Source organism: Notolepis coatsorum (assembly GCF_963971535.1).
Source record: "Notolepis coatsorum genome assembly, chromosome: 9".
Taxonomy (NCBI): domain Eukaryota; kingdom Metazoa; phylum Chordata; class Actinopteri; order Aulopiformes; family Paralepididae; genus Notolepis; species Notolepis coatsorum.
In genome coordinates, this window is record NC_140173.1 from 43,356,323 (window position 1) to 43,500,501 (window position 144,179).

Consider the following 144,179-nt stretch of genomic DNA (forward strand, 5'->3'; position numbering starts at 1 on the left):
CCGCATTTTTTCAGAATGCAGTTATGTCCCCCCCCCCCCGTCTGACTACCTGTCCTATTATTATGCAAAGAGGAGTAGATGGGGGTCGCATTTGCACGGGCCAAGTACCCACTCGCTAAAGTACTCGTCTTTGCATAATAATAGCTCGGGTCGTCCCCTCAGCCGAGGTGTGTGTTAAAATATGTCATCACATACGGTATAAAGAGAGATAAGATAAGACATTCAGTCAGTGCTATGGCCGACTCCTACCTGCGTGATTGCAACAACGAGATGGCACCGTCGCCCAAGAGGAGAAAGCTACTTCTTCAAAGCAAACTAAGTTTTGCTACGCTGTCGCCCAGAGCTAAACCAGCAGCAGTGACGACACCACCACGAAACAGGAAGGCAAGTAACAGCATTTTAGCAGATTTTCTTTTTTTAATATAGGCCTAATGTATTTGTCCAGATTGACTATATAGCTATAGCTATTTGCCTGTTTGTTTCTCTTGAAAATAATCGTGGTTCATAAGTCCATGATTGATTGATTGATTGATTGAAAAGTTTATTAACAGATTGCAGAATGGGTACAGTACAGTACAGCTCAATACATAAATTGTTAAGAGGATGCAGACCTGAGAAAGACTTTCGTCTTGTTTCCATCAGGGTCCCCCATTTTCAATTCATCATATGACACACACGACATACAGATAGACAGTACTGCTACATCTATACATTTATGACATACCAGATTTTCAAATACAGTACTGTTTGTGATACTAAAAAAATCCAGAAAAAGAGTATACATTTGACATAGAAACTGTGCATTGGAGGAGGTTGGGTAGGTGGGGTGGGGCTGTACATTGGAGGTGGGGGGGGGGGGGGGGGGTTGGGTAGGATACAAACCCATTGTAATCATCCTGACTAATAATGATGAATTGAAAATGGGGGACCTTGATGTAAACAAGACTAAAGTCTTTCTCTGGTCTGCATCCCCTTAAAAATTGTGTGTATTGAGCTGTACTGTATTGTACCCATTCTGCAATCTGTTAATACAATTTCCAATCAATCAATAATGGGAATGGAACACTGGTGCATTAATGTTTTATTAATGTACGCTGTCCCCATGGTTCAAATAAATAAAGTTAGTAAACCTATATGTGTTCTAATGGTTTCTCTCTTTTTGTGTTTGTTTATTCTGCAGGAGGATGCGAATACGCCTTCTGAAAGCACACAGACAGTGCCTGTAAACGTAGATGCACAGCAGCGTGCACTATCCCCACCACTGAATGACAGAAATTATGTAAGTAACAATAATGTCTTAACAAAATACATATTTGACTGTGTAGTGGATGGTTGGATAGGATGGAATAGACACAGAGCTCCCTGCCCCCTCCCCTCAGGTTTGGTGTGTGAACAATGGTCTGATTACCGGTACTCAGGCCGAGCACTCACACCAAACCTGTGAATGTGATGGGTTGCATTCCATTCCCAATAGCCTGTTTACAGAGTCCATCAGCAAGACATAATCATTTGCAAACAAGATACAAACTCATTGCAATCATCCTGACTAATAATGATGAATTGAAAATGGGGGACCCTGATGTAAACAAGACTAAATTCTTTCTCTGGTCTGCATCCCCTTAACAATTGTGTGTATTGAGCCGTACTGTATTGTACCCATTCTGCAATCTGTTAATACATTCTCTCTTTTTGTGTTTGTTTATTCTGCAGGAGGATGCAAATACGCCTTCTGAAAGCACACAGACAGTGCCTGTAAACGTAGATGCACAGCAGCGTGCACTATCCCCACCACTGAATGACAGAAATTATGTAAGTAACAATAATGTCTTAACAAAATACATATTTGACTGTGTAGTGGATGGTTGGATAGGATGGAATAGACACAGAGCTCCCTGCCCCCTCCCCTCAGGTTTGGTGTAACACTGGTGCATTAATGTTTTATTAATGTACGCTGTCCCCATGGTTCAAATAAATAAAGTTAGTAAACCTATACCCGTGTTCTAATGGTTTCTCTCTTTTTGTGTTTGTTTATTCTGCAGGTGGATGCAAATAAGCCATATCAGCCCAATCCAAAAGAAATACCAGGTCAAACACTGGCAAACAAAACGCTACGTTTCCAAGAGAAATGGTTTAAAGCATTTTCTTGGATTCACTACAGTCATACACACAGTGGAGTCCTGTGCTTTTATTGTGCAAAAGCATTTCAACGTGAGAAGTCTACCCTGGCGAAATACACTGATCCAGCATTTGTTTCTGCTGGATTCAGAAACTGGAAAAAGGCTGTGGAGAGATTTACAGATCATACAAACAGCAAGTCTCATAAGCTTGCAGTTATGACACATTGTCAGAAACCAAATCCTATTAATGCTCAGCTTTCTAGTGCTTTGGCAGCATCACAGCAAAAAGCCATGTCATGCTTGAAGAAGATCATGAGCAGTGTGCAATTCCTGGGCAGACAAGGTCTGGCTCTCAGAGGCCATGAATCAGATCAAGGAAATCTGTCTGTTACTCAGGATGAGATCAGCTGATGACTCCAAGTTGTTCGAGTGGCTTAATTCACGTGTCGATTACACAAGCCCCAAAATCCAAAATGAAATGTTGAACATAATGGCAAAATCCATCATTAGAGATATAGCCACTGAAATCAGATCACAACCACAGTTGCAATACTCCATCATTATTGATGGAACACAGGACATCACTGGGACCGAACAGGAATCAATCTGTCTTCGCTATGTTGACCACAACCTTATTCCCCATGAAGAATTTGTTGGTTTATATGAAGTGTCGCTCACAACTGGACAAAACCTAGCAAATGTAGCCAAAGATGTGCTGCTTCGTCTTGGTTTGTCTCTTGATGGGCTCCGGGGACAGACATATGATGGAGCAGCAAACATGTCCGGAAAATATTCTGGTGCACAAGCCTATATTTCACAAGCACAGCCACTGGCTCTGTACGTACACTGTGGTCCTCACTGTGTTAATTTGATAACACAGGCAACTTGCACAGCTTCATCTGTAGTCCGTGATGCTCTGCAATGGGTCCATGAATTGGGGCGTCTGTTTGGACTTTCAGGCAAGTTCAAGAACATCTTCAGCAACATTGCCACATCTTCACATGGATCCTTCACCACACTGAAGCCGATGTGTCCTACACGGTGGACTGTGCGAGTTGCAGCAGTGCATGCAGTCCTCAATCAGTATGCGGCAGTGTTACTCAGCTTGGAAGAGATGGCTTCAACTGGCTCTGAATCAGCTACAAAGGCAAATGGTCTGCTTGACAGATTCCAGAAAGGAAACACAGTTCTGGGACTCCATCTTGCTTTGGAGGTTCTTGAGGCAATGGAATGCCTCAACAAATCCTTGCAAAGGCGAACCACCACAATCACAGGGATGCAGGCTGCAGTAGAGTGTGTCAAGACAGCTCTCCACAAGAAACGAACAGAGGAAAGATTCCAACAGGTATATGTCACAAATATAACAGTACTATATATGTATGTCCCTATCCTATGTCATAAATGTCATTAAGAATTGAAAATCCTGACTAATAATGATGAATTGAAAATGGGGGACCCTAATGTAAACAAGACTAAATTCTTTCTCTGGTCTGCATCCCCTTAACAATTGTGTGTATTGAGCTGTACTGTATTGTACCCATTCTGCAATCTGTTAAATAAAGTTTTCATTCATTCACAGATATTTGACAACACCGCAAAGCTGGTCACCTCACTAAACATCGATCCGATGGAAATGCCTCGTATCCGCAACCCTCCAAAACGTCTAACTGGTGACGCTGCAGCACATGTCCCAGCAACTTCTGTGGACTTCATCAGAGGGGAGTTCTTCAAAATACTGGACACAGCAGATCTGCAATTCCGAGAGCGGTTTAATCAAAGAAGCTTTGAAGTGCTTCAGAAGTTGGAGGGTGTGCTTATTAGGGGAGAAAGTGATGACATTGTGGACAAGTATCCAGAGATGAACAGGAGGATGCTGGATGTTCAGCTAGCCATGTTCAAAGCAACTAACACCTATGCATCAAGCACAGAAGCTGCAGACATCCTGAGAGGCATGTTGCCTGAAGTCAGAGGTCTTTTTGATCAGGTGGAGGTCCTTGTGAGGCTGTTGCTGGTTGTTCCCACATCCTCTGCTGAAGCTGAGAGGAGTTTCAGCGGACTCCGGAGGTTGAAGACCTGGCTTCGCAACTCCATGAAGCAGAAAAGGTTGAACAGTGTGGCAGTTTGTCATATACATCAAGAAAGAGTTGATGCCTTTGACATTAGAACTCTGTGAGGAATTCATCTCTGCCCATGATCGGAGACAACATGTCTTTGGAAGCATTGGATGAGTTTAAATGTGAAAATGTCAATTTAAATAATGGAGAAGTCACTTTAAAGGAATGAGGTATATAAAGTCACTTTAAGGAAAGAACAGATGTGGCTCTTGTATAATATAGTTTAGATACATTAAGTATAATAATGACAAAGTTAAAATTGTATAGTAGTCTACATAGAAACAGGTTTGTTATATAACTTATGTACCAGTGCATAAGAGTGACTTATGTTAATGTTTTGTACCTGTAATTAAATTTGATTAAAAGTGATTGGTGATAGATAAAGGTGATAGATACATTAAGAGCTAAAATTGTATATTGTATAGTAGTGTTTCTCAGGAACCTAGCATGTATTTTTTTTTATCATGCATATCTTGTATTACTGTGTTCATAATTGCTAATTGAAGCACCATATAATAAATGTTCTTTCACCATAAACCTTTCAAATTTGTTTATTATTTGTCACAACAATACTTGTTTCTGTATGAGCTCAAAAAAAGTCAACCAACGAACTAGATTCTTGTACCGGATCTCCACTCTGGTAAACAAGAATACCCTGAAGACTCTGGCAGGAGCACTCATTCAAGGGTACTATGACTATGCGTGCACCTCATGGTACCAAAGCACCTCAAAGGCGCTTAAAACGTTTATGTCACAAATGTATCAGTACTAAATACCTATATGTCCCTATGCCATAAATGTCATGTATGTTGTGTATGTCATAAATGTCTATATGAATTGAAAATGGGGGACCCTGATGGAAACAAGACAAACGTCTTTCTCAGGTCTGCATCCCCTTAACAATTGTATGTATTGAGCCGTACTGTATTGTACCCATTCTGCAATCTGTTAAATAAAGTTTTCATTCATTCATTCACTCAGTGTGTCGTTTACATGGAGAAATGGCGCCACCGCCTGGGAAAATGCGGTATTGCACCCCTGGTATTTAAAAGAAAAAAAAACTCTAGGTAGACGGGCCCCCCCCCTAACCCCCCCCCCATCGCCGTCACTCGCCACTCCACCAAATCTGTCCCCCGCACACATTGAGAGAGAGTTACGCCACTGGATACAGTGGCCCCGGACAGTCTACCCCCCCGACACTACTCCAGTTGCCCTGCCCACCCCCACACCTCTCAGCCCTTCAACTGGAGCAACCCCCTCCCTCCCCCCAACTGCCCACGCCCCCTCATCTCTGGTGCAACCTGTCTGCCCCCGGCGGCTCGAAGACCCGCTCCTCCCCCCCAACACCTGAGACCCCCACAGTGTGGCTCTCTGCAGACCAGGTGAGTACACAGCTGAGCAAGTTACACACAGGCAAGGCTGCGCGTCCTGATGGGGTGAGCCCAAAGGTACTCAAAACCTGTGCCTCTCAGCGGTGTGATGTGCTCCAGCTCATATTCAATATGAGCCTGAGGCTGCAGAGAGTCCCGACACTGTGGAAAACCTCCTGTGTGGTCCCTGTCCCTAAGTGCCCGCGTCCCAGCACGTCCAAGGACTACAGGTCGGTGGCTCTAACCTCTCACATAATGAAGACCATGGAGAGGTTAGTCCTGGAGCAACTCCGCCCGGTGACCAAACCCCACCTAGACCCACTCCAGTTCGCCTACCAGCCCCGACTGGGGGTAGAGGATGCTGTCATCTACCTGCTGAACCGAGCCTACACTCACCTAGACAAGCCGGGGAGCACTGTGAGAGTCATGTTCTTTGACTTCTCCAGTGCTTTTGATACCATAAGGGCTGGGCTGCTGGGTGAGAAGTTGGAGGCGATGCAGGTAGAGGCCCCTCTGGTGTCCTGGGTTGTTGACTATCTGACGGGCAGACCACAGTACGTGCGCCTACGGAGCTGTGTGTCAGACAGACTGGTCAGCAACACCGGGGCCCTGCGGGGGACAGTCCTCTCTCCCTTCCTCTTCACTGTCTACACCAACGACTTCCACTATCGGTCAGAGTCCTGCCACCTTCAGAAGTTTTCTGATGACTCTGCGATAGTGGGATGTATAAAGGACGGTGACGAGAGGTAATACCGGGAACTGGTAGTGGATTTCGTCACATGGTGCGATAAAAACCACCTGCAGCTAAATGTGGCGAAGACCAAGGAACTGGTTGTGGAGCTGGGGAGGAGGAGGAGTGCACCTGTGACCCCCGTTTCCATCAGGGGAGTTGATGTGGACATGGTTGAGGTGTACAAATATCTCGGTGTGCACATCGACAACAAACTGAACGGGTCAAAACACGCAGAGGCACTGTACAAGAAGGGCCAGAGCCGACTCTACTTCCTCAGAAGGCTGAGATCCTTCAATGTATGTACAAGGATGTTGAGGATGTTCTATGAGTCGGTGGTGGCGGGGGCCTTCTTGTACGCTGTGACTTGCTGGGGCAGCGGACTGAGAGCAGGGGACACAAACAGGCTGGATAAGCTGGTCAAGAAGGCCAGTAGCGTGGTTGGGGTGGAGCTGGACTCCCTAGCGAGGGTGGCGGAGAGGAGGATCCTTGCTAAGCTCCAGGCCATCAGGGAAAACCCTTCCCACCCACTATACACAGACTTGGCTGACAGGAGGAGCATGTTCAGTGCTAGGCTCACTACCCAAATGCAGCACTGAACGGCACAGGAAGTCCTTCATTCCAACAGCCATCAGACTATACAATGCATCACTGTGCCTCACTGCATCACTGAGCACAGAGTGGCAGTTACCATCTTCCTGGACTTAGTTTGAAACAGCACTGTGCAATATTACACCTACTGTAGACCTCAGTATATTTTTACTGTATTTATTTACTGTATATTTTATTCAATTTTTATTCTATTTTACTCTACTCTTATCCTAGGCAACTTGATTTGATTCGTTTTATTATTCTAATTCGTGACCTGTTCTGTCTAAATGTTTAAATGGTGAGCGATTTGCAGTGTCAAATTTCCCACAGGATAATAAAAGTATTTCTATTATATTCTATTCTATTCACATGCAGGTCAGTTCAAGGATGTGACTAGTTCACACTGGAATTTGATATTGGCCTCATAAAAAAAAAGAGAAAAGAGAGAAAAAAAAGAATCTGAACGGCCAAACAGAAAAGAGATCTGAGCAATACATCAGAATTGCAGTGTGAAGGTAGCCTTAGAGTTGTAGTATGTAGTATACACAGTTACAACCCTAAAGTGTCACATGTACGTAGCCTTAGAGTATGTAGTATACAGTTACAACCCTAACATGACATGTGCTTCCCTCTCACTGGCCCTACAGGACGAATATCAGGGGTAGGCAACCCTAGGCATGCAAAAAAAATTTTTTGCTTTGAAATATTATAGTGAAATATTTTGCACTGTTGTCGCATTTATCTTGTTGAAATCCTCCCACAGGTTCTTTTTACTACCACATATTTAATTGAGACCCTTTATTTGTTTATTATTTCAATTTAGCTGGAAATACATTGCTACATCATTCAGTAACATTTGCAGAGCCTTATAACAAAAACATTATTACGGTCACCATTGTGACCAGTGGGATTAATCAACAAATTGCATTATTTATTTTTCTATTTCATTGAACATTGCACATGTTAAAAGCCATTTTTTTACTCAAAATGTGAGTATTACCAAGTCAACTTGTGTTCTTAAAACAATGACAATAAACATAGTTTTATTAGGTTGAAATAATGTGGTTGTGTACTTATTTTTCTGTTAATTTATTATGGATTGAAAACTGAAAACCTTAATGCACAGTAACTGAACTCAATGTTTTTAAGTTCTGGTAACTTATTTTTATTTTTTTTACAGTGTAGTCTTGCGATCAATCAAAACTTATTTACACGATATACCTCACATTCACCCTCCATTCACATCCTGGTGTTCTCCTGGTGTTCTCCATTAGGCCTGTAGGTGGAGCTATGACAGCACACGTACAGTACACACACTGATGGTGTGTGATGTGTCCAAAAATGAATGGGCAAATGTGAGTGAAATGGTCGCACTGTATGCAGCTGTTTGTCTGCATTGCATCCCCCCCCACTCAGATTTAGGGTTGATACAAGCATCATAATAATATTGTTAATAATAACAATAACAATAATGATGTAATAATGTAAACATTTTCATTAAAAAGACCTGGTTATGAGACAAAAAAATTACGATGCATGGAATATTGTTGAGGCACACTAGTTACAACTATATTTCAAACAGGCACTCCATGTCAAAAAGGTTGCTGACCCCTGACGTATATAAACACATAAACACGGCCCTATGCCGTCCGTCCACGAGTATATACGTGTTTCGGTGCCATCCAATCCAACTTTATTTATAAAGCGCTTTAACAGCCACAGGGGCACAAAGTGCTGTACAGGGGGAGCATATTAAAAACTATTAGCAGCACTAAAAATAGATAAAAAAAACAAGAGTACCAAACAGAGATAAAAAACATTAGGTAAATATAGGCAGTGTGGGATATTTGAGGATATCCTGATGAAGAATGTCTCAGTCAACCGAGGCTTGGATAATAACAAAGGTTTATTAACCAGACAGATAGAATACATAGAGAGAATGGCTGAGGCTCTCGCCCCAGGTGATCAGCTGAAATTACCCAGGTAAGAAGCCTCTATTGTCGTCGGGAGGAGCCCTTTATAGTTCAACAAAGGGGGTGTGTGGTCCCATTTGATAGGTCAGATGGGGGGGAGGGGGTACAGGTTTGGGGGACACAGGGGAGGGGGGTGTCTTATTCCACAGAGAGGGGGGGGGGGGCACAGGTAAAGGGAACACAGGGGAGGGGGATATATTTACATGAGGACATATTATACCACAATACTCACTTTTCTTTCTTATAATGTGGGTGAGATTAATGTATAATATACCAGGATTGTTTGGAACAGGTAAAAGTGGGGATAATAGTTTAAAAATAGAATTATTTACATACATGATTAATAGAATTATTTACATACATGATTCATGACATGATCGACTGGACTGCGGTCTGTGTTATTTTGATATCAGAGATGTGGGAATAGATATCACCCTTTTCTTTTATTAATCGCTCAAAATACCTATATCAATGAGTGGTCCTCATCTCTGATATCAAACAACAATTAACATAATCATTAGAAGCTATCGCTGTGCAAATATCTTGGCATACCTTCAGTCGTTCATGTCGTGACTCTGGGGAGCTAATGTGATCGTTGTGCATACAGGCATCGTAATAAACCAATTAAATACATGCACTGTCTGTGTGGTCAGAGTGCACAGGGTGAAAAAACAAAATTGTGTTCATAATTATTAGGAATCGGATTTACACATAAGGCTAATGTGTACAAAAACATTTTAACAACCGTTAACCTGGTGGTTAATAAAACTAACATGATTGATTATGGGAAACTGTTCACAAATATATATATATATTTTTGCACATTTTGTGATGATTCTTGATGAAATTACTTAGGATCCAGTTGTATTTAATCTGAGTTTGAGTGTCACTTTCATCTGTAATTGCCTCAGCTTTGTTGGTTTTTACTTAGAATCAGGCAATTTTCTCCATTTCTTCTCTATAAATGAGGAGATAAAACGTCTTATGCATCGCTTCTGTATGTAATTCTAGTGCATATACTATCAATGGTTCACCATACAGGTGCAAAACAACGTTGCATGTCCTCTTCTATGAGAGAATAAAACAACTGATTATTTCTTGTCTGACAATACAATTTTGTAACCTAAGTAATTCTAATGTGATGTAATGTGATCATGTGGTCACTTCTTCCTTCAGCAATACATTTTAGCTCATTATTACTAACCATTGTTAATGTTTTCTCATTGATTTCTTTTCATCACATCCCTAGTTCATCGTTTTGCAGATACATACAATTGTGTGAAAAGTTTCCTGCTTGTGAAGGTATTAATCTGAATGATGTTGCGTCGTTGTTGACAAGGTGTTCTCTGTCGGTCGTGTGGCAGGGCCAAACAGTAACACATAAAAATTAAATAAATACATACAATAGACATTACCTTAGTGGCTAATGTGTCAAAATAAAATTGAAAACCGTTAACCTAGTGGTTAATATAAAAGGTGATTATGATAATCGTTATGCATTGTTCTGTGGTCAAAACAAACTTGGTGTCTTGGAACAATCCAACTGGTTCTGCCCTGTTTAACAATACCATTTTGCAATGTGACTCTGTGATCATTTCTCATTGTCATTATAAAATTACAGTTCTTGTTTGTGAATCTGACAGTTGCTGTGAAGTGTTGATCATCTGTTCTCGGTCGGGGATGTGTCCTTCTGTGTGACCTGCTGTGTGTTGAACGTATCGTACATTCAGTTGATGTTTCTGTGAGCCTGTCGTGTGGCAGTAAGACAGTCTCATTTGCTATGTGTCTCTTCTTGACGATGCAGTCGGGAATATTCACTGGTCGTCGTCCATTCCCTGTCAAGGGTCACTTGTCTGCGCTGCTCTCCATCACCACCACATGTCTGCCACTGTGCTCACGCTTGGCCCCCATTAGGCCCAGAGACATGGTGGTCAGGGCGTTTTTGAATGTGTTGTGCTGGTTTCGCTGTCCTCTCCTCGTCATTGCGGTACCACTTGATGGAGGGCGAGGGCCCGCCGGTGTAGTGGCTAGTCAGTAGGACGCTCTTTCTCACACGGATGACAATCTTGTCATGGGAATCCACCTTGATGGTCGGGGACTTCAGTTCCCGTTTGCAGGTGATGGGTTTGCTTCTTCAGGTGGCGCTTGCGAACGAAACTCTTCCGGCACATGTTGCATTTGTACGGCTTCTCTCCCGAGTGGACCCCCCTCTGGTGCTCCTTCAAGTTAGCCGCGGTTGCAAAGCACTTCGCACACTGTGTGCATCGATGGGGCTTGTTCCCGGCCCCCGCGGCGTGGGTCTTCTGGTGCTGCTTCAGGTTGGAGGATGTGGTGAAGCCTTTACCGCACTGGCCACAGGTGTATGGCTTCTCGCGCGTGTGGAGCTCCTGGTGCTTCTTCAGATGCCTCCTGCGTACAAAGCTCTTCCTACACTGGGTGCACTTGTACGGCTTGTCATCCGAGTGCATCTTCATGTGTTCTCTGAGAGAGATGGCCGCCGCGAAGCTCTTGCTACACTCGGAGCACTGATGGGGCTTCTCCGGCATCTGGTGAGACTTGAGGTTGAAGGCGTCGATGACGCCCTTGCCGACCATCTCGACCCCGGTGGGGGCGTACGCCTTTTCTTTCGTGTGGATTTTCATGTGCTGCTTGAGGCTGGCCTCCACGGCGAAGCTCTCGCCACAGTGGACACAGATGTACGGGTTGATGTCCTTGTGGATCTCAAAGTGCTGGTGGAGGTCGGCGATGCTGCCAAAGATCTCGCCGCACTCGCTGCACTCCAGGCCGTGGGTCTCGTGGATCACCATCCCGCTGTCCGACTCCACGATCAGCTCCCCGCCGTGGTCCGACAGAGCCACGTTAGACTCCGTCTTGATCTCGGTCTGTCGTGGTCTGCAGTGCCGGGTTGGAGGCCGTCAAAAGGTTGATCTCCTCTTCGTCAGTGTCTCCTTGGTCAGTCTCCTTCGTGGTCCCCTGCTCCACTTTCTTGGGGATGTCTGTGGGCTGGGTTGGATGGTTCTCCCACGGTTGTTGTCGTCGCCTCTGGTTGTGTCCGCAGCTCCTTGGTTCAAGTCACGCGTCGTCTCATTCGTCCTGTCCTCTCACCAATTCGTGATCTGAGGGTGATAAACACTGCCTTAGAAAACTCCTCACATAAATGATTCAACGCCTTTCTGCTAAAGTGGAAAATCATTTTGGGATTAATTCAATTAATTGTAAATAAAATCACTTAATTGACAATAGGAAATGCAAACCAATTGCATTAGCAGTGATAAAATCACTTAATTGACAATAGGAAATGCAAGCCAATTGCATTAGCAGTGATTCCTTACGTCAAGAAGGTCACATTCACTACAATTTTATCAGATCTTGTGTCTAACTAGATCTTACAGCATTAGGCTTTAAATAAACTTTGTAAATGAATGGCCAAAGTTTTGAATCAGATAAAATAGCTCCTTGTCTTCATATTCTGATGGTCTTAAATTGAAGTTGATCTTACCTCAGGCCGCGTACGATGGTGTGCTTCTTCAAGATACTTACCTCGCCATGACTTCTCGGTTGTTCTTCACATCTCAGTGTGGCTCATCATAGCATAGCATGGGGAAAAAACATAAAATCTAGGTAGCCAGTTAATTTTGCATGAAAAACAATCATTTCTTATCATCTAACCCTAACTAACCTTACTGTCATGCATTTGTCCTAATAAACTAATCTACACTGTAGCACTCAACACTTTGATGACCATTGTTACTCAGCTGATAGAGGTGTGCCTTGCCTGATGTCCTGTCGTACAGAACCTGTGAGTCGCTTTGGATAAAAGTGTCAGCTAAATGATCAATGTTGTTGATATCTTGTACATTTAGATAATTGTGCTGCAATTTTGGTGGTTGATAATTTTGCAGTCATGGAAAGTATTAGTTGTTAAAAGAATAGTCTAAGGAATAGTCATGCATGTTATTGGTTATAAACAGAGAATAGAAGGAGGGGATTGTAAGTAGTTGTTTTCATCATTAATCTTTCATCTCGGGCACTTCTCTAATTCATGTGCCTCTTGCAAAGAGATGATGAAAACGACTGGTTAGTTATTGTTAGTATGGGAGTTAGGTAGATTTTCATAACTGCAAATTCATCATCTGTAACTAATTCATGTTAATTAAGTGGTTCTCTGTTGCCATTCACCGCCAGGTGAGTCCACCAAGTCGGTGGTCACGAGTGCAGGCATTTGCATTGCTTTGTCTCCCAAGTGCCCACTCTGAAGAATTTACATGTGGGTATTTGGATGTAGATTTGTTCCAAATGGTCAATCGATTGTCTCTCAGCTCTGCACTGTCTCTCGGTTGACATGCAAATTGTTGGATTTTCTGTCTTTTGTGATACAATTTGGGTGTAGTCATTCACTGTTTTGCATCTCGCCTCAGAGCCAGATCTGTAAATACAAACACATGTTAATTTTCCACTCTTTTCTAAGACCTGGGTGAATCCTCTTTGACTGTCTGTGTGCTCAACAAACATTAGCTAGATCTCATCCATCCCGTTCTTGGATGTAATGATAGTGTTATCATTTATCAATCATATCGCATATGTACACAAGCATCATATGAATGTGGACCCACACATTTTGAATCATGTTTAAAATGTCTTACAATGGAAAGGGCTAGTTATCTTTCATTGGTTCTTTAGATAAACACATTAACTCAAGTGAATATAACCTAAACATCTTACTTTTAAACATGATCTATGTTGTTTGTGCCCAAGTTTTTCAACATTGAAAGCTTATAAAGTCTAATCTAACGCTGTTTATGTGGACTACAAGGTACGCCCACAGATGTATTATAATTCTGAAACAGACATTGTAATTAGCTTTATGTGACTTATAATGTGTAAATTAAAGCAACATAAACACTCAAGTGATCTGAGATAGTTGTAATTTACTGTAACTGAGATGATAGTTGTGTACCACAAACAGTACTGAATTTGCAAATCTGGTATGTCATAAATGTACAGATGTAGCAGTACTGACTATCTGTATGTCATGTATGTCATAATATGTCCTGATAAATTGAAAATGGGGGGGCCTGATGTAAACAAGACTAAAGTCTCTCTCTGGTCTGCATCCCCTTAACAATTGTGTATTGAGCTGTGCTGTCTTGTACCCATTCTGCAATCTGTTAACCACAACTCAACATTTTCCAATAGCAGCGCGCACATACATATACAAATAAAACATATACTACACGTGGATTTCACGCACCCTTGGCCTTGGGCACATTACACTTTACGTTCGCTTATGGATAGTTTAATATAAAATAATAACTTCACGGCGCGCATAGCGTCACGTCATTGCTCCATGCGACGTTCGTGTGTTCTCATTCGCCTCGGAAATAACGCTTTGTAATTCATACAGTATTTTTTCCACGAGCTCTCAATAGCCTGGAATTCCTATACCAGCGTTTTGTTACCGAATGAACGCGCCTGTGCATATGTGAAACGTAAACAAACTGAAACGATAAAACTATACTTCCCCAAATGGCCGTTCCCGTGGGCCGGTGTTCTGCGGAATCCGGAAATTACTATCCTAGTTTGTTCCCGTGAACTGCACTTCAATGTTATTCTTTGTATAACGGTAACTCGTCTCTCAATGCTCGTCGCGCTATCCGCAGCCGGTTCTTGACTCAATAAAGCAACGCGACGGGTCCTATAATACTTGTGCACATACAAACAAGACTTAAACAGACAAACAAACATTAATACATATAAGTTAACGTGTGTATATATCTGGTCTGTATTGGATCGCTGTTCGTTTAATCGCCCAGCACCCTGCTGCGATAAGGCATTTATACCCTTGATATATAACTACACATCGTTATTAAAATCATAACGACCGAACCTGACTTCGAAATTTACCAGCGATATATTAGATTATATATACCTTTTAATCATACTCTCGGCCTCTTAACCCGCGACTAACGTCCTGTTTAATGTACTTTCCGCGACTGATGTCCCGTTTAATGTACATTTACGTACTCCCGGGACATCGCGTAATCATGTACTAACTAGGACATCGCGTGATCATCTTCCCGCTATCTGTATTGATCAATTGGTTAATTTAATCCAAAATACATCGTTTTCAGGAAATGGAAGAGATTGTGAGCTTAGTTTGAGGTTGAAACAATGAATATTATGACGCTACTCTGGTAATTTCTAATTATGATTCCATCAGCTTCTCGGTCCTACTTCCCGCCTCTTTGCAAAGGAATCACAGAACGTTTTTAACAGAGTAGCGTTTTCAAGGATATCACATCTAATAAGCCCACGTTTCTTGCCTTGTTGCCTATTTTTTAGTCTGAATTAGACTTGGGGTAGCAATCCAACAACCTGTATTGTGTGCCTTAGCTTTTTGGTCGGCTCCGACTCGACCAGGAATAGCACTTCAACCTTTGTGCCTAAACTTTTTGGGACTAGCACATATAACCCATCCTTTCAGAACCTCCTGATAAGGACCCAGGTGCACGCGCGCCCTGGTAACGATTCTCAATACAGATCAGATATATTAATGCACATTATTCTACTCAGCCATGATCTCAATATTGGACAACATTCTGTAATATTCACCTGGCACAGAGAAAAGCGGGAAGGTTTCAATTCCTTTCCATACATTTTTGGTCGACCATCCTATTATACTCACTTTTCTCTGTATAGTTGAATGATACAGCACGCCGGGAGGACGCAAAAAGTCAGTCACAAGTTCGTAGACGCCAATTGTGGGATATTTGAGGATATCCTGATGAAGAATGTCTCAGTCAACCGAGGCTTGGATAATAACAAAGGTTTATTAACCAGACAGATAGAATACATAGAGAGAATGGCTGAGGCTCTCGCCCCAGGTGATCAGCTGAAATTACCCAGGTAAGAAGCCTCTATTGTCGTCGGGAGGAGCCCTTTATAGTTCAACAAAGGGGGTGTGTGGTCCCATTTGATAGGTCAGATGGGGGGGAGGGGGTACAGGTTTGGGAGACACAGGGGAGGGGGGTGTCTTATTCCACAGAGAGGGGGGGGGGGCACAGGTAAAGGGAACACAGGGGAGGGGGATATATTTACATGAGGACATATTATACCACAGCAGCAATACAAATTTAAATAGATCAGAGTACTTAAAAAAATAAAATAAAAATATTATTTAAAAGCAAAGGACACAGTAACAAAACGATACAACAACAACACAGTAAGACAATAAGATCATAAAATCAACAAGCTACATGGTGTCAAAAGCCAGAGAGAAAAGGTGGGTCTTAAGGAGGCCTTTGAAACGAGGCAGTGATGAGGCCTGCCTAATCTGCAGTGGCAGCTCATTCCACATTTTGGGGGCGACAACGGAGAAAGCACGGTCCCCCCTGAGCTTACGCCTAGTTGTAGGCACTACTAGGAGCAGCTGGTCAGCTGACCTGAGAGAGCGAGAAGGTGTATAGACCTGCAACAGCTCAGAGAGGTAGGGTGGAGCAAGGTCACGAAGAGCTTTAAAAGCAAATAAAATAATTTAAAAATTAATCCTAAAGTGCACTGGGAGCCAGTGGAGTGAAAATATAATCGTTGTGGACCAGAGCCACGTATATACTCGTGGCAAGTTGTTATTGTTTTATTCCATATTTATAACGCTATTAACGTCCGTGATCGAGATCCATGACCTACCCACATATTTGATTTTCGAAACATGCAATACCGGACAGATCCGCTTAGGGGCGCCATCGCTCCACTGCAGTATCATTGAGGGGATTTAAAAAAAAAATCTTTTACAGTCCTGTGGGCGGATCATATGAGCCTCGATTCCAAACGAAGACCCTCCATCTTTGATCCAGTTACCGAACGTATTTTTCAGCCTGGAATAATGGGATTTATGATTAGCCAATGGACATATCGATCTACCAGAATCCGATGACTAATGAAGAAATGCTGCCGGCGATCACATGGGCTGACGGTAGGACACTATTCCCACAAATTACAGCTGGATTGGACATTGTTTTAAAACCTAACGTGATCGATCAGTGAACATGGCTGATTGAACGCACACTATATTGCTAATCAATAATACTAATCGGCGTTCCCCACCGCCCCCATTTCATCCATAGATGCTCTGTAATAGTCCGGATGCTAGACAAGTTTGTTTTATTTCATTTGTATATATACAGCAGAAATGACATTTGATATAACGGCGCCAACGTTTAGCCTATTATCTAGCTTCCTGGAAAAAAGACTAGACCAAAAGCGCAATAAACCTTATATTCACGACGCTATAAAATGACAACCAACCGATGGATTTTTATTTTCTTTAAGCCATTATGAAGGCACGGTTTATGCACTCAAGTGACAATGAGAATGGACAGATAGCAATACTATAAATGATATATCGCTGCTGGCGGGACAAAACCTCATAACTCCAAAAACCCAACTTTTCAGCAGATGAAAAAAACAAACACAGATTTGAGGGCGAATAGAGTTACGAGGTTTAGACAGATGATTGGTTTAATGCTTTCCCATTGTTTAAACTTTGTAAAACCCACACACATATGGAGGATGATCTACGGAGTTGATTTATAATAAAAAATTAAAAAAATTAAAAATGGAGTTATGAGGTTTTGTCCCGCCAGCAGCGATATATAGCTCTTAGAAAGTACATAGGTTTGTAAACAAACCGCTGTCCTCTGAGGCATAAATCGCCGCAAGAGTGTGGACGCCAAAGTGTTAATAGCCAGTAAAACAGCATTGTCAACTGTAAATAAATGTGCTGCATTACAAGTTATTGAAATTGTAATCTGGTGAATGAAGTCACTGCCTAGAGGTCACTGTTTGACAGCATTACAGATTCTGCCTTTAACTCTTTAATTGCCAGACCTGAGATATCTCGGGTTAACTCGCCATGCGTTGGACGCCAGACCCGAGGTATCTCGGGTTTTGGTTGTTTTTTCTTTTATTCGCTATTTTTATTCATTATTCATCCACTGACCTGGTGTTGCCATAAGAAATGATTTTGAGATTGCCAAACTGCAATACCGGCCGCATCCTGCCAGATGGCAGTGTCGCCCACCCTTTGAAACCTTATATCTCACTCAAATGTCTCCGGGCTCTATATTTATACGGAGCCGAGTAAGTTGCTTCATCCGACCACATCGAAACGCATCTGGCACACTCGATCCATAAGTTGTGCCAAATTATGTCCAGGACCGGATGGACACCAATACTGGAAATCGCGATCAGACAATTGGAACATTATTTTTGTAATACCACAACCACAGGTAAGGACTATCTGACATCAATTTCAGCTGGATCCAACAATCCAACAATCCATCCAGCTGATCGGCCTCTGTATAGTTTAACACGAAGGCGATGACTGGCCATCAACGCATAAAAAAACTACCCCCCCCCCCCCTTTTCGTGCATTCATGATGAAACATAATACCTATTATATACATTTGATTTGGAAATAGTAGCGTGTCCAGGCAAGAAACGCCAACGCTTATAGTAGAATTCACGTTGCGCCCTATTACTCGCTTCCCAGGAATGATCCCGGATCACTCTGAAATTATACTTATATTCACCACAGGATAACGCGCAAATGTATGCATGAAAAAATTATCTCTTTTTTGCATCTTGGACAGAAGAAAGTCACTGTCAAATGACCATAGTATTGTCCCCATAGCTATAATATAGAATATAGATATAGCTCTCCAAACATAGTGACGCACAGTGAAAATATGTAATGGAAACCTGGCACGTTAGCTACAAGGCCAAGACTAATAGCTGGTGCTGAATGAGTTAACAGCAAAATATAACACTTCTGTAGCTACTGTTGGGACGACCTGGCATATCGTGCTGCGAAGGGAATGGCTCCTGCCTACCTCCGGTCAATGGTCTCTTAACTACACACCCTCAAGACCCCTCCGCTCTACATCCGCCTCAGACCCACTCCTATCAGAGCTCTGGGAGGGTCATCAAAGAGATCAATCAATATCTGAAATGAAAGAAAAGTTATTAAAAATTAAATAAAACCAACTAACCTTCTTACTGTCTTATACTATCATGCACTTGTCCTACTATACTAATATGTTACTACTATGCACTCAACACTGTAGGACCCAAGTTTCAGCAGCGACAAAATGTAAATGTAAATGTGTATGATCTAGTACTAGAAAGTGCCATGTCCTTGGTGACTCTGTGATTCTTGTGATACAGGTGACCCTCTCCCTACAGGCGTAACGGTTAATTATTACATGTTTGATGACATCACATGGCCTGTCATACGGATGACTCAGAGGGTGTGGCCCCAAGGACAGCACTGTGACATGGGGAGACCTGAAGAGCCAGCACACACACAGGGTTTTAAAGGCTGTCTAAGGAATTGATTAACAGTCATATATGTTATGTAAAGCGCTTTACAATTTCACCCATTCACTCACACATTCACACACCGATGGCGGAAGCAACCATGCAAGGCGCCAACCTGCACATTGGGAGCAGTTAGGGGTTTAAGTGTCTTGCTCAAGGACGCTTCGACACGCTGCCCAGGAGGAGCGGGAATCAAACCAGGAACCTTCCGATTACCAGACAATCGCTCTACCTCCTGAGCCACTGTCGCACCCCTGTTATGTTGTCTTTTTCATTCATTCAACCTTTATTTAAACTCGAGGGACACTGAGGTTTCCCTAATTTACAGTGACGTTGAGTTTACAACTAAAAGAGACACAAAGATAAAACACAAAGATAAAACAAAGATAAACAAGTATAAAGTATAAAAGTATGAGAAAAATAAAGTGTAAACAAAGGTGCAGATGAGGCCAGGGTCTGTATATTAATTCTTATCTTCTCCTTAATGAGTGAGTAATGAACACACAGTTTTGTTTACTGTCCCAATGTTCAATTTATGAGGCAAGTGTATGTGTGTGTGTGTGTGTGTCATTGCGGTCACAGAGGCACTTCACTTAGCAAAAGCGAAAGGCATCTCCTCTGTCCTGATTCCCCTAGACCTAGACCTATCTGCAGCCTTCGACACAGTCAACCATCAGATCCTCCTCGCGTCCCTCAAATGGGAGTGGCTGGATCTGCGCTGACATGGCTGACATCATACCTCAATGACCGCTCCTACCAAGTGTCATGGAGAGGGACCCTGTCTGCCACCCGCCCCCTGCGGACGGGTGTCCCCCAGGGCTCGGTCCTAGGACCCCTTCTCTTCTCCCTCTACACTAAATCTCTGGGTAACATTATCACGTCTCATGTCTTCTCGTATCATTGCTATGCCGATGATACTCAACTCTTCCTCTCCTTCCCTCCCTCAGATATCCACGTCTCTGAGCGGATATCGGCCTGTCTGTCTGACATCTCCACCTGGATGACGACCAACCACCTCAAACTGAACCCAAGCAAAACAGAATTGCTTCACCTGGCGGCCAAATCCTCCCCCCTGACTGACCTTTCCATCACAGTCGAGAATTCAACTGTGACCGTGTCCCCGACCGCCAAGAACCTTGGTGTTGTCCTTGATGACCAGTTGAACTTCTCCGCTCACATCGCAGCGACAACCAGAACCTGCAGATTCCTCCTGAGCAACGTCAGAAGGATCCGCCCCTTCCTGGCTCGCCATTGCCGCACAAATCCGCTTCAAGGCCCTCGACCTGGCATATCGTGCGGCGAAGGGAACGGCTCCCGCCTACCTCCGGTCAATGGTCTCTAACTACACACCCTCAAGACCTCTAAGATCTGCATCTTCTGGCCGTCTCAAAGAGAAGTCCTTGCCCTACAATGGTGGAACAAACTTCCTACCACAGTTAGGACAGCTGAAACCCGTCCAATCTTTCGCCATCGACTAAAGACGCACTGCTTCAATCATTATCTGAAATGAAAAAAAAAGTAAGAAATAACTAACCCTAACTAACCTTACGGTCATGCACTTCTCCTAATATACTAACCTACACTGTAGCATTCAACACTTTGATGAACATTGTTACTCAGCTGATAGAGTTGTACCATTCCTGCTGTCTTGTTGTATAACACTTGTAAGTCGCTTTGGATAAAAGCGTCAGCTAAATGACAAAATGTAAATTTAAATGTGTGTATATGTGTGTGTGTGTGTGTGTGTGTGTGTGTGTGTGTATGTGTGTGTGTGTGTATGTGTGTGTATGCGTCTGTGTGTTTACTGCACATGCAGGTTTAGGTGGTGCACAATTTAAATAAGGTAAAACAGGAAACAGGAAAAGCAGATCAAAAGCAATTTTTTTTTGTATCTACTTTTTCTTCCATTTTTCAATTTTTCTCCCATCCCAATTTCATATCGTCCAATTCTACCCTCCCCTGTCTCGAAACGCTGTTTGGCCATGCCTCCCACAAGCCGGCTGTAATGTGGACGAAGCCATACATTGCACGAGTCCCCTCCGGTACTCGACGGCTGCTTCTTTTCACCTGCACAGCGCGATCTTTCAGCGTCGGGGGTCTGCGCTTTGGAGGGATGCCGCCCCCGTCGCTTCCTGATTCTACTGCGCAGGCACACCAACCGACCTGTAGGAGTCGCTGTCCACAACGTCCAATCCCCACCCATCAGCTTCCCACCCCCTAATACTGCCAAATGTATTAGTATGAACGACCAGCAAAGCTGAATGCAATGCGGAGAGCTGCGCTCGAACCCAGCGTCTCCTGCATTGGTGGTGAGCGCCTTGCCCACTGCACCACCTAGCCGCCCTGATCAAAAGCAATTATGAAATGACATACAATGGTTATTATTGTATGGTGGTTCACAGACTCACCGGCTCGGGAGGTAGGTTCCAGTAGATTCCAGCAGCGCGTCGAAATTGGTATCTACGGTATATTATCCTCTCCACGTATCCAATCATCCACATAATGACTGTTTAAGCATTGGACTCATATTCTACATTCATTGCACACATTCACAAGGTTAAACACTTTTGAACATGACATGGTATTTGATCTATTTATTTGTACACATTTGCACTACCTCTTCTACTTAATTTTTGCATTTTAGTTTTGTATATTGTATAGTGTTTGATCTTTACTCTTTTTTACTGTATGAAGCACAATAACATAAGATAATATATTACTGTATGAAGCATCTCAGGAGGGTCATCATGCATTTCACACTTATAACTTGTATAATATGTGACAAATAAAACAAAACGTGAACTTGAAAAATGTTCCATATGGTGGCGGATAGTCGCTGCCAATAAGAATGGACTTTTGGTCGCCCCAAATGGGACCCGTGTGTGAGGGTGCGTCTCTGTCTCTTTCATCTATGGAGATCTGTAGAAAGGCCTTTGTTATGTCTGACATGAATTTACATTCACATTTACATTTAGTCATTTAGCTGACGCTTTTATCCAAAGCAACTTACAAGTCATCAGGAAGGGCACAACTCTATCAGCTGAGTAACAATGTACATCAAAGTGTTGAGTGCTACAGTGTAGGTTAGTTTATTAGGACAAGTGCATGACAGTAAGGTTAGTTAGGGTTAGATTATTTTAAATTGTATTTTTTTTTTTTCATTTCAGATAATGAATGAATGCCATCTGATCAGTATACCCAATAGATCTGGGTTTAAATGTTAGCGATAGACCTTTCCTCTTTAATGACAACGTGATGAGGTAGGTAATATAGGATGATCTGTTGAATGAAATTAAACTGGACTTTGAAGAAGTCTTTATTTGTAGCACTAGCTACGAGGATCTGGTAGAATATGATATGTATAATGTTAAACTACAAGGATCTGGTAGAATATGATATGTATAATGTTAACCTACAAGGATCTGATATAATATGATATGTATAATGTTAAGCTACGAGGATCTGGTAGAATATGATATGTATTATGTTAAACTACAAGGATCTGGTAGAATATGATATGTATTATGTTAAACTACAAGGATCTGGTAGAATATGATGATATGTATAATGTACACTACAAGGATCTGGTAGAATATGATGTGTATAATGTTAAACTACACGGATCTGGTAGAATATGATATGTATTATGTTACACTACAAGGATCTGGTAGAATATGATGTGTATAATGTTAAACTACAAGGATCTGGTAGAATATGATATGTATAATGTTAACCTACAAGGATCTGATATAATATGATATGTATAATGTTAAGCTACGAGGATCTGGTAGAATATGATATGTATTATGTTAAACTACAAGGATCTGGTAGAATATGATATGTATTATGTTAAACTACAAGGATCTGGTAGAATATGATATGTATTATGTTAAACTACAAGGATCTGGTAGAATATGATGATATGTATAATGTTACACTACAAGGATCTGGTATAATATGATATGTATAATGTTACATTACAAGGATCTGGTAGAATATGATATGTATAATGTTACATTACAAGGATCTGATAGAATATGATGTGTATAATGTTAAACTACAAGGATCTGGTAGAATATGATGTGTATAATGTTAAACTACAAGGATCTGGTAGAATATGATATGTATAATGTTTAACTACACAGATCTGGTAGAATATGGTGTGTATAATGTTAAACTACAAGGATCTGGTAGAATATGATATGTATAATGTTAACCTACAAGGATCTGATAGAATATGATATGTAAAATGTTACACTACAAGGATCTGGTAGAATATGATATGTATAATGTTACATTACAAGGATCTGGTAGAATATGATATGAATAATGTTAAACTACAAGGATCTGGTAGAATATTGATTGAAAACTTTATTGATTGATTGATTGAAAACGTTATTAACAGATTGCAGAATGGGTACAGTACAGTACAGCTCAATACATAGAATTGTTAATATGCACTGTGAATTAATGCTTGTATATCTTATCGTGTGTTGTCATGTTTGTTTATATGTCTGTTTAAAAAATAATAAAAAAATTAAATATTAAAAAAAAAAAATGGTTAAGGGGATGCAGACCAGAGAAAGACTTTCGTCTTGTTTACATCAGGGTCCCCCATTTTCAATTCATCATAACATATATGACATACATATAGACAGTACTGCTACATCTATACATTTATGACATACCAGATTTGCAAATACAGTACTGTTTGTGATACGAAAAGAGTCCAGAAAAGAGAATATAATATACTCTCTTTTCTGGACTCTTTTCTTATCACAAACAGTACTGTATTTGCAAATCTGGTATGTATATTATACATTTGACGTAGAAACTGTACATTGGAGGTTGGGTAGGTGGGGGGGACTGTACATTGGAGGTGGTTGGGGGGGGGAGGGGTTGGGTAGGAGGGGTGGGTGGGGAACACTGTACAACTGTACAAGCAAATTTGGTTTTGAAACCAAGCCATGTTTCTTCAACCAGTGTACCATTGAGCTCATCTGACCAGTCCAGACTCTCCAGTTCAAGGTTAAAGGCCTCGCTAGAGTAGGTTTTGAGGTCTCTAGATGTGACTGTTTTGTGACAGCCAGCCTTTTGTTTTAGCTTTTTGCGGGTACAGAATATCATATAATGATCACTTAACCCGCATGCTATAACCACTTTATTGGAGATCTTGGACTTGTCAGAGGTCAGGATGAGGTCAATGGTAGTCTGAGTTGACACACATACACGTGTGGGTTGGGTGATTAGCTGGCTGAGGCCGTGCAGATCACAAAACATATTGAAGGATTTGAAGACGGGTTGATTATATGATATGTATAATGTTAAACTACAAGGATCTGGTCGAATATATGGATAATGTTAAACTACAAGGTAGAATATTATATGTATAATGTTAAACTACAAGGATCTGGAGGTGGTTGGGTGGGGGGGGGGGGGGGGGGTTGGGTAGGAGGGGTGGGTGGGGAACACATTACAAGCAAAACTGTACATTGGAATATTGACAATATATTGATTTACTGTACATTGGAGGGGGTTGGGTTAGGACATTTTCAGGGGCCAGTTTCGAATTGCAGTCTCTCGTAGGTGTTCTTTGAGAGTGGTTTTGAAAGTTCTCAAAGAATTGAGAGCTTTGGGTAGGGCGTTCCACATTGATGTGGCATAATTGCAAAACGTGTTTAGTCCCTTGTTAGAGCCCGAATCTGGGTTTAACATGATTTGTGGAGCTCCCTCTGGTGTTGTGATCGTGGTATTCACTGACCTTTGGGAAGTATTTTGACATGTACATGGGTACCTTGGTCGCGTAGTGTATCTTGTAGACCAGGCCCATTGCAAGTTGCTGTACTCTGTCGTCTACTCTAAGCCATCCTAGGTTGTCAAAGTGGGCAGGGGTGAGGGGGGTTCTAGGAGTAAGGTCAAGCAATAGTCTGACCAGTTTGTTTTGAGATGTTTGTAATTTTGTTTTTAGCGCCTTTGAGGTGCTTTGGTACCATGAGGTGCAAGCATAGTCGTAGTACCCTTGAATGAGTGCTCCTGCCAGAGTCTTCAGGGTATTCTTGTTTACCAGAGAGGAGATCCGGTACAAGAATCGCGTTCGTTGGTTGACTTTTGCCATTTTGTGACAAGAAAAATTAGCCTCTAGGATGGAACCCAGGTAGGTAATTTCATCTTTCCTTGTGACAATATTGTCACCCACTGTAACTGAGAAGCCGTCGGTCTTGCTGAGTTTGTTATTTGAACCGAAGAGAATTGACTCTGTTTTGCCCATGTGTAATGATAGTTTGTTATCAGCGAGCCATGTGCAGATTCTGCCTAGTTCCGAGCTGAGGGTTTTTTCAACCTGTAACTTGTTCTTGTCAGAGACCAGCAGGGCTGAGTCGTCCGCAAACAGGAACAAGTTGCAGTCACAAGCTGACGACATGTCATTTGCATAAATTAGGTAGCATTCTCAGCATTCTGAATCTAACAATATGACTTGGTGCGAAGCAATTATGGCATAAATATCTTCTCTTATTCATGCTAAATGTAATCTGGAATAATATGACACTTGTGAAAAACGAGTATATACTGGTCTTTGTCATATAGATAGATAGATAGATAGATAGATAGATAGATAGATAGATAGAAAACTTAATTTTTATTTATTTATTATTTATGACTTGGTGGCGGTGCGAAGCAATTATGCATAGTAAAATGATGTTTAACTGTACAGGAGGATAGTAAAATGATGTTTAACTGTACAGGAGCATAATAAAATGATATTAGCCACCACTGTTAACGATTCAACGGGTGACAGCAACACTAAACAGTCAACAGGAACCTTATTTCTCACAGATCCACGTGCGTGCGTGCGTGCAATCCGTGCATGCATGTATGTATGTATGTGTGTATGTACTGTATGTGTGTGTGCACATGCATGTTTATGCGGTGCATATATACAGTATGAGTGCCCTGCTCTCACACAACCCTTATTTAGGCTCCGTTCACACTGCAAGCCTCTTAACATTTTCTTTTATGTGTTGGTTCAGTGGTCTATCTATTTGCTCCGTCACAGAATGCAAGCAGCATGCATACACATGCACACCAAATATTCACCATTCCCTTCCGATTGTACAGAGAACGTCAAAAAAAAGAAAAAACATAATTAATTTCATATTATTACATATACATACTGTAACTGAGGGGTACAATTCCCTGACTGTATTGATAAGTATGGTATCATTAAACCACTACCGCTTTATGTACTTTAATTACTGGCCATACAGTACATGATATATAAATATGATGAACACTTCCCACAATGAATCGGTTCCACACAAAGTGGTAATTAAGTATTTATTGCAGCAAAAGGTACATAATATACTTCTCTATTTTACTTTGGATGCGCTTATAAGGCAAAGGAATGTGCGTAGGCAAATCAATAATGAATGTCCATTCTCTGGTTACGCAGGAGGTAATTATACAACCTGAATCCTAGGGAATTATATCTATGGTACACTAGTAATATATAGCGGGAGATACTGGAAGGGTCCCCCCGGTTGTAAGCCAGCAGGGGGTAGAGGATCTGTCGGTAGTAGAGAGTCTGGTCAACGATGACTAAGGAGACTCCAAGTACAGGAGACGGTGCAATAGTCTCTTGATCCACAGACGAATACAGCTGTTCTCCGTAGACTGTAGCTCCACAGTGAAGAAAGCTAGCCGGCCTCAGGCTCTCTGAGGCGCAGACTCGACGTGGCTCCTCACAGGGTAAATCCCACACGTGTAGGCGTCGGCGATTCTCCGCTCCATAAATCACAGGACCAAAACAAATATAATCCAGCCGCAAAGGGCTATGTAGTCGTCGGGTAGATTAATCCAGTGTACATGTCCACACGGTTCTCGTCTAGGTCTCCTCGGGTGAAAGCGCCATGAAAGCAGCCCAGCCTGGATAAGCACTCTAGCTGATACGAGGAAGCGTTGGTGATGCTGGTCACTGTAGAACTTTAGCCGCACGATACACTATACACAAATAGACTATTACTGACTTAATAGAAATATGTCGCACTCGACGGTATAGCGCCAAACTCTGACAATTCAGTTATTAATTCGCACGCGGTCTCAATGCTCTTATTTGGGGCCAAACAGGCCATACTTCACCGCACGGAGTATCGTGGGTGAGGCTTCAACTTATTGGGTAACTCTACTTCTGTATTCACCTGCGCCATATTTATATGCACGGCGAACAATCTAGTGCCAACCTCATTTCTGTCTCGTATTCCTAGGCAAGGCCGGGCATGTACAGACATGTCTTGACGGTGGCCTTGAACCTGACTCTGGAGGCATGGCCCTGGCGCCTGTGGACCGCTGTCCAATAGGAGAATGAAATATTATGGTCTGTACTAGGCTAAAGGGATATTCCGTGTATATGTACAAGGAATATACAAGGGATATCAAACGATATACAAATACTATGCAATATATATCAATCAATAAATATATATATTCGGTTTAATCTGATCCTTTGTAACACATACCTTCATACATATTATCATACATACATTCATTAATCTTATCATACATGCATACATACATTCATACCTATATTTATTATATTATCAGGGTTGTAGTTTTTATTGGTGTTGCTATTTGTATATAGTGTGTAGGAACTTGTTAATGTATTGATGTGTAGCACCTGTTTAGGTGGGTCATTAATTATGTGTGGCACCTGTGTGAAGCCTGATGTGAGGCTATACCAGGTGTTCATGAGGGCTGCGTTACCAAGGTAGTCAGGCTTCACCTGCTCAGTTACAGGGAAGGTAAGCTAGGGAAATACACCTATGGTCTCTAACTACACACCCTCAAGACCCCTACGCTCTGCATCTTCTGGCCGCCTCAGACCCACTCCTATCCGAGCTCCGGGAGGGTCATCAAGGAGAAGCCGCCTATTCTCAGTCCTTGCCCCACAATGGTGGAACGAACTGCCCACCACAGTTAGGACAGCCGAAACCCGTCCAATCTTTCGCCGTCCACTAAAAACGCACTTCTTCAACCATTATATACAATGAAAAAAATATATATATATCTAACCTTACTGTCATGCACTTGTCCTAATATACTAACCTACATTGTAGCACTCAACACTTTGATGAACATTGTTACTTAGCTGATAGAGTTGTACAACACTTGTAAGTCGCTTTGGATAAAAGCGTCAGCTAAATGACTAAATGTAAAAATGTAAATGTAAGCGCCGTAAGTGTTCCGTTTGTTTGTTTGTGTAGTATTGTGAGTCATGGGGAACACATTTTTAACTCATTGGATGCCACTGCCTTGAGCATCGTTTGTTCCTACCACGCCAATACTCTAAAAGATAGGAATAAGTGGCTGTGTTTGCAGGGCTATAATATATATACAATATACAACAATATATTATAGCTATGGATACAATACTATGGCCCATTTGACATCAACTATCTATCGTTCAATATGTAAAAAGGAATAAATTTTTTCATCAATACATTTGCGTTTTATACCGTAGTGAATATAAGTATAGTTTTAGAGTGATCCTGTCTAATCCCTGAAAACGACGATATGCAGCAAAACGTGAATTTCACTAAAAGCGTTTCCGTTTCTCCCCTGGACACGCTACTATTTCCAAATCAAATGTATATAATAGGTATTATGTTTCATGAATGCATGAAGGGGGGGGGGGGGGGTCGTTTTTTGATGCTTTGATCGTCACCAACGGCATACGTTGTGGAGTAACGTTGCGATCGAGGTGAAATCATGGTTGGATCAAAGCAGGGTTGATATAATTGAGTCCTAACCTTCACTAGGAGGTACCCCAAAAACAATATTCCAATTGTATGATCGCGAGTCCAAGTTTTGGTGTCCATCGCGTTGCCAACATAATCCACCACAACAGATGCATCGGAGGCATTTGACGGTTCTCAATGTGATCGGGATACCCGCTCGTCTCGCCTGACAAAGAAAACTGCGCCCGGAGACATTTGAACATTGCACAGGCCAAAATATAAGGTTACAAACGGTGCTCGATACTGCCACATGGGAGGATGCGGCCGGTATTGCACTTTGGCATTCTCAGGATGATTCCCCATGTTAACCCCGAGTCCGTGTGCCTGTAATGAATAGAAATATTGAATAAAATAAATAACGATGAAAACCCGACTATACTCCGGTCTGGCGCTGAACGGGTGGCGAGATAACCCGACTATCCTCGGGTCTGGCGCTGATTGAGTTAAATAGTAGGAAGTGTAATTTTTGTTTTGTTATTTTGCTTGTCACTTTTGTAAAATAATGTCACCTATGCACCGTGGGAGGCAAGATCATTTTCAGACTACGCCATCGTTTGGAGGAGTTTCGAGGAGTTTGAGAGAACCCCCCCACAATTAAAGATAACAGCCTACAGAAAACTGTTAAGAGTGTGCTCCAAAATAATTGGAGTCAAACAGAGACCCATGTTCTCTCTGGACGGACCAGGTGATCAAGAAGGGAACGAGCATCAGAAACCAACCTCTCCATGCTCCGTCTCACCGGTTTTCGCTGTTGCCTTCTGGCCGCTGTTATGACGTTCCTTTGAGTAGGACCAACCGTTACTCTAAAACTTTTGTCCCCTCGGCTATTAGACTTCTTTAACTTTATGTTAATGACCTGCCGCAAGAAATTAAGCAAGCCAATCTTGGTATTCCAATAGATAATATAATCCTAAGTATTTTATTGTACGCTGATGATATTGTTCTGTTTGCAGAAAATTAAGCAAATTTACAAAACATGTTGAATATTATGAGTTCTTGGTGCAGGAAATGGAGACTTGCGATTAACAGTGAAAAAAACACAGATTATGCACTTCAGGAAAAAACATGAACAGCAGAGTAACCATAACTTTGAATTTGGACCAATGCCCCTGATTTACACATATTCTTATAAATATCTTGGTTTCATCTTTAATGAGTACATGAGCTTCATAGAAGGAAGGCAAATACTGTCTGAGTCAGCAGGAAGGGTGCTAGGGGGTGTGTTGAGTAAAATGAAAGTGTGCACTGACCTTGGGTTTTCAGCATTTACACAATTATTTGATTCAATGGTGGGTTCGGTTTTATTTTATGCTGCTGGAGTATGGGGTTTTGATGATGCACCTGAATGTAATGCTACTGTATCCATAACCGTGCCATGAGATACTTCTTGGGAGTCCATAAATATACACCAAAAGGGGCTATAGAAGGGGACATGGGTTGGGACTCATGCTTGGTCAAGCAAAAAGGTGAAATGGCTAAGTTATGGAACCGCCTGGTCCAGCTGCCAAATGACAGGGTGACAAAATATATTTAACTGGGACAGAGCACACGGTCATCCCTGGTCAAGAGAGATGTCCATGATATTTTCTTCTGCTGACTTAAGTATGATTTTTATGAACAATGTGCAGTGTAAGGTTCACAAAAACAAAATTATCAATAATCCATCAGGATCAGTGGAAGGTGGAGATATGGAAAAAACCTAAACTTAGAAAATATGTTGTAATAAAAAATGTGTATTTGACTGAACCTTATGTAATGTTAAACTTAAAGAGAAGACTGAGGTCTCTGTGTGCCCAGTTGAGGTCTGGCACCCTGCCATTGGCTGTGGAAGTGGGTAGATTCCAAGGTAAACCCGAGGAGGAGCGGTTGTGTGTTCTCTGTGATCTGGGAGTGGTGGAAGATGAATATAATTTTGTTTTTTATTGCCCTTTGTACACCGATTTGAGGAGGGCTTTATTTGAGAAAATTCAAATTGTAAATCCGGATTTGTTTTGGCAGTCTGAGAGTTGTATGTTGAGTTGTTCTTTTGTGGAGGACATCTTCAGTTTTGCAGGATTTTTGGAGAAAGCATGGCACTTGAGACAAAACACAATATATCCTATATAATTGTATATGAATTCCTCTTGTTTCTTTGTTTACATACATTTCTTACAGCTTGTGTCATATTACGTTTTATTGTATTTTCTTTTTTTTGTGGCCATCTTGGTCTATATGTCATAATTTGTCAAGTAATTAGTCAAGTATACTATTATATACTTATTGTTTATGCGTCTTGTAAGCCCATATGGGCTGGGCATACACCTGTATGTAAGACACAAAAATAAAAAACATCAAATCAAATCAAATCTAAACTCAGACAGTAGTCACTTTAAGTAGCCTATACACCTAGTTGTCTGTTTTACTGGACTGTGTATATCATGGAATGTTGTTGTTGCTGTGTTGTCGTTGAGATGTTATGTTACTCGTGCAAAGCTACAATATGAATTGCCCCACGTGGGATCAATAAAGTTGTCCGAGTCTGAATCTGAAGCAAAAGTGTCGCAAATATTTTTTAATTTATTCTTATTCTTAATGTTTTTTTACGTGACTCAGATCTGATTCTTTCACGACAGTGTAAACGGCACAAATCACATGGAATCTGAGCTTTTCAATTCTGATTTGGGACACTTTCATAATGTGGTCCTTTTTGGCAATGTGACAGTCATGCGACTTTCATGTGACTTTTACGTCACTCTAAATAAAAACATTTTACGTCCATTTTCTTTATAGTTCATTTACACATGCAGGTCAGTTCAAGGATGTGACTAGTTCACACTGGAATTTGATATTGGCCTCGTAAAAAAAAAAGAGAACGAGAAAAAAAAGAATCTGAACGGCCAAACAGAAAAGAGATCTGAGCAATACATCAGAATTGCAGTGTGAAGGTAGCCTTAAGAGTTGTAGTATGTAGTATACCGTTAGCACAGCCGCTAGCCTAGCTTCCGTAGCTAGTACAGCTAGCCCCCTCAGTGCTAATACAGCCCAGACTGTTAGCACAGCCGCTAGCCTAGCTTCCGTAGCTAGTACAGCTAGCCCCCTCTCTCCTAATACAGCCCAGACTGTTAGCACAGCCGCTAGCCTAGCTTCCGTAGCTAGTACAGCTAGCCCCCTCACTGCTAACACAGCCCAGACTGTTAGCACAGCCGCTAGCCTAGCTTCCGTAGCTAGTACAGCTAGCCCCCTCACTGCTAACACAGCCCAGGCTACTACTTTGACCTCTATAGGCTGTGTTAAAGTGGTATGTGGTCCAGTTATGCTGCTCTGATTAAAGGTTATGTTAAAGTGGTATGTGGTCCAGTTATGCTGCTCTGATTAAAGGTTATGTTAAAGTGGTATGTGGTCCAGTTATGCTGCTCTGATTAAAGGTGATGTTAAAGTGGTATGTGGTCCAGTTATGCTGCTCTGATTAAAGGTGTTGTTAAAGTGGTATGTGGTGCAGTTATGCTCCTCCGATTATGTCCTCTTGAAGTTGACAGACTTCAAATGTGAAAGTATATAATTATAATATATAATCTTCATTATTTTATTTTGTATATATTATGTTTTCTATGCAAAATCCTTTTCTTCAAAGTAACTAGTAACTGATGGGTTCAGATATAAATGTAGTGGAGTAAAAAGTACAATATGTCCCTTGAAATGTGGAGTAAAAGTAAAATGAAAATACTCACATAAAGTACAAGTAACTCGGAAATGTACTTGCATTACAATACTTAGTTACTTTCCACCACTGGAAGCATGCAGATAGTCCTGAAAGGGCAGCGTGAGCGTAATAAGACGATAAGAACAAAGGACGGGTAGTCATGACTAGATTTATTGTGGTTCACAACATGTGCACCAACACCTGCACTCTCTTTCTCTCACACAAAACCACCTGCTCCAAGCACCTAGAACACCATCCGACACAGCAGTAGGTATCGAACCTGTGTATGTTTGTTTGAGCATCAGACCTGCTCCCCTCACTGTGGAGTTTAGAGTCAAGTCGTCATTGTAAACACACACACACGACCACACACACCTCTGTCCGGTCGGAGGTTCCGTGGGGACATGGGCAGGTCACGCACTATACATCTCATCTCTATACTATACACTCTCATCTAACCAATCAATCAAACCAAGCTGCGGTAGCATGGGTACTGAAAATATACAGCTAACGTGTTAATAGTTTAAAGCTACTTTAAGTTTCATGTGGAATCCAGCCTTCAGTTTAAATTATATTAAGCTCTCGAACAGTTAGTCTGTCCTCACAGTGAAGTACCGTAATTCCTCTAATAGTAACCGGGTCTCAAATACAAGCCGGGTCTCTATTAATGGCCGGGTGCGCTCTTGAGCTAGTAAATTATAAGCCGACCTCCTAATACAAGCCGGGTTACTAATATACTGAGCTGCATACTGAGCTGCTCAGGTAAAGTTACTTGATTTCACTTTGAAAACGTTGAAATGACCAGTGACCACCTGTAATTGCACTGTTTACTATTTCATACAGTACTTGGTTTCAATAAATGAACCCAGTACATTTTACTGGGTTCAAACTGACACAAAATGTTGATTTATTCATTATGATCCGTTTGAAAATTTGAAATATAGGCCTCCCTCTTATACAGGCCTCCTCCTAATACAAGCCTGGTACCCGCTACAGTTGAAACAAATACAAGCCGGGGTTACTATTAGAGGAATTACGGTACGTGCTATAATTCAGCAAACCTGAATGAAAATTATTTGTTGAAAGGTCACTACAGTAGTGACATAGCGGTGTGCGTTAGGAACCGGAAACTACCGTACAACAGGGTTTTAATACGTCTGAAAAGCACCCCTTTGACCAACTCTGAGGTGTTGCTCAAAAAGCAGTGCCTGAATCTGCGAAACTTCAACGAATAGATTAGCGGGTCGCGTCAAGCAACAGTGGAGTCGACATCACCTGAACACTCTAGAACATTCACATTATGGAGTTACTGGCCGTGTTCCCACGGCGCCCATTTTGCTCTTATATCATACAACGTCTGAATGTGACATAAGAGCACAAAATGGCTGCCGTGTAAACGGTAAAGACCAACTGAACCATACAGGGAGAGGCTACAGCGATCCAACACATAACAGAAAACAAGATGAAGGTTATTGCTGCCCCGTTGGTTAGTTTTTTTTACAAATTCTAACCGGACATCGTCACACGTTCACGGATGGTTATGTATCCGTCAGTTCCAAAAGGTTCATCCTCTCCAAACCTTTCTGTCCCTGTCAAAACGAGACACGGATCTGGGTGTAGACGGACTCGTCATCAGCCCTGTCCGACAAACTTTTCAACTTGGGGGGGGGGGGGGGGGGCTGGTGGTTGTTCCCCAGGACAATTTAGCACTTAATTCCCTGCATTCTGTTGTACTTTTATGCGCATCAATTTGTGCCTTTTCTGCATCAATTCGTGGTGGAAATGTCTTTATTTATGTAAAGGAAAAGACAACATTCACTGACAAATATAATGCAGTGAGGCTCTCAGGCGTTCTGTATTGCTTTCAAATATGTATTCTCCTGTATTGTTTCTGAGTTGTCTTTCATATTACCGGTAGCTATATTCTTCGAGGGGGACACATTTACCTCGTCTCAATATTAAGGAGGGACATGATGTCCCCTGCGAGAGGTCGACGGTAGAACGCGTCGAGATCACGGTGACGTCATCGTGATCAGATAGAAGAGTCGTTATACTGAAGCTGCTGTGGCTCAACAGAAACAAATGTAAACAAAGTGAGTCAGTGCAGCAGGCAGGCGGTTCACTAGAATACTATCGGCTCAGCGTTATGATCTAAACACTCGTATCGTTGTTCTCGTCTAATGCGGTTTCTCTGTGACTGCGAGACTGAATCCGTCGCGAGGGGGAACAGAAACCCTACACCTCTTTAACAATCTTCTTCACGGCTTCCAACACGTCGGCGATTTCCACTTTGTTCCCGAACTCCTTTTCACGGTGTTCCAGGAGAATCCCCTGCGAAAAAACAAACTCTTTTTTATTATTATCGTCTATTTTAAAACTGCAATATTTTTTTCTTTGATTTAGCCTTTATTGTGTAAAGTGTATACTATATATATTTATTTTCTTTTTTTAATAAATATATACCGTACTTTTTTTATCTTAAAAACACGTCCAAATCCTGGATAGGTGTCGTTGCAGTAGGTGGTACAAAAACAATAGAATATTGTTCTATATTTGATTCTATTGGTACAAACAATGTGAAAAACTGTGATTTTATATGTCTGCACTGTATGTGCTCATTTTGTATACCTGTCTTTTTTACTGCTGTGAAGCACTTTGAGTTGCAATTCTTGTATGAAAGGTGCTATACAAATAAAGTTGTATTTTTATCCACTTTTTCTCCTCCTGTTTTTCTGTGTTTTTCTCCCATCCCAATTTAGTCGTCATGCCAATTCCCCCCTCCCCTTCCTGGTCGTTGCTCACATGTGCCCCCCACTGGTCGTCTAGGGAGGGCCGACAGACACCATCACAATCACATGCTTCCTCCGATACATGCGGAGTCAGCCAGCCACCCCCTTTCACCTGCCAGCGCGGACTCTCATTGGTAAAGTGTAACGTGTGGGAGGTCACACTATCTTCACCATCTCCCTCCCTCGCTGTGCAGGCGCCCTGACCGACCTGTAGGAGTCGCTGTTTACAACGACCAGATTACCACCCACCGGCTTCCCTCCTGCTGACTCTGCCAATTGAGTTAGTATGACCACCGACCAAGCCGGAGGCACCGCTGACAGCCGAATTCGATACCAGTGTCTCTCGCGTTGGTGACGAGTGCTTAGTCCGCTACGCCACCCAGCCGCCTATACAAATAAAGTTTATAATAATAATAATAATTATTATTATATGGCTTTGGATTAGAATGAGGAGACGTTACAGTTACAGTCTTATTGTACCAGTTTAAACCCCCTCATGGGGAGACGTTACAGTTACATTCTTATTGTACCAGTTTAAACCCTCTCATGCAGAGACGTTACAGTTACAGTCTTATTGTACCAGTTTAAACCCTCTCATGAGGAGACGTTACAGTTACAGTCTTATTGTACCAGTTTAAACCCTCTCATGAGGAGACGTTACAGTTACAGTCTTATTGTACCAGTTTAAACCCTCTCATGCAGAGACGTTAGTTACATTCTTATTGTACCAGTTTAAACCCTCTCATGAGACGTTACAGTTACAGTCTTATTGTACCAGTTTAAACCCTCTCATGAGGAGACGTTACAGTTAGTCTTATTGTACCAGTTTAAACCCTCTCATGAGGAGACGTTACGGTTACATTCTTATTGTACCAGTTTAAACCCTCTCATGAGGAGACGTTACAGTTAGTCTTATTGTACCAGTTTAAACCCTCTCATGAAGAGACGTTAGTTACATTCTTATTGTACCAGTTTAAACCCTCTCATGAAGAGACGTTAGTTACATTCTTATTGTACCAGTTTAAACCCTCTCATGAGGAGACGTTACAGTTACAGTCTTATTGTACCAGTTTAAACCCTCTCATGAGGAGACGTTACAGTTGCATTCTTATTGTACCAGTTTAAACTCTCATGAAGAGACGTTAGTTACATTCTTATTGTACCAGTTTAAACCCTCTCATGGAGACGTTACAGTTACATTCTTATTGTACCAGTTTAAACCCTCTCATGAAGAGACGTTAGTTACATTCTTATTGTACCAGTTTAAACCCTCTCATGAAGAGACGTTAGTTACATTCTTATTGTACCAGTTTAAACCCTCTCATGAGGAGACGTTACAGTTAGTCTTATTGTACCAGTTTAAACCCTCTCATGAGGAGACGTTAGTTACATTCTTATTGTACCAGTTTAAACCCTCTCATGAGGAGACGTTACAGTTACAGTCTTATTGTACCAGTTTAAACCCTCTCATGAGGAGACGTTACAGTTAGTCTTATTGTACCAGTTTAAACCCTCTCATGAGGAGACGTTACAGTTACAGTCTTATTGTACCAGTTTAAACCCTCTCATGAAGAGACGTTACAGTTACAGTCTTATTGTACCAGTTTAAACCCTCTCATGGCCCCGACAGTGAAGGAAACTAACTCCAGCTATACAGTATGCTGGTACATTTGTAGCAAATGTGTTTTTGTACCACCTACTGCAACGGCACCTATCCAGGATTTGGACGTGTTTTTAAGATAAAAAAACGTATATATATTTATTTATTTAAAAAAGAAAAAAAGAAAAATATACAGTATACACTTTATTTGGTAGTCACCGCCCATTGGTGACCTACAGAGTTAGTTTGGTTACAGAGTTAGTTTGGTTACAGAGCTAGTTTGACTACAGAGTTAGTTTGGCTACAGAGTTAGTTTGGTTACAGAGTTAGTTTGGCTACAGAGTTAGTTTGGCTACAGAGTTAGTTTGGCTAGAGTTAGTTTGGCTACAGAGTTAGTTTGGTTACAGAGTTAGTTTGGTTACAGAGCTAGTTTGGTTACAGAGTTAGTTTGGCTACAGAGTTAGTTTGGTTACAGAGTTAGTTGGGTTACAGAGTTAGTTTGGTTACAGTCTACAGAGTTAGTTTGGTTACAGAGTTAGTGCGGCTACAGAGTTAGTTTGGTTACAGTCCACTGAGTTAGTTTGGCTACAGTCCACTGAGTTAGTTTGGCTATAGTACACAGTTAGTTTGGCTACAGAGTTAGTTTGGCTACAGTCCACAGAGTTAGTTTGGCTACAGTCCACAGAGTTAGTTTGGCTATAGTACACAGAGTTAGTTTGGCTACAGTCCACAGAGTTAGTTTGGCTACAGTCCACAGAGTTAGTTTGGCTACAGTCCACAGAGTTAGTTTGGCTACAGTCCACAGAGTTAGTTTGGCTATAGTACACAGAGTTAGTTTGGCTATAGTACACAGTTAGTTTGGCTACAGAGTTAGTTTGGCTACAGTCCACAGAGTTAGTTTGGCTATAGTACACAGTTAGTTTGGCTACAGAGTTAGTTTGGCTACAGTCCACAGAGTTAGTTTGGCTATAGTACCAGCGTTTCCGTTAGCCGGTAATTACCGGTATTTGACCGGCAAAATCTGTTGAAGTCCGACATATGTAATCTCTCCGGTCTTAATGTCCGGTGAAAATAATTCCCTGAGTCTAAGCACAATTTGATTATTTGAATTGTATTAAAATAGGCTAAAATTAAATAGCCTATGCGATGAACGAAACGATCATTACATTTGTTTCCTCGTTGCTTCTAATAATGACAATGACGTTTGTTGTGAAGGGCCAGATTAAACCGAATATATATATTTATTTATATATATATATTTAATTGTATTTGTATATTCTCTAATATTCCCTGATATCCCTTGTATATTCCTTGTACAATATGCATTGAATATCCATTCTAGCCTACTGAACATCCCATAATAGTCTCCATTCTACTATTGGTCGAGACCTTGGTGCCAGGCTGCCATACCCCTCAGACCCAGTTCAAACGTACCGCTCGACATGTACGAACAAGTCCTAGTTCCGCGTAGGAATTTGGCTACCGCACCACTAATGGGACTATTTGTTCATAGTGCGTATATATACACTGCGCTACTAAAGTAGGACTTTCTTTTCAGTCCAGTTTCTTACCCTCCAATAGAGTCACAGACGTAAAGCCTCCCCGCGATGCCACGTGTGGGAGTAAGGCCAAGTTCGCCTACCATCGGTATTGAGACATCGTGTATATTAATATTTGAATAGTCATATTTGGCACTATATCGTCGAGTTGGACGTAGTCTATTAAGCTAATAATAGTCTGTTAATATATAGTGCTTCGTGCGGTGAGAATACTACCGTAGTCAGTACCCCATCGAACTGGCTGCTTACCCAGGGTGGTTGACCCTATGTGAAGCTGCACCCGAGGAGCCCCAGAGCCGACGAGCGAGTGGACCTGTATACCGGATTATTCTACCGACGACAGCCCGCCTTCCCAGGCACGGATTATGCTTTGGATACTTTGATTATTCTATGGATAAAGACCCCCGACACTACCGTGTGTTGGAACCCCCCCCCCCTGGAGAGGAAGCAAGGTGAGGAGACGCTCTGCAAGACGAGGTCTCTCCACATCTCTCCCCCGTGGACCGGAGAGAGCCGGCCCACAAAGAGTCCACCTGCTTTCATCTGTGGTCCAAGGATCGCCGGCGCATTGAACGGCACTACAGTGGGTTCTCCTGGGATACCCTTGGCCGGACGAGGCAGCTGGATTCTACCCTCCCCCCCCCTCCTACTCCTGTCGGCTTACAAGCGACCGGATTAACCCCCTCTAGTGTATCCAGCCTATAATCATTAAAGTATCATTGCTGTTATTCCTTAACTATTCCAGGTCGTATATTTACCACCTGCGCCTTCAGAGATTGGACATTATCTATTGATATACCGACGAATACTCCTTGCCATAAAAGTGCATACTATTTCAATTCATAAATGTAATTAAGTGATTAAGTGTTTAGTCTACACACCATCGCTGTGTAGGAAAATAAAGACCTGTTTCTAATTCGTACATTTGTGTTGGATCCGTTTCATCTACGTGAGAGTGTTCATGATAATATATTTATGCCGTGTACTGGGTGGCCGAATATTAAGTACAAAGGTAGTGGTAGTAAGTATCATATCTAGTAATACAGTCAGGGAATTGTACCCCTCAGTTACAATTGGTCCTTCGAGCCGGAGGGTAATTAGTGTAATATTAATATAGTGTTATTAATATTGAAATGGCCTATGATGAACACTCCACGAAACGATCCTCCTAACCAACGCCCGCAGCGCGAACGACGGCTCCCTCAGTACTTAGAGGCTTACGCTGTCAGTCAACAACCTAGTCTTCTACTAACAGTAAACGCGGTAAAACTAGAAAGTAAAAGTATGTCTAACCCCAACGCCCAGACTACCCCGACCATAGAGGCCCCTACGGGCTCTAATGTAACTGACCAAGTTCACGGTGGGGACCAGTGGGAACCAGACATGACTTCACACCCCGCCAGTACTGAAGAAGTAGTCCCCGATGAGTCCCGGGAGGAATACAACGCTACCGAGAGAGAACTCGGCACGGAAGAAGACGGGGAGAGCACCGTGGAGATAGAGCTCCAAGGCTCCGCAAGGAGTACCCCGAGGGAAGGCTCCCCTATACAACCGCCTTCTCCCAGCGAGGCAGAGAGGACCCTACAGCAGTCATTCCTCGTCAGCCTGAAAGCCTCTACTGAACGCGATAGACTCCAGGGTGAACGCGATCGATTGCAGATACAGCAACGGAGCGAAGAAGAGCACATACGCCTGGAAATAAGACGCATTCAGATGGAAGAGAATGTGGCCCGAGACCGAGCAGACAGCCAGCGAGCAGCTGCTGGTGCTCTACGGGACGCAGAGCGCGACAGACAGCAAGCGCAACTAATAGAACAGCTGATCAGACGGACAACACCCTCTCCCTCCGCCAGAGGCTCCAGGAACTCGTCTAGACACACCTCCAGGGCGGCATCCCCTAGCCGAGTAAACAACCCTGAACTTGACCAACAGACGAGGTCTATACCCCCCACAGACCACCTCCCCCCACCGGTCCAAGCGAGACCTAGCAACCGGGAAGGAGCAGCATATCCTGTGGAGAGGCTAAACCAGAGACTACAAGCACTGGATGACCTAACTGAAGACGAAGAGGAAGAGGAGGAGAACCGCGCCCGAAGACAGCACAGTACTCTACCGGACCAGGAGGTCCGGTACAGCCCAGGCTATACTCCCGCGGAGCTGCGCTACAGACCCCCGACTCTATACACGGGTGAGCAAGACGCACGACCCGCACCGAGGAACAGCACCTGGACAAGCGGGCCATGGTACACTGCCGGTACCAGCCCATACCAAGAAGCGGGAGGAGACTCGCCTAGGAGGCCTCTCCCCCAACGCTCGCCGATGTATCCACAGTCAGCGTCATACATTGGCACGCCTATGGTACCCGACTTCACCCAAGAGAACCGGGCCCAGTATACAGAACTCCGCATGTGTCTGGAGACCATGTTGGTGAATGTATTGGATGAACGCCACAAATACGCCATCCTACTGCAGCACTTAAAGGTGCCCCGCGCACATAATATAGCGCTCGCCTACGCGACTTCCACCACCCCATACACAGCAGCGCTGGTAGCATTGGACCAGAGGTATGGGCGCATATGGGATTACGTGATCCAGGAGATCCGACACATCGACCGCTTACCCCCAGCAATAGACAATCGAGCACTGGACGACCTGTCCATCAGAGTGCAGTCCCTGGTAGGGATGTTGGGAGCGCAAAGAGAGAAGGGGAAGTATGAACTTTACGCCAACTCAAATGTGGAAAGGATTCTGGAGAAGCTGCCGCCCGCTCGTCAGGAGCGCTTTAGGCGGCAGAGGGACCACAGAGACCCGAATGGCCCCGAACCGAACCTCCTCGATCTAGCAGACTTCCTGGCGAGAGAAGTCAGCAGCCTACGGCTAGATACATTCGGACGGAGCACCCCTGGCTCCAGAGAAGGAACCAGACGACTAAATGATGGAAGAAGATCGGTGACTGTGATGCACCAATCGGAGTCAGTACCGAGCAGCAGGAGCCACAGTACCCCCTCCAGAACGGAGAAGTGGAAGATAGTGTGCCCCTACTGTGAGAAAGAACACTGGCTAGCGCAATGTGACTCCTTCCCCAAGCTGAACGCGGAGGAAGCAGGTCAATGGATAAAGTCCAACAAGCGCTGTTTTCGCTGTGCGCGCTCACACATGGCAGCCGAATGCCGCTTAAAGAAAAGGTGCACCAAGTGCGATGGAGCCCATCTGGACATACTTCACGACAGTAACAGACGGCGCCCTTCACCTGCACCATCCAGCCGCAAAGCGAGCGTCATGTACATCGATCCCGCCAGCAGCAGTGGAGCCCGAGTACTCCTAAAAGTAGTGCGTGTGACACTAAGCTACCAGAATAAAGTCCTGGACACTTACGCCGTCCTCGATGACGGGTCAGAGAAGACCCTGCTGCTCGCCTCCGCTGCGGCCCAGCTAGGGCTGCGGGGAAGCGAAACCCAAATGACAATTCGGACAATAAGACGAGATTTGAAGACGATAAAGGGCGAGAATGTCTCATTCTCTATCGCAGCAAACGGCCAGCCTGAGCGACGGTACCAGATTGCAGACGCTTTCACCAGCCAAGAAATAGGACTGTCGCGGTACACATACCCCGTCGCCAAGCTGATGGAGAAATATGCACATCTGCGCCAGTTACCGATCCCGCTCATAGACAATGCTATGCCGACCCTGTTGATAGGCTCCGACCATGCAGACCTCATTGTCCCGATAGACCGGGTTCATACCGGACCCCGAGGCTGTCCTGCAGCAGTCGAGACCCGTTTGGGATGGACTCTCCAAGGCCCGCTCGCCAAATCTCTCAACCGAAGTACAGCCACTAGATGTCTCCACTCCCGAGTCACAGAGGGAGAAACCGCACTCCTGCAACACGTAGAGCGGCTATGGAGCTTGGAACAAATGCCCTTTAAGAATGGAAAGAAAGACATTCGCTCTAAAGATGACATTTACGCCATTCACCTCCTCGAGACAGGGACCAAGAGAGTCCCGGTCAACGGCGTGTTGAGATACGCCACGCCACTCCTGCGGCGAGAAGGAATGCCTACTTTCCACGCCAAGACAGACGCCATAGAACGGTACCTGCTGAACACGGAGCGGCGCTTAGCCAAGAACCCCGCCCAAGAGAGTGTATACCGCGCTGAGATTGAGAAGCTCATCACAGCGGGACACGTCACAAAGATGGACATTAAAGAGGCTGACCAGACCACTGAATCGTGGTACGTGCCCCACCACAAGGTCCATCACAACGGTAAAGACCGCATAGTATTTAACTGCAGCTACCAGATCGGATCCCAAAATCTGAATAAAGAGTTACTGCCCGGTCCCACACTCGGCCCCTCCCTACTCGGCGTTCTACTCCGCTTCCGCCAGGAAAAGGTGGCCATCAGCGGGGACATTAAAGGAATGTTCCTGCAGGTGAGATTAGTAGAGGCGGACAAGCCCCTGTTACGGTTCCTATGGAGAGAGAAGCCAGGAGATGAGCACCCAGCCATCTACCAATGGGAAGTCCTCCCCTTCGGAACGACGTGCAGCCCCTGCTGTGCGACATTTGCACTACAGAAACATGTAGCAGAGGACCCAGCAGCGGACGAAGAGGTCCGACACAGCGTAAAGAACAGCTTCTACGTAGACAACTGTCTACAAAGCCTTTCAACCCAGGAAGAAGCCGAGGCTCTCCTGATTAAACTCCGCGCCTCATTGATCAAAGGCGGCTTTGATCTCAGGCAGTGGGCCAGCAGCGATCCGCAAGTACTGCGCAGCCTCTCCTCCGAGGACAAGGCAGCCAGCAGCGAGACCTGGATGGCTACAATCCCGGGAGAAGCCCAGGAGATGACCCTGGGATTGGTGTGGCGATTCAAAACAGATTCGCTTCACTACAGACACAAGCCCCTGACTACGGAGCAGGGAAGGCCGGCGGCGGCGCCGACCACCAGACGGAGTGTGTACACAACACTCGCCCGACAATATGACCCGCTAGGATGTATTCTACCGTACACCACCAGGGCAAAAATGATTGTACGAGCATTGTGGGACAAGGACCAGGGCTGGGACGACCCCATTCCCGCACACCTTGCATCCACCTGGAGAGAGTGGGAGATGGAGCTCCACTCACTCCCAGGCGTTAATATGCGCCGAAGCTACTTCCCACCCACGGTGAGGCCAGAGACATGTAAAATGGACTTGCACGTCTTCAGTGACGCCTCAGAGGTCGCATACGGATCAGTAGCCTACTTGCGGGCCCAAGACCAAGGGGGAGAGATCTACACAGCATTTGTCCTCGCCCGCTCGAGAGTAGCCCCACGCAAGCAACAATCTATCCCACGTCTAGAGCTCTGCGCAGCCCTAGCCGGAGCGCACCTAGCCACGCTCATCCAACGTGAGCTCACCATACCGGTGTCTAGAACAATCCTGTGGTCAGATTCCACGACGGTACTCGCCTGGATCAAATCGGACTCATGCAAGTACAAAGTCTTCGTGGGAGTCAGAGTCACCGAGATTCAAGACTTAACCGAAGAGTTAACCGGAGAAACAGAGTGGCGCTACGTTGATACAAAACAGAACCCAGCTGACGTCATCACCCGGGGGATGCCCCTGGATGACCTCACCCGTCGCAATGTCTACAGTGACGGCCCCACATTCCTAAGACTCCCGGAAGGACAGTGGCCCATGCCGATCCCGAGGGAAGCAAGTCCAGAGGAGGTGGAAATTAAGAAGTCTGTGTTCTGTGGATTGAGCACCGTAGCCTCCACCGACCCTAACATAAATGATTGCACGTCCATAGAGAGTGCACAACAAAGAACATTCCTGCGGTACCACCCGGAGTGCAAGTCCCCCGCTGATATGTCAGCAGCTAACTACGAGGAAGCAGAATTGCTTCTACTGCAGCGAGCCCAGAGAGACTCGTTCCCCGATGAATTGGCCTGTCTACAGGGAGGAAAGCCCGTCCCATCCGACAGCAGATTAATTCATCTGGCCCCCGAGAGCGACGCTCACACCCTCATCAGAGTGGGTGGTCGCCTACGCAGAGCCCCCAATCTACCGGATGACATTAAATACCCGATCGTATTGAACAGCCGACACAAGGTCACAGAGCTGATTATAAAGAAATACGATGAGGATGTACATCACGCAGGAGCAGAAAGAGTCTTCGCGGAAATCAGACGTCGTTACTGGATCCTACAAGGAAGAGAGGCGGTACGACGCTTCCAACGAACATGTCTAGACTGCCGCAAGTGGCGCGCGCAGCCCAGCATACCAAGGATGGCTGACCTTCCTCCATGTCGCCTCCGAATCGGTGACAAGCCATTCCACTCAACGGGTATGGACTGCTTTGGCCCGCTGCACATAAAGAAAGGAAGAGGAACCGAGAAGCGGTGGGGTATTGTATTCAAATGCATGACCACCAGAGCGATACACATCGAGCTTCTCCCGACCATGAGCACAGACTCATTCCTTATGGCCTTCCGTAGATTCATATCACGGAAAGGAAGACCGTCTACCCTATTGTCCGATCATGGGACAAACTTTAAAGGCGGCGAAAGAGAGCTGAGAGAGAGCTTCCAAGCTATGGGCCCAGAACTTAAGACCCACCTCGCTCCAGCACAGGTTGATTTCCAATTCAACCCCCCAAACGCACCCCACTTCGGTGGCACTTGGGAACGAGAAGTGCGCTCCATAAAGACAGCCCTGTACGCAGTACTTGGGGCCCAGACTGTGGCGGAAGAAGTCCTAATGACAGTCCTCACGGAGATTGAGGGAGTACTTAACTCGAAGCCCCTCGGATATGTCTCCAGTGATGTGGCGGATATCGACCCAGTTACCCCCAACACACTCCTGATGGGGCGGCTAGATCCCACATTACCCCAGACAATGTACCGGCCTGAAGAAGCGAACGGCCGACGAATGTGGAGGTACAGCCAAGTATTAGCCGACAAGTTTTGGAACAGTTTCCTACTGCACTACCTACCTACCGTCTCTACAGACCCGCCAGAAGTGGGTAAAGGAGAGAGACAATTTGACAGAAGGAACAGTCGTCATGATTATTGATCAATCACTGCCCAGAGCTATGTGGCCGGCCGGCCGCGTAAGCAAAGTGATCACCGGTGCCGACGGCAAGGTCCGAGCAGCCGAAGTGCTCGTCCAGGCTTGGCTACCGCACCACTAATGGGACTATTTGTTCATAGTGCGTATATATACTGCGCTACTAAAGTAGGACTTTCTTTTCAGTCCAGTTTCTTACCCTCCAATAGAGTCACAGACGTAAAGCCTCCCCGCGATGCCACGTGTGGGAGTAAGGCCAAGTTCGCCTACCATCGGTATTGAGACATCGTGTATATTAATATTTGAATAGTCATATTTGGCACTATATCGTCGAGTTGGACGTAGTCTATTAAGCTAATAATAGTCTGTTAATATATAGTGCTTCGTGCGGTGAGAATACTACCGTAGTCAGTACCCCATCGTTTCGGGCAGAGAACTGGCTGCTTACCCAGGGTGGTTGACCCTATGTGAAGCTGCACCCGAGGAGCCCCAGAGCCGACGAGCGAGTGGACCTGTATACCGGATTATTCTACCGACGACAGCCCGCCTTCCCAGGCACGGATTATGCTTTGGATACTTTGATTATTCTATGGATAAAGACCCCCGACACTGCCGTGTGTTGGAACCCCCCCCCCCCGGAGAGGAAGCAAGGTGAGGAGACGCTCTGCAAGACGAGGTCTCTCCACATCTCTCCCCCGTGGACCGGAGAGAGCCGGCCCACAAAGAGTCCACCTGCTTTCATCTGTGGTCCAAGGATCGCCGGCGCATTGAACGGCACTACAGTGGGTTCTCCTGGGATACCCTTGGCCGGACGAGGCAGCTGGATTCTACCCCCCCCCCCCCCCTCCTACTCCTGTCGGCTTACAAGCGACCGGATTAACCCCCTCTAGTGTATCCAGCCTATAATCATTAAAGTATCATTGCTGTTATTCCTTAACTATTCCAGGTCGTATATTTACCACCTGCGCCTTCAGAGATTGGACATTATCTATTGATATACCGACGAATACTCCTTGCCATAAAAGTGCATACTATTTCAATTCATAAATGTAATTAAGTGATTAAGTGTTTAGTCTACACACCATCGCTGTGTAGGAAAATAAAGACCTGTTTCTAATTCGTACATTTGTGTTGGATCCGTTTCATCTACGTGAGAGTGTTCATGATAATATATTTATGCCGTGTACTGGGTGGCCGAATATTAAGTACAAAGGTAGTGGTAGTAAGTATCATATCTAGTAATACAGTCAGGGAATTGTACCCCTCAGTTACAACGTTGTCAGCGAGAGCTTACTGCTGGGTGTGCGAACTTTTGTGAAGCTGCAGAGCCAGAGCAACAACAGCACAATGCAGTATTCCAGCAGTACTCCAATTCAGCCATTTTCAGCCAATGTTGGGTGGGGGGCGCTGCTGTGCGGTTCCCAGAAAAGAGCCAATAACAGCTAAATGAGCTGCTCTGCAGCGCCATACTCTTTGCAAATAAGTCGTTGCGAGGTGGAGAGAGTCGTCACGCAAACCACGATAATGTTGCCGTCTCTCTGCTTTCTCAGTTCTTCGCTTGATATAATTAATACAAATGTCCAATATAACGGAATTTCGTTAGCTCATAAAAATGTGATTATAACAGACTGCTGTTTAGTGTCGGACCGACTGCCCACATACGCGGTCTATTTTATTTCAAGTCAGCAGCAGCACGGAGTATCGAGGGACTTATTTTATTTGGAATATATTAATGACTGTATACGCAAAAGTAGCCTAGTTTTAAGTAATAATATTATAAATCTACATGCCTTGAGGATGACATTCTTTATATAGCCTGCCTATCAATTGTTTTAAAGCTCAATAAACTATGACCGGAATTAATCTCATTTGTCCGGTAGATTGAAATCTTGCAGGTCACGGAGACCGGCAACAATTTTTTCTAACGGAAACCCTGTATAGTACACAGAGTTAGTTTGGCTACAGTCCACAGGTCTACCTGGTCTCCTGCTCCGATGACGAACACTCCGCCCAGGATGAACCCCTCCCCGTTCATGTTGCCCTGGTAACCGGACCTCCAGGCCCGCAGGAAGTTCTGCCACACTCCCAGGCGGATGAACGCCAGCCCCCCCATCCTCCTCTGCAGGGGGCCGTAGAAACGCTTCTGCAAGGGAACACAATGTAGGGCTGGGCGATTAATCGATTTGATCGATTAATTAGAATTAATGATTTAGGACGATTTTGACCATTTTAAATTGATTAAAAATAATAATATATTAAAAAAAAAATTGGAGTCACCTTTTATTTTTACAAAGAGTGATGTTTGGTGAAAGTTAGATTTGCACTTTATTAATCCCAATAGGGAAATTCATTCTTGTTTGATGATCAAGAGGCATCTTTTATTTGTTTTAAGTGAAGTTTGGTGAAAAACAAGTTATTGCACTATTAATCCCAATAGGGACATTTATCTTTGTCAAGAGTAACCTTTTACATATATATATATTATTATTATTTAATTTTTTTTAAGTGAAGATTGGTGAAAGTTAGGTTTGCACTTCAAAGTTAGGTTTGCACTTCAATCCCAATAGGGAAATTCATTTTGTCAAATAAAAACAAAGGTTATTTGAATGATTTCCTTGGTGTTTCTAGTTTTTAAGAGAAAGAAATCGATTAAAATCATAAATCAGATTAAAAAAATTAAATCTGAGATAAAAATGTTAGGCCACATCGCCCAGCCCTACAACAACATCACATCCAAGATGTAATATTCTGAACATATATACATACAGATCATATACATCAAGACAATGTTCTGGAGCAGTGATTCCCAACCTGGGGTCCGCGGACCCCCTGGGGGCGCAGGGGGTCCGCCAGACCACAGATGATTTGAGGTATTTTTTCTTTTTTTTCTTTCAGAGAAATATTTAACACTTTGATTGCCTAAGGCTAAATTCATGATATACCATCCGTTGCCAGCTCTATTTAATATGGAGAAGTTCCCCTTCTTTGCAGGGCTATAACTTTTTAAATTCTATTGCTAGATTGCCATTATTAGGGCCCATTCAAGGTCCTATATGTATTGTTCATGGTGTAGCAACGTTAAACTTTTTCATTCACATATTCATACTAAAATATGGTCTAAGGTATAAGTATGTTTTCATCTCTTTCTGCAGCTTTCTCCAGAACGTGATTTATAGCCCCAAATGCATTATATTGATGATGAAATACAGTTTGATAGCAATCGGCGCGATATAAAAAATTCCAACTGGACGGACTTCTGGAAGTTACTACACGTCATCTGATGTTGACCGGATGGGCGAGGGGGCGTTTATAATTCCGTGGGCAGCGTTATACCATTCATCTAATGTGGGTCATATGTTCATCAGATCAGTTAGTATCGAACACGGTAATATTACACACTAAAACTCACCCCAGTCTCCTCGGGCCGTTGGGCGATCAGCGTGGGGTAGACAGTTTTCCATTATGGGATGTCGAAATACCCAGTCCATTTCCAGGTTGTATAATAGTATATACGTCCAAATCATGTTGTTTATCGAGTTATTGGCAACGGATCGCTATGTATTGTGTCGAGCCCGAGTCCCGGGACCTATAGCGAGTGCCCGGAAGTAATATGGATGATCACCACTTCATCCACATGACTTCCTGTTTGGCGCTTCTGCCGATCGGCCACCAGATGGCGCTCTTGAACCGCTAGAGCAGGGGTCAGCAACCTTTTTGACATGGAGTGCCTGTTTGAAATATAGTTGTAACTAGTGTGCCTCAACAATATTCCATGCATCGTAATTTTTTTCTTCTCATAATCAGGTCTTTTTAATGATAATTTTTACATTATTACATCATTATTGTTATTGTTATTATTAACAATATTATTATGATGGTTGTATCAACCCTAAATCTGAGTTGGGGGGGGGATGCAATGCAGACAAACAGCTGCATACATTGTGACCATTTCACTCACATTTGCCCATGAATTTTTGGACACATCACACACCATCGGTGTGTGTACTGTACGTGTGCTGTCATAGCTCTACCTACAGGCCTAATGGAGAACACCAGGAGAACACCAGGATGTGAATGGAGGGTGAATGTGAGGTATATCGTGTAAATAAGTTTTGATTGATCGAAAGACTACACTGTAAAAAAATAAATAATAATAAGTTACCAGAACTTAAAAATATTGAGTTCAGTTACTGTGCATTAAGGTTCAGTTTTCAATCCATAATAAGTTAACAGAAAAATAAGTACACAACCACATTATTTCAACCTAATAAAACTATGTTTATTGTCATTGTTTTATGAACACAAGTTGACTTGGTAATACTCACATTTTGAGTTAAAAAAATGGCTTTTAACATGTGCAATGTTCAATGAAATAGAAAAAGAAAAATAAATAATCAAATTTGTTGATTAATCCCACTGGTCACAATGGTGACCGTAATAATGTTTTTGTTATAAGGCTCTGCAAATGTTACTGAATGATGTAGCAATGTATTTCCAGCTAAATTGAAATAATAAACAAATAAAGCGTCTCAATTAAATATGTGGTAGTAAAAAGAACCTGTGGGAGGATTTCAACAAGATAAATGCGACAACAGTGCAAAATATTTCACTCTAGTAGTTCAAAGCAAAAAAAAAAAAAAAATTATATTTTTTTTATGCTGCCCCCTGTGCCTATGAAAATGCCCCCGCGTGCCTATGCAGGCACGCGTGCCTAGGGTTGCCTACCCCTGCGCTAGAGGATTGAGAGGAGCTCAGAACTGTGTGTGAAGGCTGCAGAGGGGAAATATGATTCCGATCACAGATTTTTGAAATATTGATATTAAAGACGAGTTAGGGCGTCCTCTGCAACTTTAGCATGGCTGTTTTCTGCACTTAAAGTGTTAATTAGCATATTTTTATCATCAGAAGCATGAATAGTCTCTCCACTACAATAAAAAATAAAGATAAATAAATAAACATCTAGACATGATTTTTGAACGTTAACAGTAGGCTAACCGGGTAGCCGCTAAAACGCGAATCAGTCGACAGTATCACTTTCCGTAGCTAGCCTAGCACGCTAGTTAACTTTCTCGGCTCATCTGCAGTCAGCCGCCAGAGGCGAAAATGTGTGACAAACAAAAAGGAGATGACGGCAGCTCATCTGCAAAAAAAGTTAGGACCTACAGCAATCGCGAAAATTACATCACCATGGGCTTCACTGAGGGACCAGACAAACGACCTGAGTGTGTGATTTGTGGAGAAAAGTTGGCAAACTCGAGCCTGAAGCCCAGCAAGCTGAAGAGACATCAGGCGTCTAAGCACCCAGAAACCGTTGGGAAGGATCCAGACTTTTTTCGGAGGAAAGAACAGTCTCTCAAGGCGAACAAGCCCGTTGATGTTAGAGTAGCGTGGAGCAGGGGTGGCAGTGATTTACAGAAGGCTACCGAAGCCTCCTTTGAGTGTTCACTTTTAATTGCAAAAGCAAAGAAACCGCACAATATTGGCAAGCAGCTCATCAAACCAGCCTGCATCAAAATGGTTTAGAAACTGTGCGGCCCACAGGTGGCGGATAAACTAAAATCAGTACCACTCTCGAACAATGTAGTGAAAGACCGAATTGATAAGATGTCAAGTGATTGCGAGCAGCAGCTGTCAGAAAAGCTTAGAAAGGGTCCATTTGCCATATAACTTGATGAAACTACAACTGTCGCAGACGAGGCTGTGCTCATCGTTTATGTGCAGTATATCGAAAATGAGGATCTGAAGCAGGACATTCTCACTGCAGTGGATTCTTACTTCATTCAACATAAATGCAAACCGTTCACCATTAGGGCCTGATTTGAGAGGATGAATACAGGATTTGAATATTGGCCAACATTTTGAAATACATATGGTGCAAGATGAGATTTGTTGATTGAAGGCACAAGTCAAAGAAGCATAGTGGGTCTAATTATGATGCATATGCCTGTGTATAAGCAGTTTGTTATTAAAATGAAAAAAAAAAGTATTAAAATGACAAATATTATTTTATGGTATTTTATTAGGAGGGGGGTCCAGGAATTTCATCAGAGATGTTTGGGGGTCCCTGGGGGAAAAAAGGTTGGGAACCCCTGTTCTGGAGGTTTGTTCAGATTAACTTTTTAATACAGTCGGTTACTCACTCAAGTCATAACAATTTGTGTAAAAATACTCAACATATGTTAACTGTATCTCAATTACAAGCAATATAGACAGCATATATGGTTCATATTTTCCATTTACCTCTGCTAGATCACATTTATCAATACAAGTGCTATTCATTTGTCATAAAATATGATGTCTGTAATTTTTTTTTAATTAAGAATCCATTATAATCGAGACATGAATGAAATAAATCATGTTTATCTTGAAAGATATATATGAAACACAGTGGAGGCAGACAGTGAACAGTGAACCTTTTTGTTAAATGTTTACCATGTTTACTTGTTTTCACCTATAATTTAGTCACTTTCTGGTCTAGTAAACCTGAACACCATGTATGTAATATTATAAATGTTTTTTTTAAATGTTCGACAGAAAATGAGCCAAGGCCAATGAGTCTCAGGTTAACAATTAATTTCAATAATCTTTCTTTTAGTAAACATTGAAAATGGGTCCCACGTTATTAATAATAATAATATCTTATATTTATATAGAGCCTTTCAGGAGACCCAAGGCACTTAACAGGAGGGGGCAGCTAGGGGAAGGGGATCAGGGGAACAACGTAACAACAAAGTAAAAAATAAAAGAGGGAAATGAGGTAATTTATATTATTTGGTGAAGAGGTGAGTTTTGAGTTGGGATTTGAAAGAGTGCAGGGATGCACAGTAGCACTACGGATGTTTGGAGGGAGGGAGTTAAGTTGCTGGAATACAAAGAACAGCACAGATTCTGAAGGTGACTGGCACGTGAGCAATCGTTAGATCACTCCTATTGTAACCACTTTTCTGTGTGCAAATGTTTTATCTGACCATTTTGTAACGTTCTTTTTATCTGTAATGTCTATGTGTGTATGTTGAAACTTTGTGTTGCTGCTATTCTTGGCCAGGTCTCCTGTGTAAAAGAGATCATGGATCTCAATTGGGACAAACCTGGTTAAATAAAGGCTAAATAAAAGAAAATAAAAAGAGATCCTTAAGAACTTCTACTCATGCACAATAGAGAGCATCCTGACTGGTAACATCACCTCCTGGTTTGGGAATAACACCGCACAAGACCGTAGCAGACTACGGTGAGTGGCCCGTTCAGCCGAACGCACAATTTAATTCAATTCAATTAAAAAAACTTTATTAGTCCCGCAAGGGGCAATTTAGAGCATGATATGGCAAACAGCTGAATTTCTACACATTCAAGACAAAACAAGACAAAGCAGGGACAAGAGACATACATGACACTTCAAAGCACAACAGACATGACACTGCCAGAACGGGATCCCTACACTGTTGATCTGTCAAGTCCAATAAAAAAATAGATTCGGTCAGTACAAAAAAAGTGCACTTTCGTCAAACATTTTTTAAATCAAGGGGTCAAAGGGTGCATGTTAGTAAACTGACCTTTCCTTGTACTGTGGCCATTCACCAGTCGAATGGCCTCTGGTACAAACCCAAACTTTCTTCTGTTTGTTTTACAGGCAGGCTGTCTAAAGCGCTTTCCTAGGCCTGCCACGATAACACATTTTGCTGGGCGATTAATTGCCCCCGAAAATATCGCGATAAGCGATATTATTGCGACCGGTTAGAGAATTTTTTTTGGAGAAATTTATTTCCCAAAACTTTTATTTTGAAGCCCACCGCTCCGTCTTTTCCGGTGTTTTAGACTTTTATTTTGAAGCCCACCGACCGGACCGGAAGTATTGTTGTGATTATCAGGTACTTTTTTAGTCCCTGCTCTGTCGTGGTTCCAAGCGAGTAGAAGTGAGATGCATGCATCTTATTGGTAGAAGTGGTACCAGAAAAGTCACGTGAAACACTGCAGACCACTGATTGGTCAGAATAGAGATGCGTCACTCATTGTAGAGTCTGAGGGAGTCTGAACGAAAACAGAACGCCGCCATCTTTAATGTCTCGCATAGGATTTCATAATCATTATGTTTGCAGCAGGCACAAGTGCAATAAACAAAGGATACAGTCACTGTGTATTCTGCCTCATTTATTGATTAAACAAAACCGACATCAACACAATTTGGCACCGAGCGGAGAGTTTAGTCTCGCAAAAAGATTGCTGACTTGTTAAGGCTTGTTGTTAGGTTAGGTGCTAATGTTGTGCTAGCGTTTTAGCATGGCTATCGTACATAGCGTGATCAATATAACTCGCTATTGATTGTTTGTATGAGTAACGTTAATGCTAGTAGAATAGACACAATGAGGGGTAACGTTAGCCCCACGGAGCTCCTGTGCTGTGCTCTGTAGTAAAGCCAGCGGCCCGCCTCCCAACACGGACAGTGACTGAGTGACAAGGGGCACTGGTTCCGCCTCAAACAAACACGCAAATAGCAATTAATCGCGCCCGTCAAAATCATTGCATTCATTTTAATTATCGCGGCAATTAATCAATTTATTGCTTATCGCGGCAGGCCTACGCTTTCCCGAGGGCAGCAGGTCAAAACACACATGAAGGACATGTGTGGGGTCATCAATTATTTTATGTGCTTTCTTGAGCACCTGGGCATTGTAAAACTGCATTAGGGATCTTTGTGTTCTGCCGAGAATTTTTTAGCTAAGGTTGACCACGCCTTGCAGTTTGTTCTTGTCTCTTTTTTTTTTTGATCCACTTTTTCTCCCCATTTTCTATTTATCTCCCATCCCAATTTCGTGTATCCAATTCTCCCCTCCCCTGTCTTGAACGTTGCTAGACTATGCCTCCCACAGGTCGGTTGTAGCGAGAACAGAAGCCTTGCATCACGTGTCCCCTCCGGTACACGAGGAGGCAGCCTGTCGCATCTTTTGGCCGCAGCAGCTCGAACTCTCAGTGGCGAGGAGTAACGCGTGGGAGGCTCACGCTGCCCCCGTCACTTCCTGCTTCCGTCGCACGGGCGTAACCAAACCGACCTGTAGGAGTCGCTGTCCACAACGTCAAATCCCCACCCACCGGCTTTCCCACCCTCTAACACTTGCCAATTGTGTTAGTATGAACGACCGGCCAAGCCGGTAGCAACGCCAAGAGCTGGGCTCGAACCCAGCGTCTCCTGCGTTAGAGGAGAGTGCCTTGCCCACTGCGCCAATCAGCCACCCCTTGTTCTTGTCTCTTTAACAGAGGGATGTGAACCATCATACAAATAAAAAGGTTCAAATACTCTCAATAAAGGAGGAATAAAACATTGTCAGAATTCTCTGTTCGACTCCAAAGGAGTTTAGTTTACGAAGACAGTACAGACGACAACATCTGTGTTGTCTCTAAATTTGAGTTTGTCATCAAACACAGTTCCTAAGTATTTGTAGTTCTGGACAATTTCCACCTCAGCTCCGTGGATGGTTGTTGGGTCTATGTGTTTTGGTGAGATAATAATTTCTTTGGTTTTGGATACATTTAAATCCAGAAAACAGCCATCACGTGGGCTTCCCACCCCAAGACATTTACAACAAGCGTTGCAGGGGTAAGGCTAAGAGAATAATCAAAGACTCTAGTCACCCAAACAACTGCCTCTTTGAACTGCTGAGGTCAGGCAAGCGATACCGGAGTCTCATGGCCAGTACAGAGAGACTCAGAAGGAGCTTCTATTCCCAAGCCATCAGGATGCTCAACGACAATAACACTATGTAACAAACCATCAAATATACTCACAGCACACACATCCACCCGTACACACTCACTTTAAATAAACAACTCACTGTAGCACCCACTTTAGACACTTTATATTTATTGGCAACTCATACCTCATTGCACATAGCCAAGCCTTGCACCTTACCACCACAAGCTACCTCATCCCATTTATATTGTATTGTAACTCTACTCTGCATTGTATATTGATATATATTGTATATATGTATATTGAACATGTTTTGTTTACACTTTTGCGTATACAGTCATTAATATATTCCAAATAAAATAAGTCCCTCGATACTCCGTGCTGCTGCTGACTTGAAATAAAATAGACCGCGTATGTGGGCAGTCGGTCCGACACTAAACAGCAGTCTGTTATAATCACATTTTTATGAGCTAACGAATTCCGTTATATTGGACATTTGTATTAATTATATCAAGCGAAGAACTGAGAAAGCAGAGAGACGGCAACATTATCGTGGTTTGCGTGACGACTCTCTCCACCTCGCAACGACTTATTTGCAAAGAGTATGGCGCTGCAGAGCAGCTGATTCAGCTGTTATTGGCTCTTTTCTGGGAACCGCACAGCAGCGCCCCCCACCCAACATTGGCTGAAAATGGCTGAATTGGAGTACTGCTGGAATACTGCATTGAGCTGCTGCTGCTCCGGCTCTGCAGCTTCACAAAAGTTCGCACACCCAGCACTAAGCTCTCGCTGACAACGTCGTTGTCATTATTAGAAGCAACGAGGAAAATCAAATAATCAAATTGTGCTTAGACTCAGGGAATTATTTTCACCGGACATTAAGACCGGAGAGATTAAATATGTCGGACTTCAACAGATTTTGCCGGTCAAATACCGGTAATTACCGGCTAACGGAAACGCTGGTCCAGCCAATGAGGACATTAACGTGTGTTGTCGAGTCTAACAAATACATTTGATTTGACCTCCTCTATGTGATTATGTGCTGACTGACCTCCTCTATGTGATTATCTGTGGTGCTGACCTCTGACCTCCTCTATGTGATTATGTACTGACCTCCTCATCTATGTAAATGTCCCCAGCGAAGTGCGGTCTGAAGTCCTGGATCTCGGTGCCGACGTCCTCCTTCACCACGGCCACCAGAGGGAGCCCAAGCTCCTCGAGCTGGGGCTTCAGAGAGGACAGCTCAGAGGCCTCCTGGAGGGGGGGGGAGGAGAGGGGGGGAGAGGAGAGGGGGGAGAGAGGAGAGGGGGGGGAGAGAGAGAGGAGGGGGGAGAGAGGAGAGAGAGAGAAGGAGAGAGAGCGAGGAGAGGGAAAGAGAGAGAAGGAGAAGGAGAGAGAGGGAGAAGAGAAGGAGAGATAGAGACAGAGACAGAGGGAGAGAAGGAGAGAGAGAAGGAGAGGGAGAGAGAGGGAAAAAGAGAGGAGAAAGAGAGAGAGGGAGAGAGAAGGAGAGAGGGGGTGGATGAGGAGAATGTTATCATTAGTGTAGGTTTCCCTGAACTCATTGACCTGTCGTGTGACATCACTACGTGGTCTAGTTGAAGTCATGAAACAATTTTTTTTATCCACTTTTTCTCCTCCATTTTCTATTTTTCTCCCATCCCAATTTAGCCGTGCCAATTCTCCCCTCCCCTGTCTTGATCGTTGCTCGCATGTGCCCCCTACTGGCCGGTCGTAGGGAGAATAGAAGCCCATCACATGTCCCCTCCGATACATGTGGAGGCAGCCAGTCACATCTTTTCACCTGCCAGCGCAGACTATCATTGGCGAGGAGTAACGTGTAGGAGGCTCACACTGCCCCCGCCATTTTCCTGTCTTTGTTGTGCAGGCGCCCTGACCGAGCTGTAGGAGTCGCTGTTTACAACGACCAGATTACCACCCATCGACTCCCCTCCCGCTAACTCTGCCAATTGAGTCAGTATGACGGCCGGCCCAAGCCGGAGGCAACGCTGACAGCCGGATTCAATACCGGTGTCTCTTGCGTTGGTGACGAGCGCAATGTCCGCTGCGCCACCCAGCCGCCCCTAAATCATGAAACTATTGACAATAGAATAGAAATCCTTTAATGATCCCGAGGGAAAATTCGGCACTACAGATCGCTCACATTGAACAACAATAAACATTTAGGCAGTCAATAAGACTAAAATAGTAATAAGAATATAATAATATAAAAAATAAGAATAAAATAGAATAAAGGATAAAATACGGTCCGATATATACATTCTGGTATGTATATACATTCTAAAATCTTAAATATACAACTATCCAGCCAAAAATATACAGTAAAATGTACAGTAAAATGTACAGTAATAAGTGTGAAAATGAAAAGTGTCCAGGAGGATTGTGAGAAGAGTCAAGTCACCTCTCTGCACAGAAATCATCCAGGTCGGCGTACGACCATGACCACGGCCCCGCTCTGCCCCCACAGGGTCCTGGCCTTGATGGTCACGTCATCTGTGGAACACACACAAGGAACCATTGAAGACCATGACCACGGCCCCGCTCGCTGGCTATGGCGCTGAATGAGCGAAACGCACCTATTGGAGGCTGAAAATGTTAGGTTGGCGGACAAAATATATCATAACATTAGCTACTCTTCTTTTGGAACTAAATCCCGTGGGGTAGCTATAGTCGTGAAACGGAAATTGAATATTAAATTGTTGGACGTATGGTCTGATACTGACGGCCGAGTAACTATTGCTAAGATAGTAGCTCCCCCCTCTACTGATGCCAGTGTCTCCTTTTTGTTCAATCAAAAGTTAGGGGCGCACTGAAATTATGGCAAGGGTTATTAGCCCCCTAACTTTTGATTGCAAAGTCTGACATTGACCCCCTTTTCAGGAGTTGACCTAGAGCCCACCAAGGTCATGCATATCAAGTTTGGTCAATGTCAGACCTTGCAATACACTGTAAGGCACTGTAAGGCTACTGTCCTGCCTCACTTCCAGTGATGAAGCTAAGCTATGCTAACGGAGCATCTATTCCCAAAGCTAAAATGCACGCACAGAGACAAAAAAGGTATGCATCTTCTTGTCTAACTCCAGGGAAGATGTTAAATAAGCGAATTTCCCAAAATAGTGGAGTTATCCTTTAAGGCCTAACAAAATTAATAGTTGGTTTCAGGTTGGTTGTCAGTTTGGCCATGGGTAGGTAGGGAATTTATTTTATTTTATTTTTTATTTTATTCTTTCCCACGGCGACTGTGGATAGGGAATTTCTTTATTTAATTAAAATGTTCACAACAACATGGATGCATGTACTCTGCCAGCATGTTTAATATCCATAATACTAAATGTTTGACTAAGATTTCTATGAAACTTTATTAAAAAAAAAAAAAAAAAAAAAAATATATATATATAATTTTTTCTAAAAACTCATAAAATATATTGGGTCGCACCTAAATCGGCAGGGTCGGTCGGCAACCTGAAACCAACTATTAATTTTGTTAGGCCTAAGGGTCTATAACTACCACATTCAGTGGGGTGTTTGTCTTTTTTAAGGAGGACAGTTATGAGTGCCATATTGAAGTCCCTGTGGACATTCCCCTCATTGATTGAGTATAAAATCATATCAAGTAATAGTGGTCCAATTACATCCCAACATGAGAGGTACAGTTCTGGTGGGATACCATCCCAACCAGGAGCCTTACCACTTTGCATTTCTGATATAGCCTCCCTAAGTTCCTCTAGTGTAATAGGTGTATCTAACTGTTTAGCGTCTTCCTCTGAGAGTTTAGGTAGGTTAATTTTATTAAGAAATGTATCCATTTTATTATGACCGAAAACCACATCTGATTTGTACAAGTTGGAATAATACTTTCTAAAGGTTTCGTTGATTTTTTTGGGGTCTGTGACAAACCCTTGTTGGTCCTTAATAGTAGGGATATCTGCAAATTGTGCATTTGATCATATCTTCATCGCTAGTAGGTGGCTTGGTTTAGAGCCATGAAAGTAATAATGTTGTCTTGTACTGCGTATTTGAAATTCAGATTGTTGTCTTAAAATGGAGTTAATCTCTTTTTTTAACACATTAATTTGAGATTCCAATTGACCCAAGTAGTTGCATTGTAATGAAGAGAATAACGATGAGTGAAGCATTTCCAGCGTTACCAATTTGGAATCCCGATTCTTACGGAGGTTGGAGGCAAAGAGTGTAGTGTTATCCTTGATAACCTTTACCGATATCCATAACATTCTGGGGTCCTGTACCGAAACCGCATTAGTCTTCAGGAATATATCTAGTTCATATTTGAGTTGTGGAATGTAATCAGTGTTTTTCAGTAGCATCGAGTTAAATCGCCATCTTGGGGCTCGGGATGTCAGTCTACCAAATGAGCCCTTCAGGAGTAAATAGCTGTGATCTGATAGTGCATTGGGTTCCGATTCCACGTCAAATCTATCAAATAGTCTAGGGCAGGGGTGTCAAACTCATTTCCACAGAGGGCCACATCAGCATTATGGTTGCCCTCAAAGGGCCAAAGACCGTATAAATGTTAATGTAATGTAAAATAAATGTAGCTACACATTTACATATTGTTAAACATGGTGTTTCTGTATTTATTACTTATTCAAGTTATACATATTGCATATTCATTTGCATAAATGTAAAAATATATGTTAGCTTATGTTATTTTAACAAATAATTTTAGTTTATCAGAACCCCATATTACTCCACCAATCAATGATCAAACCATTCAAGTAAATAACAAAGAAGAATATCATCAAATACAAGCTATGACATTAAGTTTGTTCAAAACCTTTTTGTCACAGTCAAGAGGGGCAGAACTAACAACTGTGAGCTGCAAAGAACACGTGGGACAGATGTAGCAGATGTTACAAAAACAAATGGCTGCACACAACCTTGCAGAGGCCATACATCCAACTAATGGAAGATAGTTTAATTAACTTTAATTAACAGATTGCAGAATGGGTACAGTACAGTACAGCTCAATACACACAATTGTTAAGGGGATGCAGACCAGAGAAAGACTTTCGACTTGTTTACATCAGGGTCCCCCATTTTCAATTCGTAATGAAATTGCTATTATGTGTCTGCATGAACACACAACTGTAACTGTACTCAAAAATAACAAAATAAGCGTTGTCTCAGTTCACAACTATATTGGTAAAGTTTTGGGTGGGACTTGTTTGCGTCCCTACAGCTTCTTATTCAATTGAGCGAGATGCTCGGTTATGTCACACAGCCAGTTTGCATCTGACAGTTCAGACAATATTTCTTCAACCCTTTGTTACCTATTCCGCCTGGATTTTTTTTGTATTTTGGGCTGTAAAATTGTCAAAGAATGTCTGAGGAGTAAGTGCTTTTGGCTTTTTTCCTTTGTTACCTCAGATGTTCAACATACATGTATGTGTAAGAATGTGTAATAACTAAGGCTGTCAAAGTTAAAGCTTTATTAACGCATTAACCCACAATTATTTTAACACTGCTATTTTTTAACCCAATATTAATGAAAAAAAAAAAAAAAAAAAAAAAAAAAAAAAAATTTTTTTTTTTTTTTACCTGAGCTCTTGGGGGGCCACATCAAATGACGTGGCGGGCCGGATTTGGCCCGCGGGCCGTGAGTTTGACACCTATGGTCTAGGGGATGCAAAAACATAATCTATTCTGGAAAATTATTTGTGTCTTGATGAAAAAAAGAGTACTCTCTAGCTGTTGGGTTGAGTAATCGCCATAGATCATTTACACCTGTATTCTTGGCCCATTCCTTTAGTGCATTAGATGCATGTTTCTGATCATTGGAAGTGGTAGTATTAGATTTATCAATCAAGGGATCCCAAATGGCATTAAAATCTGCACCAATTATAAATGAGTACTCGGGGATGTCCAACATTGCACTAGTGCAGTGCTTCTCAAACTTTTTCTGTCAGGCCCCCCTTTGGCGGACCAAAATATTTTGGGCCCCCCCCCCTTGCCCCAACAAAATAGTCATGAAATGGGCCATGTTTAAATTTATTGAAATAACACCAATATCGTGACCTTTCAAATTGTGCAACCACTTTACAACTGTGCAATTGTGCAACAACATAACAATACAGTCTAATACACTCAAAGACTGTGCTTTTAAAAAAATATAGACATCTTGTAACATCAACTGTCTTGACGCTAGCGCCTCTGTGAATTTACAGTGCGTCCATTGCGCGTTTGGCGAGACCCCCTTGATGAGTGCCTGTAGCCCCCTCCTTTTCCCTGCCATGGCCTGCGCACCGTCAGAGCAAAAGCCCACACAGTTCTCCCATTTCAGTCCATGTTCTGTCAGGTAACTGTCAATCATTTTGAAGAGCTCATCAGCTGTTGCTCTGTTTTTGACATATTTGCAAAACAGCAGATCTTCACTCAGTGACTGGGAATTTACAAAGCGAACATAGGAAATAAGCAAACAGTCTTTATTGCTGTCAGTCTTTGACAAGGCAACACGCATGTCATCCTCAAGGCTCAACTTGGCCCTATATTTAGTTTTCAGAGCTGTCATGGATGAAAAGCCAGCTTCACACAGATACTGTATGTGGTGCTGAATGATATCAACACACCTTAACTGCTGCATCATGAGATACTTGGTACTCAGCACCACACTCTGAAACTAGCTCTCCAGGTGGTATCAGATGAGATTTCAAAGAGTTCTTCCAAGAGTTTGGATGGAGATGTGTCAGGAAGCTTCGTCTCAATGTTGTCTGTAAAGGTTTTTTTTATCCAGAATAACTTGGTGATCCTTTTCTGTGTTTTATTAAATAATGATTTTCAGATTTTGAGAAATGGTATTTTCATGGAGAACAGTGCAGCTGCAACAGATAGCACTTTAGTGATCATTTTCTGTAATAAAAAAAAAAAAAAAAAAATTAAATCTCAAGGCCCCCCACTTTGAGAAACACTGCGGTGTTGCGTAGAAGTTGGCGTCGTAAAAATTAGGGGCATAAGCCGCTACCAACGCGATTTTTCTGTTACTGTATTCTATCTTAGCAATAGTTACTCGGCCGTCAGTATCAGACCATACGTCCAACAATTTAATATTCAATTTCCGTTTCACGACTATAGCTACCCCGCGGGATTTAGTTCCAAAAGAAGAGTAGCTAATGTTATGATATATTTTGTCCGCCAACCTAACATTTTCAGCCTCCAATAGGTGCGTTTCGCTTAAGAGAGCCACATCAACCGGTTTGCTTTTCATCAATGTAAGCACACTTTTGCGTTTATGTGGTTTGTTTAGTCCCCTGGTATTCCAAATTAATATATTCAGACTAGCCATAATCTAGTGGAATATATATATATCCAATTATTGAGGTCCTGAGAACAGAGCTTGAGCATAATAACAAACATGAAAAACACCCATACATATAATCCCCTATCCCTCTGAAACCCCATAGGATTTCGTCCCTCCCCCCATTACACGACCAGTATGCCCATACCGAGCGCTTCATCCTTAACTTTCCTATGTATACCATAGGATCTAACATTCTAAATTCTACCATAAGTAGAATGTCAACTGTGGCTTGGCCACTCTCCCGTTAAATAAAAAAGGAAAAAAGAAAATAAGATAAAAATAAAAAGATGCTTCAAATATCATACTATAATCACTTACATTTTATACTAACTTCTGTAAGTTAAAACAACCAAGAATATTAGGGAGGTATTGAACTGAATTGAACCTCAAAGAATAAAGAACATTTACTTAGATCTTGAAAGAGCTTTGTTATGCTTAATCACCTAGATTATAAAGTGGAAAAGTAGTGGAATTATTTCCAATTAATAAAAAGAAGTTTTAAATACGTATATGCAGTTCTTCCCCTAGCCAGGGGTGGGCGATGATCCGTTGAGATGTATTTGTTCCTCCGGAGGTTTAGGCTGTATGTATGGCCACAGATTGTTGTTAAGATCCAGAATGTTCCATGTTTCATAGAACTTTTTTAATGTTCCAGATTATTCCAATATGTCGTTTTTAAAGTACCAGAATGTTCCAATATGTACCAGAATGTTCCAATATGTTCCGGAATGCTATTTTTAGACTGTTCCAACGTAGGTCTATCTGTCCCAAAGTGAACCACCAAGTGATACAATATGGTGTCCATGCTTAACAAAGATTAAAAAGCTGTATATAAACTATTCTGCACGTTGTGCTGCCATGTATTTAACGGCTTCATCAGGCGAGTTGAGGAAAACTCTGTGTCCATGTTTATCGATGATGCGAAGCCTTGCAGGGTACATCAATGTGGGATTGTATTTTCCCATAAAAAGTTGAGACATCACCGTCTAGTACTTGGCCCGCAAGGCCACCACCTCCCGACAGAAATCTTCAAAGAAGTATATTGGTACATCCTTGTATTTCAGGCTGCCTTTCACCCTGCACGTCTCACGAATTATCAATTATTTTATTCTGACCTGACGTAGGACAGCCATAATCACTCTAGGCTTGGCGTTGTTGTCGGTCCCCAATCTGTAGCACTGCTCCACTTCAGGAACCATAGGAAGGATAGCTGTTCCCAGGATTTTATGTAATTCTGTTGCAAACGCTTCGGGATGTGTGCAGCTCACAGACTCGTCCAGCCCAACTATGCGGATATTCAGTTTACGAGATTGATATTCCAGTTCTAATATTTTATCCTTTTGTTCCTCGTTATTTCGCTTAAGCTCAGCAGTTAGCTTATCATTGATATCCGTTATGTATATGGCCATCGCTTCGAGTCCCTGCTTGTTTTCTTCGTTGTTTTTCTTTATCTCAACCTTAAGCTTATCGTCGATATCAGTTATGTCTCCGTAGATCAATTCAAATTTACGTTGGTGATCTTCCAAACAAGTTTCCAGTGCTCTGGTGCGTACAATAATGTGCATCCGCAGCTACCTTTAGCGCTTCGATATTGGATTCAATAGATTCTTTGATAGCATCTACTTTTTCGGTTATTGTCTTCTCCATTCTTTTCATTTCCCGGACGATATATTCTGTATCTGCTGAGTTGGTTGTAGCGGTTGAGGAGGCAATCTCGTCAATTTCCTTCGCTTGCTCACGCACAAAACCCGAAAGCGGGTCCTCTGAGTTTGGTTTTGCCGTTCTCTTTTTGTTCTCGACGTCATCTCGATTCTTTCAGTCAATATAGTTAGTTGATAATCTCAGTTGATATATGTGTCAAGGTTTAAACGCATTGGTGGTGTATAAATATGTTTTTAAAGCGAAAATTAAAAAAACGGGTGAGCAGCTGTGTCACATGCGACTACTCCATGGTGGGGCAATTCCGGAAGTTCTGCATACAGTTAACCCTGAATGAACACTGACTGTTCTCTCATCAGTTTGTGTGATGCTGTGTGTGGCGGCCATTATAACAACCCTGTGGATAAGAAGCTTCCAGAATGTCAGGATGTTGTGCGACAGACAGTTAGCTTCTCTCTCACCGCCCAGCAGGGGGCGCAGGTCAGCTTCTCTCTCACCTCCCAGCGTGGAGCGCAGGTCAGCGCCCTCCAGGTGTTCCAGCGACGCCCGGGCCACTTTAGGCAGACACAGGTCAGTGTTGGCCAGCAGGATGCCGGCTAGTGCTGCGCCCACCGCGCACACACCCAGAGACCACATCCCCATCGCAAACAGCTCCACCTCCTGGCTGGAGGACAACACTGCAACACAAAAAAAAAGTGAAATGTGAGTGTCGAGAGTTATTGCTCTTTGTTAAAAGATATATATCCTAACAAAAAATGTGCCTATAGCCTAAATATAGGCCTAGATAAATATAAATTACGTTTTACTCTGCTAGTTCATTGTTCAAAGTCACTGGAAAAACATGAATAGAGTGAGACAGACACAGCTTCACTCTAGGACAGCGGTTCTCAACAGGGGTGCCACGGCACCCTAGGGTGCCTCAGAGAGCTGCCAGGGGTGCCTTGAGATTTAAACTGTTTTCCATGAAAATACCATATTTGGATAAGTTTGACCATTTCTCAAAATCTGAAAATCATTATTTAATAAAACACAGAAAATGATCACCAAGTTACTCTGGATAAAAAAGACTTTACAGACAACATTGAGACAAAGCTTCCTGACACATCTCCATCCAAACTCTTGGAAGAACTCATTGAAATCTCATCTGATACCACCTGGAGAGCATGTTTCAGAGTGAGGTGCTGAGTACCAAGTATCTCATGATGCAGCAGTTAAGGTGTTGATACCATTCAGCACCACATATGTGTGAAGCTGGCTTTTCATCCATGACAGCTCTGAAAACAAAATATAGGGCCAAGTTGAGCCTTGAGGATGACATGCGTGTTGCCTTGTCAAAGATCTCCCCACGTATTGACCGTATTATTAGCCAGCAGCAGCAGACCTCGCATTGAGATAGAAATGTCCACTGAGTGAACGAGTCCTTTTTTCTGTATTTATTGATATTTTTTGAGAAATGGTAACTTGGTGATCCTTTTCTGTGAAATGGTCACACTTATCCAAATATGCTATTTTTATGGAGAACAGTGCAGCTGCAACAGATAGCACTTTAGTGATCCTTTTCTGTATTTAAAAAAAAAATACATGATTTTCAGTTTGAGAAATGGTCACACTTATCCAAATATGCTATTTTTATGGAAAAGAGTACAGCTGCAACAGATAGCACTTTAGTGATAATTTTCTGTAATTTTATTTAAAGAAATATGCCATTTGATTTACTACTACAAGCAGTGTAACGTCAACCGTACTAAGCCATTTAGACCTGAAACACCTGTTAATAATGCATTATATAGCCTGCATATACACACAAATGTGTTTCCCGGTTTTTTAAATAAACATTATTTTGAAAGCAAGCACCTTTGTCATTGTAGCAAAAAAGATAGGACCGGAAAAGTCTTTATCGTACCTGTATATAATGCACCTGTATATACTGCACCTGTATATACTGCACCTGTATATACTGCACCTGTATACTGCACCTGTATATACTGCACCTGTATATACTGCACCTGTATATACTGCACCTGTATATACTGCACCTGTATATACTGCACCTGTATACTGCACCTGTATACTGCACCTGTATATACTGCACCTGTATATACTGCACCTGTATACTGCACCTGTATACTGCACCTGTATATACTGCACCTGTATACTGCACCTGTATATACTGCACCTGTAAACTGCACCTGTATATACTGCACCTGTAAACTGCACCTGTATACTGCACCCGTGTACTGCACCTGTGTATACTGCACCTGCATATACTGCACCCGTGTACTGCACCTGTGTATACTGCACCTGCATATACTGCACCTGTGTACTGCAACTGTATACTGCACCTGTATACTACACCTTTGTACTGCAACTGTATACTGCACCTGGGTATACTGTATACTTACTTACTCATAGTATATATTTAGATTATAGTGTCTATTGTAACTATATTTATTGTAATGCAAATATAACTGATGGGGCATACAGTGTTGTCACAATACTGGAATTTCGAACTTCGATACGATACCTTGAAAAGTATCAATATTCGATACCATTTTCGATACCACAGGGGAAAAGGTTCAATCTTAAAACGTAAGAAATTAATTAAATTAAAATAAATTTTAATAAATGTAGCTTTTGTTGCTGGTTGATTCTCCTCAGCTTCTCTCTGGTACTATAAGAGAAGATAAATATAACACTTTTAAAACCCTTTGTTTATCTTTAGATCACACATTTAAAAATAACTGTTCATCTCACTTCAATAATTTTTATTGCAGAACATGGTATTTTCTCAAGCAGACAGATGTAAACACTGTAATCTGTGTTGCATGTACCTGACAAACTGAACTGTTTGTATTACAGTAATATTCCGACTTAACTGAATGCACATGTGGACTACTGTACTATTACAGGTATTGAAATGAACAATGCAACTTCCTTACAAAAAAAATAAAAAAAATTATGAATAATTAAATATCGATATTTCGGGAAATGAGTATTGAAACAGTTTTAAATATTCAGAATCGATGTATCGATTTTTTCGATATTTTTGACAACACTCATCTGCACCTTGACTTACACTGCCTATTTGCTCATATGTGCATATTCAGAGTTAATTATATTGTTATTATTGTTTACACTGCCTATTTTTTGAATTTATACTTCTACTGTACTATAATTTTATGACCTGTATCACGTCTTCTACTATTACCTGTACCATCCTGCTATGATGCCTGGATTTCCCCAAGGGGATCAATAAAGGAATATCTTATCTTAACACTTTAAGTGCCGAAAACGTGTTTAGGCGTCCTTCCCCGCCATGCTCAAGTTGCGAGGACGCCGTAACTCGTCTTTCATATCAATATTTCAAAAATCTGTGATCGGAATCATATTTTCCATCCGCAGCCTTCACACACAGTTCTGAGCTCCTCTCAATCCTCTAGCGGTTCAAGAGCGCCATCTGGTGGCCGATCGGCAGAAGCGCCAAACAGGAAGTTATGTGGATGAAGTGCTGATCACCCATATTACTTCCGGGCACTCGCTATAGGTCCCGGGACTCGATCTCGACACAATACATAGCGATCCGTTGCCAATAACTCGATAAACAACATGATTTGGACATATATACTATTATACTATTTGCCATCCCATAATGGAAAACTGTCTACCCCACGCTGATCGGCCAACGGCCCGCGGAGACTGGGGTGAGTTTTAGCGTGTAATATTTCCGTGTTCGATACTAACTGATCTGATGAACATATGACCCACATTAGATGAATGGTATAACGCTGCCCACGGAATTATAAACGCCCCCTCGCCCATCCGGTCAACATCAGATGACGTGTAGTAACTTCCAGAAGTCCGTCCAGTTAGAATTTTTTATATCGCGCTGATTGCTATCAAACTGTATTTCATCATCAATATAATGCATTTGGGGCTATAAATCACGTTCTGGAGAAAGCGGCAGAAAGAGATGAAAACATACTTATACTTTAGACCATATTTTAGTATGAATATGTGAATGAAAAAGTTTAACGTTGCTACACCATGAACAATACATATAGGACCTTGAATGGGCCCTAATAATGGCAATCTGGCAATAGAATTTAAAAAGTTATAGCCCTGCAAAGAAGGGGAACTTCTCCATGTTAAATAGAGCTGGCAACGGATGGTATATCATGAATTTAGCCTTAGGCAATCAAAGTGTTAACATGTCTTCATTAGACTGTAGCAAAACAAATCACTACCGTTGCAGACGGTTTCAAAACAACATTCTAAAAGCATCCAAGTTGACATCCGGTTGCAGAGTTCGCTGATGGAATAGTTGACAGGAAATACTTGGGTCCACACTGTTCCCTAGCAACCTATATATTTATAAAAAATCTTCTGCATATAAAACATCTCTTAATTCTACAATAGGTATCAGAATCTATCCAAAATAAAACTATAAATAATGTGAAAGTGATATTTTGCAAAGTGAATACATTTTGTGAATAGCTAGTAGGGGTGGGAATCACCAGAGGCCTCACGATACGATATTATCACGATAGTCACGATACGATAGTATTGCGATTCAAAATATATTGCGATATTGTGATATTAATATTGCAATATATATTGCGATTTATTACCTTTTTTCAACTGCAAAGTAAAACTTTGTCAACATGTTTTATCTAATAAAATAAAGTTTTCAGTCTGTTCATCTCATTTCAATCATTTTTATTGCAGCACATGGGATTTTCTAAAGCAGACAGATGTCAACACTGTAATCTGTGTTGCATGTACCTGACAAACTGAACTGTTTGTATTACAGTCATATTCCAACTTAACTGAATGCACACGCGTGTGTGTGTACTACTGTACTATTACAGGTATTAAAATGAACAATATTTATAAAAGAATCAAGCACTTTAAGCACTTCAAGGACCTTGTGCGAACCCTGGATTTAGTCCTCACTCTACGAGTCAATATTTATCTCTGTGGTGTCGGCTATTTGAGCGTACTACGAGTCCTCACTCTACTCCATTTCTATTCAGGTCACCAGAAATATGCAGACCTTCTGCGGAATGTTGAGATTGTTTCAACAAACACTTGTTTCACACTTCATTGCTCAGGCATTGAAGAAGAGATTAGACAAGAGAGACACAAACCATGGAGATCCGCCTCTAGCCTCTACGAGCAGAGAGACAGCAGCTTGTTATCAGCACAGACCAGCCCTGTCTGGATCTCTGTATTCCAGACGCCACTTCCTCAAAGATTAAATATCTCACATACTTGCTGACATTTTACACGGCTTGATGACGGAAAACAACAGACGCGTGACAAGACAGTGTAGGAGGGTAGCTGGTCTACCACGGTGGTGGTAAGACCTCCATGTTGGCTGCTGCTGTGTCTGTATACTATAGTATGCTTCTCTAAGAGAAATAAAAGATCCGTCGCAACTCTGTCCTTCAACCAAGGTGCATTAATTGGAAAAAAGGGGAGAAAGATTCAGCAACTCTGGCCGATGGAGAAAGAACAACCCATATAAAATGTCTTCCACAGGGAGAATTGCCCCCCCCCCCCCCCCCAGTTGACAACAGACCAATCAGAAAACAGGTTAGGAAGGAATGTAACCTGTTTTCTGATTGGTCTGTTGTCAATTGGGGGGGGGGGGGGGGGGTTCCCTGTAGTATGATTTTGATTTGATTAGACATTTTTAAAAATACAAGATTCAGAAAAAAACGTCAAGGATGCTACACAAAAAAAGTCAAGACTTATTTCCATTGTGGTCCTTGGTCTCAGACAGACAAGCAATACAAAACATGACCATAAATAACAATTTGACAAACTAAATAGACATGAACATTTTAAATGCAGTACAAATGTAGCCACAGGCAACAATGTATCAGACACCATTTTCATGCATTTTAAAATCTAGTTTTTGATTGTCGAGCAGCCATGATTTTACTTTTTTTCTTAAAATTGTGCCGACTACTGATGCATTTTAGCTGTGAAGGTAGCAAATTCCAATTTGTGGCTCCCCAAAATTTTATAGAACATTTGCCCATATTAGTTTTGAACCTTGGAATACACAGGTCAGCAATGCTGGTGTTATGGGTATGCATGTCCCTGTTCCACTGAAAATAATTTGTAACATAAGAGGGGAACCTATTATTATAAATGTTGTGAACTATGTTGAGCTGAAGTTGAACGGCTCCCTTCCAGAGGGAGCCAGCCCAGCAACTGGAAGTGTTGTTTTCCCACATGTGCTCTGGAGGCAAGTCCTAGAGTTAATCGGATGAGATTGTTCTGGGAAACCTGTAACTTATCTTTTAAAACTTTGGTCAGACCTCCGTACCAAGAACAGATAGCATAGTCAAAGCAACAAGAAACAAGATAATTTGCCAGAATGCGAAGACTTTCAGGGTCTAGTAAATGTACTTTCCTGGTCAGAAATTTAGTTCTGCCATTCACCTTGCTCATAGTTTTGAGAGCCATGGATTCCCCGCTCATGCTGCTGTCTAGGTGGCAACCTAGATAGCTAATACACTTTTTTGCTGCAAAAAGCTGTCCCTCGAGATTTATGCTGGGCGAGACCAGCTTCCGCAGCCTGGGTTGGGAACCAAAGATGATGTATTCTGTTTTGGCCATATGCAGAGATAATTTATTGTCAATGAGCCAATGTTTTATGGTAGATGAATTCCTTACTGAGAGTGGCCTGTAGCTTGTCCACATCCTTATCGGAGGAAAGGATAGCAGATTCATCAGCGTAGAGAAACAGGTTCACATTACAGGCAGCTTGCATATCGTTTATGTAAATTAAAAACAATAACGGGCCCAGAACACTCCCTTGAGGGACTCCGCAAGTCACTGGTAGGGCAGATGAATGATGGCCATGGATGTCTGTCAATTGGTCTCTATCGGAGAGATAAGAGAACCATTTTAGGCTAACAGGGCTCATACCAAGGGCTGACAGTTTGTTAAAAAGAAGGCTATGGTTGACAGTGTCAAAAGCCTTTTGAAGGTCAATTAAAATCATACCACATAGTTTGCCAGCATCCATTTCAGCTCTGATAAAATCAGTTAAAAAAAGTAAACAAGAATCGGTGGAATGTGATTTCCTAAAACCTGTATGCTTCTCTACTCATCACTTTGGCAACAGAAGACAGATATTTATTTGTACTGTAACTTCTATTGTGCCCTTTACTGCCCTGAGATATCTTTCTGGTAAAAAGTAAACATAGTCTAGCCGTACATAGTACGTAGTCTAGCTATGGCTAAATTACAACTAGGTCTATTGGTTGTCTCCCATTGACCCGAACATGCAGGGTCCCACTGACCACAGACAACAGTTCATAGAACTTTCTTGCCTGAGGTGCTAAGCTGCTAGGCTAAGATACCATTTCTTAGGTGAGTAGTGCTAGGCTAAGCTACCAGTTTCTTAGGTGAGTAGTGCTAGGCTAAGCTACCAGTTGTTTAGGTGGGTAGTGCTAGGCTAAGCTACCATTTCTTAAGTGAGTAGCAATAGGCTAAGCTACCAGTTTATTAGGTGAGTAGTGCTAGGCTAAGCTACCAGTTTCTTAGGAGAGTACTAGGCTAAGCTACCAGTTTCTTAAGTGAGTAGTGCTAGGCTAAGCTACCAGTTTCTTAGGTGAGTACTAGGCTAAGCTACCAGTTTCTTAGGTGAGTAGTGCTAGCCTAAGCTACCAGTTTCTTAGGTGAGTAGTACTAGGCTAAGCTACCATTTCTTAGGAGAGTAGTACTAGGCTAAGCTACCAGTTTCTTAGGTGAGTAGTACTAGGCTAAGCTACCATTTCTTAGGTGAGTAGCACTAGGCTAAGTTGCCAGCTTGCTGAGATGGCTGAGCGGAGTACTTGAAATAACAGCTGACTATGGTGGCGTGATGAGTAGAGGCGGTGAGAGTGTTCTTGCCTGCAGTGGGCTTGTTTGGGTCGGGAGGACTGGCTGTGGCTGTGCTTTGGTGAAATAGAGCGGTCTGGGTTCTCAGAGAGGGGCGCCTGGCTGTAGCAGGAGAGGGCCGGCTGTTCAGAGTGGCGCCCCCCAGAGGGAGAGCAGAGCAGTGCAGGGAGAGTCTCCGAGCCAGCAGCAGCAGCAGAGTCATGGTCTACCCTGAGCTAGTAGTGACCCACAGAGACCCACTGGGAAGAGAAGAGAGAGATAATCTTTTAGGGCTGTACCGAATAGTTCGAAGCTTAAGTTTCATAACGTTGACATTCGAATTCTAAATCAACATTCGAATTTGTATATATTTTTTTATTCGAAATGTTGTTGTGTCTATTCATTCTGTTTAAACCAGGGGTCTCAAACTCGCAGCCCGCGGGCCAATTGCGGCCCGCTGGATGATATTTTGCGGCCCTCTACTTGACATCAAAGTTTAGTGTTAGTGCGGCCCGCGCGCAACTGTTTGCCGAGTCGTTGTGCGAGTTGGATGTTTGATTTATTTTATCACTTGTAGGTTACCATAGCGCAGGCTCATGACAGCAACGTTACGTTAGTGACTTGGTTGAAACGTGATTCCAGAGTGATACCAAGTGGAAGGAAAATATATCCAGTGCGTATGGCAGGCACTCGAAATTCTCCACAGTCTCCTCTGCAAGCAGTGCTCTGCCTGTCTGTGTGTGTCTGGCTACTCTGGTCCAATCACATTCAGCGTCCCGTCAGCGTTTTTTCCCTCCCACCCACAGTCTGCGAATCAGAGCAGAGTAGGGCGGGTTTTCACAGAATGAGTGTCGTCTCTTTCAGCGGGTCCGAGTCAGAGCGAGTTGACAGTGCATCTACAGGTAGTCTAATCTTCTGCAGGTACTGTAGCTAGTAACCTCGTTCCCAGTTTTACAGTATCTCCGTGAGATAAATGTAGCTAGTAGCCTAGTTTCGCCAGCAGGCAGTTAGTAGAAAAATATGGCATGCTCATGCTCATCATGCTGAATGGACTGAAAAATATGCGTGCATCCTCCCAGCACCAAACCAATGTGCCTAATTATGCCAAGAAACGGTAGCTCTTGTGAAGAGTGGCATATTTGAAACGCCACTACGAAACAAAACAGTTATTTTGATGCAGCCTTTCCTCAAAATTCAGTGCTAAGAACCACAAAAATAAATGGAATGAAATCATCATATCAAGCTGCAAGCAGAATTATTGTTAAAGCTATGTCACAACGAGAAAAAGCAACCAAGTCCTCACTCAGTGACATGGGTGTTGGCTAAACACAAGAAGCCATTCTCTGATGCATACATAATAAAATAATGTATGACTGAAGTGAAGGAGACCATGTTTTAGAGCAATATGAAATCCGCGTTCACGGAATCGCGGAATTAACCAATAAAAATGGAATCAACTGCACAACGTGAAATATTGCAGAATTTGGCCTAATCTGGACTGAAATTTTGTTTTTGGGTGGAACGTTTGGTGCACACGCGACCGGGGAGGCGGGGACGCTACAGCGTGTTACACACAACACAGCCGCGGTGCTCAAGCGTCTGGCTGCTTCAGTGTTAACATCGTCAAGAAGCTAAACAATTCCACAATAAGCCCTCAATTCAGAGCAGAACAGTATCCTAATGACTTTTATGCCTCCGGTGATAAGGTGTTTTGCTAATTCTGTCAACGTTCCGTGGACTGGACCCGCAAAAACACTTGCGACACTATTGTGATTAAATAGCTATAACCTTAGGTCATGATAGCTTCTAGCTAAATCTAGTGCACCCATCCATTTGTTTAATGCAAACGATTGTCATTATACACTGCCCTTTATAAACTAAATACACTTAAATAGCTATGTAACGTTATAGGACTATAGATGGAAATGATAGCTTCTAGAAGTTCTAGCTAAATCTGGTGCACCCATCCATTTGTTTAATGCAAACGATTGTCATACACTGCCCTTTATAATCTAAATAAACTTAAATACCGTAATTCCTCTAATAGTAACCCCGGCTTGTATTTGTTTCAACTGTAGCGGGTACCAGGCTTGTATTAGGAGGAGGCCTGTATAAGAGGGAGGCCTATATTTCAAATTTTCAAACGGATCATAATGAATAAATCAACATTTTGTGTCAGTTTGAACCCAGTAAAATGTACTGGGTTCATTTATTGAAACCAAGTACTGTATGAAATAGTAAACAGTGCAATTACAGGTGGTCACTGGTCATTTCAACGTTTTCAAAGTGAAATCAAGTAACTAGCTCAGTACGCAGATCAGTATATTAGTAACCCGGCTTGTATTAGGAGGCCGGCTTATAATTGCTTAGCTCAAGAGCGCACCCGGCCATTAATAGAGACCCGGCTTGTATTTGAGACCCGGTTACTATTAGAGTAATTACGGTAGCTATGAAACGTTACAGTACATAGGACTATAGATGGAAATGATAGCTTCTTGCTAAATCTAGTGCACCCATCCATTTGTTTAATGCAAACGATTGTCATTATACACTGTCCTTTATAAACGAAATAAACTAAACTAAAGGTGCCTAAATTATGCATTACTATTGTTACGAAGGATCAGATTAAACCGAATATATATATTTACTAGGGCTGGGCGATATAACGATAACTATCGCGATATATTTTAATAATCGATATCGAAATAAAAAAAAAATCGATTTTTTTTTTTTTTTTTTTTATACCTGCAACAGGGCAGTTTTAAAACCAGAGACAGTGGACAGACTTGTCTTTCTTGCCTGCAACTTAAAGTAATGGCTTTGCTTGTCCAAATGACAATACTGACCTAATTCAGATTTCTTTTTCTCTTGTCCATTTATTTTGTTTGCTTTCTAATTTAAAATACATTTTGAAACCGTCTGTACACAGTAGGCTATGTGTGCTAGCAGAACTAGACTCCAGTCACGAGTCACAGTGCACATGTGCGGTGGTTTGTCCACCAAAAAAGCGCCAAAAGATCGAAAATAAACTAGCAGAGCCAGAACTGTTCAACTCCTCTGGAGCCACAGCCAGCAGAGAAGCCGGTTTACTTTAGCTTTTAAACCAGCTGCAGCCTGAGAACTGGAGTGTGAGGGGATGTAACACTATAGACTATAGATGACAAAGAATTGGTGCAAAATAAACATACATCTGTTGTTAAAAAAATAAATAAAAAATAATTATACTTATAACAATTCGATAATTATCGATATCGAGAAATAAAATAAAATTATCATATCGTTATCGCGATATGATTTCTTTCCATATCGCCCAGCCCTAATATTTACTACTTGATATATATTGCATAATATTTGTATATCGTCTGATATCCATTGTGTATTCTTTGTACATATACACGGAATATCCCTTTTACCTAGTACAGACCATAATATTCCGTTCTCCTATTGGATAGCGATCCACTAGGCGCCACTGCCATACCCCCAAGGTCTAGTTCAAAGTCACCGCCAAGGCTTGCCTGGACATGCCCGGTTCTGCGCAAGAATACGAGACAGGAATAAGGCTGGTACTAGATTATTCACCGTACGTATAAATACGTCGCAGGTGGATACAGCAGCACAAGCCTAAAGTCAAGTTAACCTAGAAACGCGTTACCCTCAAACGTTAAAATCTTCATCACGAGTCAACGACCAAGTGAAGTGAGCAACCGTGCATCTAAATAGAGCACTTATAACCGCGTGCGAATAGGACAGTAAAAGTGTCAGAGCTTAGTGGAATAACGTCAAGTTCGACCTAGTTAATGTGAAGTACCGCGCACCGGAGAATCTACACCGGTGAATGCAGAGCCCTTTTCCGGCTGGATTATTATTATATTGCTTTGGTCCTGTGGCTGTTGGAGCGGAGGAGAATCGTCTACACCCACTACTGTGTGGGATTTACCCGTGAGGAACATCACTCGAGCCAGTCTCTGGGAGAGGCTGGCCGGCTTTCACCTATGCTGCACGTAGAGCTGCCGCGGTATTGCTGTTTTCCTTACCGCACACATTTGCAAAATATTTCCTACCGCCGCGGTATTACCGCACACACACACACAAAAAAAAAAGTTTGAATGCATTTTTTTTGTAGTCTACTCTTTATATAGCATATAGCCTGCCTCTAGTCTAAATGTCTATCTTTAGAGGATGACTTTGCAGCATGAATATTGTTTGGGATTCGGCATGCACGCATTCGTTATTAAAAGTGAAACACGGATTCGAAGTCTCCCCTCGGTGTCGCGCCCGCCGGTTACCCCCCCGACCCTTTCTTCTTATTATTATTATAACGTTACTACTTATGATTACAAAGGCATTCGATTTGTGGCATTAACGTTAGTATAGTTACACGTTCGTATTTACCGGACCACATAGCAAGGCAAGCGTTACTCAATTAATATCTAAGTTCCTTTCTTTGCTCAGAGCGTGCCGAGTTGTACCCATTCTGCGGTCTGTTAATAAAGTTTTCAATCAGACAAGTGTATAGAACGAAGGGCTTTTATTATAACATTTCGTTGCAGTAAAATCATTATGCCTCGTTCCCTGAGGAGCGACGGCGTCGGTAATCCACTCCGGTGGGAGCTAACGTACTATTAGCCGTGTTGTGGTGGCTGAGATTCAGGAAGTAAACGCACTGCAAGATGCTCCAAGCATGTGACGCGTATCTCTTCTGACCAATCAGTGGTCTGCAGTGTTTCATGTGACTTTTCTGGTACCCAATAGGGTCGCTTGGAATCTCGACAGGGAAGTAGGGTATATCTGCAGAGCCGCAAGCCCAACGAGAGCGTAATAATAATAATAATAAAAAACAGCGGTGATGCCGGTATTCAGCCCAACGCTGCGGTGGGCATGATGTAACAGCGATACCGCGGTAATACCGATACCGCGGCAGCTCTAGCTGCACGCATACTTGGATTACAGCTGCTGCTTTCGTCTGCCGATCAAGGGAGTAATGTACCGACTCCCGTAGCTGGAGCTTATTGATTCCCCGTTGATCCAGAGTTTGCATTCGAACATTTCCTCCCCCTGCTGGCCTACAACCGGAGGGACCCTACTAGTATCTCCCGCTGCCCTACTAGTGTACCATAGATATAATTCCTAAGATACAGGTGGTATTCATTATCTCCTGCGTAATATGATAATGGACTTACGTTATTGATTTACTCACGCACATTCTTTCGCCTTATAAGCGCGACCCTACGTAAAGTATTGTAATACTATCATTGCTATAATAATAAATATTACTCTAACCAAGATTTGTTGTGGAACCGTGTCATTGTGGAGGTGTTCATATCATATACCCGTGTACTGTATGGCCAGTAGTAATGTACATAAGACAGTAGTGGTTTAATGATACCATACTTATTAATACAGTCAGGGAATTGTACCCCTCAGTTAAAATTGGTCCTTCGAGCCGGAGGGTAATTAGCGTAATATTAATATAATATTAATATTAACATGGCCGATGATGAACACTCCACAAACGGTTCTCCTAAGCTAGATCGCCCGGAGCGCAGACGTCAGCCACCTCCCTATCTAGAGGCATACGCTGTCAGTCTAATACCTAGCTTTATAAAGAAGTTAAATACGGATAAAATAAATAAAGCGGATAGTCAAAGTATGTCAAACCCTACCGACCAGGCGACCCCGCCAGTAGAGACCCTAGTGGGTTCTAACGTAACTGACCAAGCTCACGGGGGGGACCAGGAGGGACATGACATGACTTTACCCCCCGACAACGCCAACGGGACAGTCCCCGGAGAGCTCCAGGATAAAGAAAGCGCTCCAGGGACGGAACCCGACCCACTACCAGAAGAGACGCACACCCAGGAGATGGATCTCCTCGGAGCGCGACAGGAGAACGGATCTCCAACGAGCACTGCCAGAAGCCGATCACCTCCGCCTGTGTCTTCCCCCAGCGAAGCGGACAAGATGCTGGCGCAGGCAATCATCGCCACCCTGGCAGCCTCCACCGAGCGCGAACGAGCTGCAGACCAACGAGAGCGCCTTCACGCGCAACTCCAAGCGCAAGCCCTCAGTGAACGCGAACATTCTGCAACCGAGCGAGAGCGCTTCCAGGCGCAACAAAGGAGTGAAGACGACCGCATAAGACTGGAGACCAGACGCCTTCAGACAGAAGAGAACATTGAAAGAAGCCGCGCCGATGCACAGTGCGCCGCCGCCAATGCACAGCGCGACGGAGATCGTCACGACAAGGGTCTTGGACACATTCCCCTACCCGACCAAGCGACCCGGGACCCCGCCAACAGGAGGATCCTGTCCACGTCTCCGAACCCCCTCCCCGGCCGGTCCATACGAGACCCAGCAACCGGGAAGAACCGGACCACGCCGAGAGACTGAACAGAAGACTCCAGGACCTAGCAGAGGAAGAGGAAGAGGAGGAATGTCAAGCCGACCAGCAGCAACGTACCCTGGACCAGGAGGCCCAGTACAGCCCCAACCAGCAGCAACGTACTCTGGACCAGGAGGCCCAGTACAGCTCAGACGTCAGCCCCGAGGCACTGCGCTACAAACCCGACTCAACTCACGGGTGAGTTTGACGCACCGCCAGCCCCGAGGAACAGCACCTGGGTACCCGACCTTCGGTACCCACCAAGTACCAGCCCACGACGACACGCACGGGGAGACTCGCCCAGGAGGCCTCTCCCCCAACGCTCACCGATGTGCCAGCCATCCATGGCATCGTACCTTGGCACACCGACGTTCCCGGACTTCACACACGAGAACAGAGCACAGTACACAGAGCTACGAATGTGTTTAGAGACAATGATGTCCGATGTACCGGATGAAACGTACAAGTATGCTATCCTACTCAAGCACCTGAAGGTGCCCAGAGCGCACAATATAGCGCTGGCATATTCCAACTCTACTACCCCATACACCGCGGCTCTAGTAGCCCTCGACCAACGTTATGGACGCATATGGGACTACGTGATACAGGAGATAAGAGACATTGACCGTCTCCCCCCAGCCAGAGACAACAGAGCATTGGATGACCTCTCTATCAAGGTACAGTCCCTGGTAGGGATGCTGGGGTCCCAAAAGGAAAAAGGGATATACGAACTGTACGCTAACTCTAATGTAGAGAGAATATTAGAGAAGCTCCCTCCCGCCCGACAAGAGCGTTTTCGGCGGCAGAGAGACCACCGTGACCCCAACGGCCCAGAGGCATCCCTCCTAGACCTGTCTGAGTTCCTCGCCAGGGAGGTCAGCAGCTTACGACTGGACACGTTCGTATGGAGTGGACCAAGCCCAAGACCAGGACCTCGGGGATTAAATGATAACCGCTGGTCGGTGACCGTTATGCACCAAGCCGAATCAGTACCGCAGCACAAGAACCACAACACCCCCTCGACGAAAGAAAAGTGGAAGATTGAATGCCAGTACTGTGAAGGGGAACATCGGCTGTATCTAGGCCTGCCACGATAACACATTTTGCTGGGCGATTAATTGCCCCCGAAAATGTCGCGATAAGCGATATTATTGCGACCGGTTAGAGAATTTTTTTGAGAAATTTATTTCCCAAAACTTTTATTTTGAAGCCCACCGCTCCGTCTTTTCCGGTGTTTAAGACTTTTATTTTGAAGCCCACCGACCGGACCGGAAGTATTGTTGTGATTATCCTAGCTGACAACTTGTCTCGTCCGGTTGTGTTTTTTTGTTTTAACGTTAGCTACTAACGTTAGATGCAGCTACTACAGGCAATCAACGATGAGGAGGAAGCGTCAAAGCAGTATTATAATAGAATAGCTGTGGTGCGTAGGCACTGCAGCACGACTCGAAAACGACCCGTTATAATAAATTAATTCATGTTTAACTTGTCCCCGTGTCCAGTCCTTTGACTAGCCCCACCCGTTCATTGTAAACAATGATGCATGTAATTGTATTAACGTTATTCTGTGTTATTCTAACGTTACACTACAAATAACGCTACTTGGTTAAAAGGAGCAACACTATTGAGAAATGTAGTTAAGCTATATGTGGCGTTGCTATAGGCGAGCTCCCGTGCTGTGCTCTGTAGTAAGGCCAGCGGCCGCCCACACGGAGAGTGACTGACGAGGGGTACTGGTTCCACCTCATTAAAACAAACGCACAAATAGCAATTAATCGCGCCCGTCAAAATCATTGCATTCATTTTAATTATCGCGGCAATTAATCGATTTATTGCTTATCGCGGCAGGCCTAGCTGTATCAATGCGACACTTTCGAGAAGCTGACCACGGACGAGGTGAGTCAGTGGATCAAGGACCACCGCCGCTGCTTCCGCTGCGCGCGCAGCCATATGGCAGCTGAGTGCCGCTTGAAGAAGAAGTGTGGCAGGTGCGGCGGCACCCACTTGGAGGTCCTGCATGACATCAACAAGCGTCCGCCAGGACAACAAAGTGGGCCCGTCACGGTAATGTACCAGGCCGAGGCGGTGGCACCAGTACCAAAGACCCACCAGACCGCTCCCTACTGTTCCGACTGCTACAGCAGACACTGGGAGTCACGGTGCTACTCGGACGACCGCGAGTCGGCACCACCCCAGACGATCCAAAGCAACCGACCAACAGGAGTGCTCCACATTGACCAGCATAGCGGGACCCCCCCCGAGTGCTCAAAGTGGTCAGAGTGCTCCTGAGCTACGAGGACAAGGTCCTGGACACTTACGCCGTCCTGGACGATGGGTCTGAAAAGACTCTCCTCCTCGCTTCCGCCGCAGCCCAGTTGGGCCTGCGGGGTGCCAAAGGTACCATGACAATACGCACCATCAGAAGGGACCAGAAGACCATAAAAGGTGAGAAGGTCTCCTTCAAGATAGCAGCGGTGGACCAGCCCGAGAAGCAGTATAGTATAACCAACGTCTTCACCAGCCACGACATAGGCCTATCACAGTACACCTACCCCATCCCACAGCTGATGGCTAAGTATGTGCACCTACGTCAACTACCTATACCGCTTATCGACGGCGCCACACCGACCCTGCTCATCGGCTCCGACCACGCGGACCTCATTCTCCCAATTGAGGCGGCCCACATCGGACCCAAAGGATTCCCAGTCGCGGTTCAGACCCGACTGGGGTGGACGCTCCAGGGCCCCCTCTACGGACTTGACAGTCAACCCACGTCTACACGCTGCCTACACACAAAGGCGAGCGACACCGGCCACTCCCTCGTACAGCCTGTTGAGAGGCTATTGACATTAAGCGAGAGGCCTGTGAGAGAACCGTGGGCACAAGAGGGAGTGCGGAACTCCACCCCCCTCAGCTGCGCCCCAGACGTAGCTGACCTCGAACCCAGCACCCCGAGCGACTCCTTGATGGGGCGGCCGGAACCGGCCCCTCCTCAGACGGGGTACAGAGCAAACAAGAGAACCAGACGGAGGAGGTGGAGGCGCAGCCAAGCACAGATCAAAGCAGTCTCAGGCCCGCTTCCTCCTAAGCCCCCCTTCATCCCGTCCAGTCGTCATGATCATAGACCAGTCACTACCCCGAGCTGCGTGGCCGGCCGGCCGCGTAAGCAAAGTGATCACTGGTGCCGACGGAAAGGTCAGAGCGGCAGAAGTGCTCGGCCAGAGGCGGACATACACCCGGCCCGTGGCGAGGCTGATAGAGTTGCCAAGGCTCCCCGACTCTCTCGATGACGACCATGACCCCCCGACTTTGTGAACTGCCCTACTCCTCACAACGGACATTGAGTAGTGGACAGTGCGGTTAATCTGTCTCTGCTTATCTAATTAGGTGCGGACTAATTAGGAGGCGGCTGTTACGAAGGATCAGATTAAACCGAATATATATATTTACTACTTGATATATATTGCATAATATTTGTATATCGTCTGATATCCCTTGTGTATTCTTTGTACATATACACGGAATATCCCTTTTACCTAGTACAGACCATAATATTTCGTTCTCCTATTGGATAGCGATCCACTAGACGCCACTGCCATACCCCCAAGGTCTAGTTCAAAGTCACCGCCAAGGCTTGCCTGGACATGCCCGGTTCTGCGCAAGAATACGAGACAGGAATAAGGCTGGTACTAGATTATTCACCGTACGTATAAATACGTCGCAGGTGGATACAGCAGCACTTAGCCTAAAGTCAAGTTAACCTAGAAACGCGTTACCCTCAAACGTTAAAGTCTTCATCACGAGTCAACGACCAAGTGAAGTGAGCAACCGTGCATCTAAATAGAACACTTATAACCGCGTGCGAATAGGACAGTAAAAGTGTCAGAGCTTAGTGGAATAACGTCAAGTTCGACCTAGTTAATGTGAAGTACCGCGCACCGGAGAATCTACACCGGTGAATGCAGAGCCCTTTTCCGGCTGGATTATTATTATATTGCTTTGGTCCTGTGGCTGTTGGAGCAGAGGAGAATCGTCTACACCCACTACTGTGTGGGATTTACCCGTGAGGAACATCACTCGAGCCCGTCTCTGGGAGAGGCTGGCCGGCTTTCACCTATGCTGCACGCATATTTGGATTACAGCTGCTGCTTTCGTCTGCCGATCAAGGGAGTAATGTACCGACTCCCGTAGCTGGAGCTTATTGATTCCCCGTTGATCCAGAGTTTGCATTCGAACATTTCCTCCCCCTGCTGGCCTACAACCGGAGGGACCCTACTAGTATCTCCCGCTGCCCTACTAGTGTACCATAGATATAATTCCTAAGATACAGGTGGTATTCATTATCTCCTGCGTAATATGATAATGGACTTACGTTATTGATTTACTCACGCACATTCTTTCGCCTTATAAGCGCGACCCTACGTAAAGTATTGTAATACTATCATTGCTATAATAATAAATATTACTCTAACCAAGATTTGTTGTGGAACCGTGTCATTGTGGAGGTGTTCATATCATATACCTGTGTACTGTATGGCCAGTAGTAATGTACATAAGACAGTAGTGGTTTAATGATACCATACTTATTAATACAGTCAGGGAATTGTACCCCTCAGTTACAACTATATTTAATCACAATATAATAGATATAGCTAGGTTACTGACATTGTCATTGTGATAATGTCAGTAGTAGCTAGCTGTATCTATTGTTTACACTTGAAATATGTATTTTTATTTTGTCACAATATTAATTGAAAAATATTGTGTAAAATTTAACTGTATTTCTGAGTTGCAGCACTTAAAAACATTAAATGGACTGTTATATCTTATTCAATTGTGGACATTTATTCATTCCCACTTATTAGACACTATTTCTGATGGTAAAATGAGCATAAAAAGCAAAATACAGAATTCTGAAATATTAAAACGGAAAAAATGGAATTTGGAAAAAAATTTAATGGAATTTGGAAAATAATAAAACGGATTTCATATGGCTCTACATGTTTGAAGGCAAACAAAAGCAAATCCTCCTCAGATAGCACAGCAACCAGAATAACTGAAATACTGGCTGATGAATTGATTAAACAGCTTTGTGATAGAATAAAAAAAAATGCACAGTGCATTTCCATAGCTGTGGATGAGTCCACTGACACCACTGAGAATGCTCAGTTGCTGGTGTTTGTGAGGTTTTAGTGAGTTTGTGTGAAGATTGGATCAGTTGTACTTTTTTTTTTAATACTTGAAACCCTTTTTTTGTGGAATATTTGATGCGGCCCAGCCACCCAGCCTCACCCTCACCCAGACTCTACCTCCAGCGGCTCCCAGGTAAATTGAGTTTGAGACCAATGGGGTTTTTCTTCACAGTTGCAGATAAAGATTAGGCTACACTAATATTATAGTATTATACTATTATAATATGACTAGTCATAATTTTTTTTAAATAAAACATTTATCATAAATTATGTAGCCTATCTGCATCCGCTTGGCGCTCGGCGCTCCATCAAGACGTCACCATCACTTTCGTACCAACCGTGCCCTTATTGGATTATTTATGTTGACGAAACTGATGAGTTATATTCATTAAAGAAAGTTGATTTAATAAAAAATAAAACTAATTTAATCAGATTAATCACTTTATTCAAATTGGGGATTTTCTTTAATTCTTTTATTAAAACATAAAATATGACGACAGACATTCGAAGCTTCATACCATGTTTCCCACAAGTGTATTTGAAGGTATGGGTAATGGACCAGGGGTGTAAAAAGTACCCAGAAATTATACTTAAGTGAAAGTATGGGTACAGTCTCAAAATCTTACTCAAGTAAAAGTCAGAGTATCTGGCTAAAAACACACTAGAGTAAAAGTCAAGAACGTTCACAGGGCTCTCTCTACAGTGCGACCAAATTGCTCGCATATGCCCCTAAAAATATTTGTGTGCGAACCGTAAAAATCAATTACGCGCACGCTGTGCGAATACAGATTATAGCCTCTCGTCTTTTTTTTCCTCCGCTGCGAGATCGTTAAAAAACTACAAGTCCCACATTGCACACAAGCCAACGGTCCAATCACAGTAGAGTGACGTGACGTGACTGGTTTCATGAGAAAGAAAGCAAATGACCAATCGGAAGCTCTCATTTGGCTTGTTTACTTCCTGAAACGCCACCATTGCGATATGCGAGAGTTTCCCAGAGACATGTAACTTCTAGTCTTACCAATAGCCATATATTTTAGAACACCTAGATTTAGCAATAGTAATATAACGTTAATGCAACAAAACGAATGCCTTGCTTTGTTAATCATAACGTTGATGCAGTAGCGTATGCCGTTGTGTTGACTGTAACGGACATGATAACAACATAACACTGTGTACACATTAAAATTGCGATAATCGATTCTAACATTTTCAAATCGATGCAGTTGAATTTTCCCCTTAGGATCGATGCATTGTTACACCCCTACACCAAAGTAACTGGCCCACTGTGTATGTGTGTACAGCTAACTTGGCTAGCGTTATGAACAGCAGAGGTGGGCAATAGGGTCCAGCTTTTATCTCTCGAGATAAAGCTGGGAACGAGGTTAGGGTCCAGCTGCAGTGCCGGACGGCTGGAGTGCAAGCGGTGTGACGTAATTGGCAGACTCGACTGTCAATCAATGGTCTACCTGACACGCAAACAATGTTTCTGTACTGGAGGTGTACAGTATTTCAATAGGCAACCCTGAAAGGATTATTTCTCTAGAAGAGCAACACAGCCAAAACATAGGCATTGTATGCATAAAAGGGGCAAAAGCTAAAGTTAAGTGACTGTTACTTTTGTAGCAGTAGTTTGATTTGATAGTTTATTTGATAGGGACAGCACATGTTAATGAACATAAAGTACAAAATACAAAATGTAAACATGCAGGGTTGTAGCAAGAGCTAATTTACACATGCACGCACAGTACAAATATACATTTATTAAAAAAAAAAAAAAAATCTTTTACTTGAAATATTTTCACTGTGCTCCTAAATATTTTTGGGTGCTCCTAAATTTCTTTGTGTGCTCCTAACTTTTTTCATTTAGGAGCACCTGTGCCCCTAGTGAAAAAGGTTAGCGTGGAGCCCTGGTTCAAGTACTAAAAAGTAAAAGTAACATTTTTTTTATAGTTTGTGGCCATCTTCTGTAGCTTGTCACTCTGACTGTCTATTCTTCTGATAGCAGGTGTTTAATCAAAGATCCCCACTTTCTAGTCTTGCACAAGGACCAATCAGCATGGGTATGGGCGGGTTCATTTTCCATTGATGGGGATTTGATTGGCCGTTTTTAAATAAAGTGCGGCCGTTGGATTAATAACGTTAACGTTACTTCAGCCAGAGAAACAAATATACTAATTAAAATCGTTGGACCTGCGAGATTTGTACTTTGTAGGTCTGCATTTTAAATGTAAGGAGTAAAAAGTATGTTTTTTTTCTCTGAAATGTAATTGAGTAAAAGTACAATATAAGTAGTATAAGGAGGTAGCTTACCAATAATGATGTAGTATAAGGAGGTAGCTTACCAACAGTGTTGTGCTAGTTACTGAAAAATAGTAACTCAGTTACTTTACTAGTTACTTCATTTCAAAGTAACTTCGTTACTGTACTAGTTACTTACACCCAAAAGTAATGAGTTACTGTGAAAAGTAACTATTTAGTTATTTAAAAAAAAATAAAAAAAATAAATTGCTCAAGTCCCATGCCCCATATACTCAAAATCGGTTGATCAACTTGACAGTTTCCATTCACATCACCGAACTCTGCTAAGCAATGTGGTCTAGAGCGTTTCATTATATATTCCCTCCCCGCTGTATGTATATTTCTCTCCCACCCACCCACCCCCTCCTAATGTACAGTCCCCTCCCCATCATATGTATATACTCTGTCAGGATCTAGGGGTAACAGTACTGTATATTTGAATACCGCTTATGTCACAAATGTATCAGTACTAAATACCTATATGTCCCTATGCCATAAATGTCATGTATGTTGTGTATGTCATAAATGTCTATATGAATTGAAAATGGGGGACCCTGATGGAAACAAGACAAACGTCTTTCTCAGGTCTGCATCCCCTTAACAATTGTATGTATTGAGCCGTACTGTATTGTACCCATTCTGCAATCTGTTAAATAAAGTTTTCATTCATTCATTCATTCATCCATTCATTAATTCATTCATAACCATCTTGCAGCGTTGTTATCAAAGCATTGCAACGTTAGAATAGTTAGGATATCAATTATGCATGAAAGGACTATATTTATATTGTTTGATTAGTATTATGAGATTCCCTGGCAGATTTCGTACAGTCAAAATCCGTTGATCTTGAGTTTCAGTGAACACATTGCACTCACCGTCACCAGTCTGCGGTGGTCGAGATGTAACGTTAGTCCAGTTGACTCCAGCAGCCCTTCAAACATGTTCTTTATCTCGTTTCCATGTTGTATATTAATTATCTCTCCAAGTAGTTGCTAAATGGTTTGTTAGTTCGTTATTATTACTGCGTTCTTATTATGTAGATTCATAGCGAGCGTCCTCTTGTTGTTTACTGTAGAGAGCGCCTATTTCTTTCAGAACGTCAGTGGCCAATCAGAAGTGCGAAACCAGAATGAGGCTACGGAAAGAAATAATAATAATAATAATACTTCGTTTTATATAGCGCCTTTCAGTCTACAGTAAACAAAACAAACGCAGGCGAAATAAGGACGCTCGCTATGAATCTACATAAAAAGAACGCAGTAACGAACTAACAAACCATTCAGTAACGTAAGTAGCGTTACTGAATTTCAAAAGTAATGCGTTAGAGTACTAGTTGCGGCAAAAAGTAACTTCGTTCTAAAGTAACGCGTTAGTCCCAACACTGCTTACCAATAATGATGTAGTGCTTATCAATAATGATGTAGTATAAGGACAGGAGGTAGCTTACCAATAATGATGTAGTATAAGGAGTAGGGGTGTGAATCGGCAGAGACCTCACGATATGATACTATCGCGATACTTGCATCACGATACGATAGTAGTAAAAAAAAAAAAAAAAAATCATCAAATTTTATTTATTACCTTTTTTCAACTGCAAAGTAAAATTTTGTCAACATGTTTTATCTAATAAAATTAAGTTATATAGCATTACTGGCCTCGCATCTCGCTCTTCGCCATTGAGATATCTCTTATCTCCAGCACCTACTGTGCTCATTAACAAAACAAATGCACCCATGCACCTGACCAGGCCCCGCCCCAGCGTCCTCCTATATAAGACGCCGGACATGGTCACACTCCCCCTTCCTCTTTTTTTTGTTTCCATCATGGACGCTGCAGTGCACGCCATGAACTAGTTGTTATGAAATGCAGAGAGAAATTGAACAATGTTGGGTTTTCGCCGGAGATTTTCCAGCCCCTGGAATCTTCTCGGCACGTTCTAACAGCGCATCGGGCCTGTCCTGGGTTTCCTCGTCTCCGGACAGCGGACCGAGGGACGTCGGGCTAGGTCGCGCACAGGTAGGGCCTGCGCTACCAGGCATCAATGCTAGCATTTGTGATACTGCTTGTTGTCCCGTGAGACAACAGAGTTGTGTATTGGCGCAAGGGGCAGGATATCTGGGTAAACGTTGTCGTCATGACTGAGTTGGATGTTTTCCCAGCTATCCTGGAGAGCGCGGCTAATGCTAGTGCTACGATGCTGGGTCACTGTTCCTTTGTTCCCCGCCGTGGGCCGTCACCACTTTTCCCTCCTCTTAACCGGTTCATTGATCAAGGTCAGTCGGTAGCTAATGTGGGGGGTTTTGCCGAGGCTTATTTACCCTTTTCATGGGTGAATGGGCTGACAACAGGGCGCAAGGCAGGTGTGCCCTGGCTTGAGAGCCAGGTAGCATCGATCCTTTGCCCTGGCAGGGTTGAACGGTGTCCCACCCGGAAGCCGATGCCTGAGGGCGAGTCGGCCCGGCTAATGCTACAATGCTGGGTCTCCGTTTCTTGTTCCCCGCTGAGGGCTGTCTTTTTAAACGGTCTTCCCTCCTCTTAACCATTCATTCTGACGGTCAATCGGTGTCTACTGTTGGGAGTTTTGACTGGGGCTTGTTTACCATTTCATGGGTGGATGGGCTGAGGCCTAGGGCTGGTGTGCTTTTTGTGAATCTATGAATTGTGTGCGGGACTGGTGTTTCTCTGGTCTGCATCCCCTTAACATTGTGTGTATGGGCTAGCCCATTCTGCAGTGTGTTAGTGGAGTTTTCGTTCATTTATTCATTTACCCCTTCATGGGCGAGTCGGCCCGGCAGGTGGCTGGTGGGCTGTTAAGCCTATACCGCCACGGTATAGAATTAGCAGCGACTAGTAACATTGTTCGACTTGCTGTTTTTTCTGTCAAAAATGGTGTCGGGTGGCGGGGCCTTAGGGCCAGCCGATGTAGAAACATCGCGCAAGGTTTTGACGTTATTAGCTTTGACCTAGCCGCAAGCTATAACCGCAGGGAGGGCTAGGATGCTGTCAACGCTTGTTTACAGACATCTTGGTTGAGGGGGTGAGAATTTTTCCCTGCAGAGGGACTTTGGTCTTTCCGCAGGAGCGCGGGCGGTATTTGGCCTAGGCCCCACACCGCGCAGCCAGAGGTGAGGGCGCGGCCTCACCAGCGGCTGTGGCAAGGCCCTCAACCAGCGGCCATGTTTCCCCCGTCTGAGGTACCTTGGACACAAAGAAAACAGGTGATCGCAAGGCCGACAGCCTTGGCGGCCAAGGGATCGGCTACATTAGATGAGCACGCCCTAAAAAACCGTCGCCGTCTAGCTGTGTCTAGCTCGCTCTCCAGTCACCCCCCCCCTCCCCCCAACACCAGCGGGATAAGGGCTCTGATTTGTTTCCTTTGGCTGCGGGCCGCGTGCCTTCAATGAAGCACAAGCGGCCCCACGTTTCGCTTCTCATGGGGACAGGGGCTGACACCCAGTTGCTGGCTAGGCCTGGGTTCTGTCCGTGAGAATGTTGTGCTGTCAAGCGGCTCCCACGCCACACGTTCTGCGTCTGTGTTTGGTGAGCCTGGTGTTACGTCTGTCAACTACAAAGGTTGTCAGCAGGGGGGCTCGAGGCCTCTTGAGGCACAGCGCGGGTTCCCCCGACCTCGCCAGGCCGGGTATCACGTTAGTGCCTCCCACGGCCGGAAGACGGTGGTCTGGCAGGCGCGCGTGATTTGGGTGGTAGTAATATCACTGCAGGGCTACGGTGTGTAGGAACCCACCCTATCGGGCAGTGTGGGGGCCTCACACCTTGCATGTCCAGCTGTAGAACAGTTCCTCAGCAATCCATGCTGGCGAGGTGTTCAGTGGGGGAGCTTGTCACCCAGTGTGATGTCAGCTTCCCCCGTATCAAACCGGCCCCTTCTGTCGGGGTCCCCCCTTGGGTGCGATTGCCTCGTTAGTGTCGGGGTGCGGTATCCCAGCTCCACGAGACGCCCTGCTCGCGCGGTTGGCGATTCCAGGGTTGGCAACGCACAGCGGGTGGGACCGGGCCGCCTATCTACGATTTCTGGCGGACTAGCGGCAAGTGGCGGCGGGTGCGCTTGGGATTATCATCACATGTGGCTACAGCAGTGCCATATGTCGAGGTGGATGGAGAGAACGCTGAGGCGGGGACTTGTGTTTACACAACCCCACCCGTTTTCAGGTTTGGTACAGACCCTATTGTCAGGGTCACCAGCAGTGACAGCTCTGGCCGACGAGATCCAATCTCTGTGGGCGAAGCAAGCCATCGTCGTGGTCCCAAAGGAGGGGGGAGGGGGGGGGGGGTGTCAGACCCATACTGGACCTGTCCCATGGTAGGTTCAGCATTTTGACCGTCTCCCACCTTGAACGCTGTCATGTGGGGGCCTGGTTCTCCTCCATAGACCTGTAGGATGCGTATTCGCCTCCCGAGCTTCCATCCTAGGGCTTACCTACGCTTCCTTTGCAGGGCTTAGCGTACGAGTACCAGAGGCTGCGGTTCGGCTACTCTCTGGCTCCCCGCATCTTCACCAAGTGAGTGGAGACCGTGCTGGGGCCTCTGCGTCGTTGGGGGTTACGAATTGTATTCTGCCCTGGACAACGTTCTGGTCATCGGCCGGTCAGGGAAGGTCGCCAGGTCTCATACCAGGCAGGTGGTGGAATTGCTCACCAGCCTGGGTTTTGCTGTAGACTGGAAGTAGAGTACTCCTCTTCCCAGTCAACGGGTGGAGTACTTGGGGTTATTTCTAAGCTCAAGGTCTATATGGGCATCCCTCTCAGAGCGGCGGCGAGTGGTAGGTTCTAGGCGCGCTCGGGAGGTTCCGTCCTAGGACGGTTACGGCGCTGTCCGTGATACGCCTGCTCACTCTGTGGTCCCTCTTGGCCTCCTCTTCATGAGGATACAGAGGTGGTTTTTTCCAGTATGGAAATGGACCCGGTGAGAGACAAGTGGAAGCGGCTGAAGGTTCCCATGTCAGTACTAGGGGACCTCGTCCTCAGGGGTCCCCCTGGGCAGCAGGCTGTCACACGTCACAGTCTTCACCGACACCTCCCTCATGGGATGGGGGGGGGGGGAGACGTGTCAGACCAACGCAGTAGGGGGCAGCTGCCATGCTGCCCGGTCTGCGCTACATTCAATGTGCTGGGATTGAAGGCGGTCCTTCTGGTCCTCAAACGGCTCGACCACCTTGTGGTGGGCAAGCATGTTTTGGTCAGGACGGACAACACGACGTACGCGTCGTATATTGTCAGACAGGGTGGAGTGCGCTCCCCCTGTCTGCACCGGGCGGCGGTCGGGCTCTGGCTATGGGCGTTCTCCATCTGCTCTGCCTGAGGGCTCTCCACATCCCCGGCAGGGTGAATGTGGGTGCAGGTGTGTTGTCGCGGGCGGTCCTCACCCTGACGAGTGGGGATTACGTCCAGACATAGTCGAGCAGGTCTGGGACCGATTCCGTGGCCGTCCGGGATTCTGTACGCTCCCCCCCCCCCCCCTTACACCTGATAGCTCAGCTGTTGGGGCGGGTATGTCGGGAGCGCGGGACTTTGTCCTGGTCGTGCCGGGCCGGGGCTCAGCTGTGTGGTCCCTGGCCCTGATTCAGCTCTGTGTGGCCCCGCCGTGGCCTGTTCCGTAGTCACCGCGGGCCCTCTCTCAGGCACGCGGAACTCTGTTCTGCCTTCCTGTTCTGGGGCAGCCTCTAGGCTTGGCTGCTGACAGTGTGAATCTGGTGGGGATGCGTCTTGACTATTCTGTGGTTAACGCTATCCGGTACGCGCGCGCTCCGTCCTCTACCACGGCTTACGCTGGGGAGTGGCGTATGGTCGACTGTGGGGGTGGAACGTTGTTCGTGTTTGATATATCTTTGGGGAATGTTGACTGTAGGAGCCAAAGCTATATATTTAGGTTATTGTATTGTATGAATGTTTATATGTTTATTTTTATAACCTTACATTGAAACGGCATTAGGAATATTGATTGGATTTAGATAGTCATTGAACAGTCTTATTTGTCATAATAGAACATTCTAGAACATTTGTGATGTCACAGTATGATGTCATGACCGAACGTTCTAGAACATTTGTGATGTCACAGTATGATGTCATGATCGAACGTTCTGGAACATTCGTGATGTCACCGTATGATGTCATAACCGAACATTAATAATTTAACTAAATGTAAAAAATATCAGTGTTTTGTTTTTTGGTGTGCTTCTTATTCTAGGTTTTCAGGTTGCCTGATGTGTTAAAACATGCACATGTACCTCAATTTCTTTTGGGGTTTACCATGAGATAATATAAAAGGAACTAGGGATGGCACCAATCCGATACTCAGTATCGGTATTGGTCCGATACTGGCCAAATTCACAGGATTGGATATCTAAAAACAGGAAGTATTTTCCGATCCGATACAGGCCATAAAGCGTGCCATCACGTGAACAGTAGTAGCGTGACAACAACGTTAACATTAGCTAAACGTAAGTCAACTTGTTAGCAGCGCACCGTGATCATGTCAGCTGTGTGGAGTTATTTTAAGCTCAAAGAAGAAAAAGGCAAAACAGCCTGTGGTGTTATGTTAATGTGTGTGCATTAATACGACAGAGTACAGGCCACCGTACTGGGGTCACAGACAGGTACACAGGGCAGAGTAGACTAGGAGCGGATAATAACGGACCTGTATGGTGGAGCTAACAGAATGAAGACACTCACAAACAAATACAGAGGACTCACGTGTATACTTGTGGAATAACACGACACAGCCAAGTGTAATATCTGCAACGCAAGTATTTCTAGGGGTGGCAGCAACACTGGAAACTTCAACACCACACAACAATTAATCATGGAAAGGGAGTATGCCGAGTTCATACATGCAACGAATGCCAAGTTTTGTCGCAGCAGCTAACATAGCTGGAAACCTTACAGAAGCGAGAGAAACTCCCTGCAGACAGTAACAAAGCAAAGCTGAAGAAAACCGAGAAAATAACCACATTTATTGTGCTGGATGACCAGCCCCTTTCTGTTGTTGAAAATGTAGGTTTCCGACGCTTAGCCTCACTTCATGTTGCCAAACCGTCATTTTATCTCCGACCCGGCTATTAGGGATGTCCCGATCCGATCACGTGATCGGAATCGGCGTCGATCACGTGCTTTTCAGAGGCTCGGGGATCGGGAAAACATAATAATAAAAATCGGCATTCAAAAAAAGAAAAATTTTATTCAACAAACATGACCATGTCCACGTCTTAAACTCATACGGAGGCCTTAGTTTTGGTTTTAAATTACATATAATATATCATCATTAATGTATTTATTGTCACACAGAGCAGAAGAATTGTCCACAACAAACACATTCCCCTTTAATTTTCACCGTTGCAACAAACACCCCTTTAATTTAGACGCTACACGCGCGGCTCGACCACATCACAACAACAGTACAACACGTTGCTCCCGAAACACGGTTAATATCCACTGACTTGAGCAGCTAGACTTAATGTCAGAGGTTTGGAACTAAGCATTTTAAAATAGAAAGTCAAGCCAGTTGCAATGTTTGCAAGGACAGGATGGAGGCGAAGTTTTCAGACTAACTTTTCAACTGGAGGATAACGTTACGTGACTGAGGATTATCGTCGGCGTTTCAGACCAGAATGGACCATTACGTAAGTCGAACACTGAATGTATACTAATGTGCAAACATATATTGAAACTTTTAATATTTCTCATATGAAGCAGAAGCACATTTCTCAGGGTGAATGTAATAACAAACACCTCCGCGCTCGCGCCCCCGGACTATAGGCAACAGATGGGCTTGTCTCGCTCTGCCAGTTTCTGACAAAAATGCGTCAAAATTGATTACTAATGTGAAAGATCGGATCGGAAACGATCGGATCGATAGATATTTAAAATCACATGCTCGGGATCGGATCGGAAGCAAAAAAAAGGCGATTGGGACATCCCTAACGGCTATCTCAAATAAGTACAATGTTGTGTTTCTTTTTCAAATGTAGCCAAGAGTAAAGACCCTAACCATATCAAAACAGCAGTCAAAGTGTATATTTTCAGCACTACGTTTGTTTACCAATGATTTGAAAATCTCCACGCATTGTACCGGTAAACAGACGTTTTAGATGAGAGGACAGGAAGCCGTCATGAAATGGCTGTAGTCTTATAACGTATTAACTAAATAATTTGAACAAAATAAAAAGCAGCAGCACTATTGCATAACTGAGTCATGTGTGGTAATGTATTTCTTCCTTTGAGAGTTTTTGATGTTTTATAGATGGCTAGGTTAAACACAGGTTTTTGTTTTTTAAGGGAGTATCGGATGGGTATCAGTATTGGCTAGGGGTGTAACGGTACGTGTATTCGTCCCGCGAATTTATGGTACAGCCATCACGGTGCGGTGCGAGTGCCATACGATGAATACGCCTCAGCGCAAACACACCAGTCGCACATGCGAGAACAGCGAGCGGCACACCGTCACAGACTGTGACGAGCGAGAGAGGGACACGGAGCATCCCACACACGCAGTCGGGAGCGCACGCAAAACGCTCCGCATCCCTCCCTCTCCGACTTCAGTTCAGAGCGGGCGAGGCAGCTCTCGGCGCATTTACACATTACATTGGAACCAGGTATGCAGTGGTGGGCATACGCGGTCAAACGACGTTTAGGCTACGTCACTGAGGCAGAAGTGCGCGCATCCTATTATTATGCAAAGTCTAGGTGATAAGTGCCGGCCGGGGTGCCTATACGGGGCGACGACACAAAAATTACTCGTTGCGCCGTATACCCCGGCCGGCACTTATCACCTAGACTGTGTGTGTGTATGTGTATGTGTATGTGTGTGTGTGTGTGTGTGTGCGCGTGTGTTATGTGACAAAAGGCCGCCCGTCTCGTCCCCAGCTCCGCCTCATGAAAGAGGAGAGAGACATGTAAGCACGTGCGCGGGAGCGCGTGCACGTGGCGTTTAATTCTATATATATATATTGTATTAAAATATATGCACACCCAAGCCGCTAGAGGTCGCCAAAGTGCAGGTGGGAAAATCTCTCTCAAGAGGGCCCACATGTGGGCCCTCGCTTAACATTTTACTTTTGTGATATATGAATGAATTGAAGAATATTTTTGTTGACCACTTGAAAAGATTGTAATAAAAACATTGTTCAGTTTTCTTTTGTCTGAACTGCATTGTGTAACATTTTAAATAGACTTTTAACTACTCTCATCATTTGGGGTGACCATTTGTCATGTGGGGTAACCAATGATTGTCAATAACTGTACTAAATTCAAAATAGAATATCCATCAGTTTTGGCTCAAATATTAATCACTGGTATACTATGCTTAAGTGGATACTATCTGTACACATTTTAAATAAGTTTTATGGGTTTTAGAGCAAAAATGGGTATTGTAACTGAATTACGAGGGACACTCCCATTATAGAATAAACTTGTGAAATCATGGTTTACAAAAGATTAAAGCGCACACAAGCCTGTCTTTCTTAAGCTGTATATTTAATTACTGATACTTGTTAAAATATTAGTAATGTTAAGGAAATATAGATTTTGAGATAAATTACAGTCGCCCCAAATGACTTTTTTTAAGGCGGTGTCCTATTAATTCAACTTTAAAAACACAAAAATCTCTTAATTTGTTTTTTTTGCATAAATGCATGTGTACACTACATTCCAAATGTTTGAACAATGGCCAAATATATCCTTATTTTTTGCATTTTAAAATTGGATCGGTGCATCCCTACTACGGACTACAACATAACGTATGATATCTTGCCAGTTAGGGTACCTTATTGTAGCACCCTGAATATATGGCTATTATTCAGAAGTCCTGACTTGCCTTTTATCTCCCCTGGTGCACCAAGACATTAACTAGTTTCCATTGATATTCCCTCGAACAATGACGCGGGTTTCTCCTTCTCCTACCGGCTGGAATATGGATTATAAACAGTAACACTGGATCATATTCTTCCACCCAGTGCTTCCCTGTGGGGCTGGTTGGCGGTACCAGCAGGGGGCAGCGGTGGCAGGCAGAGCGTACGAGAGAGACGGAGAAGGAAGCAAGCCAACTGAGACGGAAGGGGGAGGAACGAGCCTCTTCGACAGTGGACTTGGATGTGATCGGTCGTGTCTAGACAGAGCCCCGTAGTGGACCACACGGGTGAACGTATTGAACTTGAGTATATTACGGGTTATCCTAGAAAGGTAAACGTAGTAGCGTGTTGCATGTTTCCCCACTGAATAACCCTAGTGATACAACGAGTTATCCTAGAAGAAATGCGGTATAGCCAAGTGTTGGCTTATGTTAACGATATTCCCTCTAGTGAGGTGCCCAGCCAGCGTGGCTTGAAGAGGACCGGTGTTTAGAGACACCCTGCGTCATTATATGTTGCGGCTAGCAGGAGGGCTGTTTGGGACCCAAAGAGTAGCTTCAGTTACTGTAAGGTAGGGCTAGGTTATTGCCTCGCGTCTACCCAGCAACGGCCGTCAACAACCAGTCTTCGCCGGCGTTGGACGTCTGCTCTGCACCGGCTGTCTTCAGCCCAGCACGGGAGTTCTTCCCGTCCAGCAGAGGTCGCCATCACCCAGCACGCGCTCTCAGCCCGCTACTGCTCCCTCTGCTCCAGCCCCGCTTGCTAGCGCCCGTGACAAGAGCGTTCGACGCCATCTTGCTACCCGGACAGTGGTGGCGCGGCGAGGACGCCATCTTGGTTGAGTACATTAGAGTGTCAGTGCTCCGGATCTTATTGCACAGTACACAGTGTGATGCGGCCTACGGGTGAAGCTAACGTTGCTAAATCCAGTTCATAGGGGTACCCCATAAACATTACATGCCGGCATTAGTATAGGACTATTGTTTTGGTAAAGTGGGCCCACCTTTTTTATTTCCTTTGAGTGTGATAACGTGTTGGTTCTTTAATAATAATTTCCCATCTAATTAACCCTTTCCCAATGAGGGAGGTTACAGACCTGAGGTATTATCCCTACCATATAATTAAAGCCTGATAGAGGTATTATACATGGTACTGACCCAGACGTGGGTGATGAGTCAAACACATTGAAGTATATTATTCCTGGTACTAACCCAGAGGTGGGTGTATAATATACGTGTCCATAAGGTATTGAGTTACAAACTAATATAAAACATTAGATGGGGTTCTGTGTGCGTGTCCATTCCTGTGCCCAGTATTGACCATTTGTGTGGTTAACGTTACTACAATTAACCCCTTCCTATTCCACCTTTCCCTTCTTACTGTAAGGTTTCTAGTGTCAACTGAGGGAGGGTACTGCTTGCGGGGGGAACCAAGTTATTTATTTACAATTCAGTCACTAGGTGTGGGAGGGTTAAAGGAGTAATTGGGGGAAGTGAGAGCGTGTTGGGGAGTACTGCTGACCGCCCCCTGGAAGGGAGAGGAAGACCAGAGTACCAGACCAGGTTGGTAAATCCCCAGGCCCCATCCACTCCCACTGCCAGCCTCCAGTTGGTGCTCCAGACCCAAAGACGGAGGTGCAGTCGGACAGAGATCTACTGTGTCTCGCTACCCAGTGGCTGTGCACACCCGTTCCCACGAAGCAGGGATAATCCACCCTGCTACATTATGTATACGCCACCTGTGTATATAATTTTCTTTACTTTACTCATAGTATATATTCAGATTCTAAGTCTTTATTGCCCATATTTATTGTAACGTATAATATATAACTGATGGGGCATAGAAGTAGAAAGCTTTGTCATTAAGCACAATACAGTACAACTAAATTAGTTTGTGTCACACCTAAAAGAACGATACCTACATACACACTCTACCACACAACACATCCATGATGTACCCATAGACACCCAGATTACCATACATACATTAGTGTACCATACCATATTTTTTATCTCAATATGTGACTTTCCTGGTAATTTTTTTTAATAAAATTAAAAGTAGTAGTACATTACTAATGTATGTTATACTAGGACCGCCATACCACAAACAACAGTGTAAACCGAGTATGTAGGGGACGACACCCCTGGACGCCTGTACGTTAATGCCAAGCAAGCAGTGCAAAAATGCTTCCGCATTCGTCACCGCACGCTAGTGCGGTAAAGCGCCCTTCTTTTCAGACAAATGCTACCGTGCGTGCACCGGCGGCGGCGTGCTCGCTCAGGTGCGTGCGTGCGCCGGCGTGCTCGCGCGAGGTGCCCGCGCATGCGACACGAGCGGAGCTCAATATATATAAGTCACCGCCCCTTATTCAGTATCCAACAAATAGCTCAATTGGCTAGGACACATGGCTGTGGATCCTATGGCTTGTTTGCTGGCGAGTTCGAATCCCATCGAAAATATTTTTTAACGTGATTTTTTTTTAACGTGTATTCTTTCGCCGATTAAGGTTAGGCATTGTTTCGGAGTTGGTTAAGGTTAGAACGGTTAAGTTTAGGCGCTGTTAAGGAGCTGGTTAAGGTTAGAGTTTGTCAAAGAGAATGGCAATATAATTTCTATGGTTAAGGTTAAGGTTAGGCATTGTTTCGGAGTTGGTTAAGGTTAGAACGGTTAAGTTTAGGCGCTGTTAAGGAGCTGGTTAAGGTTAGAGTTTGTCAAAGAGAATGGCAATAGACAGCCTATTTCCGCGAAAATGAAAGGCGCATTACTGCATGCCACTACGGTAAATTTTTGCACTGCTTGCTTGGCATAAAGCTACACGCCCCCTGGACATGTCTAAACAGGGAAGCAGGCGGAAGGGGTTAGAATTCCCATGGCTTAGCCTTAACCAGGTTACACTGGTCCACCACCTTGCAGTCATTGAATAATTCAATTTTATGTTTACAATAGAGATGTGAGAGACCCTATAATCTATTGCATACATGCATATCTATTTTACTCTTTTATTACGGTCTATTTTAAAATGTATCAAACCGTAAAAACAAAGAGGCCTATTGGAGATGTTAGATCCTAATGTGAAGAACTATGTGATTTATTGTTCTATTTTGATGCTTGTTTTATACTTATTTTATTTCTGCACTTTATGCATATGTATATCTTGTATGTCATAAATGTCATGATATATATCTGTCTGTATATCTGTATGTTGTGTATGTCATAAATGTCACTATGAATTGAAAATGGAGGACCCTGATGTAAACAAGACGAAAGTCTCTCGGTCTGCACTGCATCCCCTTAACAATTGTGTGTATTGAGCCGTACTGTTGTACCCATTCTGCAATCTGTTAAATAATGTTTTCAATCAATCAATCATGCATTGCTCTTTATCTGCTCATTTTGTGCTCATTTTATCTTATTTTTATTTATTTTTTGCTACTGTGAAGCACTTTGAGCTGCAATTCATACGAAAGGTGCTATAATACAGTTTAATTATTATTATTATTATTATTATTATTATTATTATTATTATTATTATTATTATTATTATTATTATTATTATTATTATTATTATTATCATCATCTAAGGTAGTGAGCCAACGTGCGAGATAATGAGGTAGACCCAGACAATTGATGTGGACTGGCTTGTTGCAGCAGCTTTGCACCCGCTGACTCAGCTTGTTGTCACGTTAGCTCGGCTACAACAAGCTAACAGCTTCCAATGGACATAATATCTTAGCTAGAGTCAGCGAGATTGGCTTTGAAACAGACCTCCTGGCCTCCATGATTTAAACCATTATAGTAAAAAAAAAACGTTATTTGAAACAAGATTATATACTCACAGAGCTCAATGAATGCTGGTTGTTGGAACAGAGAGCGACCAGACAGACGTTGTCTGAATAGACCTTGACGCAGGCGTATTAAACGAGCCGAGGGCCACGATCTAAAGAAGACAGGACAACTAATCGATAAGGATAACCCAATCACAGAAGCGCTTGGCCGTCGTTGACAGAAATAGAAAGAGCGATTTAGGACGTTTTTAGGACACCAAGATTAAAATAATATAATATGGTATATGTTTATGTATACACATGTACAAATTAAGTTGTTATTGTAATTAATTTTCCTCTCACAGGACAAATACCTTGCATGTAAAATACTCTCTGGCTCGCTGATAACATTGATTGATTGAAAACTTTATTAACAGATTGCAGAATGGGTACAATCCAGTACGGCTCAATACACACAATTGGTATTCTCGAAGACACTCTGATGTCACGAGACCGCCGCCATCTTGGTATAGGGGGACCATACGGATTTCTACCATCAAATGCATGCGTTGAGGTCCGTTTTTATTACATGTTTTATCACATTCTTGTTCATTTCATAACATTTTCATGCGATTTGTTTTGAAAATATTGAGGCCAACATGGCATTTCACTATTTCGAAAGCCTTTCTGGTGATTCTAAGGCGAGATATGAGTCAAAGATCTCCCCCTGATTGACTTGACATAATGTCCATACAAAACACCTGCAGACATGGCCATCTCTCGAATACCCAAATTGAAGCTGCTGTGTTACGTTTTGTACTAATAACGAATACAGAAATCCAAATCGCAAGTTTTATATAATACCAGCTGATGCATCACGGAGGAAAAAGTGGCTGGTGGCTAACGTTCGGCTAACTCGCTCTGTGTTGTGGTCGTGGTAGCTACATGCTAAGCTAACGTTAATTACATAATATCGAACCGATAGGAGCTTATCTTATCTAATCTTACGTGGTGGTACCACGTGTGCCACTACCCGATCAAACATCCACGTAAGATTAGATAAGATGAGCTCCTATCGGTTCGATATTATGTAATTAACGTTAGCTTACTGTAGCATGTAGCTACCACGACCACAACACAGAGCGAGTTAGCCAAACGTTAGCCACCAGCCACTTTTGCCTCCGTAATGGTATAAAACTTGCGATTTGGATTTCTGTTTTTGTCATTAGTACAACGCGTAACACAGCAGCTCTTTGGCATTGTGAAGGACTGAAGAAAATTCCGCTTGATAGTCTTTAATTTGACGCTTTAACGATCCGTTTCTGCACTAAATGAACCGTACACAATGTACGAGGCGGGGCAGTTACCCCCCACGCTGCAGTTGCCTAGCAACAACAGGCAGGAAGTTGACTTCGAGAATTGTGGGATGCAGACCAGAGAAAGACTTCCGTATTGTTTACATCAGGATCCTTCATTTTTTATTCATCATGACATTTACACAACATACAGATAAACAGTACTGTTATTGTTAGATCCAGACATTTATGACATACAAGATATACAAATATACATTACTGTTTAAACCCAGATTCGGCTCAAACAAGGGACTAAACACGTTTCGCAATTATGCCACATCAATGTAGAACGCCCTACCCACAGCTGTAAAGGAATGTGAATCACTACCCACCTTCAAAACCGCTCTCAAAGAGCACCTACAGGAGGCTGCTATTCGAAACTGGCCACGTAAATGTCCAAACCCCCCCCCCATCTAATACAGTCTTACCCACCATATGTATATATTCTACCCCCTCCTAATGTAGTCTCCTCCCCACCACATATGTATGTATTAAGACTGTATTATCTCCCCACCGTATACTTCTCTTCCACCCACCCACCCCCTCCTAATGTACAGCCTCCTCCCCATCATACTCTCTGTCAGGATCTATGGGTTACAGTACTGTATATTTGCATAATATATGTAACAGTACTATAACTGTATGTCATGTATGTCCCTATGCCATAAATGTCATGTATGTTGTGTATGTCATAAATGTCACTATGAATTGCAAAATGGGGACCCTGATGTAAACAAGACAAACGTCTTTCTCTGGTCTGCATCCCCTTAACAATTGTGTGTATTGAGCCGTACTGTATTGTACCCATTCTGCAATCTGTTAAATAAAGTTTTCATTCATTCATCTCGGCCGATTTAGTGATCGATTAGGAATGGGTCGCGCCGTGTTCAGGAGATTCAGGCGCATACAAGTCTATTGGATCATGTCTCCAGCACCCCCACAGCCGTAGCTGCAACCATAGATATCTATATAGAACATCTATGGCTGCAACCACTTACATCAAGGCTCAGTCTCATCCACATTCATTCATAATGCTCCCCCCGAGTTCAGAATCCCGGAAGTGGTCAGCTGTGCTTTATAGTAGATGTGTGTGTGCGTTGGTCTAGGAACGTTGGAAGGATAGACTGGAGATGGCGGAAGGAGGAGCGGCTGGGTTAGATGGCGGCTGGATGTGGTCGGAGCAGAGGAGGTTGAGGTTTTCGGAGGAGATGGTGGGAGGCTTGTTCCGAGTCGGTGGCGTGAGGATGACGGAAGGGGAAGTAGAGTCGCTCCGCCAGGAGGGAAGCGTTTTGCAGATTGAATGTATGGAGTCTGGTCCTGGTGTGCCGGAGCGGTGGTGTCGAAAGCGAGAGAGACTTAAGTTTACTTGTCGAGAGAACTGTTTGATGGGATATGGAGACATGGAGGCGGCTCTAACATGGAGGGTGCAGGCTCCCGCTGTCGTGCTGTGTACCCCGGGGATGACAAGGTGTATCTGGGGTTTGTTTCCTGGATCAAGGGTGAAGACTGCAGGGTCACGTTTGACGGATATGAAGGGAATGAGCCGATGGGTATGTCCGCCTTGCTGCTCCCTGAGGGAGTGAGTTTGGCGATGGGAGATGACAGTATGGAGTGTGGTGCGGGGGGTGAGAGCGGGGGAGAAGGGTGGAGTAAGGTAGAGAAGAGGGGCAGGGATAGTGGGGGGAAGGGGGTGAAGAGGAAGAAGGGTAGGGGGGATAGCTCGAGTGGATCAGATGGTGAGGGTAGAGACATGGTTGTTGCGGAAGTGATTCATGTAGTGATTAGGTTTGAGGGGGAGGGGGGAGTGAGTAAATTAGGGTTGTTCGAGTTGCCCAAACTCGTAGGTAAGCAGTTAGGAGAGGTAAAAAAGTATGCTAGAGTTTTGGGAGATGGGAATCTGGCCTTAGGGTGTGTAAGTGTAGGGCAGGTGGAGAGGGCTAGGAAGATGAGGAGCATTGGTGGAGTGGGTATAAGTGAGGTGGCGAGAGTAGGGGAGAAGAGGGAGGGGGGATATAAGGGGGTGATAGCTGGGGTACCGGTCGAGGTTAGCATAGAGCAGCTGGTGGAAGAATTAGGGAGGGACGGGCGTAATGGCATCGTTAAGAGTGCAGAAAGGATGAAGAGGGGAGCAGATAGGATAGAGACGGAGACGGTAGTGATTAAGTTTGAGGGTAAGGTTGTTCCTAGTGTAGTGTTTGTAGGGTATAGGATGTTTAGGGTTAGGGAATTTGTTCAGAGTCCTCTTAGGTGTTATAGGTGTCAGGAGTTTGGCCATATAGCTGTTTCATGTAAGAAGGGACAGAGTTGTGCTAGGTGTGGCGGGGAGCATGAATATGGGAAGTGTGGAGAGGGAGTGAAGCTGAAGTGTTGTAGTTGTGGTGGGGAGCATAGTGTAGCGTTTAGGGGTTGTGAGGTGATGAAGAGGGAGGTTGAGGTTCAGAGAGTGAAAAGGGAGGGTAAGTTGTCGTATGCAGAGGCGGCTAGTAAGGTAGGACAGGGAAGTCAAGATAGGGTGCAGGGGTTTGGAGAAGGGCATGTGGCAGAAAGGGTAGGGCAGGAGGATAGAGAGAGGGTATGGGAGGATAAATTGAGTGTTGTGGCCTTCGTGGCGAGTGAATGAATGAATGAATGAATGAATGAATGAATGAATGAAAACTTTATTAACAGATTGCAGAATGGGTACAGTGCAGTACAGCTCAATACATACAATTGTTAAGGGGATGCAGACCAGAGAAAGACTTTCGTCTTGTTTCCACCAGGGTCCCCCATTTCCAATTCATCGTAACATATATGACATACATGACATACAGATAGACAGTACTGCTACATCTATACATTTATGACATACCAGATTTGCAATTACAGTACTGTATTTGTGATACAAAAAGAGTCCAGAAAGAAAAGAGTGTATACATTAGGCGTAGAAACTGAGTGTGTGAATACGATAGTGAGGGTTAGCAGTAGGACAGAGAGGTTAGAGTTAGTAGTTGAAGCAGCAGTACTAGACTTGGGTATGAAGGGGTTGACGATGGGGGACGTAGTAAAGGCGTTAGGGAAGTTAGGGAAGAAGGTTGTTGTGAGTGATCAAGTAAGAGAGTTAGGGAAGGGGGTGGTGAGTGTTCAGGAAGGCCAGAGTCAGCCCACAGGAGGCAATGAGTGACTCATAGATTAGGTTTGGATAGGGTGGTGATGTTAGGGCTGGGTTTTTGTTTTGTTTTGTGTGTTAGGGGGTTGAATGGATTGTACAGTAGGTGGTGGTATGCACCTTTTGTGGTCGCGATCTGACATTAAGGCGAGACACTGCAGGTGAATAGTCAAATATACTTTTTTTGTTGATTTTGAGATTTTGTTATATTTTGCATCCTAAACATGTCTTCTATGAAACTAGTGACAATAAAACATCAATAACACACATTTAGTTGTTTATTTGACATCATTTTGCCTTATTGCATCCATAAATGTGCACATATTTAATGGGGAAGTGCCTCATTTGCATATATAAACATACATTTCAGAAAACTTGCAATATATTTTTTCTTAGTTTATATGTACATAACAAATTGGGAAAGTTTCATAGTGATATCTATTCAAATATTTTTTGCCTATTAGGGGGTACTACACTGTACTACACTGTTTGTAGCCTGTGTGTAGTTTTGTTCAGTTCAATAACATCATTATTATTATTATTATTATTCAGTTATCAGGCATGTGTTTAGGTTGTCTATTACTAATGGTTTGATTAGGTATTGTGTTTGTAACTATCTGTTTAAAAAAAAAATATGGCATTTTACAATACAGAACTTTGAAGGCGTTTTCCCAAAAATGAGTTTTAAGAGTTTTTCCTCATACTCTGAGCCAGAAATCTCCACTTCAGTAGCACTCACATACACCAAACCTTCCAGTTATATTCATATCTATGTTCTGAAGGTATTTACAGAAGGGTTTGTTGATATCGCATTCATACCCTGATTTATATCACATTTTATTCCTAAAAACATGGCGAAATATGGAATTTTACCATAAAAATGGACCGAATGGAGTATTTTCTGATTTATGGAGTGATAAAAAGAGATATCCAAAATCCCCTCTGTAATAACCTTTGGCTCTAATATGTCAACAAAATGAAACTATAATTTTGAAAATGGCTTTATCCAATGTTCAGATTTCTGTCCTGGAATTATATGCAAATTAGTGCATATTTAAGTAGATCATGCCTCATTTGCATATTTAAACATACAATTTCAGAAAACTTGTAATACAAAAAAGTCTTGTCTTAATATAAGTAATCAACTGGGGAAGTTTCATTGTGATATCTATTAGTTAATTTTTTTTACCCTATTCACCTGCAGTGTCTCCCCTTAAACCATTGAAGAAGAAAAAGAAGAGGGGAGAATGGAAGACTGGCCTGATTTTCGGGTCGGTAGGTGGCGGTAAATGCCCCAATTTTGGTGGCCGTCCGCCGTAAAACACCATTTAGAAGAAGAAGAAGAAGAAGAAGAAGAAGAAGAAGAAGAAGAAGAAGAAGAAGAAGAAGAAGAAGAAGAAGAAGAAGAAGAAGAAGAAGAAGAAGAATCCCGGAAGTGTTACTGTAATAGCCTTAGGCAGGAAACAGTGGAGCATGTGTTGCTGGATTATTGTATCAAATACCAACAGGAGCCTCAAAGACAGGTTGGAGAGAGGCCACATCAAGCTGGAGGTGAGAGAATTGTTACGACTGAGCTCAGGGAATGTGGGGTACAGCACAGGGCCATTTATTTGTTCTAAATAGGACAGGTTTGAGTGGAAGGATATATTAGGCTGTATGGTGAAGGCTGTATCGTTTGGTTTCATTTCATCCCGTCCCCACCTTGACGAATTATTACACAATTTTCACTCTGGGTGAAAGTTCGATTGGTGTAGATTTAGGAACAAAAAATTCGCCATTGACAAAATAGCCCATTTTGCGCAATCATAATTCTAAAGTCGGGACTAGATCTTTCCTCGCGAACGGATATTTGGTCACCGCGGAGTTTTATTTGACGCAATTGCGAGTTCGGTCACGTATCTTGCGCTCGACCAATAGCAGCTCTCCTTGTTGCGAGGATACTGAGCTGCTATTGGTCGATCCGGTGTCAACAAAGAAATTACATCCACACTCTAACGTTACGGACTAAATGGACAGAAAACACCTTTTTGTATTTTTTTTTATTATTTTTTAAACAAACACATAAACAAACATGACAACACACGATAAGATATACAAGCATTAGTTGACAGTGCACATCCAATGAAATCACATTTTAGTTAATTGTCTTATATAGGATATACCCTTAATACCTGTTATCTAAAAACCTACACACATATGCTCGAGCTCGTACCCCCCCCTCGCGGACCCCCCATTGGATAATCCATCCATTTTCCCTCGCTCCTAACCAGACATTACCTATATGCTAGCTTTTATTTTCTCCACCACTTCTAACCACAATGTCATTTTGGATTCATTGAGACCCAAAATTCTTGCTGTAGATATTTCTTGATAGATCACATCGAGATATGTAATAATCCAGACCTTTCGGCACATTTTTTCCGGTTGGAACCATCGTGATGCTATCAGCTTTTTAGCCACTGTGATACCCGATAAAACCAATCTCTTTAGCTGTGGATGTACTGCACACTCAAAAACATCATTCAGCAGTAATACAGTAAACAAGAATACCCTGAAGACTCTGGCAGGAGCACTCATTCAAGGGTACTACGACTATGCTTGCACCTCATGGTACCAAAGCACCTCAAAGGCGCTAAAAACAAAATTACAAACATCTCAAAACAAACAGACTACTGCTTGACCTTACTCCTAGAACCCACCTCACCCCTGCCCACTTTGACAACCTAGGATGGCTTAGAGTAGACGACAGAGTACAGCAACTTGCAATGGGCCTGGTCTACAAGATACACTACACGACCAAGGTACCCATGTACATGTCAAAATACTTCCCAAAGGTCAGTGAATACCACAATCACAACACCAGAGGGAGCTCCACAAATCATGTTAAACCCAGATTCGGCTCAAACAAGGGACTTAACACGTTTCGCAATTATGCCACATCAATGTGGAACGCCCTACCCAAAGCTGTAAAGGAATGTGAATCACTACCCACTTTCAAAAACACTCTCAAAAAACACCTACGGGAGACTGCAACTCGAAACTGGCCCCTGTAAATGTCCGAACACAACCCCCTCCAATGTACAGTAAATTACCAAGTATGGTCTTGTCAATATTCCAATGTACAGTTTTGTTTGTACAGTTGTACAGTGTCCCCCACCCACCCCTCCTACCCAACCTCCCCCCCACTCCTACCCAACCCACCCCCACCCACCCAACCACCTCCAATGTACAGTGTCCCCCACCCCCCCCACCTACCCAATCCAATGTACAGTTTCTACGTCAAATGTATATACTCTTTTTTCTGGACTTTTTTTGTATCACAAACGGTACTGTATTTGCAAATCTGGTATGTCATAAATGTATAGATGTAGCAGTACTGTCTATCTGTATGTAATGTATGTCATATATGTTACAATGAATTGAAAATGGGGGACCCTGATGTAAACAAGACGAAAGTCTTTCTCTGGTCTGCATCCCCTTAACAATTGTATGTATTGAGCTGTACTGTACCCATTCTGCAATCTGTTAATAAAGTTTTCAATCAATCAATCAATCACAGAGGGGTGTACAGGTATATTCCAAGTTAAGAGATTTGATAATTGCTGGGTCACCTCTTTCCAGAATATCTTAACTGGTGGGCAGTCCCAGTACATGTGCATAAATGTCCCCTCGTCCCCATTTGTACATAAGGAGCATTTGGAGTCTTGTAGAAAACACCTTCTAAAGTTCGCAAAACGGTTTCTAAACAATGTTATATGCATCTCGCGTCCGTTCAGAAAGAACGTGTACAAGATTTTACACAGACACTGTGGGATAGATATAGAAACTGCGTCGAACGGTGGCTTAACCTAGCAGGCCGCGTGAATACTTTCCCCTACCATTGTGAAGACATAGAAACATTGCTGAGATTGATTTGTGTCATAAATGTCATGATATCTGTATGTTGTGTATGTCATATATGTTATGATTAATTGAAAATGTTGGACCCTGATGTAAACAAGACGAAAGTATTAGGGGTGCACCGATATATCGGTCGGGTATCGGTATCGGCCGATAAGTGCCTTGTTGACTGCTATCGGCCTATCGGCCGATAAGCTCAAATGTGCCGATAGCAGTCGCCGATAACTAACCATCCATTTGTGTAGCGTCAAAAGGCAAAAAAAAAAATTCACTCGCGACCTACCTGCACAACGCCCGCCGTCCCCCCCACACACACACAAGCTACTGCATCAAAGTTACTATTTATGATTAACAAGGCATTCGTTTTGTGGCATTAACGTTATATAGTTAGTGTTACACGGACAATAACATCAGCATATTATTATTACCCATAGCAGCAAGGCATTACTCCGAGTCCGTTCATAGCCGGGAGGCAGAAGACTAACGTTACTGGTGAAAATGTGATTTACGTTGGAATACTCCTTTGCCAACTTGCTGTACTTTGCTTGCAGGTCTGCAGCCATTATTACTGGATTAAGAATAGCCCCAACTTTAGCCAACGTAACGTTATGGCTAAACCTTTAACATTAGTTAACCCTAGCTTTCGGTTAGCTGTTCAATGTTAATAACACAACCAAGCGAATCCATCAGAGCTCCCCATCAACACCGCTCTGTCGGGAGGATGGCATTTAAGAAAGTATCTGCTGTTAAAATGACACAAACATGCGTTTTGTGGCATTAACGTTATTATAGTTAGTTACACGTTCAATTACATCAGCATAGTATTTACCCGAAGATAGCAAGCAAGCCGTGCATAGCTCGGTTACATTCCGTTGCTCATTCCGTACCCAACTACACATTCTGCAATCTGTTAATAAAGTTTTCAACCAGACAAATGTATAGAAAGGCTTTGTTTTATTATAAAATTTGTTGCAGTAAAATCATTGTGTCTCGTTTGGCCATCCTGTGGAGCGCGCTGGTCGGCGGGCACTGCCGGGCAGCTAACGTATTAGCTTGTTGTGGTTCTAAGTTTGACTCGCATTCGAGCAAGCAGATCAATGGCGGCATGCCCCGAAGTAGAAAAATGAATAAACGCTTGGTGGTAAGCAGGAGGTGGGTGCTAGCGGTGTGGCGTAATTGGCCGAATCGACTGTCAATCAAAATGGTTCCATTGCATTGGTTGAAAGCTCTGGTTGAGAGAATAGTATCCCGCTGCAGGCCGCCAGAATGGTTCCATTGCATTGGTTGAAAGCTCTGGTTGAGAAAATAGTATCCCTCTGCAGGCCGCCAGACGATACTGGGAGAGGGATCAGTGATACCATAAACATATTTCTTGATGTTTCCTTTTTTAAGTAAGTAAAGATGCCTACAAATACAAACACACATACAAATATACAGTAGTTTCATTAAAAAAAAAAATAAATAAAAAAAAAAAAATAAAAAAAAAATAAAAATACTTATTTTTTGCCACAATTATCGGTATCGGTATCGGCCGATTGTGTTAGTTGAACAATCGGTATCGGTATCGGTGGCCAATTTTCATATCGGTGCACCCCTAGAAAGTATTTCTCTGGTCTGCATCCCCTTAACAATTGTGTGCATTGAGCTGTACTGTATTGTACCCATTCTGCAATCTGTTAATAAAGTTTTCAATCAAGATAAGATATTCCTTCATTGGTCCCCTTGGGGAAATTCAGGCAGCATGGGGGAGGGGAGGTACAGGTAGTAAAAACAAGCAGTGTAAACAATATAACGAGTCAATATAATTAACGATTGATTGATTGATTGATTGAAAACTTTATTAGGAGTAGGAGGGGTTGGGGGGGAAACACTGTACAACTGTACAAGCAAAACTGTACATTGGAATATTGACAAGTAGGTAATTTACTGTACATTGGAGGGGGTTGGGTTAGGACATTTACAGGGGCCAGTTTCGAATAGCAGTCTCTCGTAGGTGTTTTTTGAGAGTGGTTTTGAAAGTGGGTAGTGATTCACATTCCTTTACAGCTTTGGGTAGGGCGTTCCACATTGATGTGGCATAATTGCGAAACGTGTTCAGTCCCTTGTTTGAGCCGAATCTGGGTTTAACATGATTTGTGTAGCTCCCTCTGGTGTTGTGATCGTGGTATTCACTGACCTTTGGGAAGTATTTTGACATGTACATGGGTACCTTGGTCATGTAGTGTATCTTGTAGACCAGGCCCATTGCGAGTTGCTGTACTCTGTTGTCTACTCTAAGCCATCCTAGGTTGTCAAAGTGAGCAGGGGTGAGGTGGGTTCTAGGAGTAAGGTCAAGACAAGCAGTAGTCTGACCAGTTTGTTTTGAGATGTTTGTAATTTTGTTTTTAGCGCCTTTGAGGTGCTTTGGTACCATGAGGTGCAAGCATAGTCGTAGTACCCTTGAATGAGTGCTCCTGCCAGAGTCTAACTAACTAACTGAAATATACAGTATTCACATAAGGTGCAGTGTGCATACGGTAGTGTTAGGCTTTGTGTCCACCGGGGATGTTTTGTTCAAGGCGGACCGCTTTGAAAAGCAAAAATATGCATGCTCAGAGCGTTTTCCTGAGTCTCGCGGCTCCGCCACTTGCTCGATGTTGATTGGTCGGCTGAAAAAAGTTACCTTGATGAACACCGCTCCTCTCCAAAAGTTGAACTAGTTTCAACTTTAGGCGCTGGGAGCGCTCCGCCCAAAAACGCTGGCCGCCGAGAGCGCTAAAAAAAACCATGCATTAAAGCGTTCCGTCTCCAGACGGATTTCAGTATTTTTTTTTTATTTTTTTCCGTCAATTTGATTTGGAGTCTGACGGAATTGGCTACCTGGTATAATATGATTTGTAGATGCGTAGGGCATTTTGACCATTCTAACCAATCAAACGTGAGCTTGACGCACACACGCTGCTCACAGTGCCCTCCCCCTCACAGACATGTCTTGTCACAGACCCTTATGCGGCTGTGGCTAACGTTAGCTAGCTACCGTTCTTCGGGTGGCTAACGGTTAGCTACCTAGCAACTGTAGCTTGCTAATACGGGCTGTCCTGGCTGGCTAACTTTTATTTCGCAATGGAGTGGAGCTAACTAACTGTACAAATCGATGTGATTGGCTGAGACTGTATTTTGTACGGTTGGCTGCCTGGCTGTTGTGGATTTGGGTAGCCAGCTAGCAACTAACATCAACTCAACGTCAACACTATGTTGACACTCTGAGCGAGTTTGCCAACAGCAATGTAACAAACAATATGGTCAGTGCGGAACCATTATCCCCAACACATAGTTATTAGCTAACGTCAGCATAATAACGATAATGGAAGGAGTAAGCCGGCCACTAAAAAGAAGGATGAGCGGCACCACCCAACAAAAGAAAGTTACGAGAGGATGGAAGTTTGAAGATAGCAGTGTTTCAAGAGACTGGCTAGACTACAGTATGATGATGCGCGGGCTGTAGACGGTGGTGAGTTGTTAACTTGTTCCGTGTTCCGCAACTGTCAAAAAGAAAAACAGAAACAACACATTTGTCATTGTCGTGTTACTTCACAGTACAAATATGTGAGTCCTCTGCTGTGGTTGTGAGTATCCTTTATTAGCTTAACTCCGTAGCAACATCACATGGGTGTATCTGTAGACGGTCTCCTCCCCACTGTATATTCTCACCCCACTGTATGTATTTTTTTTCTCCCACCCACCCTAATGTACAGTCTCCTCCCCATCATAATGTATATAATCTCTGTTAGGATCTATGGGTAACTACTGTATATTTGCATATCGTATATGTCACAAATGTAACATTACTATATACCTGTCCTGTAGTATGTCATGTATGTCCCTATGCCATAAATGTTGTATGTCATAAATGTCACTATGAATTGAAAATGGGGGACCCTGATGTAAACAAGACAAACGTCTTTCTCTGGTCTGCAACCCCTTAACAATTGTGTGTATTGAGCCGTACTGTATTGTACCCATTCTGCAATCTGTTAAATATTGATTGATTGTTATAACATATTGCAGAATCGGTACAATACAGTACATCTCAATACACACAATTGTTAAGGGGTTGCAGTTGCAGACCAGAGAAAGACTTTCCTCTTGTTTACATCAGGGTCCCCCATTTTCAATTCATCATAACATATATGACATACTTATAATAATAATTGTTACAAAGGGTCAGATTAAACCGAATATATATATTTATTGCCTGAGATCCCATGTATAATATTTGTATATCGTTTGATATCCCTTGTATATTCCTTGTACAATATGCACTGAATATCCCTTTAGTCTACAGGACAGACCATAATATTCGTTCTCCTATTGGAAGCGATCCCCTAGGCGCCAGCGCCATACCCCCCTCGAGCTGACTTGAAAGCTACCGCCAGGACTTGCCCAAACATGCCCGCTTTCGCCCACGGCTACGAGACCGAGAGGCGACAGAAATGAGATAGGCACTATTTGTCCACCGTACGTATAAATATGACCAGCAAATACAGAACTTCCTTTTCAGTTCGCCTTCAGTTCAGTCAGTTCCAGTTATCCAAGCAACGTCTCACCCACTACGCAACGTGGGCAGAGCAGGGCTCGCATTGCCCCAAGATAGAGCCTCGTGTTATCCTAATACATTTGTTCAATGTATCGTTCGCTATTTATTAGTAAACCTTCATTACGAGTCAAAGACCACGTGGAGTGAGTAATTGTGCGTCTACATAGAGCACTTATTGCCCGTGCTAATAGTATAGTAACGTCAAGGTCAACCGTGCACTACCGCACCGGAGGATATCTACACCGGACCAGCAGCACCACGGAGGATTTACACCCCGCCATCAGTGCCACTTTCCGGCAAGGACTATTATTCTTCATTCTTCACCAAGCTGCTGGAAGCAGAGAACCGTCTACACCCACTGCTGTGGGATCCACGTGCCCGTGGGGACATCACTCAAGCCCGTTTCTGTCGTACCAGAGACTCCACGGCTCTCATCTGCACGGCGCGCATCCTGGGACCAGGCTGCTTTTCCCCGCTGACTCGGGGAGTAAAACACCGTCTCCAGGTGCCTTGCTACAGCTCCGTGGACCATTGACATTCATAGAGCATTGCCCCCCCCCCCTGCTGGCTTACAACCGGTAGTACACCCCATCCCAGAGTACCAGAGATAATTCTTAATATTCACTATTGATTTGCCTGCACATTCTATTTGCCTTATAAGCGCATCCAAAGTGACCAAAGTACTGTAATCTAATACCCCCCTTTGATGTAATAAATATTGTAAACGAGTATTTTGTGTGGAAAACCGTGTTATTGTGGGAGTGTTCTAATCTAATATACTTATGTACAGTATTGGCCAGTAGTACATAGACGGTAGTGATTTAATGATATCAGTACTTGATTAATACAGTCAGGGAATTGTACCCCTCAGTTACAATAATAATAATAATAATGCAGGACCTGCTCAGAGACATACAGATAGATAATACTGCTACATCTATACATTTATGACATACCAGATTTACAAATACAGTATTGTTTGTGATACAATAAGAGTCTAAAAAAGAGTATATACATTTGACGAAGAAACTGTACATTGGAGGAGGTTGGGTGGAGGGGGGGGGACTGTACATTGGAGGTGGTTGGGGGGGGGGGGGAGGGTTCGGTAGGCGGGGTGGGGTGGGGTGGGGGGGTAACTGTACATTGGATTATCGACGAAACCGAAACAAGTAGGCTCCCTTAAAACGCCAACGCTATTAAAAATAAATACAGTGGAGGTTAAAATAAGAATATGACTTGGCCTGAAAAGTTCAGTCAGGAGATTTTTTTTGCTTTAATCCCTGGCTAAAACGCAAGGCGCGGCGCTGGGAAAAGGAGCGCGCCTGTCGCGTCTGTAGCATGGAAATGAATGACAGAAAGGAGCTGACAACTCATAAAACGTGTCCGGTCGACACAGGCCTTTATTGTCCTTTTTAGGTTCCTAGTAGTTGTAGTTGGATGTCTGGCAGCAGTCCCTGCCCACTGTTGTGGAGCCTGATGGCCGCTGGTATGAAGGACTGACCGGAGGTTTATTCGTCACATACATACACAACTAACACAAGTTTCAAGTTTGTTTATTATTTATCACAATAAAATACAGGTACTTTACAATGAAATGCTTGTTTCTGTATGAGCCCCTGAGTGTGCTTCATATAGTTAAAAAAAAGTAAGTAAGTAAAGAGGAATATTCAATATACAATACAGAGTAAAATGAGTAAACAGTGAGGTGTGTGGAGAGCTCAACAAATACAAACAAATCACACTACTACTGTATAATCCTAATCCCCTCGCCCTATACATCCCAACCCAGTACACACCCTCATCCACCACCACACTAAAAGCTATTGGTTTTGATAGTTTATCAGTGAGCTGGATGCAATCCTACCTTGAGGGGAGAGAACAGATGGTGGAAGTAAATGGTACCCTACCCCCCCAGTGAGCTGTGGTGTTCCACAAGGAAGCATACTAGGACCGCTACTGTTCCTAATTAATGCAAATGACATGTCAGCTTGTGACTGCAACTTGTTCTTGTTCGCGGACGACTCAGCCCTGCTGGTCTCTGACAAGAACAAGTTACAGGTTGAAAAAACCCTCAGCTCAGAACTCGGCAGAATCTGCACCTGGCTCGCTGATAACAAACTAACCTGGGTAAAACAGAGTCCATTCTCTTCGGATCAAATAACAAACTCAGCAAGACAGACGGCTTCTCAGTTACAGTGGGTGATAATATTGTCACAAGGAAAGAAGAAATTACATACCTAGGTTCCATCCTAGAGGCAAATCTTTCCTGTGACAAAATGGCATCCAAGGTAATAAAAAAAGTCAACCAACAAACTCGATTCTTGTACCGGATCTCCTCTCTGGTAAACAAGAATACCCTGAAGACTCTGGCAGGAGCACTCATTCAAGGGTACTACGCCTATGCTTGCACCTCATGGTACCAAAGCACCTCAAAGGCGCTAAAAACAAGATTACAAACATCACAAAACAAACTGGTCAGACTACTACTTGACTTTACTCCTAGAACCCACCTCACCCCTGCCCACTTTGACTACCTAGGATGGCTTAGAGTAGACGACAGGTAGGAGTGGACGGTATAAACGGTATACAGTATAAACGGTATCAATTTGCTCTACACGGTATGGATTTTGACTATACCTTGTAACCGGTAGAGCAGCTCTAAAATAGCAATGACGTCATGTAACCACAGCGCGACTATTTCACTCGTATTTGCCCCTAAAAATGTATAGAATTAGTCATAGATAATAGATATGTGCGAACTGGAAAAAGTTATTTAGGAGCACAGAGGCTTCGCGCAGTGGGCGTGTCAACACGCAATTGTCATTTCATAATAAACACAGAAGCGAACTAGCTCTTCAGCCCTGGGACAAGGAAGGCAGAACAAGTGCGGTTTGTTCATGTGGGAGGATGGATTCTGAGAGGTGCGCCGAGTGGCGGCGTCTGCGTCCGTCGGAACTGTGCAGCGAGGACATGTGTGGGAGTAGTAGTCGGTGGGGGGTGTCGGAAAGAGTGGCTGTGAGGAATCGGGAAGGGCGAGGACCTTGCGATTGGTGGCCCCGGCCTGTGAGTGGCTGTCCAGGGTATTGGGAGGATCGTGATGGAAGTAAATGGTGTGAGAAGGGCGAGGAAGATAGCGGTAGGGATAAGAATGATCATGACGAAGGGAAGGGGACGGGTGGGGCCAGTATGGAGTGTAGTGGGGAAGAGAGTGGGGAAGAAGTGTAGGGAAAGGGAGGGGAAGGGGAGTAAGAGGAAGAAAGAGAGGGGAGATAGCTTGAGTGGGTCAGAGGATGAGGGCAGAGGACAGGGTTTTGTAGGGTTGAATGTAGTGGTGCGATTTGAGGGGGAAGACGGAGTTAGGGGTATAGAGCCGAGACAGCTGTCAAAGCTCATTAAAGCGCAGTTAGGTGAGGTAAGGTACGGAAAGGTGTTGGGAGATGGGAACTTGTTTATAGGGTGTGTAAGTGTAGTGCAGGTAGAGAGGGCAAGGGAAATGAAGAGTATTGGCAACGTGGTTGTCCGTGAAGTAGCGATAGTAGGGGAGAAAAGGGATGGTGGTTGCAAGGGGGTGATTGGTGGAATGCCAATTAAGGTTAGTATGGATCAGCTGTTAGGGGATTTGAGGAGTGACGAACGTAATGGGAAAGTTAAGAGTGTAGAGAGGATGAAGAGAGGGGCAGAGAAGGAGGAAACGGGGACGATAGTCGTTCAGTTTGAGGGTGAGGTTAGTCCGAATGTGGTATTTTTAGGGTTTTTGGCATATAGGGTTAGGGAGTTTGTGCCGAATCCGTTGAGGTGTTACAGGTGCCAGAAGTTTGGACATATAGCTAAGTGGTGTAGGAAGGGACAGAGATGTGGTAGGTGTAGTGGGGAGCATAAGTATGGGGAGTGTGAACAGGGAGTGGAGCCGAGGTGTTGTAGTTGTGGTGGGAAGCATAGTGTAGGGTATTGGGGTTGTGAGGCGGTGAAACGAGAGGTAGTGGTCCAGCAGGTGAGAAGGGAAGGTAGGATTTCATATGCGGAGGCAGCTAGGAAGGTAGGACAGGGATGTGGGGCGGCGTGGCTCAGGGGTAGAGCGGGTCGTCCAATGATCGAAGGGTTGGTGGTTCGAATCCCGCTCAAGCCCATGTCCATCCCACTGCCGTTGTGTCCTTGGGCAAGACACTTAACCTACTTGCCTCGTATGAATGTGTATGCATGTGAATGAATGTTGGTGGTGGTCGGAGGGGCCGTAGGCGTTGATTATTCGCCACGCTTCCGTGAGTCTGCCTCAGGGCAGCTCTGGCTGCAATTGTAGCTTACCACCACCGGTATGACTGTGTATGAACGAATAATGGACTCTGTGAAGCGCTCTGGGTGCCATGAAGAGCGCTATATAAATCCAAGTCATTATTATTATAAGACAAGGGACAGGGGTTTAGGGAAGGGCAGTTGGCAGTAAGGATAGTGCAGGAGGATCAGGGAAAGCAAGATAGGGGGCAGGGTTTTAGGATAGGGCATCGGTTGGTAGAGGAAGTTCAGGCGGAGAAAGAGAGGGTGTTTAGGGAGAAGTTGGATATGGTGGCCTTTGTGGCAGGAGTAGTGAATACGACAGCGACGGTTAGCAGTAGGACAGAGAGGACTAGGTTGATAGTTCTAGCAGCAGTGGGAGTCTGGGACACTTGGGTATGAAGGGGTTGACAGTGGAGGATGTTATGAGGGAGTTACTGAGGGTGGCTGATCAGGTAGCGTTAGAGAAGGGGGGTGTGAGTGAGCGAGTAGGTCAGAGTCAGCCCACAGGAGGCAAGGGGGGACTCATAGATTAGGTTTGGATAGGGTGGTGATGTTAGGGATGGGTTTGTTGTTTTGTGTGTTATGGGGTTGAATGGATTGTACAGTAGGTGGCGGTATGCAGCTTTTGTGGTCGCAATCTGCCACTATACCCAGTGAAGAAGAAGGTTATTGTGGAATGGTGTGTGCAGTAGGTGGCGGTGTGCGGCTTTTGTAGTCGTGACCCGCCATCATTTTGTTTCTACAGTGATCTCACTGTCATGTGGAGGGCGGCAATACGCCTAGATGCGTAGTCCGCTGGAAACTTACACGAAGAAGAAGCTCTTCAGCCCTGCGTTGCACACAGCTGTGTGACTTCTCTCGCGAGTCACGCAGTTTCTATGTGTAATGTAAACTTTGCGACGAGTCCAATGGTCTAACATGCTTTGTTTGCATCCTCGCCATTCTGGAATGTCCACGTCGCGCTAAAAGCTTATGTAATGTTAACTGTCGACTACTGCTGGTAGTCTCGGCAAGCTAACGGTAGCTGGCTCCAGCAGCTTGTCGATGTGCTGGAGCCTCGGCAAGCTAACGTTAGCTGGCTCCAGCAGCTTGTCGATGTGCTGGAGCCTCGGCAAGCTAACGTTAGCTTGCTCCAGCAGCTTGTCGATGTGCTGGAGCCACGGCAAGCTAACGTTAGCTTGCTCCAGCAGCTTGTCGATGTGCTGGAGCCTCGGCAAGCTAACGTTAGCTTGCTCCAGCAGCTTGTCGATGTGCTGGAGCCTCGGCAAGCTAACGTTAGCTGGCTCCAGCAGCTTGTCGATGTGCTGGAGCCTCGGCAAGCTAACGGTAGCTGGCTCCAGCAGCTTGTCGATGTGCTGGATCCTCGGCAAGCTAACGGTAGCTGGCTCCACTAGCAGCCCCCTCCCTCTCTCTCCCTCTCCTGATTCGATTCTTGAACCTATTTAATTAAAAAGGAAGATATTGATGGACATTAGCTATAGTATAGCTCAGCAGCTGTAACAGAATAACAGCTGCCATACCAGTGTTTTACCCCTTCAGAAGCATTTATATAGACATTTTAAGATAAGTTAATATACCGTGATATATACCGTTACCGACGCCGTCTATGCTTCAAATTATACCGTGATATAAATTTTAGACCATATCGTCCAGCCCTACGACAGAGTACAGCAACTTGCAATGGGCCTGCCTGGTCTACAAGATACACTATACGACTAAGGTACCCATGTACATGTCAAAATACTTCCCAAAGGTCAGTGAATACCACGACCACAACACCAGAGGGAGCTCAACAAATCATGTGAAAGTTTCAAACCCAGATTCGGCTCAAACAAGGGACTAAACATGTTTTGCAATTATCTTATGCCACATCAATGTGGAACGCCCTACCCAAAGCTGTAAAGGAATGTGAATCCATACCCACATTCAAAACTGCTCTTAAAGAGCACCTACGGGAGGCTGCAATTCGAAACTGGCCACCGTAAATGTCCTAACCCCCCCACCCCCTCCTAATGTACAGTCTCCTCCCCACCGTATGTATATATTCTCTCCCCACCGTATGTATATTTCTCTCCCACCCACCCACCCCCTCCTAATGTACAGTATCCTCCCCATCATATGTAGATACTCTCTGTCAGGATCTATGGGTAACAGTACTGTATATTTGCATATTGTATATGTCACAAATGTAACAGTACTATATACCTGTATGTCCCTATGCCATAAATGTCATGATGTCATATATCTTGTGTATGTCATAAATGTCACTATGAATTGAAAATGGGGGACCCTGATGTAAACAAGACAAACATCTTTCTCTGGTCTGCATCCCCTTAACAATTGTGTCTATTGAGCCGTACTGTATTGTACCCATTCTGCAATCTGTTAAATAAAGTTTTCATCATCATCCCATGTAGCCCTATCTTCGGTTTCCTTAGAAACATTTGCACAGTTTTGGCATTGACAAAGATCTGTACGGAAGTTTTGCAGACACACATGAACATCTTCCTGTCTCAAATTGTCCTTGTTTGCAACCTTAGTGGACTACCTGCAACACACTATCGGAGGCCGGATTTGTAGTCATCCGTCATAGTCACTGTTAACTCCCCATCCTCGACATCACACCCATTGCCAACAGGTAAAGGGGCACACATTATAGCTTTCAATGAATGTCTCATTATAGCTGCTTGGTAATTTGCCCTTTTGCAGCGTTGGTACAATGCGCCACTTGTCGGGGGCATAGAGAGTTCTGGCAAAGCCGATGATGCCATGCAGAATGCTTTATATCTGAATTAATGAGAACTTTATTTAACAGATTGCAGAATGGGTACAATACAGTACGGCTCAATACACAATTGTTAAGGGGATGCAGACCAGAGTAAGACGTTTGTCTTGTTTACATCAGGGTCCCCCATTTTCATTTCATATTGACATTTAAGACATACTCAACATGCATGACATGTATGGCATAGGGACATATAGGTATTTAGTACTGATACATTTGTGACATACGGTATTCAAATATACAGAACTGTTACTCATAGATCCTGACAGAGTATATATATATATATATCTCTGGCATCATTCACATTCTTAGCTGATGGCTGGCCATACAGGTGGCACACACATTTGCCAAGACGATCAAAGGTAGACTGGTCTAGGGTAATTCACCTTTCCCCCTCCTCCCACTGTGCAACATCCTGATGTGCAATATCCATAGTGCAATACCCACCCACTACTGTCTGACACTGATTGTTATTTGTGTATTGCTTCTGTATATTGTTGTTATTTTGTATATTGTACATGACTAACATTGTCTTATTGTATAGCATTTAATGTTTCTGTATAGGATTTTGTTTCTCTTTTATTACTTGTGATTTTATTACTGCACCTTAGGTTTGAGTCCCAAATCTAGTTGTATGCAAATATAATGACAATAAAGTACAATCTAATCTAATCAGGGTCCCCCATTTTCAATTCATGACATTTATGACATACACAACATACAGATATACAAATGTATATCATTGATTGATTGAAAAGTTTATTAACAGATTGCAGAATGGGTACAGTACAGTACAGCTCAATACATACAATTGTTAAGGGGATGCAGACCAGAGAAAGACTTTCGTCTTGTTTACATCAGGGTCCCCCATTTTCAATTCATCATAACATATATGACATACAGATAGACAGTACTGCTACATCTATACATTTATGACATATCAGATTTGCAAATACAGTACTGTCTGTGATACAAAAGTGTCCAGAAAAAGAGTGTATATACATTTGACGTAGAAACTGTACATTGGAGGAGGTTGGGTGGGTGGGGTTGGGTGGGGGCTGTACATTGGAGGGGGAGGGGGGGGGGGGGACATGACACAAATCAATCTCTAAGCAATGTTTCTATGTCTCCACAATGGTATGATTCTGGCCTGGTAGGTTAAGCCACCGTTCGACACAATTTCTATATCTATCCCACCGTGTCTGTATAAAATCTTGTACACATTCTTTCTGAACGGACGTGAGATGCATATAACATTGTTTAGAAACCTTTTTGCGAACTTTAGAAGGTGTTTTGTCCATTTTAGTCCGTAACGTTAGTGTGGATTTAATTTATTTGTTGACACCGGATCGACCAATAGCAGCTCTCTTTGTTGCCGTATCCTCGCAACAAGGAGAGCTGCTATTGGTCGAGCGCAAGATACGTGACCGAACTCGCACCAATTGCGTCAAATAAAACTCCATGGTGACCAAATATCCATTCGTGAGGAAATATCTAGTCCAGACTTTAAAATTATGATTGCGCAAAATGGGCTATTTTGTCAAAGGCGAACTTTTGTTCCTAAATCTACACCAATATATCTTTCACCCAGAGTGAAAATTGTGTAATTCGCCGAGGTGGGAACGGGATGAAACGATACAGCCTTCACCATACGGCCTATATGCAAGATGTGCAGTGACCAGAAAACTACAGTTATTGTATTTGATGTCCTCTGTAGGTATGTGGCTCCATACATAATGCAAACATGTTATTTTCAACGTTATATAGTGTACCTTTTATGCACTGTTGCATTTACTGCTATGTCCAGCAGGTTGTGCAAGTTTACCAATTTGGTTTATAGACCTACAAATGTATGTTATAGGCTACTGTGTTGTGTGGTACATTGTGTTGGCAAGTAGAGATTGTAAAATACATGTATTTTATAAATACTGTGTCATTGAGACATTATAAAACTTGTAGCTATCTGTTGAGGTATGCAAGATGTGTAGTGACCAGAAAACTACAGATATTGTATTTGATCTGTCTTCTGTAGGAAATAAATAGTCGACAGCAGTCTCTTCAATCTCTGACCAATTGAGAACCGTTACACTTGGGTAAAATGGCTGAACAGCAGGAGGGTGTTGTGTTGGACAAGGACCAGTTCTGCTGTTCTATCTGTCTGGACCTTCTGACGGAACCAGTCACGGTCCCCTGTGGACACAGTTACTGCAGCAGCTGTATTGGAGATAGCTGGGACCAGGATGAGAAGAAGGGAGTATATAGCTGTCCCCAGTGCAGACAGTGCTTCAATCTCAGGCCCGCACTGAAGAAAAACACCATGCTTGTGGAGGTGGGTGGCTCGATGAGCAGGTTGGCACCTTGCATGGCTCTGCTGTCGGTGTGTGAATGTGTGAGTGAATGGTAAAATGTGAGGAACAAATTGTAAAGCGCTTTTGATAAAAGCACTATATAAATGCACTTTACCAGTTTAAGAGGGGAACAGATGACTTATGGCCCAAAACTGGGGGAGGGCTCTCTGTGTCTTTACTAAAAGGTTTGTTTTAAAATGTTGTTTTAAAAGTTCAAAAAATGTGTTTTCTTCCTGTGCAGGATATTGAGCTTTTTGTTCTATGAACATTTTAAACATAAGGGCATTTCTGGATGTGCGATAATAATAATGCTAACCATACGAATCCTCATTTCTACTATGGATGTGTCAATCATCAATGAATTAATTGGTGAAGGTCTTGCTATGCCCCTGTATACATAGTGTTCCTACACATTTCAGAACTTTTTTCCAGGCCTACATTTCTTTGATTGAATTAAACGTTTTTGGTCAGTGTACAATATGAAGTAACTTATGCTAATAGTAGACCCAATAACAACAAATATCTCTGATTGTCAGTTTTGCGTATCGGTACTGAACCCCCCCCCCCTCCCCCATGTACATGAAGAGAGACAGAAACACATGTAATTTCTCATTGCAGATGTATTGTTTTCCTTGTTTTATGGTCATCAGTGACTGAGCCGTCCTTCTGTCCTCCTAGGTGGTGGAGCAGCTGAAGAGGACAGGGGGCCAGCAGGCTTCTGCCTCTGCTGCTCTGACCTACGCCGGCCCAGGAGACGTGGCCTGTGATTTCTGCACTGGAACCAGACGCCACAAGGCCCTCATGTCTTGCCTGGTGTGTCTGGCTTCTTTCTGCGAGACCCACCTCCAACCTCACCACAGTATCCCCGTGTTGAAGAAGCATAAGCTGGTCAAAGCTGCGGCCCGACTGCAGGACAAGATGTGTTCTAGTCACAACAAGCTGCTGGAGGTCTACTGTCGTACGGACCAGCAGTGTATCTGTTATCTGTGCACCATGGATGAACATAAAGGCCACGACACTGTGTCAGCTGCAGCAGAGAGGACTGAGAAACAGGTAGGACCAGAACATCTACTTCATGACGAAGATCACATTTAAAGAATGAGGAAGGTCCACAATGAACAAAGGTGTTTAATTAGATCATCACGAAACACAAGTGAAACAAGGTAATGATTACTGAGGAAAATAGACTAAGAACATCAGAGTCAGAGAGTCAGAGATTTTATTTGCCATGTATGGACCAATCCACATTGGAATACAGGTACAGAGCAAACACTGTGTGTCTACGACTAATCCAATACAGGAGCAGAGTAGAACAGTACAGAGAAAAATAAAAAACAGACGGTATAAAAGGACAAATGCTAAGGTTGATATCAACATCCCCTAAAAGTGCATATCATAGTAAAGTGCATAATGCATAGGGGCACAATTTACAGTAAAAGTGCATATAATCAAAGTGCGTGATGCACAGACACACAGAAACAGCACTTCCACAACCTGACTAAATAACACACCAAAATAAAATAGGCTAATATACAAATCTAGCCTTTGGAGTTATTCAGTAAATATCAGTAAAAAATCACAACAAATTTGATAAAAGCAAAAACAATATACATACATAAACATACATATATCTACATACACACATACATATACACACAAACACACTCACGCATACAAATAAAAAGAAAGAAACCAAAACATAGAATTTGGTTCGAGAAGGGGTAGAAAGAATTAGTGCCTATCTAGTCCTGCCCCTTCCTTACATCACACAATTGACAGATTATTGCTCTCTATCTATAGTAAATGATAAAAAAAACGAAGAAAACTGAGAAGAAAAGAAAGCAGTATTTGCAAGGAATAGAATATGTCATAATCATAAGTAACAGTACTACTCTAGATGTTCCTCTTTCATGTATTTGTTTAAGAATGTTTGTTTATAACAGCTTTTAAATGTTCTAATATTTTTACACATTTTTAACGTCTCATGCAGGCTGCTCCAAAGTGACACCCCACAGACCGAGATGCCCATTTGCTTCAAGGTCGTGTTTTAGGAGAAGTTTCCATCCTAACCCGTAGATACCATCTCTGCCTGTGAACATGTACTGAATGTTACTAGGCACTGTATTATTGATTTACTTTAAACATAATTTGCGCTGTTTTGAATTTAACCAGGTCAGTGAATTTCAAAGTTTGATTCTTTAAAAACAGAAGGTTAGTGTGAGGGAGTGAGGAGTTCATTTTGTGATGTGAACACTGTGGCCAAAGGCCGCCAGCACATCTCTTGTTTTCCAGTAACCAGCTAGTGTTACTCAGTTGCGTTTTGAGAAATCATGACATGACTGGTTGGGCAGTCAGAGTAAACGCTAGTGTTTTCTATTGGAAGCAACTTGTGTTTGCTAAAGACACCTCAATCCCAATGAAAACCACAAACTGCAAGAAAGCACTTGTGACTCACACACCTCCTGAACAGACCACAAGAGACAATAGAAAACATGTATACATGCCATACCTCCTTCACTCATTGGGGGGACATATTTATTCCCAATTATAGCATGTCGCGGACATATGTGCTCCAATGAGCACCCATTCTAGTTTTTTACTGTTTTCTCTCATCCGCCATGTTTAAACGAGATGCAATTACCTCTCATGGCCACAGGGTGCCAATCTTACACTATAGATAAAGCTGTCTCTAGTGTAGCTTTAAATGAAGTCCCTAACTAAAACTCTTCTTCCTACGTTGATTTGTTACAGAAACTGCTGGGGGAGAGTCTTTTCAAAGTCCAGGAGAGAGTCCAGGAGAGAGAGAAGGAGCTGAAAGCACTCAGACTGGCTGTGGAGACACTGAAGGTGAGGTCATATGAAACTGGACTTTGAAGAAGAAGTCCTTATTTGTAGGTATGCACCGAATGGGAAATTCTTGGCCGAAACCGAAAATAGAAAACAGTTGGCCGAAAACCGAAAGCCGAAAGGCCGAAAATGATTCATAGAATAGATTTTTTTTTACCAATGTTGTGGAACATTAAGATTATGGAAAAATATATGATTATGGCTAAACTTAACTTAAATAATAAATAATCACTATTATGGGTCCATAAAACATTTATTCAGCACTTCTGAATGCATACAGTACATTAATTCCATCTTTTCTCTGGCTGCCGCAGCAGACATCTGTGCTCTACTGAGCGCACCTTTCTAGTCCCCAGCTGAATGTGCTCGCTTGACTCGGCACAGTAGACGCGCGACAGACAGACAGCGTCAATGTGAGAAACACAATCCCCCCCCCCCCCCCCCCCCCCCCTCTCGCTCTGAATAATATGCATATTAGATCACTCAGTGATTAATCGCGACGGGCATATGGTGAATGGGGATGTAAAGGCATGTTGAAGACGCATTTGTTGGACGCGTTGCGCGCAGAGTTTACATGGAGGCGGCGCGACTCCCGACAGCGCAACATCATCACAACAACACGCGAATTATATGCATATTAGATCACTCCTACCGCGACGGGCATAATAGTGAATGAGGATATGGAAGCATGTTGGGGACGCATTTGTTGGACTCTGTTATGTACCATGACCTTGTTTGCTCCTGTGTCACTGGGCATGCAGGTGAGGGCTACTAATTAGCTAATTGCTGCTGATTGGTTACCTGCTGGCAGCTTAAAACCAGCCTGTCAGTCACACATGCAGGCTGTCTGTGGCTAGAGGGAGAGTTGTCACGTTCTTCCATTCCTTGTACTTTAGTTTGTACCAGTAATTCCTTGTTAGAGTAGTATTTTGAGTTTAAGCACGGGTTTTGGTGTTTGTTTGCACATAGGTTGCGTGCCTTTGAGCCAGGGTCGTAACAGACGCGTTGCGCGCAGAGTTTACATAGGGGCAGCGCAACTCTCGACAGCGCGACATCATCACAACAACACGCAAGGTTGTTAGGTTGTTTCTGTTTCGGTGATATATTTTCGGTGAAAAAACTCTTTCGGCCGAAAGCCGAAAGGCCATTTTTTGCCATTTTCGGCCGAAAACGTTTTTTTTAACGTGTTCGATACAAACTGCTCTAATGATCATATCACCCACACTAGATGAATCATCTAACGTTGGCCACGGAATTATAAACGACCCCCCCCCCCATCCGGTCAACATCAGATGATAAGTAGTAACTTCTAGAAGCACGTCCATTTGACATTTTTTATCTCGCGCCGATCGCTATCAAACTATATACAATCATCAATATAATGCATTTAGGGCTATAAATCACGTTCTGCAGAAAGCTGCAGAAAACGATAAAAACATACTTATACTTTAGACCGTATTTTAGTATGAATATGTGAATGAAAAAGTATAACGTTGCTACACCCTGAACAATATATACTTGATGTTGAATGGGCCATAGTAATGTCAATTTAGCAATACAATTTAAAAAGTTATAGCCCTGCAAAGAAGGGGAACTTCTCCATAGACAAATAGAGCTGGCAGAGAAGGGTATAATGATGTACATAAGCCTGGCGAAGAAAGTGTTAAAAATAATCGCTAAATTTTATTTCAATCAAAAATGTTTAAACAATAATGTTAGTGATAGAAGGGAACTTTTTTTGTGCAAAAATGTAAAGCTTTTCAATTTCCATGCGGCAGAATTGTTACAATAGCCGATAATCCATTTTCCCAATGATAAATCCCTATAGTGGTGCGGTTAAGCAAACTAATTGTGCATTTTATGAAAGCATGACACTTTCAGCATATCATCTACCTACCCCAAGGTCTGATTTCAGACATGGAAACACTTTCAGACTGACTTCTGGTGACCTTGAGGGGTCATTGACCTCAGCATTGCATTTTTCCACTTTTCGTCCCATTATTCTCCTTTATAATAATATATATGTCTGTTAAAATGGCAGTTTTGTTCTAATAAAGACATTCACTTGCTCAGCCATGGCCTTGTGTCAGTTTGTTGCATGATTTTACTGCAGTAGACCAGCAGAGGACAGTAGCCTGAAAAAAGTGCACATGAGAGAAGAGAAGAGATTTTGATGTATGGACAGGTGAGAATTTGTATCATGTTCTTATTGATCAAATACAATTTCTAGCTGATTATGAATGAAATGTTGATGATGATGAATGAAATTAAATTAAATACATTTAGATATCTAGCTATCAACTAGCTAGCTAACTAGCCATTGTGTAATGTTAGCCAATCCACCTCTAACCTCTTCACCATTAATTCCTCCAAAGAGGGTGTTAATGACATTTATCTCACTAAATATGTACAAAAATAAATACATGCGTAAAATAATACCAATATATACTTACATCTACAATATGGTATGTTCATGTTCACTACAGGATTGTTGTATGTGTCAGCTAGCTACTGGCAAGGCAGCCTACGACACTCTTCAGCAATTTGATGCAACACTGTGCCTGCATCATGTCAAAACGCCATATCCTGATTGATCCAGCCCGGCCTTCTACATCTAAGAAGCTGCATTGCCCCACTAACTGGGAACTCTGTGCTCTCTGCCAAGTGGAAACAAGGGAAGCTTTGCAATGCCCTGTCAGCTCAAGCAAGTGTCATTGGCCAGGCATCTTCTTGAATTTGGACAGATACCCGCTGAGCTGGACCTAAACAGGCCCACCAAGTTACTGCTGCTAGCCTGTACAAGCTACTGCACTTGGCCTACAATCAGCACTGAATACCTGAAGCGGCCCCTCCAACATTTGAAGAATGGTGCCTACAGCGAGTCAGGGAAAGTGTGCATTTCGACTACTGGTTGAAAACCTTATCACTTGAGGTCTTCATGCTCATATACGTCAGATCACTGTGGGAGGGCAACTTTAAGCTCTATGTGGAAACCCTCACACAGCTACTACCAATGTTCCCCCTAAGGTGTGCCTGTGCGCACGCGCGCACATGGCAAAACGCTCCCGCGCACATCTGAAATCGGTCGCACAATTTTTTATTTTCTTTTTTTTTTATACTTTTTTTTTTTATTCAACAAACATGACCATGTTCACGTCTTAAACTCATACTGAGGCTTTAGTTTTGGTTTTAAATTGCATATCATCATTCATTTATTTATTGTCACACAGAGCAGAAGAATTTTGCCAAAACAAACCAATAGTATCCAGCATCAGAACGGCAGACAAGCCACACTCTCAGACCCAAACGCATTTCCTTTGATTTAATTATACATCAAATGATTTATGTCAAGGATTGCAATGCCTCGCTTGAATGAAGTTAACTTTTCACCTGGATAACGTCAACATTCAGGGTGAATGTAATGTGAGAAATTGGGATAAAAAAAAAATATATATATATATATATAATTTTTTATTTTTGTTTTTTTTTGATCGGATCGGGAACGATCGGTATCGGTAGATACTCAAAATCACATGATCGGGATCGGATCGGGAGCAAAAAAATGTGATCGGGACATCCCTAACCATCCCTAACCCTGTTGCGTGTGACGTTACCAAGAGAAGCCCCGCTTTCAGTGCCTTGTGGGCGGCGCTACTGCACGCTCACACAGACACACACAACAGATGAGGAAGTGGACAGAGCATTGCTGGCTCCTCACAATGCAAACACGAAAATGTACATTACAGATGAACTGCAGAGAAAACTTCCAATTTATCATCCCGGTCGAGACTAATTGGAAAGGGAGTGCAACACGTGCAAAGCTTGACCATATGTTTATGTGTCTAATAAAGGTGCTGGCGATCTCAAAGCTCACATGGACACAGCAAAACATTACAAACAAAGCAGTGCGAGGCGAGAGTTTGATGGCAAAGTTGACCGAATTGATTGAAGAATGCAGCTATACAGAGAGAGAAAGAAAATAATTTAAAACTATTTTGATGCCTCAAAATTATGTTTTGGTTTGATAAGATGCTTATGATACAATCATTCTGGGCGGCTACGTGGCGTAGTGGGCAAGGCGCTCGCCACAAATGCGGAGACGCTGGGCTCGACTGTTCGATCCCAGCACTCCACATTGCTTTCAGTTTAGCTGGTCGTCCGTACTAATACACATTGGCCGTATTAGGGGGTGGGAAACTGATGGGTGGGGATCGGGCGTTGTGGACAGCGACTCCTACAGGTCGGTTGGTGCGCCTGCGCAGTAGAATCAGGAAGTGTCGGGGGCAGCGTGAGCCTCCCACGCGTTACTCCTCGCCACTGAGAGATCGAGCTGCGCAGGTGAAAAGATGCGACTGCTATTACCTCGAGTATCGGAGGGGACTTGTGCTATGTATGACTTAGTCCACATTGCAGCCTGCTTGTGGGAGGCAAGAAACAGCGTTCGTGACAGGTGAGGGTTGAATTGGATGATACGAAATTGGGATGGGAGAAAAATATAGAAAATGGGAGAAAAAGTGCATAAAAAAAAATGATACAATCATTCTAAGGGTTATGTGTGTAATAAATTAGTTTAGTACACTAATTGCAACAAATCTGAAACTGCATAGTGCACTTTTAAATTAGTATCTTTGTGATGTTACTGTTTTATAATTTACATTACATTGAAAAGATAAAGATATATTTTTTAAAGCTGGATTTTCTAATACAGAAGAGGTATTATTTAGAACATTACATCATATTTTTCTTATTTATTTTGTCCAGTAAAACTTGAAAATATATATTTTGTCATAGGTTGATTTAGTTATTTTCTTGCGATTTGTCAGATAGATTACTTTAGGCATAATACAGCATGTTGAGTAACTGGTTATGTAAGGGATAATGTATGGCTACGAGGTCATTGTCGCAAAATAATTGACCGACACAGAGTTTAAAATACCGAGGCGCCGCGCCGAGGTGTTTTAAACGTAGTGAAGGTCAATTATTTTGCGACAATGACCTCGTAGGCTATACATTATCCCGCTTATTACATGGCTAACTTACTAACAATATACCTAATTCATTTGACAAATTGCAGTTGTTCTGTGTCAGCCCAAATAAAGTGATTATTATTATCGCGGGCAGCCTTCTGGCTCCGCTGTGTTCTGGCTCCGCTCGTCGCTCCGCCCCCTGTCATCGCCGGCAGCAGAACACTGTCTAATTGCACTGAAACAGTGTGTGTCAGTGGGCTTGATTGCCAACAGCTGCGCACTGCGGTCATTATTGAAAAAACAGCGGTCATTATTGAAAAATAATGACCGCAGTCGGGGGGCTATTGACCAATCACAAGCAAGCATTTCGGCGAATGTGAAAACGCCATGTAATAAAGAGAGATATTATTTTGTTATATAAAATAATATAAACAATAATTTTATATCCATACAGAGGAGGTATACTTTAAATATATTATAATGATAAGGCATCTTTGAGTAAACTTTGATTAAGTATCTTGAGGCTGAAGGCAGAGTGTCCTCTTTAAAAAAAATCACAATATGGTCACCCTTGAAGTCGCATTATAATTCACTTAATAAAATAATGACGAGTCAGCCTCCTAAAAAGACAAAAGTTAGTGACACGACTCACACCGCCGCCGCCAACCCAGCCAAAGTAAGGACTATGCTCTGTATCGTCAATCAATGGTAAAATAAATATTTGATTATGGAATATAATATGCCTTTTTGTATTATTTCTCTTGTGTATCAGCAAAATGTATATATATTTTTATGTTAGACATTAAGAGAAATTAAGATTCTCAGATTCTTTATAAACCGCCGCTTATCAACTAACCGGTTAATCGCAGGTGACGTATGTTGCTCAGTAGTTGCTGATGTCTGCTCAGGAGGTTTGAGTGTTTGCTCAGACCGAAAAAAAATTAGAGGGAACATTGGCTACTACCCTGGATGTTTGCTCTGGACCACACTCACTACTCCAGGTGGCTATCAGTGCATGTCCGTGACATGATGGTCCTCTCTGATAAACATCCAGCCATCCTGGAGGAGTTCCGTGTTGGAAAGTTTGTTGTGCATAAAACAAGTCACAAATTCTCTGCTATTGCAATTGACCACTGCCACGAACAGAACAACGCACTAATCAAAGGATCTGGTGGAGCAGTTGGCCTGACAGAGAATCCTGGGGCACTGTCAGGCCAACATACGTCTATTCTGCATCGAACATTGTACATATGTCTATACTGAACACTGGGACCTCATTTTCTACTTCTAATTTACATGCTATACTATGTTATTTGATACTATCTTGTCTAGCACAGTCTCTGGAGCGTAACAGTAAGAAGCATTTTGTATGAAAGTATTCTGTACTTCTGTATGACAACTATTAAAGAAACTTGAACTTGAAACTTGCATCGCTGGATGGTGACAGGTCCAGAAATTGCCAGAATGACTACAGATTTCAAGAATGAAATCATCCCAGAAAGTGAAAATCGTCACCACGAGCAGCAGCCAGCAGTGCAAGAAACCTTCATAAAACATGTTGGGTCCCTCACAGCAGTGATCGAAGAGATGGGGAACCCATTTCTTGAAGAGAGTCAGGATGTCCTGCTGCTTGACTCTAAATATATGAGTTCATCAGTTGCAGACACAGTAAGGAAAGTGGAGTCCCTTGGTGCACAACAGTACAAGACCTTTGTGGAAGAACGCCTGGAGCAGCAAACAAAGCCAGTCACAGATACCCTGCCCAAGAACAAATAGCCTCTGTTCAGCTGCCCACCAGTGAAAACAGTCAAAGCAGAAGATACAACTTGAAGCACTGAAGCGTGATTGCAATCTCTTCTCGCGGCTCTATGTGGCTTGCCAAACATGTGATGGCAATCTGGATCAGTTCTTCAGTCATGAAAACCAGGAAGCACCACCATCTTTATCTCAAGGAGGGAAGATGCGGCTTGGTACAAAAGCAGACCTCTTGCACTGCATAATGATGACACTGACTCACAACCTCCTCCTGTGGTTGATGCTGTGTTCCTTGATGGTGCAGCTGTGGTCCAGATACTGAATCCTGGTCCAGCAAAGACCTTCCAGGACTATGCAGATGTCTTTGTGCCATATGCAAAATCCCAACTTGAGAAAACAAGGCATCTTGATGTTATCTGGGACATCTATATCCCAGACAGTCTGAAAGGAACCACCCAACAGAAGAGAGGGAAGGGAATCAGGAGACGGGTGATGCCTACCACTGCACTGCCAAAGCACTGGAAAGACTTCCTGCGTGTTGATGAGAACAAAACAGAATTGTTTGGATTCCTCTCTCAGCAAGTCATTTGCATCACAGTAGATGAGAGAAAATAAGTTTACGCAACTCATGGCAAAATGGTGCTCTGCTCTCCTCCCCAGTGTGACGTGACAAATCTCACCCCATGTTCCCACGAGGAAGCAGACACACGCTTGCTTCTGCATGTGTCAGATGCTGTTCAGAAGGGTTGCAAGAAGGTGACTATTAGGGATGCCCCAATCACGTTTTTTGCCACCGATACTGATCACCGATCGTCTATGAGCCATATCGGCCGATACCGATCGTTTTTGGTTTTATAAAAAAAAAATATATATATAATTTTTCTTTTTTATAAAATATATTATATAATTATACTTGTAGTTGTATTATCTGCGAGACATCGCCACCACGCAACAAGTCAAAATGCTCGCTATCTGCAAACAGCTCCACTGTCTGTGTGTATACTCTGCTTTGGTCAAATCACATTCAGCATGCCCTCAGCTAGCCCCTTTCGTGACTGCGATGCAAGCCAGGGGCTCGAATACGCATCGAATCAATGTTATAAGACATTGATATCAGGAGCTATCTGTAGCTACTGCTAGCCGGCTAGATAACGTTAAGACAACGCCTCAGTGAACTATTTAGTTTACTGGGACATTTCATATAAACGGTGAGCTAATGTGAGCTACATAGCTAACGGAGGTATCATGCACTACTCTACTATTGCTGGAGCATTTTTTGATATCAGGAGCCATCAGTAGCTAGCCAGCTAGATAACGTTAGACAATGCCTCATGTATTAAACTAAAAGTGAATAGTTGACTGGGTCATTTTGTTTAAACAGTAACGTTAGCTAGGTAGCTAACGTTAGCTCACAGAGGTCCCATGCACTAGACTAGAGCAGACTATTGCCGGAGGCAATAGGAGCCTCTGTTGACACGGGTCTGGGAGGGGCAGGAGGAGGAGGGGGGGAGGGGCAATGCGCTGCAGCTCTGTGTGCTTGAGAGAGAAGTCAGCGAGTGAGAACTCCGCTAAGAATTGGATCATGTTTTTCGATCGGTTTTCACGATCGGCGAAAATAAAGCATTATCGGAATTCACCAATCTCATATTTATACTGAATATCGGCCGATACTGATCGCTGGCCGATCGATCGGGGCATCCCTAGTGACTATTCGTACTGTTGACACCGATGTTGTAGTCCTGGCCGTGGCCATGTTTAGGAAGATCAAGCCAGAGGAAATGTGGATTGCTCTTGGTAGTGGAACCAACTTCAGATATATTGGCGTTCATGAAATAGCCAACAAGCTGGGTCCAAGTACCTGTGCTGCTCTCCTATTGTTCCACACACTCACAGGATGTGACACATGGAAGGCTTTCCCTGAAGTGACTGAGGCTTTCAATGAGCTCCTGCAGATGCAGGGTGATGTGAGTGAGCTGTCCAAGTCATGGTTGGAGCGCTTTGTCGTACTGATGTATGACAGGACAAGCGAAAGCACAGAGGTAAATGAAGCTAGAAAACAGCTCTTCACTCAGAAATCCAGAGCTCTGGAGAACATGCCCCCAACGAAGGCTGCGCTAGAGCAACATATTAAGCGTGCTAGCTATCAGGCCAATGTTTGGAGCAGCGCCCCTGCTGATTGGGGCTGGGTGAAAGAAGAAATGGGATGGCAGCCACTGTGGACCACCCTTCCAGAAGCATCACAGAGCTGCTATGAACTGATCCATTGTGGTAGCAAGAAAGGGTGTACAACACGCTGCAAGTGCAAAAAGGCTGCCCTCAAGTGTACTGCCCTTTGCTCATGCTCAGGAGACTGTTAGGCCTCACTAATAATGTCATTGTAGGATAGGTACTACTTACTACAACTAGGGTAGGTTAAGATATGTCAACTGTTCAATCAAATTTAAAATGCACATTGTTGAAAGTCCTTTTTTGAGTCTTTGTGTGAGGTGTGTTTGTATGACATGAAACCCAATTGCCATATCCTATACAGCTGATTTAATGTATTAAAGCACTTTTATGATGACCAGTAGGTTTTTACATAAAGTAAAAACATTTTGAGAGCCCAAAATGTGTACAGCCTCTGACAAGTTCCAGGGGTAAATTCAGAAGTGTTTCCACTAGGGTTGTCAGTTTATCGCGTTAATTAGATTAATTAATTATACAGCTAATTATCGCGTTATGAAAATTAACTCAAAATTAATTACAAAAAAATAGAATACACATTTACAGATTTTTTTTTATATGGTCCATTTGCATGTTCTTGGTATCTGATTCTAGGGACATCTATGGATCTCAGGGAATGTATTCCCAGTGTCAGAAATACTGGGTCTGTTACTAGGCTTGAGTAAATTGTAATGAACCAAATGAGAATATCAATACAATTTTTTTTATCTTTGACTGTGAATAACACTATGCTCAAATTGACCAGACCTGAAAAATCTAAGCAAATTAATAGATGGAAGATGATTAAACAGAAGGTGTAGATACAGTACTGAATTCTGCCACCCGGACACATGCAATTTGAAATATGATTATAGAATATAGAATATCAGGCATAAATTACATAAAAATCCAAAACAAAATCAAATACGACCTTGTCAGGTGGTCAAAACTTAAAAACTCAGTGCAGGCACGGATATCAATAGTTAAGATGGACGTCCTACCTAGAATCAACTTATTCAGCTCAATGCTACCGTTACCCCCTCCAAAGGGTTACTGGAAAGAATTACACTCCTCCACATACAAATTTATTTGGAATAACAAACCACCACGTATAAAAAGATCCACCGCACAGAGAAACAAAGCAGACGGTGGTATGGCATTTCCAGATTTCTACCACTATTTTAAGGCATACACTTTAAGACCACTGACAACATGGTTTCATCCCCAAGCATCAGTATCCTGGAGAAATTTAGAAGAAAATATAGTAGCTCCATATAGGCTGAAGGACATAGTATACACCAAATTATCAATTAAGCAATGCGAATGGAAATTTGGCCCCATAATCACTCATGCGATCCGGATATGGCGTGAAACACAAAAAAAATATTCTATCCCACATAAATGGCATAATCATACTCCCTTATTCAATAACAATGCACTCTTGATTGGAAAACAACCTATAAGATTCCCTAGATGGGAAAAGCAAGACATACACTCATTAGGAGATGTTTTCAACAAACAGTGTTTTTGTAGTTTCGATGAAATACGCAAAAAATGTAATCTCACCAAGTCCACATATTATTTTTACGCACAGTTATTGGCATGTTTGAAGGCTCACGGTGTTCCATTAACGATACCAATTGCACACCACAGATACCACAATTTTTTCTATGAAAGAGGGACATCGAGAGGTTTTGTATCAGATTTCTATCATCAATTACTAACGGCCTCGTATGAAACCCTCCACCTAGACTCTATTTGGAGGAGGGATATACCAGACCTGGAAATAGATTTTGAGTGGCAAGAAGCCTGGGCAAATGTTCGACTTGCATCAAGGAACCCGGACCATCAACAAATCAATCTTAACTATATCCATAGGACATACTTGACTCCTATAAGACTGAACAGAATGGGTCTTAAACAAGACTCCAAATGCTCCTTATGTACAAATGGGGACGAGGGGACATTTATGCACATGTACTGGGACTGCCCACCAGTTAAAATATTCTGGAAAGAGGTGACCCAGCAATTATCAAATCTCTTAACTCTGAATATACCTGTACACCCCTCTGTATTACTGCTGAATGATGTTTTTGAGAATGCAGTACATCCACAGCTAAAGAGATTGGTTTTATCGGGTATCACAGTGGCTAAAAAGCTGATAGCATCACGATGGTTCCAACCGGAAAAAATGTGCCGAAAGGTCTGGATTATTACATATCTCGATGTGATTTATCAAGAAATATCTACAGCAAGAATTTTGGGTCTCAATGAATCAAAAATGAAAATGTGGTTAGAAGTGGTGGAGATAATAAAAGCTAGCATATAATGGTAGTGTCTGGTTAGGAGCGTGGGATAATGGATGGATTATCCAATGGGGGGTCCGGGAGGGGGGAGTACGAGCTAGAGCATATGTGTGTAGGGTATTAGATAGCAGGTATTGGGGGTATATCCTGTATAAGACATTTAACTATATGGTGATTTCATTGGATGTGCACTGTTAATAATGCTTACGTATATCTTATGGTGTGTTGTCATGTTTGTTTATATGTTTGTTTAAAAAATTATAAAAAAATAAAACACAAAAGAATATCAGGCATAAAATGGTTAATGCGATTAATTAGATTAATTAATTACAAATCCTGTAATTAATTAGATTCATTATTTTAATCGCCTGACAGCACTATAGTTTCCACGTCTGAAAACAAACTTCATGGTATATAGCAGGGGTCAGCAACCTTTTTGACATGGAGTGCCTGTTTGAAATATAGTTGTAACTAGTGTGCCTCAACAATATTCCATGCATCGTAATTTTTTTCTTCTCATAATCAGGTATTTTTAATGATAATTTTTACATTATTACATCATTATTATTGTTATTATTAACAATATTATTATGATGGTTGTATCAACCCTAAATCTGAGTTGGGGGGGGGGAATGCAATGCAGACAAACAGCTGCATACAGTGCGACCATTTCACTCACATTTGCCCATTCATTTTTGGACACATCACACACCATTGGTGTGTGTACTGTACGTGTGCTGTCATAGCTCCACTTACAGGCCTAATGGAGAACACCAGGATGTGAATGAAGGGTGAATGTGAGGTATATCGTGTAAATAAGTTTTGATTGATCGCAAGACTACACTGTAAAAAAAAATATAATAATAAGTTACCAGAACTTAAAAATATTGAGTTCAGTTACTGTGCATTAAGGTTTTCAGTTTTCAATCCATAATAAGCTAACAGAAAAATAAGTACACAACCACATTATTTCAACCTAATAAAACTATGTTTATTGTCATTGTTTTAAGAACACAAGTTGACTTGGTAATACTCACATTTTGAGTAAAAAAAATGGCTTTTAACATGTGCAATGTTCAATGAAATAGAAAAATAAATAATACAATTTGTTGATTAATCCCACTGGTCACAATGGTGACCGTAATAATGTTTTTGTTATAAGGCTCTGCAAATGTTACTGAATGATGTAGCAATGTATTTCCAGCTAAATTGAAATAATAAACAAATAAAGGGTCTCAATTAAATATGTGGTAGTAAAAAGAACCTGTGGGAGGATTTCAACAAGATAAATGCGACAACAGTGCAAAATATTTCACTATAATATTTCAAAGCAAAAAAAAAAAAAAAAATCATTTTTTTTTTTTTTTTTTTTTTTTTTTTTTTACTGCTGCCCCCTGTGCCTATGCAAATGCCCCCGCGTGCCTATGCAGGCACGCGTGCCTAGGGTTGCCTACCCCTGGTATATAGAAACACTGTAGAAAGTTTCATGCTTCTTTCATAAAATGCACAATACCTTCCATATAGATATAGCTTATCTGCCCCACTACTATACGGGTGGAACAACCAGTGACGTCAGACTACACCTCCCTATACAGAGTAAAATGAGTAACAGTTAGGTACAATGTACACAACTTAGGGTAAGGTGCAATGAGGTATGACTAGGGATGGGAATTGATAGGATTTTATCGATACGATTCCATTATCGATTCTGCTTATCGATTCGATTCTTTATCGATTCTCTTATCGATACCTGATCAATTTATAATTTAAATAAATAAATTGGAAATGCAACAGAACTAAGCTGGTTAGAATAACAACATGCAACTTGACATTTCTGATTGTCATTTATTGTTGAGCCCCCATGTCAGGGGCGACAGTGGCTCGGGAGGTAGAGCAGTCGTCTGGCAATCCGGAGGTTCCCGGTTCGATTCCCGCTCCTCCCAGGCAGCGTGTCGATGTGTCCTTGAGCAAGACACTTAACCCCTAACTGCTCCCGATGAGCAGGTTGGCACCTTGCATGGTTGCCTGCGCCGTCGTTGTGTGAATGTGTGAGTGATTGGGTAAAATGTAAGGAACAAATTGTAAAGCGCTTTGGATAAAAGCGCTATATAAAAAAGCAGCCATTTACCATGTCAGAAAAATACAAAAACTGTAAAAAATAAAACATTAACTATAGCCTACACTTAAATAAAATAATGTATTTGAGATTCTCTTAAAATGTATTTATTTTTTTATTCTTAAACTAATTTAATCTATTGAATAACAGTCGTTATTCCTCTGACTTCTGTCTCACACACACACACACACACACACACACACACACAGACACACAGAGCTCCCTCCCCGGGCCCCTGTCCTGTAGGTATTGGCTTGTGTTGCTACACGGACACATTTGTATGTTGCACCATGGTACTTCCTGTCTGACGGACTTAGTAAATAAACAATCCGGCTCTTATTATATGTGAACTAAAGAGTACAATGTTTACAGAACAGTCCCCACCCGCTGTTTTATTGTATTTGTACCTGTACTATCCGCTGTCAGCTGTTTATCTCTCTTTGTGAGCTTGATTAAATAGCGTTAGCTCACGTTAGCTAGCGATAGCTCCGCGGCTAATTTTAGCTCACCCTAAACTAAATCAATGAAAGCATTCAAGTAGTTTTCACTGCACATAGAAGTAGCCAAACAGCGGGAGCATTTCGGGAGCATATGACCAAAAGCCAGGCAATTTTGAGCCCTTAAGGAATCAAATAGAGTCTGCCATGGCTACATGCTAACGCGCGCAACTGTAGGAAAAACCTGGCAGCGTTAAGGGAATCGAAAGTCACAGGAGCCACACGGTTCCAGGCATCGGCCAATTAGGAACCGGTTCCCAACGGTTTCGATTCCCATCCCTAGGTATGACTTGTAGTGCAAATCTCTTTGAATGTGAGGCATAAGTTGTAAAGCTCTTTAGAAGAAAGTGCTATAAAAATGCAGTCCATTCATGTCTTTGTGTTTTAACAGAGTTCAGCCCAGACAGCAGTGAAGGCCAGTGATAAGATCTTCTCTGAGATGATCCGCTTCATACAGACGAGGCGCAAGGAGGTGAAGGCCCTGATCGGAGCCCAGGAGAAGACTGCAGTCAGTCAGGCTGAAGGGGTCCTGAAGCAACTGGAACAGGAGATAGAGGAGCTGAGGAGGAGAGGGGTGGAGCTGGAGCAGCTGGAGCATACTGACAGTGACGACCACATCCATTTCATTCAGGTTCACTAGATATTAATATATTCTATTCCTTTTATATTTAAACCATATATATCTACTTTAAAATGTCTGTTTCTGCCCATGTACTATTTGCAGTAGTAAAGTCAATAGAAATGTACGGTGAATCACTAGTATTCCTGTGGTTTTACCAAAGAAATACTATGTATATAGTTATTTTTATAGTGATTCACTATAGTATTTCTACAGCCATTTGTACATCTGAAAAAAAAAATACTAGTTTTACTGTAGGTAATTTTCGTATGATTCTGACTCTTTCTTTAATATAATTTCTCTCTATCCAGGGTTTCCAGTCCTTCTCCAGTCCCAGTGTATCTCCAGACTTACCCAGTATCGCTGTCCATCCTCTACGTGACTTCAGGAATATGAGTGATGCTGTTTCTGAGCTGAGAGACGAACTGACGAACATCCTGAAGGATACCTGGCCGAAGATATCAGGAGAAGGTGAGATGAATATATACACTGTTGTAAAACATGAAGATATCAGGAGAAGGTGAGATGAATATATAGACTGTTGTAAAACATGAAGATATGAGGAGAAGGTGAGATGAATATATACACTGTTGTAAAACATGAAGATATCAGGAGAAGGTGAGATGAATATATACACTGTTGTAAAACATGAAGATATCAGCAGAAGGTGAGATGAATATATATACTGTTGTAAAACAGGAAGATATCAGGAGAAGGTGAGATGAATATATACACTGTTGTAAAACATGAAGATATCAGGAGGTGAGATACACTGTTGTAAAACATGAAGATATCAGCAGAAGGTGAGATGAATATATAGACTGTTGTAAAACATGAAGATATCAGGAGAAGGTGAGATGAATATATACACTGTTGTAAAACATGAAGATATCAGGAGAAGGTGAGATGAATATATATACTGTTGTAAAACATGAAGATATCAGGAGAAGGTGAGATGAATATATAGACTGTTGGAAAACATGAAGATATCAGGAGAAGGTGAGATGAATATACAGGTGCAGCTCAATAAATTAGAATATTGTGGAAAAGTTCATTTGTTTCAGTGATTAAATTCAAAAAGCTAAACTCTCATAGATTATAGATTCATTACATACAAAGTGAAATATGTCAAGCCTTTATTTGTTTAAATTTGGATGAGTATGGCTTACAATCACAAAGCGGGCGCTGACATGGAACCCACAGGGCAGGAGGAAGAGAGGCAGACCGAAAGCCACCTGGACAAGAACCACAGAACAGGAGATGAAGAAAGAAGGGCTGTCCTGGCAACATCTGGAGCGGAGGGCACAAGACCGGGATTTAAAGGCCTAAGTAAAAGTAAGTAGTGGCTCATGAAAACCCCAAATTCAGTATCTCAGAAAATTTTTATATTACATAAGACCAATCAAAAAAAAATATATTTAATATAGAAATGTCAGCCTACTGAAAAGTATGTTCACTTAGTACTTAGTTGGGGTTCCTTTTGCACATATTACTGCATCAATGTGGCAAAATAAATGGACTTTTCTATGATATTCTAATTTATTGAGCTGCACCTGTATAGACTGTTGTAAAACATGACTCAATGCTGGGCCCTGTTCCTCGTACCTCGCTAACTGAGTTAGCCGGATTATTTTCAGTATAACTTGACATAAGCCAGATCTTTCGGTTCCCCGACACGCGATTATCTAAATCACTATGGCAACAGATCAGAACGTTTGAACCTAGTCCAGCGCAGGGTTTAGTTCAGTCAGCTGGATAACCTGGCCACGCCCTCGCAAAAAGAAATGCCAGCTCCCTTCCTCACAGTCTAGATCCCATTATACCATTCTGAATTATGTTTTTGTGCTTCGTTTTTCTAGAGGGGGCTTTTGAAATGTAAAATAATAGACCTAAAATGCTGATAATAAATCATATTAAGCCTATGGATTTACTTTGTCCTAAATAATGCACGTCATATATACGGCGCTCGCGAGTCGCGACACACACTATGTGGTTATTTTAATAACCGAGCATTGCAAATGTGAATCCTGCAGGGATATTTTTAATGAATGAAACCTATTGGCCGTTTGGCTCTGATTCGTTTCATATTCTCCGCTGTGGATATATTTGCTTAACTGAGCGCCCAGATTGTGTTTCATTCAAGCATAAATTGAAGCGTCTTTATGCGTGGATTGTGGATGTGAATTACGACGAATCTGAATATGTGGATTGTTGAATTGTATCACTGTCACTCACACGTTATTGTGATATTGTAACTGGGATTAAAATGTCTGAGGAGATGCGCTGTTTGACGGATTTGATGATGTGGACGTGACTTGAGAAAATGAATGAGCAATTGCAAGCCTTTGACATTTTGATGAATGAATTTGAGAAAATGCATTTCTGTTCAAGCACTGTTATCTGATGATGAACAAGAGGGTTAACATGACTGGTGTCACTGGTATAAACCAAAGGTTAATCAATTCAATGCATGTATGGATGTCCGAAACAGATTAAAACCTGATTAATAGTGAAACTGTATAGCCTCCAAGCCTCTCTGACATGTTATTTTGGGGGTTGCGCCTTGAAAACTTTAAGAACCATGTATTTATATAGTGCATGATACCTAAGCACATACAGTACAGATATCCTCATAAGTATATATTAATTTGTATCAATTAGATACTCTTTGGGCTTGTTTTTATCTACTAATTCTGAAAGAGTTGAACTAATTATTTTCGCTAGCAAGATCTCATTCGATTATTCATTCCATTAAGCCTACTGCCAGCAGGCACATTTAAAGAAATATAATCTGATTGATTGGGGTAATGAGGGACTTAAAATTAGACTATACATTATGCATTTAACTTGTCAGCGAGGCTATTGAGCCGTACTGTATTGTACCCATTCTGCAATCTGTTAACCCTTTATCTGCCAGAGATTATTCTCATCTTAATCCCTTCTCTGCCAGTACTGTAAGTCTATGGAGATGTTCCCCTTCTTTGCAGGGCTATAACTTTTTAAATTGTATTGCTAAATTGACATTACTATGGCCCATTCAACATCAAGTATCTATCGTTTAGGATGTAGCAACGTTCTACTTTTTCATTCACACATTCATACTAAAATACGGTCTAAAGTATAAATATGTTTTTATCGTTTTCTGCAGCATTCCATAGAACGTGAGTTATAGCCATAAATACATATTAGATCATCAAATGTAGTTTGATACCGATTGACGCCAGATAAAAAATGTCAACTGTACGTGGTCCTAGACGTTATGACTTATCATCTGCTGGTGCCCGGAGTGGGGGGGGGGGGTTTATACGTCCGTGGCCGACGTTAAATCATTTATGTAGTATGGGTGATATATAGATCAGAGCAGTTTGTATGGATAATAATAATCAAACACGCTGAAACTCACCGCAGCTTCCTCGTAGCGATGGGGGATGCTACTGGAGCAAAAAGATTGTTATTATGGGATGTCGATCTAGTTGGTCCAGTTCCAGGTTGTATAATACTATATACGTCCAAAGTATGTTGTTTATTGAGTTATGGCAACGGATCCATGTCCAGTGTGTCAAGATGGAGTCCGCGAGTGGCCGGACCGAATATGGATGAGCACCACTTCCGGCCGCTCACTTCCGGTTTTGGCAACTCGCCGATCGGCCACCAGGTGGCGGTCTTGGACCGTTGGAGAGTTGAGCGGAGATCTACAGCACCCGTCAAGGATCCGTGGGTGAAATATGATTGCCATGACAGACATTTTTAATATTGATCTCAAAGACGCTGTACGACGTCCATTGGCAGATTACGCATGGCTAGGAATGACGTCGTAACATGTCATTGGCGAGAAAAGGGTTAATAAAGTTATCAATCAATCAATTAATGCCGTTAGAAAATCAGGATTTCTGCGATCGACACCTGCTGTCTTTTCAGGTGAGGCGGCAGCGTGCAATTATCCTGAGTATCAAGTCTGGTTTGAATTAACAAGACTGAATCAGCGTTCGAGGAACAGGGGAAGCCTGGATTCAAACATCGGGTTAATTGAATCTGGCTAATGGGACTTTTGATCGACTTAGTTGAACCAGGTACAATAGGGCCCTGGCTACACTCCAGCAGGTTCTATGATTATTTATATATATATATATATATATATATATATATATATATATATATAAACAATATTTAAGTAAGATGTTATCTATTTCTGCTCATTTCTTTTGTTTACTTTAGTTTAGATGATCATGAAAGTATGTTTTAGTAAAGGCATTTCCCTTTTGGAAAATGTTTTTGTAAAGCTTGGGGGGGGGGGGGGGGGACAGAATGTTTTGTTTGTGTGAAATGGAATTTATTTTCATTTTGAATCAATAGAAATGTAATCAATGTATGAATGATTCAATCAACCAACCAATCAATCAATCAACCGATACATCAATCACTCAATCAAATAGCAACAGATAACAGACCTAAAGAGTGAGAGATAGATGCATACAAAGACAAATAAATAAAGATGTCACAATAGAAACCCAGAATGAGCCTCCCTGTGAACCCACTCGTCAGGACTTCTGCAACAGCTCAAGGAGCAAATCAGAAATAAGTGATGAGTTCTATTGTTTCATCCATGTTGATAACATGCTGTGACTGATATTTTGTGTCTCTAGTTTCTCCAGTGGCTGTTCTACGTCCACCAAAGCTCGGGACGAGA

The 144,179-nt window shown here is 43.0% G+C and overlaps 2 protein-coding genes across 3 annotated transcripts in view; one reads left to right on the top strand and one right to left on the bottom strand.

The window, feature by feature from the left end:
• Positions 1-32,894: 32,894 nt before the first annotated feature.
• On the bottom strand, positions 32,895-99,966 carry LOC311234349 (peroxiredoxin-like 2A). 2 transcript variants are annotated; one of them, XM_084321501.1, is made up of 6 exons: positions 99,875-99,966; positions 64,921-65,100; positions 57,851-57,942; positions 56,542-56,682; positions 47,725-47,889; positions 32,895-35,073 (listed from the first exon to the last, which is right to left on the bottom strand). In XM_084321501.1, the coding sequence occupies exons 2-6, from the start codon at positions 65,063-65,065 to the stop codon at positions 34,978-34,980; spliced, it is 639 nt and encodes a 212-aa protein (XP_084177627.1). In that variant the 5' UTR covers positions 65,066-65,100; positions 99,875-99,966; the 3' UTR covers positions 32,895-34,977. The 2 variants fall into 2 exon arrangements, with proteins under 2 accessions (XP_084177627.1, XP_084177626.1); XM_084321500.1 differs by lacking the exon at positions 99,875-99,966 and adding an exon at positions 72,335-72,542.
• Positions 99,967-121,933: 21,967 nt separating this feature from the next.
• Positions 121,934-144,179, top strand: part of LOC311234609 (E3 ubiquitin/ISG15 ligase TRIM25-like) — a gene marked incomplete at both ends in the record, with an annotated part of 22,912 nt that continues 666 nt past the window's right edge. Inside the window, 5 exons of the mRNA XM_084321856.1 lie at positions 121,934-122,164; positions 122,862-123,236; positions 124,935-125,030; positions 139,265-139,504; positions 139,804-139,963. Of these exons, the coding sequence (XP_084177982.1) occupies positions 121,934-122,164; positions 122,862-123,236; positions 124,935-125,030; positions 139,265-139,504; positions 139,804-139,963 (1,102 nt within the window). The remainder of the gene's footprint in view (positions 122,165-122,861; positions 123,237-124,934; positions 125,031-139,264; positions 139,505-139,803; positions 139,964-144,179) is intronic.